The 144,179-nt window shown below is 45.2% G+C and overlaps 1 protein-coding gene across 2 annotated transcripts; it reads right to left on the bottom strand.

Moving 5' to 3' along the window:
- Positions 1-9,224: 9,224 nt before the first annotated feature.
- PTPN14 (protein tyrosine phosphatase non-receptor type 14) lies at positions 9,225-114,843 on the bottom strand. Of its 2 annotated transcripts, XM_040430424.1 has the most exons (19): positions 114,603-114,843; positions 83,529-83,869; positions 72,011-72,180; positions 54,790-54,887; positions 51,787-51,854; positions 47,008-47,078; positions 45,886-45,973; positions 41,102-41,190; positions 38,995-39,082; positions 37,518-37,600; positions 36,175-36,232; positions 34,457-34,523; positions 31,622-33,099; positions 27,236-27,379; positions 21,688-21,906; positions 19,785-19,913; positions 13,510-13,744; positions 13,268-13,431; positions 9,225-10,848 (listed from the first exon to the last, which is right to left on the bottom strand). In XM_040430424.1, exons 2-19 carry the CDS (start codon positions 83,712-83,714, stop codon positions 10,720-10,722), a joined length of 3,564 nt encoding a protein of 1,187 aa, XP_040286358.1. In that variant the 5' UTR covers positions 83,715-83,869; positions 114,603-114,843; the 3' UTR covers positions 9,225-10,719. The 2 variants fall into 2 exon arrangements, with proteins under 2 accessions (XP_040286358.1, XP_040286359.1); XM_040430425.1 differs by lacking the exons at positions 72,011-72,180; positions 83,529-83,869; positions 114,603-114,843 and adding an exon at positions 64,220-64,359.
- Positions 114,844-144,179: the final 29,336 nt, after the last annotated feature.

The following is a 144,179-nucleotide window of genomic DNA, read 5'->3' on the forward strand; positions in this document are numbered from 1 at the left end:
AAATCTCGCGCCTGCGCCGTACCTGTCTTCAATCGGCGCAGGCACACTGAGAGGCGGCCGCTCGCTCGACCGCTCCATCCTCAATGCGCCTGCGTCGATGACGTCACATCTACACCCGGCGCAGGTGCATTGAGGATGGAGCGGCCGAGTGAGCGGCCGCTTCTCAGTGCGCCTGCGCAGATTGAAGATGGGTACGGCGCAGGCGCGAGATTTCAAATTCTAACAGCGCCAGCAGAGAACGATTCCCTTCGCTGGCCCTGTCAATCAGAATGCAGAGGGGGCGTCATTACGATCGGAGGATGCGGCTGCTACCAGCAAGTAGCCGCCCTACTTGCTGGTAGCAAGGTAATTAGCATATTTCAAAAATCGATTTTTATCAAATTCTACTGAACGAAAATCATTAATTAGCTTATGTATGCTGAGATCGCACTATAGGGACTGTTAGTAAAGAAAAAAACGGTTTAATGGGGTGACAGAAGCCCTTTAAGCACTTGAATGAATTCTATTATGACTGGGGTAAGAAATACACTTACTTAGGGAAGATGTAGCTGTCATACACAGAAAACAGAAGTCTGAAATGCTGAGCATTCTGCAGTGTTCAAGTTCTGAGCCCTGGATAGGGAAAGGGCCTCTGCACTGAGCTCAGAATCTTGCTGAGCGCTGGAGCCAGCCAGTGAAGGAAGACACATCCACTTCCTTCAGTCCGTCTATGCTGCTAAGGACGGGATTCACCTAGGAACGGATAGTGGACAGCAAAATTGGTAGATGGGAGACCCCTAGTAGCAGAGATTTTTAGGATGGATAATTTTTTTAAATTTTTTTTTTTTTTTTTTTTATTATTATCAAAGTGACCTTTTAGAAGAAGTTGCTCGAAAAGTTGGTGCCCATCCTGAAGGGTCTGTCCCATTACAACAATGTATCCCCTATCCTGTGGATATACAAGTGTCTGGCCCCCACCGATCATGAGAATAGAGGCCTGTGTTCCCTGTTTGAATGGAGCGGCAAACACACATGAGTATCCACCACTCTGTTCAACTATGGGCCTGCCAGAGATAGCAGAGGACAAGCACTTGGCTATTTTTGGCGGCCCTATAGAGCGTCAGCGCCCATGCATGACTGCCATTCCAAGAGAGGTATTCTGGCCCATGGACTTTTTTGTTGTTGTTGGGTGAATGGAGCTCTATGGATGTGGCTGGTGTGTATGCCAGGTGATTTTCTCAGAGTATATGCCATAACATGATGTGAAAAAGTCATTATGTATCCTAAAATGGTACTTAAAAAAATAAATAAAAAAAAAAGGCAGCTAGCTGCGCCAAAGTCAGGGCTGCCGGAGTGTGGACGGCGAAAAAAATAAAATAAAAAAAAGCCCGTATGACCTGTTTCTCCGAAGGATCAAACCCCCCACTCTCATGCACTGATGGCCCATCCTATGGATAGACTATTGGTATTTTTATTTGAAAAACATCCTTCTACACAGTTGAGTCCCATGTCGGCAGCGCGTTGCTCAGGAAGAAAGTCACGTTTTGGTGAGCTGGCTTGGTGGGTATATAAGGGGTGTGGTAAGCTATCTGCACAAATATTACTTATTACTGTCATGGGTAAAAGGGGTGACTTGCAAAAAGGGATGATTATTGGCTTTTGCAGAGGGTGGGGGTATTTCTGTAACTGCGCAGTGTGAGCTGTTCTCGTGCTGCTGTGGTAAAAGTGTATAGCGAGTGCACAAATGGCACCATTGCAAATAAGGAACATGGAAACTGCGGAGCACCACGTGCCATTGATATGAGAGGTTGAACATTGGCTACGAAGCTGCGCAAGGGTGGACCGACACGTTACAGTGGAGCGGCTCACTGCCAAAATGAACCAGGAGGCTACCAGACGCGTGTCTAACAGAACAGCTCAGTGAACATTACTGCGTATAAGGCTCTGAAGCAGATGGACGGTCACTGCACCTCTGCATTGGCAGAAAAGGCTTAAATTTTCACAACGGTATCCGAATTGGACCTCTGCTGATTGGCAAAAGGTTATCTTCTCTGATGTGTCACCTTTTCTGCTTTATGGAACGGATGGATTTTGGCGTGTTAGGCAAGAAACTTCAGAGAACAAACACCCTGCAACCATTGCTGGAGAACACAAGCTGGTGGTGGCAGGGTTATGGTCTGGGCCCCCTCTGCAATCCATCCTTGCAGATCACGTAACCCATACATGCTGATTGTCTTCTCTGGGATGGATCGAATCTTCTGGCAAGAAAATGCAACAAGACGACTTCCAAGTACTACCCTGGCCTCCTAATTCCCCAGACTTGAACCCAATTCAGCATCTGTGGGACCACCTCGATGGTCGTGTTCGCTCTATGGATCCCCCCTCCAGCAGCTGTGGGATGCTCTGCAGTCAGCATGGCTCCACATACCTGTGACAACCAGGACCTTACGGAGTCACTCCCAGCCAGTCTAGCTGCTGTCCGTGCTGCATATACTCTGGATATTAGCTGGTCATTATAAGGCCTCTTGCACATGAACGTTGTGCATCCGTTCCGTGCTTTGGGAATGGGCAACGTCCGTGCGGCGGCCGGGACGGATCGAGACCCATTCAACTTGAATGGGTCCGTGATCCGTCCGCACTGCAAAAAAAAATAGAACAAGCTCTATTTTTTTGCGGTGCGGAGGCACGGACAGAAACACCACAGAAGCACTCCGTAGTGCTTCTGTTCCGCATCTCCGTGATTGCCCTAAGGCCTCTTGCACACGAATTTCTGTTTTCGTTCCGTTTTTGCGGGTTCTGTTTGCGGAACCATTAATTTCAATAGTTCAGGAAAAAAAAAAAACGGAATGTACTCCATATGCTTTCTGTTTTCGTATTTCCGTTCCGCTAAAAGATAGAACTTGTCCTATTATTGTCCGCAAATAACGTTCCGTGGCTCCATTCAAGTCAATGGGTCGGCAATAAATACGGAATGCATATGGAACACATCTGTATGTCATCGGGTTTTTGCAGATCCATGCCCACTTTGCCCATGTGTTTACTGTTTACAAACATTACTGTACATTACAGTAATAATTACAAATTTTAGGTTTCAGTTTGCGACCCGCAAAAAATGGATCGCATACGGAAACCATATGGAGATTTTTTTATGGAAAAAAGGAACGTAAACAAAAACAGGAACAACGGAACCGTGAAAAACAGACCGCAAAACACATACAGCCTCTTGCACACGACCGTGTGTCCCCCGTGGCCGTATTGCAGCTCGCATACGGCGGGTCCGCTATACACGGGATACCGGCCGTGTGCAGCACGGATGCGGACCCATTCACTTGAATGGGTCCGCAAATCCGGAGGTGCGGAACGGAACAGAAACACTATGGAGTGCTTTCGTGGGGTTCCATTCCGTGCTTCTATTCCGCAAAAAGATAGAACTTGTTCAAGTGAATGGGGTCGCGATCCGCATGCGGCTGGCCCACGGTCGGTGCCCGTGCACAGCAAGAGGCCTAAGGGAGAGTTCACGTCTCCGTTTCATTTTCCATTCTTCTGATCCCAGGGGCGGATTGGCCATAGACACTACAGGAATATTTACCGGTGGGCTGATGCCCAGGGGGCCAACTAAACCCTCCTCTTGGCCAACAGCCAGGTACATAATGATCTGATACTCTCAGCATTAATTAATTTAGGCAGTATTTTGTGCTGCAGTGTAGAATCTGGGGCCACTTTTAGTTTTATTTTATTTTTTCCAGGGCCACTTTAAGTTCCCAGTCCACTCCTGTCTGCTCCGTCAGCAGTACAGAAAAGAAAAAAAAAAGGATCCGGTTGCTTCAGTTATGCACATTTGGCATCCGTTTGAGCCATGTCCAACTGAGATGTTTTGTTTTGTTTTTAAAGACAGAAATGGCTCAAATGGACTTAACTGATGCAACAGGATCCGTTTTTTTTTTTTTTTTCTTGTTTTTTTACAGGATCCTGTTTTTTTTTTCTGTCCCCCTGATGGATCAGATGAATGGAAAATGAAACGGAGATATGAACTCTCCATAATGTGTCTCTACGGTTTATAAGAAAAGTTTTTTTTTTTTTTTTTTACTAAGGTGTTTTGACAAAATCAGCCGTCTTCTGCACAGGTGGGAATCTTTGGTTGTCTGATGGAAGCGGTCAGTTGTACACTAGTCCTGCACAAGGACAACCTTCCCATCTCATTCACACTAGCATATTTAGTGCGAGAAGTAAGCTCAGTGTGTCAGAGGTATTTTGTATCTTGAAAGCTATGACTTGGACCCATGGCATTATAATTTATAATGCTGTGTGTTCCTGCCTGACCTCAACTGTAAAGAATAGTACTGATGGCATCATGGCACAATTCAGTAGAGCAGAGGCTGGACAGGAGCGCACCGCATTATAACTCATTATAACACCATGGGTCCGTGTCATAGCGTTCAAGACAGGAAATACCTCTGACCCACGGAGCTTACTTCTCGCAGTGGATATGATCATGTGAAATTGGCCATAAACAATAGAAAAAGAAGTAATATGCAAAAGAGCTAACATGTAAATTCAGAGGGAAATAAAAACTTCCCAGTGCTCTACGATCCTCATGTTCAGGGCCTTTGTGAAGCCTTCTCCTTCAAAACAAAGCCATTTGTGCTGCAGTCTATTCTTTCTCCCTAATTACCAACAGTACATTATAATGGTTTGCCATGTTGCAGATGAAGCGATAGGAGAGTCATGGTCACCGTGACTGCAAACCTGCAAACTGCAGAGTCTCCTTGAATTTGTGCCAATGCTGCCGGGATCACAGGACTTTAAAGAGATTTTCTGCAATTTTGATACTGATGACCTATCCTCAGCTAATCAGTGAGGGTCTGAAACCTAGGACCCCCCGCCCCGATGTTTAAGAAGGAACTGGCGCTCACATTCATTGAAATGAATGGGGGCTGAGCGAGATACCAAGCACAGCCACTATATAATGTACGGGGCGCTGTGCTTGGTAAGCTGCAAGAAGGCAGTGGCGCTCACAGGAGCGCCGATGCCTTCTCAAACAGCTGATCAGCGGTGGACCCGGGCATCGGACCCCCACCAATCAGATACTGAAGACCTATCCTGAGGATAGGTCATCAGTATCAAAATCACAGAAAACCCCTTTAATAACTAGTAGGTTTTCTCTATAAAACAGCTTATAGTTTCCTGTTTGGGCGAGATATTTAAGATCTTTTTTTCTTAAGGCCCCATTCACACTACCAGGATTTGTTGAGTATTTTCATGTGGATTCATCAAATCTGCAGACATCCTGCCTCCAGTGCATGTAAATGGGGTTTTTGTAACCCGAGTATGTTCATTCTCCTCACAGATTCCACATGGAAAGGCCTCATGCACACGACCGTTGTGTGTTTTGCGGTCCGCAGAACACGGGTGGCCAGACCTTTATCATAAGGTAAGAAGTTATGGGCATCTTTTTCTGGCTATTTCCTCAGCAAGTAGATTGTGTGTAGTCCTCAGTTTTTTTATAAAGAAAATAAAATAATTCAAAACCTCAAGAAATTCGACTTGGCAAGAACTCAGTGTTTATTCATATATATATATAAAAATCTCTGCTCAACAAATTAGGTCGATCTGTTTTTAGGGTTTTTTGTTTTTGCTCATGGAATGACAAATTACATACCCTAAAAAAAAAAATCAAAAAAGTTTTTGAAAATAAAATATACACAGAATACAAACGTTTTTGTTTTTTTTCAGTACAAAACAGCCATAGAAAAACACAAACAGGGTTGTTCACCAGAGTTAGGAAGGCCAATATACAGAAGCTGAAATATAATACAGTACAGTAACAAAGCTCATACACAGCTAGGTATAGGCGCACAGTGCAAACAGGTTTCAAAGTAGTTAGGTTCTTTCTAAAGTCCATAAAATAAAATGCATAGTATACAAAACGTGTGCGCCCAAAGGCACGGGGAATATGAGGTGTTACAATTTAAAGGAGCAGTACTGTAAGAAAAAAAAATACACTATATACTTTACAAAACTATATAAAGAAAGGAATAGTAGGCTCAGAATAACTTTTTGACTTATTTAACAGAGTTGTAGGAGATTAGGAAGGATTGGCAGCTTTATTCCAAAAACAGCGCCACCCTTGGACACAGGCTATGTCCAGTATTGCAGTATTAGGCTCATGCACATGACTATTGTTTTGTGGTCCGTTTTTCACGGATCCGTTGTTCAGTCTCTGAGGTAACAGTAACTTATTAATCACCAAACACATGAGCAATATGGGCTGGGCATAGAATTTCTACAGTATGGATCCTCAAAATACGGATGAAATGCGAATGACATACGGATGTGTTCTGTGTGCGTTCCGTATTTTTTTTAGGACCATTTGACTTGCGTGGGGCCTCGGACCGTGATTTGCGGACAATAATAGGACATGCACTACTTTTTTGCGGAACCTAAATACGGAAACGGAATGCACACGGAGTACCTTCCGTTGTTTTTGCAGACCCATTGAAGTGAATTGTTCCGCATACGGTCCGCTAAAAAAAATGGAACGGAAGCGGAAAGAAAATACGTAAATACGTTCGTGTGCATGAGCCCTTAGTCCCAGGGTCAATTGAGTGGTGTTGAGTTGCAATCACCAGGTTGTACAAAAAAAAAAAAACTCCACAAAAACAGCGGCATACTCGTTAAGGCCTCGTGAACACGAACGTGTGCACCCCCCCCCCCCCCCTTCCCGTGGGGCAGCCGCAGCGAATCGCGGACCTATTCACTTTAATGGGTCCGCGATCCGCCCGTTCCACAAAAAGATAGGACATGTTCTATCTTTTTGCGGAACGGAATTACGGGACGAAACCCCACAGAAGCATTCCGTAGTGCTTCCGCAGGGTTCCGTTCCGCACCATTCCGCATCTCCGGATTTGTGGACCCATTAAAGTAAATGGGTCCGCATCCGTGATGCTGAATGCCCACGGAACGGCGCCCGTGTATTGCAGATCCGCAATACAGCCACGGAGCGCACGTTCGTGTGAAAGAGGCCTGACAGGTTGTGTGTGGGATTGCAGCTCCGCTCCATTTGCTTGCAAAGGAGCTAAACTGTGCTACCAGACGCAGCCTATAGGCAAGTGTGTTGCTGTATCTGGAACAATACCGCCATGCTTTCCTAACCTCGGTCAGCCCTGGACAATCTAAAGCAATAAACGAGAAGATTTAAACATTTTTGAAGAACTTGCTCCTTCCATCTTCTTTGGAAATTCCTTCACATTTGCTCCTCCTATGATTAACATTTTTGCAAAATATATAAATCCTACCCCCTGGAGCCATATCCCTGAGAAAAAAAATATTTGGGCCCAAATTTGAAAGGGTTTTTAAGCCTGTATTTTTATTTTTAATGCTCTGACCAATATGGCAGATAACGCTGGTACAACTCCTGCCAGGCCTCCTCACCCCCTTCTCTGTGCTTCAGCTCAATGGCTATGTGCATGAAGACCTGAGTAATCTGAGACGGACTGGTTGCTAAGGACCCGTTGTCATAGCAGTATATTGTATCCCTAGCAACCAGTCTGTCTCAAATGACAACTCGCTTAGCACGATGCTGGCGCCAGAAAAGGAGGAAAAGCAACCCGGTGGCGTCCATGGGCTTCTTCCTCAAATCTTTCCAAGAGTCCAAAGTTTATTATTCCCAATGTAAATTTTTCTTTGACGCAAAAATTTGTAAAAAGTTTTTCCACCCACAGATACATTCTGTACTAAAGATAAATATGGCAAACAGACCCGTCTACAAGCTGACATAGAAATCCTCTATCCCTTTTCAAAGAGGTACTAGATAATATAAAAAAGGAGAACCCTGCCCCCCTTGGATATTGACAAATTCATTCTAGCAAAATTTGGCATTTTACAGATTATAAATTAATTGACTTATTTGGTGTTCATAGAAATCACTCGACAAAATATTCTGTACAGTTTATAAAAAATGTGTGTGGGGGGGGGGGGGGGGGAAGACACAAAACAAAGTAGCAAAAAAAAAACTAAAAAAAAGTTATTATACCCCCTATAATATTAGTACATAAGACGATACTATAGTCACAATTATGCAAATGTACAAATATATAAAATTAATATTTTCGGTTTTGAGGGACGATTCGTCAAGTTTTAGTGCCGATTTCATCATATTTTTAGAAATGATGTATTACTGGCCATATATCATCCAATTCTATGGCCAGACTGGATTATTTGTTAAAGGTTTGTTACTGGTTTTATTACAGGGCATCTGTCAGCAGTTTTGTACCTGTGACACTGGCTGACCTGTTACATGCGCGCTGGGCAGCTGAAGGCATCTGTCAGCAGTTTTGTACCTGTGACACTGGCTGACCTGTTACATGTGCACTTGGCAGCTGAAGGCATCTGTGTTGGTCCCATGTTCATATGTGCCCGCATAGCTGAGAAAAATTATGTTTTAATATATGCAAATGAGTCTCTAGGAGCAACAGGGGCGTTACCATTACACCGAGAGGCATTCTCTGCAACTGACGCGCCCTCTGCACTTTAATTGTCAGGGACAGGCGTAATCTCGTTTACAATGCCTGGCCCTGTCGGAGTGCGCGGCAGTTGCAGACTGAGCTGAGCCTCTAGGTGTAACGGCAACGCCCCCGTTGCTCCTAGTGGCTCATTTGCATACATTAAAACATCATTCTTCTCAGCAATGCTGAGAGCACATGTAACAGGTCAGCCAGTGTCATAGGTACAAATCTGCTGACAGACGCCCTTTAAGGCTTGATCGCTATAAATTACAGATCTAATATACTTTGTGTTTCAAATCCTCACCATTTTCTAAATACTTGCTTGCTGTCAGTGGTCGGGATATTCTGGATTACATTTAGAGGCAGCAAATAAGTATGAGAGAAGTGGACACCATTGTATTCAGTCTAGACAATTGCTCTGTGAACTAAACACATCATCAGCAACTGCGCAAATCTCTCTGGTAGTTTGCTACAATGCATCAGTCTGGAGTCTAGGCAGCGGATGGATCCCCATTGGATTCCATTGTAGTCAAAGGGGATCTGGAGGTGCTCAGCGATATCCGGCCATGCCGGTTACGGTGCACTTTGGCGGGCTGTTCCTTTGCTGGAATTCACTACGGAGATGTGATCGTAGCCTAAGCTCACATTTTCTAGCCTGGACACAACTGTATCCGTCCCCCCAGCAGGACTGTTTGCTGCCTGTTAAAAAGTTTATTTCCGTGATTTTTTGTTTTCCATGTGTTTTGGTAATTTTTCATTAACAAAAAAAAACACCACTTTCAGATGTCTGGTCATCTGCAGTTTAGCAAAGGGGCGTTTACTTTTTTGGGACCCAAAGATTTGCAAAACTTTCCATAATATTTTGTATCTTATTATTTCTTCTTAACATATACAAGGGGGAAAAAAAACATAAAAAAAAAAAAAAGATTTTAATGGGGTTCTCCAAGCTACAGGTATTGATGACCTATCAGATGGTTGGGGGTCGAACACCCCACCAATCAGTTCTTTAAGGCTGCTGTGGCTCTGAAAACTATACAGCATACAGAGCGAAAACAGAAGGCTTTGTATACGGTGTAGTTTCCAGCACGGGTGTTCCACTTGAATAAGAGCAAGCTGCAGTACCCAGGCATGACCACTACATCATACACGGCGCTGTGCTCTGTAAACTCTATAGCTTCCAGTGCTGCACTGCCCGAAACTGTTTATTCTGGGGGTTGGACACCCACCGACCTGATGCTGATGACCTCTCCTGAGGATAGATCATCAATACCTGTAGCCCAGAGAACCCCATTAAATTCTCGGGTATTAAAAGTATTAAAAGTAAAAGTGGACACGTCGGCCTACTCAGAGCTCAGTTTTTCTTTTTCCTGTGCATTTTAGAAAACTGAAGTTGGGCTCCGATTGGTGACTGTGGGGCACATGGCCATTAAAGGGGGTTTTCAAGTGTTTAATATTGATGACCTATCCTCAGAATAGGTCATCATTACCTGATCATGGGGGTCCGACACCAAGCATTCCTGTCAATCAGCTGTTTGAAGAGGGCTCAACGCTCAATGGCCTCCTTGCAGCTAACCAAGTACAGTGCTATCCATTGTATAGTGGCGGTGCTTGGTACTGCAGATCACTTGAATGGGACAGAGCTGCTCCTAAGCCATGTGACTGATGAACAGGACATCACTGGCCTAGGAAGAGAGGCTGCGGCCTCTTCAAACAGCTGATCGACAGGGGTGCCAGGAGTCAACCCCACCACGATCAGATACTGTTGGCCTATCCTGAGGCCATCAATATTAAACACCCCGACAACCCCTTTAATTCCATTGATTTTATGCATTGCTTAAGGTGCATTTTTCATTCACACTAACTATACAGCAGGATATAGACAAGAGTATATATTACTAAAAAAAAATGTTAAAAAAAATTAAAAAGCAAAATAATTTTAAGCAACATGTGTTGATGTACTGTACATACAATAGTGCGTAATATTTCTATTACATACAAGCAGTGTTTTTATTGCTTTCGTACAGTTTGCAAACCACCGTTCAGGAGTCCGAGTAAAAAAATACTCAACCACTAAAACATCTTCTGTGGTTCAATAAACTGTTCAACTTTTTACATAAATTAAGAGAAATAAATTAACTTATTTCAAAAAATAAAAAATTAAAATAAAAGGAAAAAAATTGTTCTGTCTGTTGCAAACCAGATTTTAAATACATACAAAAGAGTCGTAGTTACAATATTAAATTAGTCTGGAACTTTCAAGGAACTGGATGAGAACTTGGTAGATGAATTTGTACTGCGCAATCGTCTGAATCATGAACATCCTTTGTTCCCGGAGATATTTCAACATGGTTGGGATTTCAGTTTTCTACATCCCAAAAAAAAAAAAAATGTAGAAAAACAATTATTTTAGAAAGAGGTCACATCTTATAGATCTAGAGTAAAGTAGCAGCCAATTTTCATGTACTATGAAATATTGATCATGATGTTATAATAATAATAAAAATTATACATAAAAAAAAATACAAAAAAAATTTCAAACTACCGGTATATGCAATGTATTAAATCTAAAGTAAATTAAAAAAAAATGTGAATAATTCTGAGCTATCTAAAGAGGACAGGGGCAGCCAATAATTATTACGGTAATACAGATTTTTGTAAGTTTATTTTAAATATTTTAATTTGAAAATAAATAGTAAAATACATAACTATATATTAACCAATAGTGATAAAATTAAATTGAAATATTAATTTCATTTCATGTCACTAGAATGTAAAAAATAAAAAATACCAGATTTTTCGCTTAACACTTCATATAGATGTACTTTTTCCCCTCAAAAGAGGAGGAAAAATTTCAGTGCGTCTTATAAATTGAATACTAGTGAGCGATTGCATACTAGTATGCAGTAGGTGCGGGGAGCGGGAAGTGAAGCACTAAGAGCACTGCTGGTACTCACCCTCCCTGGTCTTCCTCCCTGGGGCCGTGCTGCACTGTCCCGACTGCATACAGTGTCAGGACATAGTGCATGTATCCCTGACACTGCACGCAGTCAGGTGACAGTGCAGCGCGGGCCGGAGACGACAGCGCCAGACCTGGAGAGGCGCAATGGAGCTGGAGAGGTAAGTGAGTTTATTTATTTTATCTCTGATCTGAGGTCTAATACGGGGATCTGGCATTGAAGTCTGATGGGGGTCTGGCATGGAAGTCTGAGGGGAATCTGACCTGAGATCTGATAGGAGTCTGATGGGTTCTGATCCGAGTTCCTGATATAGGGGTCTGATTCGATCTGATATAAGGTATATTTTTTTTCTCACTTTCCTCCTCTAAAACTGTGGCGTGTCTTAGGCTACTTTCACACTTGCGGCAGAGAGATCCGGCAAGCAGTTCTGTCGCCGGAACTGCCTGCCGGATCAGGCAAAACGTATGCTAACTGATGGCATTAATAAGACTGATCAGGATCCTGATCAGTCTTAAAAATGCCTGATCAGTCGAAAAAATGCATTGAAATGCCGGATCCGTCTTTCCGGTGTCATCCGGCAAAAACGGATCTGGCATTTATTTTTTCAGTCTGCGCATGCGCATACCGGAAGGACGGATCCGGCATTCCGGTATTCTGAATGCCGGATCCGGCACTAATACATTCCTATGGGAAAAAATGCCGGATCCGGCATTCAGGCAAGTCTTCAGGTTTTTTTAGCCGGAGATAAAACCGTAGCATGCTACAGTTTTCTCTTTTGCCTGATCAGTCAAAACGACTGAACTGAAGACATCCTGATGCAAACTGAACGGATTACTCTCCATTCAGAATGCATGGGGATATGCCTGATCAGTTCTTTTCCGGTATAGAGCCCCTGTGACGGAACTCTATGCCGGAAAAGAATAAGGCCTCTTTCACACTTGCGTTGTTGGGATCCGGCATGCACTTCCGTTGCCGGAGGTGCCTGCCGGATCCGTAACAACGCAAGTGTACTGAAAGCATTTGAAGACGGAACCGTCTTCCAAATGCTTTCAGTGTTACTATGGCACCCAGGACGCTATTAAAGTCCTGGTTGCCATAGTAGGAGCGGGGAGCGGGGGAGCGGTATACTTACAGTCCGTGCGGCTCCCGGGGCGCTCCAGAATGACGTCAGAGCGCCCCATGCGCATGGATGACGTGATCCATGTGATCACGTGATCCATGCGCTTGGGGCGCCCTGACGTCACTCTGGAGCGCCCGGGGAGCCGCACGGACGGTAAGTACACTGCTCCCTCGCTCCCCGCTACACTTACCATGGCTGTCAGGACTTTAGCGTCCCGGCAGCCATGGTAACCACTCTGAAAAAGCTAAATGTCGGCTCCGGCAATGCGCCGAAACGACGTTTAGCTTAAGGCCGGATCCGGATCAATGCCTTTCAATGGGCATTGATCCCGGATCCGGCCTTGCGGCAAGTCTTCAGGATTTTTGGCCGGAGCAAAAAGCGCAGCATGCTGCGGTATTTTCTCCGGCCAAAAAACGTTCCGTACCGGAACTGAAGACATCCTGATGCATCCTGAACGGATTACTCTCCATTCAGAATGCATTAGGATAATCCTGATCAGTATTCTTCCGGCATAGAGTCCCGACGACGGAACTCTATGCCGGAAGACAATAACGCAAGTGTGAAAGAGCCCTAACGCAAGTGTGAAAGTAGCCTTATCATCAGGTGAAAAATATTGCATATTAATTATAAAAATTAACAATACAGAAAAAAAATATAAAAATAAATAAATAAAAGTTACACCAAACAGGTATCCAAAAGTGCCACACCTCATTGTGTTCCAAACAACGCATCATCAGCTCCGTTAAAATGACCACGCCGGTTCTCCCCACACCCGCCCCACAGTGAACCAAAACGGGAGGGTTGCAGTGGCTGCTACTATCCAGCATGCTGTTGGCGTGCCGTCGCACAGACTGAATTTCCTCCAGGTATGCTGTAAAGCAAACAAAAAATATGCTGAAAATAAACTCAATAAAATGGAAGCTGAGCTTAGCCGAGCCCTTAAACTTACACAAGAACCCTTGGACTTCCTCTGGGCATCCATGATCAGGCCAGTCAGTGAACTGCAGGTGCCAAACGGTCCTCTCCTGACCAGACAGAAGATGTTTGATCTTCAATCCGGTGGTTGCATAGCAACCAGAATCCGTACGGAAATTTGTAGTAACTTTAAATTTTCCGTAGGTAGTGGAGTTGTGTTTGGATCCCAACTTAGGCCAGTACCGGTGGCCCTTGGCTCTTGCTTCTTCCTGTGAAACATACAAGCGCAGGTTAGCACAAACATGCAACAAACGGTGTTGGGTGCATGGATATTTTTTTTTTTGCTATTACATATAGTTATTATTTATTGCAAAATCACCTTTATGGGAAGGAGGCTAAAAAATTACATTACTTTTCTTAAAGGGTTTTTCCTTGTTCTTAACAGATATGCTCATGTAGTTGCCTACTTCATGTACATCTTCCCCATTTTTTTAAAATCAATTTGGACTGTTCTGATCCATTTTCACCACTTAAACCAATCCCTCTGGTTTGTTTCCATCCTGTATGGAGAACTTCCTGTTGCTGTATCCAACCAAACCCATGATGCACTTCTCCTTTCTCTGTCACAGCACCAGCACCCCCCCTAACCACATCCAGTTTATAGCCCCTCCTACCCAGCTAATTACATACACTCCCCTATCACTGCCCCGCCCATGGACAGGAAATAAGAAAAAGCTGCATGGACATGGTATGGGACCACAGCCCAGAACAGAAGATAGGAGCAATAAAGCTAAAAGAAATACATTACAAAATTACAGCGACCTTCATAAATGATTACTTTAAAGAATGTTGATGCAAACTGGAAAAACCCCTTTAAGCCACGTTCACACATCGAAGGATTCCTGCAGATATAGTTTCTAGGTTTTTTTTTGGGGGGGGGGTTAGAAATGTTACATTTTTGACTTGTTGACTTGAATACGACTTCTAGCATCTTCCACCATGCCATTACTGCAACTTAAAGGGAACCTGTCACCTGGATTTTGGGTATAGAGCTGAAGACATGGGTTGCTAGATGGCCGCTGGCACATCCGCAATACCCAGTCCCCATAGCTCTGTGTGCTTTTATTGTGTAAAAAAAACGATTTGATATATATGCAAATTAACCTGAGATGAGTCCAGCATGAAGGAGCCCAGCACCGCCCCGCATCCTCAGAATCTACTCCTTGCTCCCCGACGTCAGAAAGCTAGTGTTCCTTCCCTGTGCTGGCATCAGTATAAGGGAGGGAACTGCGCATGCGCTAGATCGCGCATCGCGAGAATAGATATTCTAAAAAACTAATATATAGCACTATATCGAATATATTTAGAGCAAAGTAGGCTGAACTCGCCAAATTCAATATGCCCAATCCTTTTGTTCTCAGGCGAGATAAGCTGCTGCCAGAGGCACCTGGCAGCATTATACTCCCCTCTGCACACTTGCACATGCATGCTTGGCTGAGCATTTGAAGGCTATGTACACCTTTGAAGGCGTTTTTTTGTTTACGATTGCATTTTACTTATTTCTGATTAAAATTCATATTTTTAATTGGCCTTCATTAAAGGGGTATTCCCATCACATACAATGGGGGCATATCGCTAGAATATGCCCCCATTGTCTGATAGGTGCGGGTCCCACGAGAACGGAGTGGGGAGAGCTGTGGCTGGAGGACCCCGGGGTTTGTCCACCACCAAGCGCTTGGGGGTCTGTCCACCACCAATCGGTGCTCCCCGCTGCTTCCATAGAAGTGAATGGGAGCGCAACACGCACGCACGGCCCCTGCTCCCATTCATTTCTATGGGACAGATGGAAATAGCTCAGCTATTTTCGGCAGCCCCATAGAAATGAATGGAGGGCGGCTGCGCATACACAGTGCGGCCTCTGTTCATTTCCCCGCTCTGTTCTCATTGTAGTGATATGCCCCCATTGTTTAAGATGGCAAAACCCCTTTAAAAATATTGAGCCATTCTGTCACAAAGGATTAACTGTTTTTATAACTGTGTGACTGGTACTTTCACTTTCACTTTGTGCCTGTCAGCTAATAACCCTCATCTCTAAACTACTAAGAGGTCATAAACACTTAAGCCACATTCTTATCAGTAAGATAAGGATTGAGCTTTGATGAGTGTTTATAAGATCAGAGATAAGGAGTCTGTCTGCTCCCCAGATGACGGAAAAGACAGAAAATCCACAGGCAGCTAGTACAACATCTCAGCTATGTAGAACATATTCCATGTTTTTAATAAAGACCAACTGAATAAATGATTTTTAGCTCAAAATAAGTACTATACAATAATAATTTAAAAAAATTGCCCCCAAAGGTGTACATAGCCTTTAAATCTTCTGACGGTGGCCTATTCATTACCTCTTGGTGATCCCAAACTGTTACAATAATATGACCCTTCGAGGTCGAATAACTTCCACAATTAAAATGTAGCTTATTTCTACTCTTCGGCCGAGCATGCATTTGTATGAAGAACAACTGTTGTATTCTGGTGTATGGGCACCTTAAAGGGGTTCTCCAGGTAACCTGTGGAAGCAAGATCATTTCACCACTACTTACTATTCCGTCGCACTGCCGATTCCACAATTTTGGATATGCTCACTTGCCTGCCAGACTCTGGTTGCAGGCTCCTTCACTGACATGTTGACCAGATCTGCTCCTGTGTCATAACGTACATGCTGCTGAACAGGAAGACCCAGATTTGATCATCACAACTGCAGAAAAGCCCGCAGCTAGAGTCAAGCGACCACAGCCTAGATTGCAGAATCGGCAGCGTGATGGAATGGAAAGTAGTGGATAAACCATCTTCCTTCCACAGGTTGTGTGAAAGGTAGAGTTTACTCAAAGCCCTGGAGAACATCATTAAGATGCCTGCTCTGGTGATCATCCCTTTAAGACCCAAAAAAATAAAAAATCCCAATGTTTACTAGAAGAGTCCACGGGTGCTTGGCATGCGAGGCTCAGATCTCAGCTTGCACTGGAACCAGACGTATTTTTCTTGGCATCCCACAAAACGCGTTAGCATAAACAATAGCAGAGATCTCTGCCTTTGTTAGAGATGATAAGATTTCTGTGATGTGAAGCAGACAGATCCAGGGCCAGCGTAACCCAGGCATAGGTGCAGGTACAACTGTTGCATTTGGATGCTTTACAAAAGCATCTACAGGGGATAGCAAACACGCGCCTCATATCACAGCTATACAAACAGGAGGGCGACGTGGAGAGAACACCTTGCATATTAATTTCTAAGGAGTGCGGAGGGTGGGGGTGATGGAACTGTGCACAGGAAATAGGTGTGGGACAGGTGGAGGACTTGAGATGGACAGGTGTCTCCAGAAATTGGTAGCCTTTGTAGACCTTTTTAGCTTTCTGTTCGTTTGTTTTTTTGCTCGAGGCTTCCACTGATGCAAATTTTTGAGCAATGCTGAATTGGTTTGGGTGGAGCAACCCTTTTGGGGAATCAGCGGGAGAGATGAGGCTCCTAGCTTATGGACTACCATTGGTGTCTTCTACTTAAATTGGACGGGTCACTCTCATGACAGGTCTGTTTTAGCAACTACTTGCATCCCCCTTGTAATAACAATTCCGGAGCATCTACTCTTAGGCTACTTTCACACTCACGTTTTTGCTGGATCCTGCAGGGTTCAGCAAAAACGCTTCCGTTACTGATAATACAACCGTCTGCATCTGAACGGATCCGGTTGTATTATCTTTAACATAGCAATGACGGATCAGTCGTGAACACCATTGAAAGTCAATGGGGGGTGGGGGGGCGGATCCGTTTTCTATTGTGTCTGAGGAAACTGATCCGCCCCTATTGATTTGCATTGTGGGTCATGCCGTTTTGCTCCGCATCCCATGACGGAAAGAAAACTGTTTGCTCTCCGGTATGGGAACGCAACGGAATGCATTTTGGAGCATTCCGTTCTGTTCAGTTCAGTTTTGTCCCCATTGACAATGAATAGGGACAAAACGGAAGCGTTTTTCTCCGGTATTGAGATCCTATGACGGATCTGAATATTGGAAAAGAGAAACGTTACTGTGAAAGTAGCCTTAAGACTCTATGTGGTGCCATTCCTTTATTATTCCTGCTAGATGTTAGGAAAGAATTTCAATGTAGGTCCAGCTGGGTGTTACCATTTGGGGTGTGTCCAGGGTCATATTTACAACGAGGCACATGAGGGCATGTGCCTAGGGTGACTGAAAGAAGGGTGGTGGCAGTTCACAGAGAAAGCGTCCTGATGCGGTCTGGTCCTGACGCAAAGGATGGATTTTAGTGCAGCAGAAGAATGCAACAGCTCTAGGTGAGGAGCAGGAGCCAGAAGGGTGCAATCTGTACCCCTGGGCTAATCCCATCCAGGTGCAATTCGTACCCCTGGGCTAATCTATCACTCCAAAAATGTCCTACAACACAGGCAGAAATGTCTGCAGTGCACTCCCCCCACCTCCCAACATGTGCAGCTTTAGACAGTAAAGCCTCATGCAGACGTCCGTGGAACACGGTCTGTGAGATACCGGACTGGCATTGCAGGAGCGCATGGCGTCATATCAACCAATGATGCCGTGCACTCCTGCAATGCCAGTCCGATTTTTCACAGACGTCTGCATGAGGCTTAACTGGTATTTATTACCCTGAGCCTAGGAGCACCTCACCTCTTCTGCTCAGCTGCTTCTTCCTTCCACACTCGTCAAGATGTCTGGACATGGACAGATGAGCAGAGTCACCTGGGTGTAGATGCTGCTGCCTTCGGGTAGCTTTATGGTCATTTATGCTGCAGGTCCCGCATTACTCTACAGGAGTATGTATATTGTGGATTATTAATGAGCATATCTCCCAAGTAGGTCTTTGAACCATTTTTTTTTTTTCTAGCTTATTTTAGTCATATCTGTGTCATAGAAGGCGGCTTCATATAGGTGTCTGGGGTAGCTGGGTAGCCTGGAAAATACTGTAGACACTATTACTGCACCCACAGAGGCTGCCACCCAGCTTTCCTAGAGTCCTGACTATTAAGCTCAGTAAATTACAACCCCTTTTCTGCAAATAGTACTGGTATATAATTGTCATATAAAAATGTAAAAGAATAACGTCTTTTGTCCTTTATCATTAATGCTGTAGATGCATAGAGTGTGACATTATTGCGGTGTTACCCAGCCACTGGACGGCGGTGTTACCCAGCCACTGGACGGCGGTGTTACCCAGCCACTGGACGGCGGTGTTACCCAGCCACTGGACGGCGGTGTTACCCAGCCACTGGACGGCGGTGTTACCCAGCCACTGGACGGCGGTGTTACCCAGCCACTGGACGGCGGTGTTACCCAGCCACTGGACGGCGGTGTTACCCAGCCACTGGACGGCGGTGTTACCCAGCCACTGGACGGCGGTGTTACCCAGCCACTGGACGGCGGTGTTACCCAGCCACTGGACGGCGGTGTTACCCAGCCACTGGACGGCGGTGTTACCCAGCCACTGGACGGCGGTGTTACCCAGCCACTGGACGGCGGTGTTACCCAGCCACTGGACGGCGGTGTTACCCAGCCACTGGACGGCGGTGTTACCCAGCCACTGGACGGCGGTGTGATCCAGCCACTGGACGGCGGTGTGATCCAGCCACTGGACGGCGGTGTTACCCAGCCACTGGACGGCGGTGTGATCCAGCCACTGGACGGCGGTGTTACCCAGCCACTGAACGGCGGTGTGATCCAGTCACCATATAGTGGTAATATTTAGTATTATTTGGGGTATGGCTAACCTTTGTATAGGCTGCAATGACTTGTGTAACTATCACTTTGAGCAGTACTAACATTTAAAAATTGTGGCACCAATAACATATTTTTACGGCATCACAATTGGTGATAAACAATAGTTTTATTGTTGTTCTTCTCCTTCGCCATCACTGACCACAACGCCAACTGGTAACGCCCAGAGGAACCTTCATTGCAAACTGCTAGCAATTTATTCATAGTTTCTAGTAGGAATAATAAAGGAACGGCACACAGAATCATAAGAATAGCTGAATTATCCAATGGCCATCCATTGTCATATATGTGTAAGATTCCTTTTCCTGCAGTTATATAACATAACCTGCAAATATTTTCTAGATACGCTCCACTGGACAGGGTTTCTAAGCAACAGAGCTGGATACAGAGGAGCTGACTACAGATCCTCAGATACACCTCCAGGAAGCTAAAGTAACAACATCATTGGGTAATGTAGGTTATGAGCTCTCCACATGCCACAAGTTGAAGGACGGTTTGTTTATATACCTACCTCATCTGCCATTACCATGGCAATCACATTTATGCCCTGTTCCCATACCATCTGCCAGAAGTCAGGAAACGTATGTGTCAAGGGGCCCTGGGTTGCTATATAATGCCACTCTTTGTCACCCACGATCATCTGCAACACAAGGAGATGATACAGTTCATCAATGACATCGTAACATTAATAAACCAACAAAATATTAGGGCTTACAGTGCACATGTTAGCAGGATCAACCCTATTATACCAAGTGTACCGCAGAATGGAGTTGATCCTGCTGATTAAAATGATACCTGTCTTGAAAAACTTGGTTGTCGCCTTCCTGAGATAAAAAAAACTTTTATTCTTTATATAAATGAGGGCTTCAGAGCACCGAGGGGTGGGCCTAGCCCCTTAGAGCACCTCAGCATTCTAGTGCTGGCACACCCCTTGGTGCACTGAAGCCCTCCTCTGCATAAAGAATAAAAGTCTTTCATCTCGGGAATGCTACAACCAATTTTCACAATACAGTTATTATTTTTAAGAGAAGGATCAACTCTCAAAAGGCAGTACATGTGGTTTAATAGGGTTGATCCTGCTGAAATGTGCTCTTTAACCCTTTCAAGGCCAGGTAATTTTCCTTTTTTTTTTTTTCTTTTTTACTTCCAGCCCTTCCAAAGCCATAACTTTTTTTATCCTTTCATTCACATAGCCATATGAGGGCTTGTTTTTTTGTGGGACAAAATGAACTTTCTAATGGCACCATTTAAGTATGGTTGCAAATAATGTGGTGAAAGCAGGAAAATAAAATTCTGCCACCGTTTAATGGAGTTTTTTTTTTTTATGGGGTTTACTATGAAGTAAAACTGACCTGTTAATTTTATTCTCCGAGTCTCTACAATTACAACAATACCACATGTATAATTTTTCTTGCGTTTTAATATTGAAAAAAAATGAAAAACTTTGGAAAGAATGAATTTTGCGTGAGTGCTAATTTTTTGCGGGGGCGATCTGTACTTTTCATTGATACAATTCTGGGGTGTGTATGACTTTTTGATAATTTTTTATTACATTTTTTGTGGGAGGCGAAGTGACCAAAAAAAACCCCCGGCAAATTGGCAGTTTCGCCGTTTGCCATATGGGATAAATATTTTTATATTTTAGTACGGGCGTTTTAACACACAGCGATGCTCATGATGTTAATTTTTAAAATTATTTATATATATATATATATATATATATATATATATATATATATATATAGTTTTTTTTTCTTTATTTTACACTTTTTAATAGTTCCTCCAATCCCCTGCAGGGGGAGCACTCCCAGTCTTTAACTTCCCAGATGCTGTGAAATGTATGCGAACAGACGTTTAAAACAGCAGGCACCCAGCGGCTATGGTGTCTGCTCCGTTCACGAGCGGGCACTATTTTTAAGTGCCCGACCACAGATGTAAATTTACGTGGGGAGGTTGGGAAGGGGTTAAGGAAAGATCACAGAAAATGTATCTTCAAATAACCTAGTCGGGAATTCAGTTAAAAGAGAGGCACCGCTCAAGAACCTGATATATTAGCTATTGAGTGGCTACAAGAACACCTCCTGCTCTGGAGGACCCAGCACGTATGTGTATCAAACTGACAGTCCATTGATTTGAAAGGGGTCCTGTGTAATGCTTCCATTCCCCTGTGGAGGCGCTGCAGGGAAACTGAACACTTTTGCTGTTAGGTCCCTCCAAAGATTACAGCTGAGAACTGTGTGGACAAAAGACGTTGTATCATGTTTTTGTTCCTAAGGCAAAAACTGGGTCCCTTATTGCGAAGACCAGATTACAGGGCTCCCAGCCATATGGCCATTGGTGATCAGATCTGGTAGCAGGATATGGGGTTGTCCAACGCAGTCTGCCCCTTTAGGCCCAGAACAAGGCATCCTTACCTTAATGTGAGACGCATTGATGTAACCAGTTGGGTTTTCTTTGGTGGGTACAAGCTCGACCCGGTTCTCTTCATAGGGAATATCCTCCCGGACGCGATTGCGCTCCATGTTTTCTGGTGAGGTTGCAGTGGTGAAAACGCCATCCGCCTTTCTCTTTGGAATCTGCTCGTACTCTGTAAACACCATCCCCTCGTCTAGCTTCCTCCGTAATGTCTTACACTGCAGGAAAATAAAAGACAATTAGTAATTGGTCAGTTTGAGGAATGCCTGTGGTAGCCATATTGGATGTCAACCAGTAAGAGATATAAAAAATGATCAAAAGAGAATAAAGGCTATGTACATTCTTTGGGGGCAATTTTTTCAATTATTGTATTGTACTCATTTTGAACTAAAAAAATCATTTTTTTAACTGGTCTTTATTAAAAATGTTGAACCCTTGTCTCTGAGCAGCCTTCAGTTTCTCTAGTAGCAGGCTCTGAATTTTCACTCTTGTTCCATCAGGCAGCTCAGCTGACGGCCCATTATCTCTGCTCTCTTACATCCTAAACACTCGTTATAGCTCAAGTCTTATCTTACCGATAAGAATGTGGCTTAAAAGAGTTTGTAACCTTTTAATAATTTACAGATCAGGTTTATTACATGACTGGCACAAAGTGAAAGTGAGAGTACCATTCACACAGCTAGACAAACTATTAAAAATATTGAGCTGTTCTATAACAAAGAGTGAGATTTTTGTGAACTCACTTGTAAAATCTCTTTGGGGGACACAGGACCGTGGGTATAGCTGCTGCTGCCACTAGGAGCCGACACTAGGCTAAAAAGCGTTAGCTCCTCCTCCACCGGCTATACCCCCTCCAGCCAGGAGAGAGCATGTCAGTTTGTGCCCAAGCAGTAGGAGAGGAGAACAAAACATACAGAAAAAAGACTAGAAACAATTCATGCCGGACGGGCTGAACCAAACTGAGGAGCCCCCCCGGCAAACTAACCGCTATCATTTGCGGCTATAACAGAATAATGGGTGGGTGCTGTGTCCCCCAATGAACTCAGAGAGAAAGAGATTTTACAGGCGAGTTCACAAAAATCTTGTTTTCTCGCTCGTATCATTGGGGGACACAGGACCGTGGGACATTCCAAAGCAGTCCACGAGGCGGGACCAAAACACACCCTCATGGAAACTGCCTCGCGGAAGCTCAGGACACCGCTGCCTGCAAGACTTTGCGACCCAGCGCAGCGTCCGCCGATGCCAACGTATGCACCTGGTAAAACCTGGTGAACATGTGCAGGGATGACCACGTCGCTGCCTTGCACAGCTGTGAGGCAGAAGCTTGGTGGAAGTGAGTCCAAGATGCGCCCACCGCCCTGGTCGAGTGGGCCGTGATGCTGAGGGGCGGAGCCTTGCCCCGGGCACGGTAAGCCTCAGCAATTGCCAACCGGATCCACCTGGCAATCGTCACTTTGGAGGCCGCCAGACCTTGATGTGGACCTTCCGGAATAACGAACAGAGAGTTCGTCCGGCGAAAAGTCCTCGAGACAGATAAGTAAATCCTTAGGGCTCTAACCACGTCCAGCTGGTGGAGAGCCCGCTCTCCCGGATGCGAAGGAGATGGACAGAATGACGGAAGAACGATGTCTTCGTTGACGTGGAAGGCAGAGACTACCTTCGGTTGAAAAGAGGGCATGGGACGGAGTTCTGCCTTGTCTTGATGCAGAATAAAGAAGGGTTCTTTACAGGACAGTGCTGCCAACTCTCAAACGCGCCTGATGGAAGTGATGGCCACCAGGAATGCCACCTTCCAGGAGAGAATACGGAGGGGCACTGTGTCCAAAGGCTCAAACAGAGCTGGCTGGAGGGAGCCCAGCACCAAGTTCAAGTCCCACGTGGGTAAGGGGGGACGATAAGGAGGGACGGTGTGGGCCACCCCCTGTAGGAATGTCTTAACCGGAGCCTTTAGCGCCAGCGGGCACTGGAAAAAAAATTAAAGCGCTGAAACCTGACCCTTCAAGGAACTGAGGGCAAGGCCCAAATCCAAACCCGATTGCAGAAAGGAGAGGAAGACAGGAAGAGAGAAGCGTAGCAGGGGGAGGCTACGTTCTTCACAGAAGCGCAAAAAGGACTTCCAGGCCCTGTAGTAGATCCTGGATGACACCGGCTTCCTGGCCCTAACCATGGTGGGGATGACTCTGTCAGAGAAACCACGTTGCTTCAGAATGGCGGTTTCAACAGCCACGCCATCAAACAAAGTGACTCTAAATGCTGGTGGAAGACAGGACCCAGAGAGAGAAGATCGGGTTTGAGCGGAAGACACCACGGAGTGTCTCCCAGGAGACGAACGACGTCTGTGCACCACACGCGACGGGGCCAGTCTGGAGCAATGAGGACCGTCTGGATGCCCTCCGTCTTGATCCTGCATAAGACTCAGGGCAGGAGGGGGGAACACGTACACCAGAGAGAACCCGTCCCATGGTGCCACCAGTGCGCCTACTGCATGTGCCCTTGGATCTCTTGTTCGAGAGAAGCAGATGGGGAGCTTGTGGTTGAGTCCAGAAGCCATCAAGTCCACCTCTGGTTGACTCCACCCACCTGAGGCAGATCTTTTGAAACACCTCCAGGTGTAGAGACCAGTCCCCCGGGTCCACAGTCGTCCGGCTGAGGAAATCCGCTGTCCAGCTTTCCACTCCCGGAATGTAGACTGCCGACTGAGCTGGTACGTGGGCCTCCGCCTACCTCAGGATCTTGGCCAACTCCGCCATCACTGCTTGACTGCGAGTTCCTCCTTGATGATTGATATAGGCCACTGCCGTGACATTGTCGGACTGTACCCTGATCGGCCGGCCTAGGAGGAGGGGTCCAATGGAGAAAGGACAGATGAATGGCCCGGAGCTCCAATATGTTGATGGGAAGTTTGGACTCCGACCGAGACCACACCCCTTGGACCGTCCTGGGCAGGAAGACTCCATCCCAGCCTTGGAGGCTGGCATCAGTTGTGATGACCGTCCATGAGATTGGAAGAAAGGATTTTCCCGACTCCATGGTTGGGGTTGAATGCCACCACCTGATTGCCGACCGCACCTTTGGAGGTAAGACTATGTGACGGTCCAGAGACTCCTGCAAGATTGCTCGCTGAAGTGACCGAGTGTGAAATTGGGCAAACGGAACCGCTTCGAAAGAAGCGACCAATGCCCCCAGGACCTTCATGCAGAACCACATTGACGGGGCCCTGCGCTGAAGTAGAAGACTGATAGACCGACGAAGGGCCAGCCTCTTGTCCCGAGGCAGGCGCACCACTGCCGTGTCGAGGACCATACCTAAAAAGGTGATCCGTCTGGCAGGACGCAGTGAAGACTTTAGGAAGTTCACCCAAAGGACGCCGCTTTGACCAGGATGTCGTCCAGATACGGGATCAGGGTGATGCCCCTGGTCCGAAGAAGTGCCAGGAGAGGAGCGAGAAACTTTGTCCCGGCGCCGTCACAGGACAAAGGGGAAGGCGACGAACTGATAGTGGTGGCGGCCCACTGCAAAGCAGAGGAACCGCTGATGTGCCGGAGCAATTGGGACGTGTAAGTACACATCCCGAATGTCTATGGAAGAGAGGAATTCGCCCCGTTCCAGAGAAGCAATCACGGAGCAAAGGGACTCCATTCTGAAGTGTTGCACCCGGAGAAACCGGTTCAGCAACTTGAGGTCCAGAACCGGGCGAACTGACCCCTCTTTTTTGGGGACGACAAACAGGTTGGAATAGAAACCCGTGAATTGTTCCACCAAAGGAACCGGGACAATCACACCTCGCGTGAGGAAAGACTGGATGGCCTCGAAAAAGGCTGCCGTCTAACCTGGATCCCTGGGAGGATGGGAGGGGAAGAAATTATGTGGAAAAGGGGATGCAAACTCAATTTTGTAACCCGAGGTTACGATCTCGAGCGCCCATACGTCGGAGATGTGGGCCCGCCACACTTCCTGAAAAAGGAGTAGGCGACCCCCCATACGGAGCAATGGAGGCTGCAGAGAATACTCACCTAATCCCGAGTACTCACCCCATCTTCGTCCTCTTCTCTTCACCCCTCCTTTGAGTTCCAGCAGGGTCACCTCTTCAGAAGCTGGCACCCGAAGTGGCAGGAGACTCGAATGGCGGGGGGTCTCGCCGGATCCAGTTGACCCTTAGGCTGGCGGGAAGCAGGGGAGCTGGGCTGTCCTGGTCCACCTTTTCTTCTTGGGGAGGTTGGGCGGTGAGGGATTCTGACACCGGCCTTGCTCCTGGGGTAGACAGAGGGGCTAGGCGCCTCTGTTTCCCCTACCTAAAAGGGAAAGAGAAAAAAGAAAAAAATAACAAAAGGAAGCCTCCCTGCAAACAGGGAGGTCTGCCTCCTACGACACTAAGCTAAAAACTGATATGCTCTCTCCTGGCTGGAGGGGGTATAGCCGGTGGAGGAGGAGCTAACACTTCTTAGCCTAGTGTCGCCTCCTAGTGGCAGCAGCAAGCTATACCCACGGTCCTGTGTCCCCTAATGATACGGGCGAGAAAATGATTTTTAGCCCAAAATTATTAAAATGCAATCATAAATTTTTTTTTGCCTCTGAAGGTGTACATAGCCTTTAAGGACATTAAGAGTTTAACAAAGCTCTGGTAGGCCTCTCCTGAAACAGTACTTGACACTATTAAATTAAACAGGGATTCTAGTCTTAAAGGGGTGGTCCAGGATTAGAAAAACATGTCAGCTTTCTTCCAGAAACAGCGCCTCACAACCCCTTTAATTTAGGTGGGAGTTCTCCAGAAATATAACACCTGTAAGATATGAAAATCAATGTATATTGGGCGATGGGGGGGGGGGGGTTGGGCACTTGGACCACCAAAGATCTGCACAGTGAATGGGACTGCAGCGCCCCTTCATTGTTTACACATGTCCATTGTCCTGACAGGTGGGGGGTCTCAGATCAGATTTGATTACTTATCCTGGGAGAGGCCATCAACCTTACAGTCCTGGAGAACATCTCTAAAGAGGAAAAAAATAATCTAATTACTACTTGGACCGACATTGGCTGCTGCCAACCTACTTTGCCCCTTCTCTGCTGCCAGCGTGATCCTAGGGCAGCTCCCAGATGGACAGTCTGGTTGCTATGGAAACGCTGGATAGCAACTACAGCTTGTTATATAGCGTTGTCAGACAGCACATCTCGTGCAACCAGTTGGATTCAGAATACTCAAGGCATAGGCTCAACTGCCTTTGTTGCCCATAGCAACCAATCACAGCGCAGCTTTTATTTCCTAAATTACTCTGGAAAAATGAAAGCAGAGCTCTGATTGGTTACTACGGGCAAGAAAGACTGGTTCCATAAATAGGGCCCAATGTTCGCAGAGAAAGGGCCAAAGAGGCTCAGTCGGGCATAGACCAGGCCATTCTATATTTCTTAAAAGGAGGAGAAGCCAAAAGTGGTGACATAGGAGGACAACATGTCAGAGGTGGACAAGTCCCAGCCGCCTGACAGATTCAAAGGAAACAAACTTTACATGTGCAGTGAAAAAAAAACCAAGTCAGCAGAACATTCTCTTACCCTCTCGTCCATTGGCACCATCCCAGTGTCATCCTGCCTGTCCTCGGGCACAGGAATTCTGGAAACAGAGAGTCCATTCAATGCTGCCAACATCAAGGGCCTCTTCTGAGCCTCCAGGGCCGCCATCTCCTGCTTCTGTAAATTCTTTTGGCAAGAAAAGGCAAGTTTTCATCGTTGTCAGTCGTGCCAGCAAATACTGGAATGTTTTTAATCTAAAAACCAACAACACTGCACTGAAAGGAAAAAAATGCAGCCGCCGATAAAAGCACACGTAGAACGTGAGCTAAAACGGACACGTAGGCTGCATTCCCCTGATTGGTACAAACACGTTTTTCATGAAGTGCATTGGACTGCCTTCAGGATCGTTAAGTGCTCAGATTACCTGCACTTAAAGGGGTTCTCCGGGAATTAAGAAAATGAGAATACTTAAATATTACTTCATTATAAATATATTACCAAATACCTTTAGTTAGTTATAATGGCTTGTTTTGTCCGGGGAGCAATCATTAGGAAAAATAAAATGGCCGCCATCCTACTAGTCCACAAAAAAACCTGTCCTAATTACAAAGGAGGACAAGTTAAAGAGCTGTGCCATCTTCTTCTCTTACTTGTCAGGGATTATGATCCTGAATACAGTTTAATATGATCTTCAGATGAATCTCTGTAGAAATGGAGTTCATTAGGAGACATGAAGTACAGAGAGGATAGTAGGGGTGTAGATAAGGAGCAGCAGCTCTTGTATGCAGTCTCCATTACCACAGTCTGTCCTGTCCGTCCTCTCTGTACTTCATGTCTCCTCATGACCTTCATTCCTACAGAGATTCAGCTGAAGATCTTATCATCTGTATTCAGGATCATAATCCCTGACAAGCAGAGCAGAGAGGAGGATGAGGCAGCTCTTTACCTCAGTGTTGTGAAGTAACCCCTCCTCCTGTGTGATTAGGACAGGTTTTGTGTGCGCTAATAAGACGGCGGCCATCTCAGGTTAATTTGCATATGTATCAAATCGTTTTTATTACACAATAAAAGCACACAGAGCTATGGGGACTGGGTATTGCGGATCTGCTAGCGGCCATCTAGCAACCCATGTCCTCAGCTCTATACCCTAAATCCCGGTGACAGGTTCCCTTTAAGGTCAATCTGAGGCAAAAATGCGCGAGTCAGAAGTCAGGAATCACCCAAAATATCAGATAAATTGGATACCTAATGGTAAAGGCCTCCAGAGTTAGAACAAGGGTCTCATTTTTTTTTCTTCTAAAAACAGCTCCATGCCATCTGGTAGGCAGTGTCTGGTACTGCAGCTCCTAAACATTCAAGTAAATGGGGATGAGCTGCAATACCATTACAGACTAGTGGTCACTATGGACCTATTTACGTTCTTGGATCAAGTACTATTTTTTACTTTTTTTTGTATAAAACTTCACTTTTATTCCATTATTTAAATGTACATTATACTTTTAATCTTATTTCATCCTATTACAATGCTAAAGACACGTATTAAAACTTTCAGTTGTGTGGACTGGCTCTGTGTTCTTTTACTTATTCTGATATATACTTTTTGTGTTATAGTTATAGTTGTTATCACAGTTGCTGCTGCCTTATTAGTATATGGGACTTCTTGTTTGAAACCCTTCTATTCCTATGACATAGGGGTAAGGGGAGAGCTAGAAAGGGGGGGGGGGGGGGGAGGGAGGAGAAATAAAGAAATTAACCTGTTGGTTGGTATAATCTCTTATGGAGGCATAGATGACAATGTTCGTCACAGTCACACCCACTGATCGTTGATTGGCCCCAGTCCGTCATGCACTGATGGACTGGGGCCAATCAACGATCAGTGGGGGTGAACAAAAGGAACAAACTGATACGATGTATCAGTAAATGATTGGTGTCCTAAAACATGTGATCGGAAACGAACCTTCAAAGGCTGGACTCCGCCCCCAACACTCACACCTGCATCATCCCCTGAAGACGCTGGTATACAGCGAAACATGTCGGGATGCAGGGGGTGTGAGTGTTAGGTTTTAGGCAGTATGATGTGGACTAAGCTCAAATATATGAGCAAATAAAGCAACTATCACAGAAGCTGCGTACCACAGGGACCCAGTAGCCAATAGAAAGTAATACTGAAGGCAGTGGCTACAAGGGGAAGGTGATTTATGGAGAGAGGTGGATAGGAGGTGATAAGAGGAGCATACTGAAAGCACAAGTAGAAGTTGCCACTATTAGGGAATAGGCCTGATATAGATACAAACACACTAGAGATATACCAGAGGTATGATATCAAGCATAGACTGTGACGAACATTGTCATCTATGCCTCCATAAGAGATTATACCAACCAACAGGTTAATCTCTTTATTTCTCCTCCCTCCCTCTCCCCCCCCCCCCCTTTCTAGCTCTCCCCTTACCCCTATGTCATAGGAATAGAAGGGTTTCAAACAAGAAGTCCCATATACTAATAAGGCAGCAGCAACTGTGATAACAACTATAACTATAACACAAAAAGTATATATCAGAATAAGTAAAAGAACACAGAGCCAGTCCACACAACTGAAAGTTTTAATATGTGTCTTTAGCATTGTAATAGGATGAAATAAGATTAAAAGTATAATGTACATTTAAATAATGGAATAAAAGTGAAGTTTTATACAAAATAAAGTAAAAAACAGTACTTGATCCAAGAACGTAAATAAGTCCATAGTGACCACTAGTCTGTAAAGTTAAAACGTTGACATGTACTGTGAGGTCAAAGGCTATTGAAAAAATGAGCTGCAATACCAGGCACAGCCAGTGGAGAAGAGTGGTGCTGTTTCTTGAAAAATTGTTGACAGTTTATATCCATGCGCATGTGCACCTATGAAACTGGGAAGGAGGCTGACTGGGAAGTTACTGGGGGCTATATTTATATCTAGGTAAAGGAGTCTGACTAGGAAATTACTTGGAACTATATAAGCAGCTAGAGGGGTAAGGAGTCTGACTGGGAAATGACTGAACAATATATTTATAGCAGTCAGAGGCAGAAGGAGTCTGACTGGGAAATTACTAATAACTATATTTATAGTAGCCAGCTAGGTTTGGAATCTGACTGGGAAATTACAGGGGACTATTGTTAGAGCCACCAGAGGGGGATGGAATCTGACTGCAAATTACTGGGCACTATATATATATTTACAGCACCCAGAGGGGGAAGAAGTCTGTCTGGGAAATGACTGAGGAGTATATTTATAGCAGCCAGAGGGAGAAGGAGTCGGACTGCAAAATTACTGGGGACTATACTTATAGTTGTCAGAGGGTAAAGGAGTCTGAGCAGGAAACTACTGGAAACTATATTTATAGCTGTCAGAGGGTGAAGGAGACTGACTAGTGGTGATGTAAAGCAGATGAAAGACCAATGCAAATAGTTTTGGGAGTCTGCAGAAAAGAAAAATGGGTCATGCGACATTGCTGAGCAGGCCGGCCTTGATGCCACAGATTGAGCGATGCTGTGGTGCAGAGAAAGAAGGCAAAAAAAAAAAAAACAAGGGGTTATGCCCTTTTCAGACAATGGGGGCATATTGCGAGGATATGCCCCTATTGTCTGATAGGTGCGGGACCCGCACCTATCTCTTAAACGCAGCCGGCAAAGTAAAGGAGGGCACACCGTGCATGCGCGGCTGCCCACCATTCATTTCTATTGGGCCACCTAAAATAGCCGAACGCTGGCTCAATTATTTCCGTCGCCCCCATAGAAGTGAATGGAAGCAGTGGCCTCTTCCATTCATTTCTATGGGGATTCCAAAAATAGCTGAGCATGCCGCTCGGCTATTTTCGGCGGGCCAATAGGAACGTTTGGTGGTGCACTGCCTGGCCAGAACTTTACTGGCTTCTTTTTCAGCTGAGTTTACAAGATAGGTGCAGGTTCCAAAGGGGGGACCTGCACCTATCACACAATGGGGGCATATCTTAGCAATATGCCCCCATTTACATAAAGCCCAAAAACCCCCCAAGGCCTGATTCACACGACCATGTCTACTGCGGATCTGCAAAATACGGATGTGGTCCGCGTGAACACCACATTTTGTTGCGGACAAGTACAGGACATGTCCTATCTATTGCGGAACGGACACACGGATGGGGACAAGTATAGTACATGTTCCATCTTTTGCCGTACGGACAAACGGATGCGGAAAACACAGATCATCCGTGTGCTTTCTGCATCCGTATGTCCCTTCTGCAAAAAGGTTAGAACAAGTAATATCCTCTGCCGCAAAATGTGGACAACAGACCCATTATGGTCAATGGGTCTGACAAAAGTGCAGATGCAACATGGACAGAATCCGCAATTTGTGGACCAGAAGATACATACGGTCGTGTGCATGAGGCCTTGTGCATATACATTTTCACTCACCCTCATTAAGATTTCCCTCTCAACAATGGCATCCTCCGTAGAAAACATCTCCGACACTGGCCTTTCTTTCACCGGTTCCTTTTTTACTCTTTCTTTTACGCTGGTGAGATCTGGTTCTGAAATTGAAGGCCCTAAGGAGGTTCCATTTATAGGTATCGGGTCATTTCTGGACATGCAGAGAGTCTGGGATGGCCGTGAACTCATGGCCTTGGCTCTCGCTATGACAGCAGATATGCAGGATGGATCGTGCCTTAAGGCTCCATTGCTGACACTTTTCCTTGGGCCTGGATATTCCGGTGGTGGCTTATTTGGTATGCGTGCCAATGCAGCCTGCAGCTGGGCACTATAAGGAACTCCCTGGATAAATGAAGTGTGAGGCACAGGTTTTTGGGACTCTTCCTCCTCTTCACTCTCACTACTGTGGATAAGCATGGTGGCATCCGAAATAGTCTTCTTATGGTGGTACATTGGGAGCTGCTGGACCTCATGAGCTTTCTGCATGGTTTCCTCATTGGGCATCTGTTCTCTTAAGGTATTCCTGCGAGGCAACGGTGCAGCTAGTGACTTTAAGGTCATAGCTTCCATCCCGCGGACCATGTGGCTCATAACTTCAAAACTGTGGCGCTTGTTGATAACTGGATGGTGCTTTTGGGGTTTTAATGGTTCGCTGACCTCCTGAAGAGATTGGCGAACGACAGGAGAGCTGTCTTCTTGGAAAGTTTTCACTGACTGTTGAACCTTTCGGGCCACTAGGTCAGGGCTACTACTGCTAACACGTTTATGTCTGTGACTGGCCAGGTCGGGAGTGCTACTGGCAGGTCGAGGTGGTGGGTAAGGAGGTGGAGGCCTAGACAAGAAGTTCCTAAACATGTGGGCAGCGCTAAAAGGCTGTGGTGGCATGTTGGCCAATTCTGGAGTGCTGACGGTATGGGAAATTGACTTGCTATTAGCAGGGTTTGTAGCTCCCTGGCCAGGCAGCATTTGCTCAGGTGGGGGTTTGTTACCAAAATGGGACTGAGTAGCATAAGGAGACTGAGACACCATGTACGGAGGCCGGTCTTGAATTTCAGGTTGACTGTACACCAGGTTCTCCCGATGCCTGTAGGCATGTGTATTCCCGATGTTGAGGTTTCGTAAAGACTGACTCTGGCAGTCGGCCGGGTGAATAGTCCTGTTCATTTGTCTCATCACAGTCTCGTAGTCTGGCGTCTGCCGGTAGGAAGGCACGATGATGGCGCTGTGTCGGCATTTAGGGATGTAGTCCGACCTCATGATGTCATTGCCAGTGATGCTGAGGTTAGAGGACATGGGAGAAGCTTGGATGAAATTCTGAGAATGGTTCAGAGAGTTCATGCTTTGAGCGCTTGAGACGCTACCATTCGGCACAGTACCGTTTAGGAGGTTATAGTCAAGATATCTGTCCAAGCTGTTCTGGGATCTGAAGTTAAATGTATCCTCGCTCATGTGAAAGATGCTGTCTGAAGGGGACAATAGCATTACTATTAATAGTCAGTACTAGACAGAATAATTTAGAGGACTGAAGTCATATGCAGCAGTCTCACAATGCAGTAGTGAGGCATAAATGACCTGACGGCTGAGCTGTCGGTAACGCTGTAGCCCCACCCACATTCAGCTGCTCGGCAGTGTAAACACTGGAACATCCTATCAGTTCAAAAACTATGATTTTCATTATGAAGGGGAACATGAAAGAGGTTGCTCTTCTGGAAGGTGCTCTAGAGGTGGGCAGCTCTGGATGTCTAACCCTGAAAAGTCAGCAGTTTTTGGTAAGAGGGACACTTTAGGGAAAATGAGTTCTTCATGTAATTCCAGAAGCTTCTCTATGCATAGAGTCTTGGCCCTGTCTCATACATAGGGGTCCTGAGCACCACCCTTTATGACACCCATGTGCCTTAAAAGGACATATGGAATGGGGTTGTCCGGATGTGACAACCCATTTAAAGCCATTGCAAGGCCATTTGATATCGGAGCATCATTGTTGAAGCTCTATCATTAGGCACAAGGCTTTCTAGATGAGAACTCCCTTTTAAAGGGCATCTGTCAGCAGATTTGTACCTATGACACTGGCCGACCTGTTACAGGTGCGCTTGGCAGGTGAAGGCATCTGTGTTGGTCCCATGTTCATATATGCCCGCATTGCTGAGAAAAATTGTTTTAATATATGCGAATGAGCCTCTAGGAGCAACGGGGGCGTTGCCGCTACACCTAGAGACTCTGCTCTCTCTGCAACTGCCCTGTCCTCTGCACTTTGACTGACAGAACCAGCCAGCAAAAACATCATCATACCTGGTCCTGTCAAAGTGGAGAGGGCGCAGCAGTTGCAGAGAGAGCAGAGCCTCTAGGTGTAACGGCAACGCCCCAGTTGCTCCTAGAGACTAATTTGCATATATTAAAACCAACACAGATGCCTTCAGCTCCCCAGTGCACATGTAACAGGTCAGCCAGTGTCATAGGTACAAATCTGCTGACAGATGCCCTTTAGGGTCCATTCACACATCCGTAGTGTATTGTGGTCAGCAATACACCCGGCCGGCACCCCCCCGGACAAGAATAGAATAGAACATGTTCTATTTTTTTCGGGAGCCGCGGACCGGAAGATCGGATAGCACACTGATGCGGATAGCACACTGTGTGCTGTCCGCATCTCTTCCGGCCCCATAGAGAATGAATGGGTCCGGATTCGTTCTGTAACGTTGCGGAATGGATCCGGACTCATTTTACGGACGTGTGAATGGACCCTTAAAATGTCAAAATGTAGATATGGACGGTGTTGTAAATTCAAGAAATAAATTTTGACACGGGTCAGACTGGACCTACCTTCGGATATGAAAGCATCGTTACCCTGCATATGCCTCGGGGCTAATACAGATGACGGTGGCCTTGACTGGTCATGTGGGAAAAAGGTAGGAAAAACATTTAATCAGTTTAAAATTCCATATTTTGCTAGTTCATAGTCTGTACAACAACTTTCATCTCAAGAACTTTCAACAGGCAGCTTTGCACAGATCTTTGTGTTGTACCTTTCCTGTTATTCCACCTAGAAATTTTTTAGGAAAAAATTTGAGACCTGGCTGTTACCAGTTGGGAGTGCATCCCTCCTTATGTTCACACTGTCCAATCAGTGCCGATAGATTCAAAGTGTGTAAGAACACACCCTTTTGACATTGGGAAATGGTAACCCCCAATTGTCAATGTATTCATACATTTCTAGAAAGAATAACAAGACCAGCAACATTATAAGAAAAGATGCTCCATAACTGAGGAACATAAGTATTGTCTGTATCATTTCTTAATCTATGTGCTGGTGGCATCTTCTGGCATTGTTCCGGGGGGCAGTCGGACTGATAATCCAGCAGTCCGACTGCCCCCCGGAACAATGCCAGAAGATGCCAGTAGCACATAGGTTAAGAAATGACAAGCTCAGAGACTTGTCTACAAATCATCGCAGTTTAGGGAATAAGATCTATAAACTTGAGTCTATAATAGCATCTGAATATATAGATTTAGTGGCTGTTACTGAGACATGGTTCAATGGGAGTAATGACTGGGATATAACAATACCAGGGTTCTCTCTATATAGGAAAGACAGAGAAGGCAAGAAAGGGGGAGGGGTGGCCCTGTATGTGAACGATAGCATAAAATCTAATTTAATACAAGTTAGCGAGACCAATTTAGAGTCAGTTTGGGTTACCTTGCAGCTTGATAATCATAAGGTAACATGCCATTTTAGATTTAGTATTCACAAATGGGAATTTGGTATCTGATATTACTGTAGGGGAAAGCTTGGGATCTAGTGATCACCAGTCAGTGTGGTTTACTATAAGTACAGTGACTGAGTCACACCACACAAAAACAAAAGTTTTAGATTTTAGAAAAACTGACTTTTCTAAAATTAGATTAGTGGTATACGAGTCCCTATCAGATTGAAACTGTTTCAATGGAGTCCAGGAGAAATGGGACTACTTAAAAGTGGCACTATTGAAGGCAACAGATAATTGCATTAGGCTTGTCAGTAAAAGCAAAAAAAGGAAGAGACGACTGTGGTACTCAGCAGAAGTGGCCAAAATCATTAAAAACAAAAAGATAGCATTTAGTAATAAAAAAATAAAAAAAGAAGAGGATGACAGGCAAATTTATAAGATTAGGCAGAGAGAGGCCAAATAAGTTATAAAAGCTTCTAAAGCACAGGCAGAAGAGAAATTAGCTCAGTCAGTGAAAATATTTAAGGTTTAAAAGTAATATCAGAAAGTATTACTTTACTGAGAGAGTAGTGGATGCATGGAATAGCCTTCCTGCAGAAGTGGTAGCTGCAAATACAGTGGAGGAGTTTAAGCATGCATGGGATAGGCATAAGGCCATCCTTCATAAAAGATAGGGCATGGGGCTATCCATAGTATTTAGTATATTGGGCAGACTGGATGGGCCAATCTGCTGACACATTCTATGTTTCTATCAGACGTGTCAGAAGAGCTGACCCATCCTCTTTGATCTTATTTGATATCTAGGTTGGAGTGCTCCTTTAAAAAGACACCTACCATGGAGGATCTTCCCCAAGTTGAATGTCGCCGGACGGTGGGTGGCGTATTGTGTATTCTGTTAATCAGAAGTAAATGATAGGTTACAATTAACAAATATATTATTACCATCAGGAAGCTGAGATACGAGGAGCTGTTTGATGGGCATGGCATACTGTATACTGGCCGGGGTGATCCTGCTCAGAAAACGGGCCTAGGCTGCCTTACACCCATACAATGGGGTCCATAACTAAAAGGACATCTTAAAGGGTACCTAAAACTTTGGATAAATTATATTAAAACCTATTCTACATATGAAGGAAACAATATTTGTAATATACTTTCATTTTTTTTTTTTACTTTTACTATCAATATAGTAGCCTGAAGTTGATGTGTCTATTGCGCTTTAGAATCCGTTCTCTCGTACAGTGCTATGTATGGGAATATGGATTCCTCTGCCACCACACTGAGCGCCGTACAGGCCGGAGCATTGCTGCTCTCCTAAAGCCTGGTATAGATGGGCTATGTCGGGCTTTAGCAGAGCGGGCACAGGAGCGATGTGCTATGGAGGGCAGGAGCACATCGCTCCTCTGCCTGTGCCATCCATGCCAGGCTTTAGGAGAGCAGCGCTAGTACAGGCAGCAGTAACGATGCCTCAGCTTGTAAAGCGCTCAATGCAAACGCGGAGGAATCCATACCCCCATCCATTCACAGTGCTGTACGACACTACGGATTCTAAAGCACATTAGTAAAAAAAAAATGAAAAAAAGGAAATTACAAATATTATTTGCTTTATGTGTAGAATAGGTTTTAATAGTTAACCTAAAGGTTTAGGTAATCCCTTTAATCGTTTCATACATAATCCTGGATGCTATAACCCACAGGTTGCAGATCACTGGGTCAGACTAGCCCACTCGAGGGCCCAGTCGCTAACGCTATAGGGTCCAGCAGAAGACAACCGCATATGGAGTTGATCTTGGAGCCGGTCGCTCTGCACTAGGATCTATTTCTGACGGGATGATCACGAATGACCTATTAGAGCTTATCGACGATATGTGTACAGAGATTACAATGTGATTAACGGTGGACGTATTCCGTATAGATGGAGGGCAGATCTCAGAACCATCTCCTCTGATGGACCCATGGAAAACCAGTCTGGCACAGTTGCCAACAGTCCTGAATGTCCAGGGGCTTCCCTAATTTTCAGAGATAGTCTCGGAAAATTTGGGCTGCCCAGGTTGGGTTTGGGGCGTATATCTCCAGTGATGGGAAGTCTGGTCTGGCGATGCACGGGCTCACACACAATACACAACATCCATTATAAACCTCAGGATATCGCCCGCTGGCATCTACGGATCACTCACTCTGTGCAGATTTTATGGTCTTTGTAGAATTTCATCCGAGCGGCGAAGAGCCGGGAAATATATTTGCTGTTCTCGATGTCATCCTGTTGAAAAGCAATAAACAGAGCGATGTCATCACGTCTGCAGTGTTTATATAGAAGCGGAGGGGACGCGGTGACACCCTATTACATTACACTCTGCATGGACACTGAACAGTCCTCTTTAATGAGGCCCAGTCACCTCCCCTGACAAGTACTTGTATTCCTGTGAAATAACTATTCTGGAAATTCCTTTTGTTTAGATCTCTGCATTATGGATTCCTCTGTTAGTCCTCCTGAAAATCTATAAATAAAAGGACATCAGAGTGTGATCATTCCCCCTACTCAATGGGCGTGTCCTTCCCCAGTCTGGTACGTCCCAATCAATGCGGTCTACGTAGGGACACACCCCACTGGCGAGCGGAAAGATAACACCCAGTTGACAGTTTATTCATACATTTCCAAGAGGTATAACAGAGGAATGGTTGATTGCAGAGTTCTAAGCAAAGATGATTCAGAATTGTTATGTCATGTGGAATATAACTATTGTCGGAAGAGGTGACCTCTTTGATGATAGAGGGTCCCATTTCATGGATATCTGATTAGGGGTAGTCCACAAAGACCGGTGTGCACCTACGAAACTTATGTGACCCCCAAATGAATGGAGCGGTGCTGCACTCCTCTGCACTGGGAAAACATGTTTATATTCGTGGGGGTTCCACAGCATGGACCCCGACTGATCCCAACATGATGGCATATTCTCACTTTATAAGATAAGAATACCCCTTTAAGTATTAGCGTGGGATTTAAGTGAATTTAACAGCAGAATAGTGAGTGCAGCTCTGCAGTATAATACAGGTTGTAACTCAGGATCAGTACAGGATAAGTAATGTAATGTATGTACACAGTGACTCCACCAGCAGAACAGTGAGTGCAGCTCTGGAGTATAATACAGGATGTTACTCAGGATCAGTACAGGATAAGTAATGTAATGTATGTACACAGTGACTCCACCAGCAGAACAGTGAGTGCAGCTCTGGAGTATAATACAGGATGTTACTCAGGATCAGTACAGGATAAGTAATGTAATGTATGTACACAGTGACTCCACCAGCAGAACAGTGAGTGCAGCTCTGGAGTATAATACAGGATGTTACTCAGGATCAGTACAGGATAAGTAATGTAATGTATGTACACAGTGACTCCACCAGCAGAACAGTGAGTGCAGCTCTGGAGTATAATACAGGTTGTAACTCAGGATCAGTACAGGATAAGTAATGTATGTACACAGTGACCCCACCAGCAGAACAGGGAGCGCAGCTCTGCAGTCTAATGCAGGCTACTGTATGTATGTACTGTATATTCAATATATATTTTGTAAACTGCAGAACCGTGTGACAATCCCACACTTTACAGGGTTTGCAGGAATGTGAGGGTGTTGGGTGAGATTACTCACTTACCGTGTGAAAAAAGATGCTCTCTTCCTTTCTGTTCAGCTCCAGTACAATTGCAGACTTGTTGTGTGTGATATTCCCAATGTCATTCCACCTGGAGACAAGATCTCAGGTTAGCTCTGCCAAGATTCACATTCCGACATTCCACAGGCACGCCAGCGATATCTCTGCCCGTCCAGCCTCCAGCTTGGCAGGGCTCGCGGGACAGATTACCATTAGGATGCTTTCAAGAGCTATTCATCTCTCCGTGGCTGAAACATATCTCTAGCCGACCATGTCAGGACATAGAAGTGCTCTATTCATCCACTTGCTAGTGGGAAGATTAAGTGAAAAAAAAAAAAAATAGCCATGTTCTCGGCTGTAGGCAGATAAAGGACTGGTCAGGGTCCACTTTTCTCCTACACACTCAATATGCCGGGAGATCGCTCCCTGGGAACTTATTACATAGTCCATCTGCATAATAATTGCTGATATTACTTTACATGGTCGCTCGGTACATGGGACAGATCCATCAGACGCCGCCGGGAAATGGATTCAGTGAATGTGGTGGCAATGAGGCGGAATACTGGAAATGATACAGGTCTTAGGAGTCTACAAGGAACAATGGGGCCATATAAAAGGGACGGGGTACGATATACAAGGGCCCCCCGATGTACACTCTACCCATCAGAAATACAGAAACATGAACAGCTTGTAGGGTTTATGCGAGCGCTGGGAGTGGGTAAGGATTTCCTTGTTAATGACTTATTATTAATATTATAGTTATGGATTATCTTCGGCACCTTATATTAGGACTGTCCTCCTCTAAGCCAGAGATCAGCGGCGCCGTTTGAATAGTTATCATTTAAAGCAGGAAAGCTCAACCTGCGGCCCTCCAGCTGTTGCAAAACTACAACTCACAGCATGCCTGCACAGCCCACAGCTGCTCGGAGTTGTAGTTTTGCCGCAGGTTGAGCATCCCTGATTTAAAGGGGTTGTACAACAATGAGAAGGAGAGGGTTTGGGAAGCCACCCACTTGGCCGGACCTGTAAAGGGAAGCGTACTTATCTATTTGCAAAAAAAAAAAAAAAAAACATTCTTGCCCAATCCATTTAATTAAGGATGAGTTCAGACATGGGTGCTGCACCGCAAATCCACAGCAAGCAATAGTACAATCCATGTGGATGTGGCTTCGAAAACGCCATGCATACGTAGCAGTAAAATGAGCAAGCTATGGAATCTCAGGTTTTTTAGCATGCTCAATATGTTGCGGAAATGGCACAAATCTTCACTGCAGATTTCAATGTATAGGGGTGAAATGTACACGAATCTGCAGCAAAAAGGCACAGGTAACGTGCAGATTTTGCAGCGGATTGGCATCTTGATCTGTGCTGGCTTTATACCCTTATATTTCTGCTGCAGCGGCCATTCAGAAATCAAAAAACTTTATTTGTTGACACTTTGTAAGACTCACTATCTATTCCACTCTGATCACACCACATTGGAAGTTTTCTCAGATGCGAAGGGGTTGTCAAAGTCCTTTTAGGGATCGTCCAGTGCTTTTTCTCGGGATAAGCCATCAGTATCGGATGGTCGGGGGGGGGGGGGGGGGTGACACCCCGCTGATCAGCTGTTCTGCAGTCGCTCCGGTGCAGAAAGTAGGCACCAGCTCCATACATTGGGTAGTGGTCAGAGCTCATTATGTTGCGGAAATGCTACCATTCATTTCAATGAAAGCAGCCGTGCAATAACCGCTCCGTCCACTGCACAATGTGTGTAGTTCCAACATCGAAGCTACTGCAAAACAGCTGATCAACAGGGATATGGGGTGTCGGACCAGCTGGTAAGATAAAACGGACTGGTAAACCCCTTTAACACTGACATATACCACTGCATTGCATAGCTCTACAATGGCATATATCACCCATACGCCACAAAGCATGTACCATGAGGTAGATGCTTATTTCGTGGTGGTGGTCCTCTGCTACAGTGAAAAAGGCATAACACCCCAGCTGAGATCAAAAGGGCTGCATCGGACACTCTATGGTTAAGTTCACTTTTCCCAGCGAATGATCCTAATGCGTTCCCATATCGCGATGCGAACACAGCCTTGATTTCGCACAGTATGCTTACCTGTACGATGTGGTTGCTTTTCCAAAACTGTCTCCGGCAAAAATCCCCACAAAGAAAATCCAGAGGTTGATGTCATTGCCATGACTGTCCTACAAGCCCAAAATAGGGTACATGTAAAATCACATAGTGGATCAGTTAAAACGCATCCTTATCGTGTGTGCCCCATTCGTAGTGCAGTGCTTCTCAAACAGTGAAACGCTGGATGCCTCCCACGTGCCACTCGATAGCCCTGTGAGTATACAGAAATTGGTGGATCATGGCTGAAACAGGATAATGGAGTATGGTTTGACAGGGTTTGCCGCAGCATGATGCAACTATTGCAATGTTTAAAGGCTCTGGAGACTTTTGGGGCCATGTTTTTTTATTGATTTGGATTTATTTGGGGCTAAACAAAAGTATTTTTAATAGGTTTTTATTACCAATTTTGCTTTGGTTAGCTACTGCAGCTTCTACGTTTCACAATACATAGCAGCTGCAGAATGCCAGTCTGTGGTGAATTCATCAGACTGGCAGAGCGACAGCTCAGTCTCCAGATCACTCTCTCTCTCTTTTCCTGAACAATCCTCCAAGCTAATTTGGTCATAAATTTTGAAGACTCTCCGGGCATCGTACGATTGCCTTAGTAACTATACCAGCCAGCATGAACCCTGCATCTTTCCCTGCCCGACGTCAGACCGGACAGGACTGAAAGGGTACAGGAGGTAGAGTTTAACCACCTCAGCCCCCAGTGCTTAAACACCCTGAAAGACCAGGCCACTTTTTACACTTCTGACCTACACTACTTTCACCATTTATTGCTCGGTCATGCAACTTACCACCCAAATGAATTTTACCTCCTTTTCTTCTCACTAATAGAGCTTTCATTTGGTGGTATTTCATTGCTGCTGACATTTTTACTTTTTTTGTTATTAATCGAAATTTAACGATTTTTTTGCAAAAAAATTACATTTTTCACTTTCAGTTGTAAAATTTTGCAAAAAAAACGACATCCATATATAAATTTTGCTCTAAATTTATTGTTCTACATGTCTTTGATAAAGAAAAAATGTTTGGGTAAAAAAAAAAAATGGTTTGGGTAAAAGTTATAGCGTTTACAAACTATGGTACAAAAATGTGAATTTCCGCTTTTTGAAGCAGCTCTGACTTTCTGAGCACCTGTCATGTTTCCTGAGGTTCTACAATGCCCAGACAGTACAAACACCCCACAAATGACCCCATTTCGGAAAGTACACACCCTAAGGTATTCGCTGATGGGCATAGTGAGTTCATAGAACTTTTTATTTTTTGTCACAAGTTAGCGGAAAATGATGATTTTTTTTTTTTTTTTTTTTTTTCTTACAAAGTCTCATATTCCACTAACTTGTGACAAAAAATAAAAACTTCTATGAACTCACTATGCCCATCACGAAATACCTTGTGGTCTCTTCTTTCCAAAATGGGGTCACTTGTGGGGTGGTTATACTGCCCTGGCATTCTAGGGGCCCAAATGTGTGGTAAGGAGTTTGAAATCAAATTCTGTAAAAAATGACCTGTGAAATCCGAAAGGTGCTCTTTGGAATATGGGCCCCTTTGCCCACCTAGGCTGCAAAAAGTGTCACACATCTGGTATCTCCGTACTCAGGAGAAGGTGGGGAATGTGTTTTGGGGTGTCATTTTATATATACCCATGCTGGGTGAGATAAATATCTTGGTCAAATGCCAACTTTGCATAAAAAAATGGGAAAAGTTGTCTTTTGCCAAGATATTTCTCTCACCCAGCATGGGTATATGTAAAATGACACCCCAAAACACATTCCCCAACTTCTCCTGAGTACGGAGATACCAGATGTGTGACACTTTTTTGCAGCCTAGGTGGGCAAAGGGGCCCATATTCCAAAGAGCACCTTTCGGATTTCACAGGTCATTTTTTACAGAATTTGATTTCAAACTCCTTACCACACATTTGGGCCCCTAGAATGCCAGGGCAGTATAACTACCCCACAAGTGACCCCATTTTGGAAAGAAGAGACCCCAAGGTATTCGCTGATGGGCATAGTGAGTTCATGGAAGTTTTTATTTTTTGTCACAAGTTAGTGGAATATGAGACTTTGTATGAAAAAAAAAAAAAAAAAAATCAGCATTTTCCACTAACTTGTGACAAAAAATAAAAAATTCTAGGAACTCGCCATGCCCCTCACGGAATACCTTGGGGTGTCTTCTTTCCAAAATGGGGTCACTTGTGGGGTAGTTATACTGCCCTGGCATTTTCCAGGGGCCCTAATGTGTGGTAAGTAGGTAAATGACCTGTGAAATCCTAAAGGTGCTCTTTGGAATATGGGCCCCTTTGCCCACCTAGGCTGCAAAAAAGTGTCACACATCTGGTATCGCCGTATTCAGGAGAAGTTGGGGAATGTGTTTTGGGGTGTCATTTTACATATACCCTTGCTGGGTGAGAGAAATATCTTGACAAAAGACAACTTTTCCCATTTTTTTATACAAAGTTGGCATTTGACCAAGATATTTCTCTCACCCAGCATGGGTATATGTAAAATGACACCCCAAAACACATTCCCCAACTTCTCCTGAGTACGGCGATACCAGATGTGTGACACTTTTTTGCAGCCTAGATGCGCAAAGGTGCCCAAATTCCTTTTAGGAGGGCATTTTTAGACATTTGGATACCAGACTTCTTCTCACGCTTTGGGGCCCCTAGAATGCCAGGGCAGTATAAATACCCCACATGTGACCCCATTTTGGAAAGAAGACACCCCAAGGTATTCAATGAGGGGCATGGCGAGTTCATAGAATTTTTTTTTTTTTGGCACAAGTTAGCGGAAATTGATATTTTTTTCTCACAAAGTCTCCCGTTCCGCTAACTTGGGACAAAAATTTCAATCTTTCATGGACTCAATATGCCCCTCACGGAATACCTGGGGGTGTCTTCTTTCCGAAATGGGGTCACATGTGGGGTATTTATACTGCCCTGGCATTCTAGGGGCCCTAAAGCGTGAGAAGAAGTCTGGAATATAAATGTCTAAAAAATTTTACGCATTTGGATTCCGTGAGGGGTATGGTGAGTTCATGTGAGATTTTATTTTTTGACACAAGTTAGTGGAATATGAGACTTTGTAAGAAAAAAAAAAAATAATTCCGCTAACTTGGGCCAAAAAAATGTCTGAATGGAGCCTTACAGAGGGGTGATCAATGACAGGGGTGTGATCAATGACAGGGGGGTAATCAATGACAGGGGGGTGATCAGGGAGTCTATATGGGGTGATCACCACAGTCATTGATCATGCCCCTGTAAGGCTTCATTCAGACGTCCGGATGCGTTTTGCGGATCCGATCCATCTATCAGTGCATCCGTAAAAATCATGCGGACATCTGAATGGAGCTTTACAGGGGGGTAATCAATGACAGGGGGGTGATCAGGGAGTCTATATGGGGTGATCAGGGGTGATCAGGGGCTAATAAGGGGTTAATAAGTGACGGGGGGGGGGTGTAGTGGTGCTTGGTGCTACTTTACTGAGCTACCTGTGTCCTCTGGTGGTCGATCCAAACAAAGGGGACCACCAGAGGACCAGGTAGCAGGTATATTAGACGCTGTTATCAAAACAGCGTCTAATATACCTGTTAGGGGTTAAAAAAATCACATCTCCAGCCTGCCAGCGAACGATCGCCGCTGGCAGGCTGGAGATCAACTCTCTTACCTTCCGTTCCTGTGAGCGCGCGCGCCTGTGTGCGCGCGTTCACAGGAAATCTCGCGTCTCGCGAGATGACGCGTATATGCGTCCAGGCGGAATGAATCAACCACCTCCAGGACGCGTCTGTGCGTACAGCGGTCCGGAGGTGGTTAAAGAGTCACTGTGCTTTCACACAATTTCATCTCATTTAAAAGAGAATGGTGTAATTAGCACATTTCTAAATCACTTAATTTAAAAAATCTGCCTGCATGCACCTGAAAAAAAACTGCAAAGTCATGGCCACTAAGGGTCTCACTTCCACCTAAGTTGCAGTCCACTGTCTGTTGTCGGGCAAGATCAGTCCCTAGTAACAGAGACCTAGAAGGAAGCTTACAGGAAATGGGGGCATGTCAGATCTAGCTGAACTGCTTCTACACTGCTTCTTAAGATCACAGGAGCCTCCTGCCTTTCTGTGATTTCCCCCTCCTTATCTGTTCTGTGATCTCCAGAGCTAAAAAAAAAAAAAAAAAAAAACAACATTGTGGGAAATAAGGGAAAGGACGTCACAGCAGTACAGAGCCGGCAGATTCCACAGAAGAGAGAGGCCCCTGGCTTCTGAATGAAATGCATCTAGCTGTGCAGCTGAAGCAAGGAATAATATGGCTGAAAAACCAATAGGGAAGGTCAAACATAAGTGCTCCTTCACAGTTATGACTGTACAGCTTCTTTGCACAGCCATCAAACAAACTTTTTTGAAAACTCAGGCACGCTTTAAGCTTTCTGTGTCAAGGGCTGCTCATCAATTAGTGAGCAGGTAGCAATTGTGCCCACTAATAACCCAAAAAAGGTTCGCTGATCTTTCAGGAATAGAACATTTCCAGAATTTGTTTCAGAAATTTCTTCCTGCAATGAAGTTGTTCGAACACATGCCAATATCTCAGTGGCCACAATCAGACAGTAAATAACTACAATACTATTTGTCGATGGTAGTGAAATCATCTGTTTAGATCCATTGTGACGGACAAACTTTCTAAAAATTTGTATGGCATGCAATACAACCAATGACTGATAGGTGGCAGCATAGAGTCACACATGCTTCATATTTTTTTCCAGTATAAATACCTTTACATGGAAACACTCCTGTCCGTAGCCATCCAAATGTTCCACTTCTTTTATGTAGAGAATTTCAGCTTCTTCCGGAGGCATCCCACTGCAACGTTCAGTACAAAACGCGTCGGCCATTTAATCACAGTCACATTATCATTATATTCTCCTGCCAGCAGGCTACATAATATCTGGAGACGAGGAACCCTTCCCCTATAGAATATGGCTGTAGATTTTAGTCCATATATACCCACATACCCTATAACTCAGATTTGGGGAAAAGACAGCACTAAACTGACATTTAATGCAATGGTCCCTGCTGCACTGCATTCTGGGAGATGTAACTTTCCTTACATCGAGCACACTATAATTCGTGATGTTCTGTACAGACACTGAACCTGCAGGGGGTGAATAGAACGTGAGAGGAGAGCTTAGAAGAGGCTAAAGATGGCCACGGCCAGCGGTATTCCTTCCATCTTTGCCAAATATAGCCATTTTACAATGGGAATAAAATGCTGTCAGATCACTCTGACAGCAGCTTATCTTTAAACAGGAACAAAGGATCAGGCATGCTGTAACCCGACATGTCTGATCCTTCTTTACCAGAACCTCCCGCATTGGTCAGCTGATGCAGATTTTGGCTGACATTTATCTGAGGTACTTTTATCTATCTTAAGGGGGTCATTTATCGAAAAGAAATACACCTAAATTAGGCGTATTTCTGGCGCAGAACCTTTGCGCCGCAATCTGCGACTTCTTCCCGCTCACGCCAGGTCTAAAAAAAAGGGGGGCGAGGAAGGGGTGGGCCGGCAGGTCCGTCTCCGTTACCATTTTCTCCGCCTGTTTTAGGAGTAGAAAAAGGTCTAAATGTAAGACAGCACGAAAGCCGACTTACATTTAGAAGCGGCGGAGGATCCCCCGAAGTTATGTGGTGACCTGCACCTCTTTATAACTCCGGCGGATCCCCCGCCAGGTATAGGGGCTATTGAGACTGGCATCTAAAACGCCGGTCTTAATAAATGTGCCCCGTGGTCTTTAAATTTAGATTACGTAGATTAGGATCTAAATAAGACATTTCACAAATTCCGAAACCCATGTGATGGGAATAAAAATGATAAATTGACAAGCACGAGGTCTCACCTAAGAGCTTTATGTTTCAAGGCCACTTGGTGAAGTAAATCTTCCAGCAGAGCTTTGTCTTGGGTCCAGGCCTAAAAAAAAAAAAAAAACATAGACCATGATCCAAACAGATAATCGTACTATTACACAGAGATGTATTATGTAGGACAATACCACCATTATACATACGGTATAAATCTTTATTTCCCCAAAAACAGCGCCACCCTTGCCCATGGGCTATGTCTGGTACTACAGTTCACTTCCAATCACTTGAATGAGGCTCAACTGCAATACCACATATTGCTCTTAGCAAACAATGGCGCTGTTTATGGGGTAAATTTTTACATTATTTTTTTTATTTTATTATTATTATTATTATTATTAGGTTTTCATATCACCCAACCAATTAGCTGATTGAAAATGCTGCATACTAGACAGAGCGCTGTGAGTTTGGAAGTGGCCCTGCCTGGTACTGCAGCTCAGTCCCGTCCAAGTAAATGGGACTCAGCTGCAATACCAGGCACAGCCACTACAAAATGTATGGCGCTGTGCTGAAATGATAAGGATGCAGCGCTCACTGCTGCGCTATGGCCGCTTCAATCAGTCGATTAGTGGGGAAGGCAGGAGTCGGACTCCCACCGATCTGATCCGGGTCAGTCATTTTGTCTATGGATTGCATCAAACGGCAGTAGTTGTCTATGACGAAGTGATTTTTGGCAAAATATCCCCAAGTTAGTGTCTGTCAACAAGTTAACATAGGATAGTGCTGGAACCTAGCATCATCTTAAAACAGCTAGGTCCTAAGATGCTGTGACTAAGAAATGCCATCTTTCTAAGAAGAACTGGGCTTCTTGCCAGGAGATTTAGCGCCACAACTAAAAATTGTGCCACGCCTGACAAATTCCAGGAGCCACGGAGCCAAAGCACCTGCAAGCTACCGATGCCTAAATATTTTGGTTGCTCTCGATTTATGTCATGACTGGGTCTTTAGAGAGCCAAACGGCCCATGGCATGATCTCCACTGGCTCCTGGCGCCTTGAAAGTCCTTAAAAATATTGAGGACTTCTTACCACCATCATCATCATCATATCGACTGATAACATTGGACTCTGGATGCTGGTATTTTTGGTAAATAATTTGCACAGTGATACTTCATAGAGTCTTGATAAATATGAAATTCAACCTAAATAAATGCAATTGTGTCAGAGGACTATAGGGGTGCATAGGTTTTGGTTGTACCAGGGCCTTGAGCCTGAGGTGGTCCAATAGGTTCCTCTGCTGTAAAAGAAGGCCATATATATCAACGTACTGTGAATATGAAGGTGTTAAATAAATGGGTAACGGATGATAATACAGAGCTCTATGACGTCCATTCTGATCAACCCACACAGGTCAACCTTGGCTTGAAGGCCGTCTGCATCACTTTAGCCTCGCTCTCTGTCCCAACCAAGGAGCACACCTCCGCTTCAATAGCCCTGAATAGGTCTCTGAAGTTTTGCCAAGTATGGCTGACAGATTAAGCAATAAAACACACAAGGAATGCAACACGACAAGACCACAGTGTGACAGAAGGCTATAGAGAAAAACAAGGCCCCGGGCAATGGGTATTGTGCTCAGCAGAGCTCTCCAGTCCTTCCCCTGAGGCCCTGCACACACTATTTGTTTCTTCTGTCACAGAAGTATGTACGAGGGAGAGGTATCCAGAGATAAGCAGACGGATACAAGTCTGTACAGCTGCGACATACAGAATGCAACTTGTCAAAGAAAAAAAAAAAAAGTCAGCAAAGTAATGTATCCAAACCAAACCATGTGACCGACTAATGTCACGAGTAATTGAGTATGATCTCGAGTTACATCCTGTATTATACTCCAGAGCTGCACTCACTATTCTGCTGGTGGAGTCACTGTGTACATAAATGACATTACTTATCCTGTACTAATCCTGAGCTACATCCTGTATTATACTCCAGAGCTGCACTCACTATTCTGCTGGTACTGTCAGTGAATACAAACATTACTTATCCTGTACTGATCCTAAGTTACATCCTGTGTTATACCCCAGAGCTGCACTCACTATTCCGCTGGTAGAGTCACTGAGTACATACATTACTTATCCTATACTGATCCTGAGTTACATCCTGTATTATACTCCAGAGCTGCACTCACTATTCTGCTGGTGGAATAACTGTGTACACACATTACATTACTTATCCTGTACTGATCCTAAGTTACATCCTCTATTATACCCCAGAGCTGCACTCACTATTCTGCTTGTGGAGTCACTGTGTACATACATTACTTATCCTGTACTGACCCTTAAAAAAAATCTGCCTGGATTCTCCTGAAGAGAGATCTTAAGAGTATGGTTGGCCTTGCTCTCCTCCAATTTACTTCCTTCTTCTACTTTCATTAACTGATCAAGAGTGGCGTAACACATGACTGCAGGAGCAGACTACACACAAAGGTGTTTGTAGTCTGTAACCATGGAGACACATGGGCATAGGAGCTGTATGCAGAAAGCTATAAGACATTTGTAACCAAGTCCATTTGCAAAGTTGCTTCATTTTCTAGATTTTAGATGCCATAAAATGTTGGTTCAGAAGTTATGGAGTCTAGAAGACTAGTGGTTAATCCCTTAAAGACTACAGCTGTTCCTGCTCTGTAGGTGATTCTCCATAGAAGGATCTCGGGAGCGTTGACATCATCTATGAGTATTATAACTTACCCGAGATAAACATCTTGTTTGGATTGCACATATGGCAGCAGCATAAACCTGACCTTATCTGCCTGTGGAGGTGTCAGGATCTGGTACGCACGGGCAGATTATGCACCAATTGTTACAACACGTTTCACATTCTTCTGCACCCCCCCTCACCTTCAAAGGTTTCATGTTAAGTACAGCCTCAGTCTTTCACAATATGAAAAATGTCTTATAAATAGTCATATAATTATTCTTTCTATTTTTTTGTAACATGCATGTTGGGGGTGCGCTTCCATCCACTGGTTGTGCAGGCAACTGCTACACAGCTTTATGACACCAGAGACGAACCGTTTCGGGCTGATGGTCGCGGACTCCCAACACACCCAGCAGAGCGGACTTTCCAAAGGAAAGTCTTGTTTAGGGTCTATTCACATGTCTGCATAAATGGGTCCACATCCGCTCCGCAATTTTGCAAAACGGGTGCGGATCCATACATTTCAATAGGGCGGCAAAAGATTCGGACAGCACACCGTTCTGTGGCCCTGCAAAAAAAAAAAAAAAGAGATAGAGCATGTCCTATTCTTGTCCACAGCCACGGACAAGAATAGGCATTTCTATCATAGTGTCTGCCATGCGTGGTCCGCAAAATGCGGAACGCACATGGCCGGTGTCCGTGTTTTGCGGATCCGCACTTTGCAGACCACAAAACACTTGCGGACGTGTGAATGGACCCTAAGACAGATATTTCCAGTCATGGACGCTGCAAGGGACATGTAGTATTATACGACAATGTTCAGGTGAATGACCATCCATGGACAGCTGGACTCTGCCAGGTGGATGGTTCTTCTTCCTCCAACTCATGGGGTACAGATCAGGGGTCCTCCTGCATCATGTTCATTTTGTCCGTTATGAAAACTAACCCATTAGACTACATTCACACGACCATATTTTTGGTCCGTGTCCGATACGCATTTTTTTGCAGATGGCTCACCGACCCATTCATTTCTATGGGACCACAAAAAAATCCATGTGTTTTCTGCATCCGTGCAGCAGTGCCACAAATGATAGAACATGACCTATTCTAGTCCGTTTTGCGGACATGAATAGGCATTTTTACAACGGGGCCAGCAAAAAGTGCGGGATCCACACAGACCACATCCGTATTTTCCCAGATCCACAATTTGAATTTAGCCTTAAGCAAGTCCTGTAGCTCCTCTTCTAAGGACTGGTGGAGGACCTGGCACCAGACCATCAATGATCATATGGTGACACCATGCCGTAATTTCTTTAAACTTAAATGGGGCCCTCCTGGAAATAATATCGATGACCTATCCTCAGGATAGTTCATAAATATCAGATTGGCAGGGGTCTGACTCTCTGTGAGCGCAGGGGTCTCTTCCTAGGCCATGTGATGACCGTACATCGGCCACATGGCCTAGTTGAAGTGAATGGTGCTGAGCTGCAATACCAAGCATAGCCACTAAACAATGCACAGTGCTGTACTTGGTGAGCTGCCGTTAGCCCACTGCGCTCACCAGAGCTGCGGTGAGCACAGCGGCTCCCTAAAACAGCTGATCGGCGGGGGTGTCGGGACTCAGACCCCCGCCTATGTGATAATAATGACATATGCGGAGGATAGGTAATTATCATTTTGTGGGTAACCCCTTTAAAGGTCCACGTTGACTTTGGTCCACTAGACTGGCATGCAGCAAAAATAGTCCCCTGCTGGATTAGCGAGAAATTTTCAGCCCGTCACTATGGTCAGCAGGGGTGGTAGGTCTTTAGCAACCATAGCAGTATGCATGTAGGCCTATCGGAAACTGTTCTGTCACTCCCCACACTGCATCTTGAGATCTATACAGCTCCAGAACATAGGGTCTACAGCCTCATCGGTGGTGCTGGAGTACGTATGTAGATTTTCTATGTTTCTCAAGTATCTGAGCTTCCAGTAGTTCAGAATATCGGATGCTTCATGAGTGGTCCATGAGTTTTACTGTAATATGATACGCAGCAATTCATAAGAAAAAATAAGAAAAAATTATCACCCCATACATAGAATCATTGAGCGAAAATACCGTATACACTGCATGGAAACGTACCGCAGGAAACAGCATGTACTCGCCGTGGAAGTCATGTGTCTCAAATGTAGTATAATCCTTAAATTCCACTGCAAGACAAAACAAGTTCATGATGACAAACCGCAAACTATTTGCAAATGTAAAGCCACAGCGAGTACATACAATATGATCCAAATAACAGGGGGGCAAAACCAAGGCTCATATCTGTTTGTGATCAACACGTTAACCTGGGGACACATTTGTGCAACACACAGCAGACTTCCTGTCTAGCAACCCCCATCCAATTACTCTGCAGCTCCCCCTATTAAGGACTCTTAGAAAGCTGGGTTACAGGCAGGTATTTGACCCAGCTTCCCCATAAAAATATATATAGATTTTTTTGCTTTTTTATTTTCTTTATTAAAAGGATTATTTTTCACTTGATGCAGTCCGTATGGAATAAGGTCAAGCTCCTGAGGGGGGTTTTCGGCAATACGGAATATACTCCACTGTGGGGCAATCCTGTGCTGCCGGAATTCCTCTCCCTGTCTGAGTTTGGGGCATGGAAAAGGAAGGGTATTCTGAGGTTGGGGCATCTTTTGGAGGAAAAGAAGTTCATGTCATTTGCCAGATTTCAAGAGAAGTATGATCTGCCTAGAACTCACTTTTATAAGTACCTTCAGGTGAGACATGCTTACAACTCCACATTTAAAGGTACGACTATGGTGGCTGGGAGAGATGCTGCATTGCACCAGATTCTGTCCAGGGGGGCGAGGAGAGGTATGATTTCCTGTATATACAAGCTGCTGCTTGATAAGTTTCTAAGGTCGCATCCGCTTACAGCTAAAAGTAAATGGGAGAAAGATGTTGGCGAATTAACTGATGACCAATGGTCTGACATACTGGAGGCGATACCTCTCTCTTCCTTGAGTGAAGGACGTAAACTCTCGCAGCTGTTTATTGTCCATAGGGTCTACAAAACACTGTTTTTTTTGTTCCGTATAGGGTTCAGACCTACGGATGAGCGTCCAAGATGCTCTGTGGTGTCTGCAGATTTGTTGCATATGATGTGGACGTGCGAGAGGTTAGGGAGATACTGGGAGTTGGTACGTCAGACAACACAGGACGTTTACAAGGTACGAGTACCCTCTGATCCGAAAGTGTGTGTGTTAGGATATGTCTCTGAATTGGCCACTGGGCAGGTGCATAAAATAGCTATAGGGAGAATGTTATATGTCGCTAGGAAGTTAATAGCCCTACATTGGATACAGACAGCTCCGCCAACCCTAGGCGAATTCCTAAGTGCGGTTGACACAATGCTGAGTTATGAACGGATGGTGTACCAGAAGCGTGGATGCCCAGCGAAATTTGAAAAATTGTGGGATCCATGGCTGTCGTTTCGTCGTCTGAATAGAAAGGTTTAACAATGTGCCTTAGTATTTTGTAGGTTAGGGTGGGATGGGATGGGGGGGGGGTGGGGAGGTTGGATTGGAACTGGATTAATACACATAGTTTGGTGTCCTTTTTGTTATTAGTCCTATGGACAATATGTCTCTATGTCATCCTTGTATGTATTGTGAAAAAACGTGTATTTCCACTGTAAAATGTTTAATAAAAATGATCTGATTTAAAAAAAAAAAAAAAAAAAAAAAAGGAATATTTTTCAGCTATTAGGATGAAATATCATCTGGCTCCATCCAGAATATAGTTCAATACACACAGTTCATAAAGCAGTTTTTTTTATTTCTCATATATTACTAACTCACCATCAATATTGTAGCAGTGTCATTCTTTTTTTTTTTTTCACCCTAACCCAGTTGCATCCATACATTCTGATCTTTTTCATTATGGAAACCTGGTCATGTGACCACAAGTCTGACCACCAGCCCAGAGCTTGCTCTAATGTGTAGACAGCAGTGGTCAGACAGCAGTCTATGTGAACTACAGGATGACATCATCACCAATCAAATCCCTCCTAGCAGCTCTCAGGCCCCTCCCCACTCTCCATGTTCCTCTGTAGTCTGCTGAAGGTATGATGTCTCCCCCATTTAAAGAAGCAAGAGTACAGATATATAGTAGGTGAATCTATACAGTGATTAGCTGCAGTTATATAAACTTCCTGACTCGCACTGCCTGCCTGTACTATCTGTGTGTGCTGACTCTCCAGTGTAGTTCTATGAAAAAGAGCTTCACACTGGACAGTGTCTAAATGCCACGCGTCCTAAGGAACTTGTGACTTCACAGGGTCACGTGACATTGGAAACCAAGTCCAACAGTAACCATGCAGCTCACCGCAAGCACCATCATTAGAGTTAGTCATTAATTTTATATTATATTACTAATCCTTAATAGCAAGCACATGGGATGTAGATATTACCCTGCTGGTACACCCTGCGTCTGCTTCAAAGCCACGTGACTAGCAAGTCACGTGACCCTGTAATGTCATAAAGTCGTTATGGCATTTACATTCGACACTGGTATCCAGGACTCCTGCGTGTAAGAGCTGACAAGGAAGAGAGAAAGGTGACAGGGGAGAGAGGCTCAAGCGGTGTCACATAGAAGAACATGGAGACCCTACAGTGTGAGGGGACAGCAGTTATTTGACACTGATCTGTTTTGGCTGCTATTACACAGGACATTGTGAGACTTGTCCCCTCTATCTCTGCAAACCAAAGCATGATGGGAAATGTAGGATTCATTAGGAAAAACCATATCAAAAGGGGAGAAGAAGTCAAGATGGCTGACAGCCCACATATTACACCTGAAATAAAACTTCTATACACAAGGCATAGACAAGAGCCTTGATCTTATTCTATATGGCCTATCCTGGACTATATAGGCAAATAAAATAAAAATCCTGGAGTGCTCCTTTAAAAAGGAACTCACTGGGTAAAACCAATACACTTTACGACTAGTGCATTACTGTCTTGGGAGCGTTTCTGGCCCATACATCGAATGTATTCACCAATCAAGGTGTGAACAGAGCCTTATACAGAATGAACCAAAAAGACCCCAAAAACTATTACCGACTGGGAAGAGACTTACCTTGCACAGCTAGAGCAGCTAGTCGTATGTACTGATCGACAGTACAGCGCAAACGCCCATCAATCACATCTTTCCTCAACTGGAGGTAATACTGGTATCTAAAAACAAAAGTCATGCGATCAAAAGGTTATAATTAAAAAGAGGTCAACAATTCTGGAGCTAGCGTACTTCTAAAACTCTAGCAGTTTTTCTTTCTTTAGGAAATTATGTTGCCTGGCAACGGCTTAACTTTCCGTCCAGGTGACCACCATTTGCGCACACATGGCTCTGCTTACAGCAGCGGTGACTGGAATGCCCATCTTACAACAGACTGACCCCTCACATAATTCTTAAGATCCCTCTTGCTCTAAAAGCATTGCTGAAGAAACCAGGATATAAACCAATCACGACAAAGGAGAAGTTCTTCGTTGCTTACAGCAACCAATCACACAGCATTTATCAAGAGCGCTGTAGGAAATGAGACCTGTGCTGTGATTGGCTTCTATGGGCAACCAAGACGGTTTCAGAAATCTCTGTGACTACGTTATGCCTCGGGAAGGTGTCCTTTGATCCTCCTGTCATGCTCTGCCCCTCAGCATTTGCATTAGGAATACAGGATACAAGGCATCAGTTTTGTATAGTGTTCTTTTAAAATTACTTGTAATTTATAAATTGGCCTACACTTGCTGTAGGGGTGCAGCCACACATGGCGGATTTCCTGCAAATCCACAGTATTTTACGGTAGAAGTAAAAAAATAAATAAAAAAAAATACAGATTTAAAAATTTTCTGCCACAAATTTCACCCTCTGTCCTTAAAAAAAAAAAACAAACAAAAAAAAAAACTCAGCTCTCCAGCGTGTGCCTTATACACAGCAGTTAATCTGAAGAAGCAGAGTGGCAGTGTAAAGAAAGGAGGGGCAGTGCACCCACCGAGTCTCTGACGTGAACTGCAGACTACCGTAGAACCCCTATAGCCAATGCAGCTAAGGTGTAGTCACACATCATGGTTAAAGACGTATTCAGGCTTTAATCATTACATTTATTTGTATAGAGAATAGGATGTCGAATCATTTTCTAATTTACATCTATTTAAAATTTTGCTGGCAGACTCTTATTATATCCGTGCATTTTCCTCTCCCTAAAGAAAGAAGAATGGTACAGCCCATTTTAGTCCTGTAAAATGCATCTGTAGAAGAACTGGATAGGACTAAACATGGCGTCGGCCATGTGAGCAGTCATGTGACCCTCAAAAGGATCACGGGGCCTTGGCTTTCAGTTACTGCCCCGGTATCTAACAGGTGAATAGTGGTATATGGAGGGCAGACCATGATTTTACATGAAATAAGGCCTCATGCACACGACCGTTGTGTGTTTTGCGGTCCGCAAATCCGCAAAACACGGATGGCGTCCGTGTGCGTTCCGCAATTTGCGGAACGGCACGGACAGCCTTTAGTATAACTGCCTATTCTTGTCCGACAAGAATAGGACAGGTTATATTTTTTTAGCGGGGCCACGGAATGGAGCAACGGATGGGGACAGCACGCGGTGTGCTGTCTGCATCTTTTGCGGCCCCATTGAAGTGAATGGGTCCGCATCAGAGCCACCAAAACTGCGGCTCGGATGCGGACCAAAACAACGGCCGTGTGCATGAGGCCTTATACTAACAACATGACAACATCACTTCGAGACAGGCAGCCATTTTACAAATCACTAGACAGGCACACAATGATGTAGTTACTAGAATTCCCACCACTAGTACTATTGACTTATCACATGAGTGTGTCCTGTGTGCCGACCCAGCACATGTAGGTCATGTAACACTGCTGCTTACTGAATGTCGGGGTGTGTCACATGACTGATGCCATGTTTTAGGAGGGCCATGGATGCATTACACAGGACTGATACATGGGCTATACCATTCTACTGCATAAAGGGTCAACTGCCTGCTATAAAGGTAGGTATGCATGCAATTGTATATTAGAAAATTGTATATAAAAACCGGAATACCGCTTTAAGTGCTTATGGCAAGCTGCCAACAATGAAGAAATTAAAACATGCACAGCTTCATTCACATCTGTGCTGGGAATAACGTGTTTCAATTCCATCACAGGAATAGAAAAATAGAAGGCAAGACAGACAGATATCAATGGCACCCGGCGGGCCAGCTTACCATAATGGGGCCCATCGGGCTTCTGTCGTGGCGTCAGTCATTTTTGATGGAATGTGATGGAGGCTCTGCTCCAATGTAGATGGAAATGAAGTCTACGCATTATCGATAGGTAGCACCACTCAGCATTTTAAAGGAGTACGAGTTTAAAGGAGTTATCCAGGAACTGATGATGATGACCTATCTTCAGGATAGGTCATCATTATCACATCGGCGGGGGTCCAACACCCGCCACCCCGGCGCTCAATGGAGCGTCATCAATATAAATTCCTGAATAGCATAGGTCATTAATATAAATACCTAGATAACCCCTTTAAGAAACAAAAAAAAAAAAAACACATGGCTGCTATCTTCTAAAACAGCCTTGCACCTGTCCATGGGTTGGGTTTGATACTGTAGCCAAACTCCATTGCAGTGAATGGGGTGGAGCTGCAATATCACCCACAAGCTGTATAGAGGTGGGGCGCGGTTTCTGGAACAAAGCAGCCATGTTTTTCTATACCTGGACCACCCTTGTAGTGACTCAATTAGAGCATCAAACATTACACTGATCAATGCAATGCTGTTCTGCAGGCATCTTAATCTAGGCCTATCAAGGGAACAATAAAGCCTTCCTACTGTGATCCCAATTCTACACCTACTATTATAATGAGGATTAGTCCTAGGATAACATATTCCCCTCACAACAGCAATGAACTGACCATGGATTAGCCATCTATAGAGGAGGTCTTATCCTTTCTGCCGACTGCTATAGGAAGACGAGATTTTGTATGTAATATTCAATGCCATAGTACTGTAAAGCCAAAAGTTTGTAAAACTTTTTTTTTTATGAATATTGATAAAAAAAAAAAAAGTAACCCTTTCTGACTGAAGTGTCCCTATGCATTCACACCTGGATATACCCTTTATGTCCTTTGGCATTTACAGACATCCCAACCTGCAAAAACTCATTTCAGGGAGGTTTTCTTTTTTTTTTTTTTTTTTCACAAACTTTTTATTACATTTTCCAGACATATGCAGTATCTGCACACTTTGCTCTATGGTGTGGAGGACTGGGCTCATAACTCTGCCCCAAATTATCCTATTTATGTATATGATTAAAGGGATTCTGTCACCACCTATAAGCCCTGTGAGCTGAACATCTGCTCATGTCCAGGTAGCATTCTGATTTCTAAGGTGGCCTTATAAAAGCTATTTGTGGCTTTATTCTGCGGAAAAACTGGTTTTACTAACCTGTCAATCATTGAATTAAGGTGCCCAAGCAGGGGAGGTCTGTGGATGCATGGTGCACGGCCGCACGCATCGCCGTTCGTGCCCAGCGCCGCCTTCTACTCCTCAGTGCCGCCTCTCCCTCCCCCTCCTCCCGCTTTGAGATCCCGCGCGTGAGCACAGGCTCAGCCTGATGCGCCGTTGCGGACTGCTGGTATCGGCTTCTTCTTGCACTGTGCGCACGCGCCGAGAAGGGGACACTGCTACAGGTTGCCGGAAAGGTTTACTGCGAGAAACCTTTCCGGGATATATTGTTTCACATGCGGGCGTCAGGGAGCCGCTATCTAATAGCGGGAGACTCCCTGAACGTCCGGGAGACTTGAGATCCCTGCATTTATACTATAGAACTATTCCAATTTGTTAGCCAAGAAGGTATGAGAACCAGGGCACCGTGCAGATGAAGTAACGGAGCAATCAACCCTTTTTTGGGGACTGGGGAGCTGAACCAATGTGGTGCGCCATTAAACATCCTGGTTATCCACGTAACAGCAGTCCTCCACAGTGGCCGTGCCCGCTTCGTGTACTCAGGGACTGCAGCAAGGACGGCTCTGAACAGAAGAACATCTTGTGTGTTACTCTCTTTAGACGAGACGGGGAGCTTTTTATAAGAACAAGGACAAAATCTTCAGAAACTTTCATGTGATTTCTATTTTGGGAATATAACATATTTAAGGGAAAATCTGTCGCTTCATTAATATAGAAAACACTGTAATAAAGAAGACTAAGGCATGCAGTGCAACCGCCATGGGATCAGAGTTTACCCTCTAAATGCCTGTATACAGAATATTTCCAGTTAACTGATCTACATAAGAAGCTGACTGGTAAATTCATTACATCACTTATCTTGTACTGAGCCTGTGTTATACTCCAGAGCTGTACTCACTATTCTGCTGGTGGAGTCACTGTGTATGCAGCGTCCCACTAGGTGTGTGTGGGCACTGCTTAAAAGCACTTTTTATCTTAACAATTGTATTGTGGTACTTTGTACTAATGTATCTGCAAAATCCCTGTTACCAGGCAGATTAGGTGTAATTTATACATCCCACCACTAGATGGGGATATAGCTTAGGTCTTATATATATACCTAGGTCAGGCCTAGTTAGTCAGTTGAGACCAGAGATCGGATGAGTGATTAAAAATGTAGTCAAGAGTCTAGAGCAGATTTGAGGAGGTCAGATTAGATTAGTGGGAGAGAATGTAGAGTGAAGACTCCATGACAAAGATTAGTGAGTGGAGCCAACTTCGCTAGGAGGTAGTACTAAGATGTGAGGCGCAGAAGAGCGTTTTCCTTCTGTGCCGGACTATAGACTTGCATCCCTGACCAGTAGGAGAAGAGTTTGCCTCCCTGGAAAAGAAACAAAGCTTCCTAAGGAATCATCGGTGATAAGAGCCATTATTGAGGGCCACAGACACCTTTGCGCATGGTGGAGGATTTATAGCTTCTGGCAGCCACACCAAACTTCTGAGAGACAGATGAGTTTTCCTGTCCAAATGTTCAGCTTGTAGGGAAAGGACAAGGAATAGTATCCAGCACATCAATAGGAACAAGGTACACCTAACCCGCTGCTCCAAGTCAAACTTGAAAAGCCTAAAAACAGTGGATTTGCAGAATTAACTCTGTACCATCTAGAGACTGCATATTTGTACTGCTGCAACCAAAGTCATCAACAGTAAAAGTTGCATCTTACCACTGTCTACCTCATTATTACTACTAATGGTTGTACCACCATTAACGGTACTGGCGTCACGACAAAGACCATCAAGGGACTCAGCCGCAACAAGCACCCTAAGCACCCCTAACATCAAGGGCACCTCAACCACCATCTTGGCTGATGCTTCCCTACACAGAGCGTGCCCCGGAGGATTTCGTGCTGTCCACCTCAACACTGTGCTGCCAGCCCAGGGAGGCTTTCTGCTAACCGTGAGTAAACCGATGAACTGTGTGTTTCAATTTGGCCCCTCATCGGTCCACCGTGCACCTCACGTGTTGCCCCTGCGCTACTGGCTGGCTGCATGTACATTACATTACATTATCCTGTACTGCTCCTGCGTTACATCCTGTATTATAACCCAGAGCTGCACTCACTATTCTGCTGGTGGAGTCACTGTGTACATACATTACTTATCCTGTACTGATCCTGAGTTACATCCTGTATTATACTCCAGAGCTGCACTCACTATTCTGCTGGTGGAGTCACTGTGTACATACATTACTTATCCTGTACTGATCCTGAGTTACATCCTCTATTATACCCCAGAGCTGTACTCACTATTCCGCTTGAGGAGTCACTGTGTACAAACATTACTTATCCTGTACTGATCCTGAGTTACATCCTGTATTATACTCCAGAGCTGTACTCACTATTCCGCTTGTGGAGTCACTGTGTACATACATTACTTATCCTGTACTGATCCTGAGCTACATTCTTGTCCTGTTGACTCCACCAGCAGAATAGTCAGGATCAGTACAGGTTACGAAATGTAATGTATATACATAGTGACTTCATCAGCAGAATAGTGAGTGCAGCTCTGAAGTATAATGCAAGATGTAACTCAGGATCAGTGCAGGTCAAGTGTAGGTCACTTCTATATGAAACAGTAAAAGGGTGTTTATAGGTGGACCTGGTCTTTACTGTAACGTGGATGGTCAGCAGAAGGCCCAGGTAATGCGATAATTGCTGTATTTAATCACCGTACCGGCACAACTGCTACAAACATCCATGGAATCTGATACAGGCTGGCACGCTTTGCACAATTTCTGTGGGAGCTACCAAGAATGCTGGCACCAGGAGGGAGGTAGGCAGGACGTGACCGGCTAAATGATCTATTTCACAGTTCAGGAGCTCGGCAGGTCCAGATTCAGTGAGGAGACCGATAACGTTACAGGACACTGGCCACCAGGCATTCGGGGCTAGGCTGGTCTTCAGATCCATCACATAAGATCTCATCACAATGACACAGGTATGCCCTAACAGGCATTGTAACTGGACAGCCCTGGAGGCTTATCTTAGGTTCAGGGCTGAAAGCAGAATGTATCCCCAAATAGCATTCAATGCTGGGACAGAACCAAAAGAGCATTTAAGGGGTTAAACAACCAGGATTGACCTTTTCTCAGATGCCGGGCGTTACACGAGTTGCCAAGAGGTTACAGTGGAAAAAATATAAACTGTTCAATGCATTATTTATCCTGTACTGATCCTAAGCCACAGCCCGTATTCAACTCCAGAGCTGCATTCACAATTCAGTCACATCTGGAGCTGCATTTGCAATTCTGCCATTCGCTATGCCGACAGTGGCCTCACAGTTGAGGTCTCAATCCACGGGAAGGGAGATGTATGTAAAACGTAGAGGCAGGGATGCACCTAGCCTTCCTGCTGCCTGAGGCGAAAACTAGAACAGTGCCCCCACCCCCCACCCCCATGCCAATTTCTTAACCTAACCCCTTTGCCACAATGAAAGCGCTCATTGCTCATGGCCCTTCGGCTGCCCCCCACTTGTCCCTACATGGTGCTGCCGGAGGCGATCGCCTCACCTCGCCTCATTGGCAGTGCGCCCCTGCATAGAGGCACAGAGAAAAATAACGATCTTATTATGTGGAGAATGCGGTATACAGACACTGAACCAGCAGGGGACGGAGGCGATATGTGAGGTAAGAAAATACAAGATCACGGTAAACATCACGGTCACAGGCCGATCACTGCTAAAAGGCCCCAACATTTGACAAGAGTTTAATTAGGAGTGAAGCCAGTAAATGACCGAACTTTACATCCAAGGGGTTGCTTACTATTAACGAGAGGCACATTTAGGTCTGAAATTATTACCACCATTGGGATCATTTGTCAAACTGGTGTAAAGTAGAACTGGTTTAAGTTGCCCACAGCAACCAATCAGATTTCACCTTTTACTTTCGACAGCTCCTTTGGAAAATGAAAGGTGGAATCTGATTGGTCGCTATGGGCAACTAAGCCAGTTCTACTTTACACCGGTTTGATAAATGACCCCACATGTGCCTCACATTAATAGCATTAATCATGTACCTCACACATTAACCCCATGTTGTCCATTACATGAGGAGGCACTTGATGGGGTCACTAACTAATATGAGGCTCGTTTTATCGATTTGGACCTCCATGTGCCTCACATTAATGGCAACTGACCCCATTGTGTACCTCACATCATAAAATGGTACCACATAGGGCGAGGCCACATGGAGCGGCATTGAGGCAGCCAAGAACTGCTCCAGGTTATGTTCCTCATGGTTTTCTGACCGATTTTACAGTGTTGTCCCAGAAAAGAGCTGTTTTACCCACAAAACCTAGCGAGCAATCGGAGTACACCGTTTTAGGGTGAAACTGCAGTTTTCCAGCAAAATCAAGCAGCTGGACATTTACAATCAATTAGAAAACCACAACAAAGATACCTCATTCATACCTCAGCAAAGTATCGAGAAATGTGATAATGTACTTGGTATCAGGATCGAAGTTCAAGTACTGGCATCGTGACAACTCTATTGACTCCACCAGCAGAATAGCGAGTGCAGCTCTGGAGTAAAATACAGGATGTTACTCAGGATCAGTACAGTGTAAGTAATGTAATGTACACAGTGACTCCACCAGCAGAACAGTGAGTGCAGCTCTGGAGTATAATACAGGAAGGAACTCAGGATCAGTACAGGATAAGTAATGAATATATGTACACAATGATTCCACTGGCAGAATAGTGAGTGCAGCTCTGGGGTATAATATAGGATGTAACTCAGGATCAGTACAGGATAAGTAATGTATGCACACATTGACTCCTCTAGCAGAATATTGAGTGCAGCTCTGGAGTATAATACAGGATATAACGCCGGATCAGTACAGGATAAGTAATGAATATATGTACACAGTGACTCCACCAGTAGAATAGTGAGTGCAGCTCTGGAGTATAATACAGGAAGGAACTCAGGATCAGTACAGGATAAGTAATGTATGTACATAGTGACTCCACCAGCAGAATAAGGGGGTTAGTCAGCACCTCCCAGTGCGCAGGTGCACGCTGCCATGCCAAAGACCTAGAGGAAAAAAAGAGACAATGCAGCAGCACCCTGCAAATCAGATAAAGTACAATAATGCCAAAAATTATGGTGCTAATGCTACGCTTATTTATAAAGTGAGATGCTTGGCCAATGCATTTTGTACAAAACCATTTGAGCCCGTCTGCCGAACGTCAAGGCGATCTCTGTTAGACGGGTCCTAACACTAAATACTACCTGTTATGCGCCATAATGGCCGCCATAAAGTTCAGGGAGTGTTGGATCCACATGCATGCTGGATCCACTCTGCCTTTTACCATTTCTGGTGCCAGACGAGCTCAGATGGTTTTGTACAAAATGCATTGGCCAAGCATCTCACTTTATAAATAAGCGTAGCATTAGCACCATCATTTTTGGCATTATTGTACTTTATCCGATTTGCAGGGTGCAGCTGCATTGTCTCTTTTTTTCCTCCACCAGCAGAAGTGAGTGCAGCTCTGGAGTGTAACAGGGTGTATGTGCACTGTATGTTGTTAGGAGTATGCCCCAATGTAAATCTCTGATGTGCAGATATATGTCTCCCGTGCTTAAAATACATAGGCTGTGCAGTATAACAGTCCGGATCGCCATTTTTATTTTCCTACTGACCCTAGAATAAGAATACATTTAGAACTATATACAATTTCGGTCCATTGTTAGCGGCAGCTATGCCAGATCGGTTTCCTAATGGATCTCTATCCTGGCAGAGCTCATTGACGTTGGGCTTCCAGTCAGTTTTTGACACCAAGAACCAGTGTTGCAAACTGCATTAAATATACTGGTCCTCTGATGGAAAGAAGCTAAAGCAGATGTGAGCAGAACCTAAAACGTCCTTGTCCTGGGTCAGACAGTCCCGCCAGCTCGTCTCCACTCCTCGCACTGATACTGCCCTTTTAAAACCCATCAGCGAGCATTACAGAATAAACACCGGATATCTCCGGCCGTCGCTCTGGATACTTACTGTTTGCAGGGAAGGAACACTTTGGATTTTCACCCTAAAAGGCCACAATTTGTTAAAAATAAACTTTACACATGAACAGTGCAACGTGAGGCCAGTAGCTGCACGCCGGCAGCGCAGGAGGCCGCAGGCTGCAACCTGAATCTCACTCGCCGGCCTTGAACTTCTGCGTTCTTTTTTCCAAATTACAGGGAGAGGACTCCAGTTATAGCAGCACAATACATTCCCCGACCGCAACCTATAATTTAATCAGGGCTAATCCGAAATACCAGGAGAATTAGTGCATGCAAAACACCAACACAACCTATAAAAGGAGAGGATGAATACTCCCCTCCTCCCCGTCCCTGTCACATGGCTACGATGGGGATTGCTCCGTTTGCAGTCGTTAGAAAGCACAACAAACATAAGTATTCTCATTCAATGGGGCCGATATGCTCCACATTATATAGATAGACAGATCACTTGTACAACCAAGAATTAAAGGGTTATACGTGAAAAGTTCTACAACTTTTTCTTATACTTTATCGTTCAATTCCTTAATGTTCTCAGGATATATGTTTGCTGTCAGTGAATGAATGCTCACAGTCAGAGGCAGTAATCCCGTACATTGCCCATCCTGCTCGCAACTGAGAAGTGGATACAATTGTATCCAGTCTAGACAATGCTCTGTGAGCTAAGCAGCCTGGACTCCAGCCTGACACATTGTAGCAAACTAGCAGAGATGTGTTTAGTTCAGGCTGGGTTCACATATATGTGCGAACTGGTACAGGAACAGACTACCAGAGTTCATGGTATACAGCAGGGGTACTCAAGTACATACCCGAGTCTGCTGTAGGATCAAGGTCCGAGCTGTACAACAAAAATATACACTCACCTAAAGAATTATTAGGAACACCATAATAATACGGTGTTGGACCCCCTTTTGCCTTCAGAACTGCCTTAATTCTACGTGGCATTGATTCCACAAGGTGCTGATAGCATTCTTTAGAAATGTTGGCCCATATTGATAGGATAGCATCTTGCAGTTGATTGAGATTTGAGGGATGCACGTCCAGGGCACGAAGCTCCCGTTCCACCACATCCCAAAGATGCTCTATTGGGTTGAGATCTGGTGACTGTGGGGGCCATTTTAGTACAGTGAACTCATTGTCATGTTCAAGAAACCAATTTGAAATGATTCGAGCTTTGTGACGGTGCATTATCCTGCTGGAAGTAGCCATCAGAGGATGGATACATGTTCTCATTCTGTTTACGCCAAATTCGGACTCTACCATTTGAATGTCTCAACAGAAATGGAGACTCATCAGAGCAGGCAACATTTTTCCAGTCTTCAACCGTCCAATTTTGGTGAGCTCGTCCAAATTGTAGCCTCTTTTTCCTATTTGTAGTGGAGATGAGTGGTACCCGGTGGGGTCTTCTGCTGTTGTAGCCCATCCGCCTCAAGGTTGTGCGTGTTGTGGCTTCACAAATGCTTTGCTGCATACCTCGGTTGTAACGAGTGGTTATTTCAGTCAACGTTGCTCTTCTATCAGCTTGAATCAGTCGGCCCATTCTCCTCTGACCTCTAGCATCCACAAGGCATTTTTGCCCACAGGACTGCCGCATACTGGATGTTTTTCCCTTTTCACACCATTCTTTGTAAACCCTAGAAATGGTTGTGCGTGAAAATCCCAGTAACTGAGCAGATTGTGAAATACTCAGACCGGCCCGTCTGGCACCAACAACCATGCCACGCTCAAAATTGCTTAAATCACCTTTCTTTCCCAATCTGACATTCAGTTTGACCACCCCCTAAATGCATTGAAGCAACTGCCATGTGATTGGTTGACTAGATAATTGCATTAATGAGAAATAGAACAGGTGTTCCTAATAATTCTTTAGGTGAGTGTATATAAGGAGGGACAACACCATTGGTGTGTAGCGCTGCATTATTTTTATTTTTTACAATTATCCACACCTCCAAGCCCACCTAATCTCCTTTCTGATGACCAAACACTAAGCATGTCCTTTCAGTGCCCCCTTACAATAATGATGCCCCTCAGACAGTATGATATCCCTTTAATCCTCCACAGAGTATGATACCCCTAAGTGCACCCTCACAGCAGGGTGATCCCTTAGTGCCACTGACACATTGCGATGCCTCCTTAGTTCCTCCCCACAGAGTATGAATACCCTAAGTGCCCCCTCACAGTAGTAATGCCCTCTTTGTGCCCCCTTGACAGTAATAATGCCCTCTTTGTGCCCCCTTGACAGTAATAATCCCCATTGTGCCCCCTTGACAGTAATAATCCCCATTGTGCCCCCTTGACAGTAATAATCCCCATTGTGCCCCCTTGACAGTAATAATCCCCATTGTGCCCCCTTGACAGTAATAATCCCCATTGTGCCCCCTTGACAGTAATAATCCCCATTGTGCCCCCTTGACAGTAATAATCCCCATTGTGCCCCCTTGACAGTAATAATCCCCATTGTGCCCCCTTGACAGTAATAATCCCCATTGTGCCCCCTTGACAGTAATAATCCCCATTGTGCCCCCTTGACAGTAATAATCTCCATTGTGCCCCCTTGACAGTAATAATCCCCATTGTGCCCCCTTGACAGTAATAATCCACATTGTGCCCCTTCACAGTAATAATGCCCCTTAATAGTAGTAATGCCCATTGTGCCCCCTTAACAATAATAATGCCCATTGTGTCCCTTCACAGTAGTAATGCCCTCTGTGCCCCCTCCATAGTAGGAATTCCCATTGTGCCCCCTTAATAGTAGTAATGCCCTCTGTGCTAGTAATGCCCACTGTGCGCCCTTCACAGCAATAATGCCCTCTGTGCCCCCTTCATAGTAGTAATGTACTCTGTGCCCCTTCCATAGTAGAAATGCTCATTGTGTCCCCTTCACATTAGCAATGCCCACTGTACCCCCTCCATAGTAGAAATGCCCACTGTACCCCCTCCAGAGAAGAAATGCCCATTGTGCCCCCTCCAGAGTAGAAATGCCTATTGTGCCCCCTCCAGAGTAGAAATGCCTATTGTGCCCCCTCCAGAGTAGAAATGCCTATTGTGCCCCCTCCAGAGTAGAAATGCCCATTGTGCCCCCTCCAGAGTAGAAATGCCTATTGTGCCCCCTCCAGAGTAGAAATGCCCATTGTGCCCCCTCCAGAGTAGAAATGCCTATTGTGCCCCCTCCAGAGTAGAAATGCCTATTGTGCCCTCTCCAGAGTAGAAATGCCTATTGTGCCCCCTCTGTGTTATAAAAAATAAATAAAAAAACAACAGCAACACAGTAACTACTCACCTTGTCCCGTTCCTGAAGCTCACAGTCCTCTCTCCCCTGCAGACACAGATCGCTCTGCAGCACGGGGTGGGCAGAGCTTATGCAGATTTCTGTGCTGCAGGCTCCGCCCACACAAGCTGGCAGCGCGATCCGTGCTCAATGGTGGAGCAGGGAGAAGTCTTCCTGCTTCACCATTCTGTGCGCCGCGGGCCTGAAGCAGGGAAGGAGCGCGGGGAGCTGAGCAGCGAGTGACAGGAGCCAGCTCCCTGCGCTCCAGCAATGAGCGTATCCATCTGCATTGATGAAAGCGCTCATTGCTTCTGGACTCTGGCACCCCGAGAGACGGCACCCGGGTGCATGCAGGGGTCCGGACAGCTGGCAACCGCTGTCCGGATTTGGACCGCAGTCTGCCAGTTGAGTACCCCTGGTATACAGCAAAGCCGGATACTGCCATGCCCCACCAGATCCCAATGACTATATTAGGATCCAAATAGGGATCCGTCTGCTTTCCGGCTTAAATTCCAGCTTTCGGCTCATCAAAAAATACTATATGTAATATTTTTTTGACAGGCTGAAAGCCCAGAAAGTGTCCAGATTCCCGTTTGGATACTATTATAGTCAATGGGATCCGGCAGTGCACGGCAGTATATGGCTATGCATGTGCAGCTTTTACTATTCACTGCTAAGAGACATTTGAAAGTGTTGGAAGAGTGGACAGACAAGTGCGGTGTCCACTCCATTCACCCCTATGGGACTTTTGCAAATACGCAAGCGAGCGGCTTAGCCATTTTCAGAAGTACCATAGCAGTGAATGGAGTGGACACCGGACATGTGACAGTACACTCCTTTCAAGGTGGGGCCCCATTCTTGAGATAGCAGTGGGTTCCAGAAGTTGGACCTCTCTTAATATGCCATAAAATGTCCATATGGGACAATCTTTTCCCATCTTGGACATTGGGGCAATATCTCTAGGATATGCTCCCAATGTCTGATAGGTGCGGGTCCCAACGGATCCCACAAAGTGCCAGAGGACGCACCGCGCATGCGGTCCTTCCTCCAATCATTTCCATGGGACTGCCGAGAAAAGCAGAGTACTGGCACCTGCTGCAGCACCAAACAGTGCTTTTCTCTTAGTCCTATTTACTTGAATGTGTCAGGCATGGTGAGGGTTTCGGGGTCGGACCCCCAACAATCTTTACGAATACAGATGCAGTCCATGTGGTTCTGCACGCTGCTGCCAGTTGCTCCATAGGACGACCAGTGTACGGCATGAAGAATACGATATACATGCAATTTTCTGAGATCTTGGAAACTGGATTTATGCAAGTATGCTTTTTAAGATTTCTTGCTGTCAGTGAATGAAAACCTTTTTTATTTATATGCATAGACTGAAATTTCTCATCATAGCATGCAAGTCTAGGAAATCCCCTGCAAGCCAATACACAAGCGACGCAAATGTATGAACTGTCCGGTGGAAAGCTCTTCTGCTGACTGGATCCAGTTGTAGCGAACTCTCAGCTGTGATCTGTACAGGTTTTCAGTCTCTGAATGTAAACCACAAGATCCTCATTCACTGGCAGCAAGCAGAAATCTTAAAAATGGCAAGAAACTGAAACTCTATTTTAAAAGTAGTATATCTCAAAGCCCAATGACCTATGGTGGCCTCACATGCCTGAGGTCACTATGTGGAACATAACAAAATGTCAGATGACAGGAGATGAGAGGCAAGTCACGAGTATGAACCTATTACCAGACCATGACGATCCATGGCCATACGGATTTCAACGGTATATTACAGAAGCGTAAAAACCTCAGTCTAGAAGACAAGTTCCATTACATATTGCAAATGTATTTAAATAGGGGAACTAAAGCCAGAATCTGAACACACAAAAAAAAGAAAAGAAAGAAAGAACAACCAACAAAATGTAACATAATATCCTTATGAGTCTCTGTTATCTGCTCTTGTTTCATTAGATATCACAATGGCATGAAAAATACAATAGAAAAGCAGTGAATTATTTTCTGCAGCCATGTCTTCAACCCCCTTACTCTCCCCTTCTGATGCTAGTACACATGAGCGAAGAAGTTTAGGAGTAGAGAGCTAGGTTTAGTCTGGATACTTTTTGTCTACACAGCAAGAATGGCCATTTTGTTGGAAGGAATCTCCTAGTTAGTAATAGTACAAAATAGATTTGGTTACAGGTGAGGAAATGTTGAATGTAGACAGCAGAATACTAAATCTATTAAGATAAATCCTCCTCCTAACTCCTAAATAGTGCCGCAGCTAGGCAGATTTGCCTTTTAGGTTCCTGGGAAAGCTGTGTCATCAGTAATTTTGAGCGAATTGAAGTCCACAAAGTGAATTTCAGGGAAAGTTTGATTTGCGTCAAAGCTGAATTTCCTTGTGCTTCGTGGTAGCGAATCAATTTTCCCTCAATGGTGTTAAAAAAAAAATAAAAAAATATAAATAAATAAATTAATTAATTAATTAAAAAGAAATAATTATACTTACCTCATCCATTTGCTTACGACGGGTCGGCCACCGCCATCTTGACTGAAGATCTCGCGCCAGATCTTCAATCAAGATGGCGGCGGCCGGCCTGTCGCGAGCAAATGGATGAGGTAAGTATTATTTACTTATTTTTTTCCATTTTACACTGTGTTAATATTGTCAGATGCCGCGATCAGCTATGACTGTGGCATCTCAGGTGTACAATGTTGAGGAGCGCCGCAATCGCCACTCCCCGTCAATGCACCCGCTACTTACAAAGAAATGTGCTTCGTGACAAAGTAATTATTCACGAAGCAAATATATATTTTTTTTAATTCAGCGAATCAGCCAAATCAACCAATTTTTGAATACTTTGCTCATCTCTCGTTATCAGCATATGGAACTGTAATAGACTGCAGAATACTAAATCTATCAAGATAAATCCCCTCTCCACTCCTCAATAGTGCCACGGTAAGGTAGATTTGCTTTCCAGGTTCCTGGGAAAGCTGGGTTACTACCATATGGATCTGTAATGCAGTCTGCAGAATATTAGATCTACCAATAAAAATTCCCCTCCTCACTCAAATATAACGCAGACAATGGATTGTAGCAAGAGTCAGTGAAAGAAAATGCCTGTTCTGTCAGAAACCCTCCCGATCTATCAGAAATCTATTAGATCTTCCTCTCTAGTGATACTCATTATTACTCAAGAGTGTAAGGGCTCATGCACATGAACGTATTTATTGTCTGCATCCAATCCGCATATTTGTGGGTCGGATACAGACCTATTCCCTTCAATGGGGCCACAAAAGATGTGGACAGCACACCGTGTGCTGTCCACATCCGTATGTTTGTTCCATGGCATCCGGAAAAATATAGAACATGTCCTATTCTTGTCCACATTATGGACAAGAATAGAACTGTTCTATTACGGGCCGGACATTCTTTTCCTCAAAGTGAAGAACTTTTGTCCCTGTTTTTCGGATCCGCAATTTGTGGATTGCAAAACAGGCAACGGTCATGTGCACGAGCCCTTAGGCTGTTATTATGGGGCATCAGGGGCATTATAGGGAGAGTGGTATAAGAGGAAAAAACTACAAACTCCAGCAGGACCAGACTCTTATTATGGGCATTAGTGGACATTATAGGGAGAGAGGTATAAGGAGAGAACTACAACTCCCAGCATTTCTAGGTTATTTTTATGAGCTATCAGAAGACAGTACAGGGAGCAGATATAAGGAAAGAACTACAACTCCTAATATTTGACAGCTTATAGAGTAAAACACCAATCTCTTGCACACAGCTCAGGAGTTCTGCCCACATCGTGATATCACACAGGTCCTTCACCACTTCTCTGCACTGCTGAGCTCTGTCTCAATAAATAAATGGGGTGAAGTGAAATTGGCTGGAGTGGAATGAGCAAGTTGAAAAGGCTGGGAGCCAGATAATAGATCTCGGGGCAGTGGGAGAGAAAGTGGCTGTGGAGACCTAGGGCAGGGACTCCTATAGCAGTGCAGACAGATTGGTCTGACAGCATTTTATTGTGGTTCAGCCCCACTCCTCTCCTGAACTTCCTGTTCAGTGTGTGATGTCAGGCACGTTCACCTAGCCATTCTCTAGCTGAAGATGGAGCATAGCGGGGAAAAGAAAACGTTCTTCGTCTCCAAGATCTCTACTAAACTGCTTACGACAGACATTTGGGGAGCACCTTGTACACATGCACTATGGATTAAAGGGATTATCTGAGCCTGGAAATGCCCCCCCCATATGCCCGGTCCCCTCACACTGATTCTACTTACCTGGCTTCCCGTGCCACTCCTGGTTCTCGCACGGCAGCCGCTTCTCCCTGTACGCGGATGAAAACATCCGGTGTCGGGGGGGGTTGGCCAATGGCAGGTGGTGACACCAAGGGCAGAAGGCATTTCCAGGCTCGGATAACCCCTTTAAATGCAGTTACATTTTTTTTAGTTTTTTTTTTTCAGGGTTTAGTTACTCATTAAATAAATGCAAAGGTGACGTAGATGGGCACACACCTGGTGATGCTCTGGTTCAGATAGGACACGCTGGGCACATAGAACATGACACCAAAGTACAGCAGAGGCTCTATGGAGAACTTGTCCAGCTGCTTCTTCAGCGATTTCTCCAGCTCCACCCACCGCACTTGTCGAGACTTTCCCACAAACCAGAGTCCAAAATAATGAGTCTAGAAAGAAGAAGAAGAAAAAAAAAAATAGCTCAGCATACATCTCTGCTGTATAATTTCCCAGACCACTGGTTAGGCTGCTCCCATATCGCCGCATAACTCAGTAGATTTGCCATTCAGGGGTCTAGGAAACCTAGGGGTGACTCTGCTGAGAACTGTCCACCATATTGATGACCACCTAGCTTACCCAAGATTTCAAACTAATGTCTTCTGGTCTACGTTGACCATTTACAGTCAGAAATTGACTCAGGAAGCCACTTCCAGAAGGTGGCACTAGAGAGACTCTTCTCTTTCTCTAGGAGATACCACTTTGCATATTATTTTCCCATGGTGCATTGCCAAAAAGTCTCCATACACAGTCTCCTTAAGGAGAGTCCGTACCTCTCCCAAGCTTTCACCATTTACACACAGAAAGGACAGGCCATCGATATCAAGATCTTTAATGGACACACTTTTTACAAGATACTGTGGTATGGATCCGCGCAGTCTATTACGCCATTCCGTACCAATATTGTGGTATATGATATGTTCTGGCCAAACAGAAATCAAAAACATACTCTTCTGGCCTCCAACTGGCTACTGTGGCCCTACATAGCTTTCCCAGCCTACAAGCTAAATAATGTGAACAAGGCCTCCGAGAAAACGTAGATTCTCGCCTGAAGTCTGCCGATACAGATAATCTGCGCACACGGAGCAGCAGCTTTTTTTTTCTCTCCCCTCGGCAATATAAAAGTTTACGTTGTCGGGAAGCAGTGCTGGCAGCGTCTCCTCTGGCATCATTATCTGTAGCGCCTGGGAATGCAACCTGTCAAATGTTCTGCCTAATATGTTCCCTCGTGCACTTAGCTTTTGCTTCACAATTAAATAAACTGCATTCCTGACCATTTATAGAGCACATCCCTCCAATAATAAAAAGAAAAAAGAAAATAAAGAAAGTCAAGATTTTTTTTAAATTCAATTATATCACACACTGGAAGACAACCCTTATAAAGAGACTGTCGGCTCTCGGCATCTGCGTTTTAGTAAATACTTGCATTCCCTATGAAATGACAATGATAAAGCATCTTTTCTTAGTACAGTCCTGATCAAAAGTTTAAGACCACTTGAAAAATGGCAAAAAATCCTATTTAGCATGGCTGGATCTTAACAAGGTTCCAAGTAGAGCTTCAACATGCAACAAGAAGAAATGGGAGTGAGACAAAACATTTTCTGAGCCTTCAATTTAATGAAAACAACAAATAAACTGAAACAGGATGTTTTTCAGCTGATCAAAAGCTTAGGACCACACCTCCAAAAAAAACTAAACCCCCCCAAAACAGAAATCCAACTTCCAAACATGAACCCAGTAATGAGTAGCTCCGCCGTTATTGTTGATCACTTCAAAAATTCATTTCGGCATGCTTGATGCAAGCGTTTCCATGAGGTGAGTGGGAACATTTCTCCAAGTGGTGAAGACGGCCGCACGAAGGCCATCTACTGTCTGGAACTGTTGTCCATTTTTGTAAACTTCCCTTGCCATCCATCCCCAAAGGTTCTCAATTGGATTTAGATCAGGGGAACACGCAGGATGGGCCAAAAGAGTGATGTTATTCTCCTGGAAGAAGTCCCCTGTCCTGCGGGGATATTGTGTACTGTAGGGTTGTCCTGTTGAAAAACCCAGTCGTTACCACACAGACGAGGGCCCTCATGAGGAATGCTCTCTGCAACATCTGGACATAGCCAGCGGCGGTTTGACGCCCCTGCACTTCCTGAAGCTCCATTGTTCCACTGAAGGAAAAAGCACCCCAGACCATTATGGCGCCCCTACCACTGTGGCGCGTAGAAAACATCTCAGGTGGGGTCTGCTTGTCATGCCAGTAACGTTGGAAACCATCAGGACCATCAAGGTTAATTTTTTTTTCATCAGAGAATAAAACTTTCTTCCACCTTTTGAATGTCCCATGTTTAGTGCTCTCTTGCAAAGTCCAAACGAGCAGTTCTGTGGCGTTCAAGGAGACGAGGTCTTTGAAGACGTTTTTTGTTTTTGAACACCGTCAGTCTCAGATGCCGTCTGATGGTTATGGGGCTGCAGTCAGCACCAGTAAGGGCCTTAATTTGGGTCGAGGATCGTCCAGTGTCTTGACGGACAGCCAATTGGATCCTCCGGCTCACTGCTGATGAAATTTTTTTGGGTCTTCCACTTGACTTTTTTGTTCCATAACCCTCAGGATCATTTAAGAAATTCCAAATGACTGTCTTACTGCGTCCCACCTCAGCAGCGATGGCGCGCTGTGAGAGACCCTGCTTATGCAGTTCAACAACCCGACCACCTTCAAAAAGGGAGAGTTTTTTTGCCTTTGCCATCACAACGTGTGACTACCTGACAGAAAATGACAATGAATCCACATCTTTGCAAAAAATGTTTTGTCTCACTCTCATTTCTTCTTGTTGCATGTTGAAGCTCTACTTGGAACCTTGTTAAGATCCAACAATGTAAAATAAGATTTTTTTGCCATTTTTCAAGTGGTCTTAAACTTTTGATCAGGACTGTACTTTACATTGCGTCGCTCCTCTGTTATTCTTCCTGGAAATGTATAAATGTATTAACCCTTAGTATTACCCCTTGTCAACAGGGTGTGTGCCTCTGTGCTGGCCGATCAGTGCCGACAGTGTCTGTTTAAATAAATACATGTAAAACTTCTAGTGTTGTGTTATTCCTCAGTTATTCCTCCCGGAAATGTATGAATAAGCTAAAAACTGGGCGTTACCATTTTGAATTGTCAAAATGGTGTGTCCCTACAGTCCAGCATTGTGAGCAGTGTTTAGTACACTGTCAGTGTGCAGGTAACATACCCTATTGACAAGAGGAATAGTAACAGCCAGCTGTCACTTTATTTCACCCATTTGCAGGAGGAATAACAGAGACAGGGCAAAGCACTGGTTAAAGTGCACAGAATTAGGGTCCATTCACACATCCGTATTTGTTTTGCGGATCCACGGATCCGAAAAACACGGACACCGGCAATGTGCGTTCCGCATTTTGCGGACCGCACAACGCCGGCACTATAATAGAAAATGCCTAATCTTGCCCCACACAGCCTGTAGAAAGGTGTGGCGCTGTTTTTGGAGGTAAGCTATGTTTTTTTTTTTTTAAGAATAGGTGCTCCAGAATGGTTATCCCATAGGGCAGGGGTCACCAACCTTCGGCACTCCAGCTGTTGTGACACTACAACTCCCAGCATGCTCCTTTCACTTCTGTGGGAGTTCAGAGAACAGCATGACGGGAGATAGTTTCACAGCACCTGGAGTGCCGGAGGCTGCTGATCCCTGCCATAGGGAATACAAGTATGTATTAGAAGAGACATGCAAGACGTGGTAATAGAGTCACTCTAGAGTTGCCACGGGGCTATCACCCGACTCCTGAATGGCCCCCTAATTTTTTTTTTTTTTGCGAAGGGTCCGGTGGATTTTAATCAGTAATGTTGCTGAAGATGACAGGTGCAGCCAGCTCAGTGCGATTTCTGGGGCCTTGGCATCGGCACGTAATCAGCGCGGGATTGTCATCGCGTTGCCTCTGATGGCAGAGCGGTCATTTCATGCAGCTTGCTTGAATCCCGTCCAGACGTACAGCAGCTGATCGGCCAGGCTGAGTGGGCGCGCTTCTGTTAATGAAATTACATTGTGTGTGGGACTCGTAAGTGCTGCTCGCTGCAAACTGCTTCCCATCCCGCTGCCCGACTCCAGTAATTGCAGCAACAGAATGTAAACCGTATCCGCTAATCACGAGCTGGAAAACACTAACGGCATATTACAGGGGAGGGTACGGGGAGACTGGCTGCATTTTCCGCGATGTAAGGGGAACTACAAGGTGAGCATTAAAGCCCATCTGTCAGCAGATTTGTCCCTATGACACTGGCTGACCTGTTACATGTGCACTTGGTAGCTGAAGGCGTCTGTGTTCGTCCCATGTTCATATGTGTCCGTATTACTGAGAAAAATTATGTTTTAATATATGCAAATGAGCCTCTAGGAGCAACGGGGGCGTTACCATTACTCCTAGAGGTTCTGCTCTCTTTGCAACTGCCGCCTCCTTTGCACTTTGACAGGACCAAGCAGTGAAAAAGTCATCACATCTGGTCCTATCAAAGTGCAGAGGGCGTGGCAGTTGCAGAGAGAGCACAGCCTTTAGGTGTAATTGTTACGCCCACGTTGCTCCTAGAGGCTCATTTGCATATACTAAAAACTTCATTTTTCTCAGCAATGTGGGCACATATGAACAGGGGATCAACACAGATCCCTTCAGCTGCCAAGCGAGCATGTAACAGGTCAGCCAGTGCAACAGGTACAAATCTGCAGACAGATGCCCTTTAACTGCCCCATCTGCGTGGATGGGGTAATTATTCTTAAAAGGCAACGTCAGGTAAGTGAATTGATTTGTTTTAATCAAACTCGTTCCTCACTCAGCATACACTTTGAATGGTTCCACATTCGATCCGCAAAAAATGCGGATCGGATGCGGACCGAAACTACGGTCATGTGCATAAGTCCTTGGAGACAGTGGATATCTATACAGTACAGTGTGCTGAGGCAACAGAACACAGCCCTGAAGAAAGTTTAACACCAGCCAAAGTAGAGAAAGAAAAGCATTCCAGTGTTCAGAGAATGTGTGTGTTGAAGCTCTGTGGAGATAAACTGCTTAAAGGTAAAGCTTACAGACTTCATAGCAGATATTTTCCATAAGGCGAAAGGCTTCTGGCCCTGGACTAGCTCAAAGGCAGAATCTGGATATGCCCACCACACTACATCCCGCAATGGAAACCTGTAGTAACGTTAACTGAGTACAGCAACCTGTGGAAAAGGTGCAGAGTTTAGTCTGATGTTAGGGTCTGAATTGTGGTTGCCTAGAAAAAAATATATAAAAAAAAATGAGGTGTTGCACCCCTATTTCTGGATGCTTATGTTTAAGTCAGCTGGAGAAGTGCTGTGTGAAGAATATTGCATTAAAGAGGCATCTTGGCCTATTAACTACCTGTGCAGCCACGTAACATGTTAGATCGGACATAGAAAATGGAACATTAAGAACTGCCAGTCCATGCATGCTGAAAACTGTAACTATTGTATTTGAACCTGATTCTTCAGTAAAGAACCATTCTGCTGTTAACTTGGCCTCACTATTTCCTGCACTGCTAAACAGCATTGACTTCACCAGCAGCCATGGGGACCCTGCCTTGCACCTCATGGCAACCCTCAACACCAAGCTGCCTGCGTACAGCTCACCAAGCACAGCGCCGTACATTGTATAGTGGCTGTGCTTGGTATTGCAGCCCAGGCCCATTCACTTAAATAGGGCTGAGCTGCTCCTAGGCCACGTGACGGATGAATGCGACATCAGGAGTTCACAGGAGCGCCGGTGCCTTCTCAAACAGCTGATCCCGGATGTAGGACCCCCACCGATCAGATACTGATGACCTATCCTGAGTATAGGTCATCAGTCAAAAAAAATCTCAGAAAACTCCTTTAAAGTATGGACTAGAGAAAAAACCTCCAAGTGTGATTACAGACCTGCAGGGATACAGCACAACCCATATCATTCAACGGCCACGGATGCCAGATTAAAAGGAATTTTACAGCATTTACTGTAATGGTTATGACTTTGCATTAGGCTACGTTGACAACTGCAGTAAACATATCCGGCAGAAGAACAGCCTACCGGAGTTCACCGGATCTGGTAACCGTTCACCGTCGAACCACATAGACTATAATGGGATCCAGCCACGCTCCAGCATAAGTGCCAGCTTTCGGCCAGACCAAACCCAGCATTTCACCAGAAAGCAGCCAGGTCCCATTATAGTCAATGGGGTCTGGCGGTGACCAGCAGTATATGGCTAGGCCAGATCCGGTAAACTCCGGCACGCTGTTCTCTGCCGGCACAGCCTGCCAGTGATGTTAACATAGCCTTACACACTTGTTATCCAAGAAATGAGGAAATTATATATTTTTTTAATTTTAAAAAAAAAAAAAAAAAAAAAAAAGAAAAAAAAAAATAGTAACTTGCCAAATCTGTAAAAGCGCCAATTTTTTGACAGACGATGATGGTTTATGAGGCGCGTGTCTACTATTTCAAAGCCTTTTTAATCCATTTTCTGATATTTTACTGTAAACCAGTCTGTTGCGATGGAGACTACGACACTCCCTTTGCTCAGACGATATATTAGTTTAGGCCTGGGGCTTAGAAAGGATTATGACATCATTACAGGAGATACATCAAATAATGGAGCCTGGAGGGAAGTTTACACTTTGTCTTAATTTACAGGAGAAAAGATCGGAATATTCCTTTAATCCAGCATCAATGATCAAAAGAGAAAATCTGCAGCTATAAAACTCATACGTGTTGTGGCCAGGGGTGGACTGACCATAGACCCTACAGGGAGATTTCCCAGTGGGCCAATACCCTGGGGGCCGCCCCAGCCCTCCTCCCTGCCTCTGGCCATGTACATAATGATCTAATGCTCTCGCCTCCAATTAATGCTACAAGCATCGGGTACTTATGCAGCTGGCCAGCCTCCGCAGGTGCTCTCCTGAATTCAACTGTCCTCAGGATGGTATAGGGCAGTATTTTATGCTGCAGTGTGGAATTTGGTTCTGCTGGGGCGGTATTTTGTGCTGCCCTATGGTATTGCTGGCGCTGTCTACTTCTGTTGTCCCTGCCTACTTATAGCTTGAGTTCCCCCCTCCCATCCTTTTGTCAATTTGGATTCGCCTATGATATGGGGCCACATTTAGATTCCCAGTTCGCCCCTGGTTGTGACCTCTGAAGCCATAACACCATAGGGGGCCAGGGGTAAGAAAGGTAACGATGGCACCCAGTGGTCCAGACTGCTTTATAATGAGGTTGGCTACTCATGTTGTATGTCGTTTTGATAGGAAGCATTTCAGTCCCAAATCATGCACCATTCCCTACATGCCTCCATGCCAAAATATTACCTAAATGTGTAGCATGCAGCGGCCCAAAAAGGGGATGCGTGGGGGTAGAAAGGATGGGAGTGATGGCTGCGGCAATGGCGATGGTAGTTGTTCTCATGGTGGCAATTCCTTTCCAGCTCTCTCCGGGCCCACCCTGGGCTTTTAGGGTCTTCTGCCTGGTGGTAGCTGGGGTGCCATAGATATTAGGTGATCAGCAGGGTGCAAGGCAGGAGAACAGGGTGATAGGGCCCAGAGGGAATGACCAGGCCCCTTTGGTTATTATAAAGTACATTTCTATTCATTGAGTAGATGATGGGGAATGTAAGCAGTAGGCACAGTTCTGAGGTAGATAACAGCAAGGTTTTTCCCAAATGCTGTGTATAGGGGCTGACAAGGTGTTGATGCCCTCTAAGTCTCTCTCTCTCTATATATATATATATATATATATATATATATATATATATTCTATATCTATCTCATGGATTCCTCCCAAAATGATTACAGTTGTGCAAACTCTCAATTGCAGGATGCAATCCTAAATTGGATGAACAAGTCAGTCTCAGAAGTGTGGTGGGTGCCAGAAGCAATTAGCCTTTACCACAAGCAGTAAAGTCTAAAGCCGTAGACATGCGTTACCTTTTCAGGCCAGAACTTCTGCAGTAATTTAATGCTGCTTTCTCTCAGAGGTTAATCCTTAGTAAACTTGTTTTTTTTTCCCCTCTCAGAAATTGTGTTTTTTTTGGAGAAAAATTCTCTTTAGGCCTACTTTTCAGCTGCACACATAAAATAGGACTCCTCTCTTACCTGTTCAATAGCAGACTCTCTAACCAGGGGGGCTCCCGTCAACTACATAAAAGAACTGCCAGTTTAACTATTTCCGGCCTATACATAGCCTTATGGGATCTTTAGGCATTTTAACAGCTTTTGACGTGTGAACAAAACATTAAACCTTCAGCAATGAATCCCAATTTAAAGGGGCTATCCAGAAATTTGATATTGATTACCTATCTTAAGTATGGGTCATCCATATCAAATAGGCAGGCATTCGTCTGCCTGGGTGCAGCTCAGTCCCATTCAAGTGAATAGGAGTGAGCTACAATACCAAGCAAAGCCACGATACAATACATGGAAATGTGCTTGGTAAACTGTGAAGAGACTGCAGCGCTTACCAGAATGTGGCTGCCTCTTCAAATAACTGATCAGCAGGGGTGCCGGATCCCACCAATATGATATTGATGATCTATCCTGGAAATAGGTCATTCATATAAAATTCCCAGATAAACCACTTTAACCCTTTAGCAGTGATCCACTGGGTTACTAAAATTGGATACGCTTACACACATAGGTGGGAAAAAAGGGTGCAGGAGAATACTAACGCTAGACCCATCAGTCATGGAGAGGGAAACCCCGGACCACAATGGGGCCTTGTTTGCTATAGGTCCTCCTCTCATCGTTAGCAGGTGTACACAATATAGAGATGTAGAAATTAACTTGTGCGACCCTCAATAAATGTTGTATAGCATTAATAAACATGGCTGCTGTCTTAAAAAAAAACAAAAAACTGTGCCACACACATTCATAGGTTGTGTCTGGTATTGCAACTCCATTCACTTTAATGGAGTTGAGCTGCAATACCACCGACAACCACTAGGCAGGTGTGGTAGTGTTTTTGCAAAAAAAAAAAAAAAGCAGCCATGTTTCTCAAATCCCAAAAAATCCCTTTAATACCATGAGTAAAATCTTATGACTCACATTAGAAAGCTTTATGCCACATATAAGGTTCTGACCAAAAAAGGTCAACGCAGGTCTGAAAATAAACTGGAAACAAATAGCGCTTGGTGTTTTTGTGCTATTTACAGACCCCGGAGCCGCCCGGCAGAATTTTACTGCCATTGTCCGGTCTATTTTTACAGGTTACAATGTGGAGGGAGGAAATAAACTATAATGTGCCGAGTGCGGTGGAAAGGCAACGTGAAATGATAGATTACTGTGCCATTGTTCACCGGCCAAAAACACCTACTCCCTTATAACGTGCAGGAGGTTATTCCATTCCTATAGCAAAGTTTTCAAAGACGCTCTTAAAGGAGCATTCCCATTGTAGACATTTGTGGCTATTTCTGTAGGATTATAATGGGGGCATTCCAGGGCACTGGTTCTCATCCTGACTATTATAGTGCATGTAGTGGGTATGTCATGCATGTCTTATATGGGAATACCCCTTTAAAAAGGGCATCTGTCAGCAGATTTATACCTATGAAACTGTCTGACCTGTTACAGCTGAAGGCATCCGTGATGGCCCCATGTTCATATGTGCCCGCATTGCTGAGAAAAATGTGGTTTTAATATATGTAAATTAGATTCTAGGAGCAACGGGGGCGTTACCATTACACCTAGAGGCTCTGCAACTGCCGCACCCTCTGCACTTTGATTGACAGGACCAGGCAGTGGAAACGAGATCACACCTGGCCCTGAAGAGGGCGCAGCAGTTGCAGAGAGAGCAGAGCCTCTAGGTGTAAAGGCAACGCCCCCATTGCTCCTAGAGGCTAATTTGCATATATTAATACATCATCTTTCTCAGCAATGTGGGCACATATGAACATGGGACCAACACAGATGTCTTCAGCTGCCAAGCGCACATGTAACAGGTCAGCCAGTGTCATAGGGACAAAACTGCTGACAGATGCCCTGTAAAGGCTCTCTCCAATGCTGCAAATAATGCATTACATTTCTCTAATGCATCCAATTTTCACACTGCCGTTTCTGGGTCCGTTTGTGAGATCCGATTTCAGGGCTCTCACAAGCGGCCCAAAACTGATCAGTTCAGCCCCAATGCATTCTGAATGGATAAGGATCCGTTCAGAATGCATCAATTTGGCTGCGTTGAGTCTCCGTTGAGTTTTTTAGGCGGTCACTAAAACACAGCTTGCAGCGTTTTGGTGTCCGCCTGACGATGAGGAGCCAAACGGATCCGTCCTGACTTACAATGTAAGTCAATGGGGACGGATCCGTTTTTCACTGACACAATATGGTGCAATTGAAAACGGATCCATTTTGACTTAGACTTTTTTTAATGAATAATGCAAACGGATCCGCACCGAACGCCAGTGTGAAAGTAGCCTTAAATAAAAAAAATTAAAAAAAGGTCTTTATTAAAAAAAATATATAATTATTATTGTCTACAGCTCTTATGCAGACCCGGGTGTTTCTATGGTAACAGACTGCACACCCTGCGTAGTCTGATCCTGCAGTCATACTATCTTCCACCTCTTCTCTACAAGGGAGTGTAACTGCAGGATCAGACTACACAAGGTTCGTTTGTAGTCTGTTACCATGGAGACACAAAAGTCAACCCAGGAGACGTAGACAAAAATATTAGATTTTTTTTCAAGACTGATTGCAAAGTTGTTAAATTTTTTTTCATTATTATTTTAGATCAGATTTTGTTAAATTGGGGCAAGTTTAATAACACTAAGCTTACAGTTCGGCAGCAGCTGCTTTCTTCTAGGTGCACCGGCTGCCTGGATTCTGGGATTTCTCAAGTCCAAAGTTGAAGTGATAAGTCATATATGTGGGAAACAATGTACACTTCTACAAATAAGAAATGACCCAATAAGTTGGGGACAGATTTGCTACCTGGTTCATGGAATCTGCCACTATGCCAACCTACCCCCTTATTACAGACCCATTATTTAAAGAGGACCTCTCCTGACATGTCTGTGTTAGCAACTACTTGTATTTCTCAGATAATAACAATTCTGGAGCATTTATTCTTATAACTCTATGTTGTGTCATTCCTCTATTACTCCTGCTAGAATTACTAGCAGTTTGCAATGCAGGTCCAGATGGGTGTAACCATTTGGTGGGGTGTATCCATGCACAGTCTGACATTATCCAATCAGTGGTCCCAGTGTCAGACTGTGCAGAGACACCCCCCCCCCCCTCCCCTCCCCCCAATTGGGTAACACCCAGCTGGACCTTCATGGGAATCTGCCAGCAATTCATCCATAACATCTAGCATAATAAAGGAATGGCTACACATAGGGTCATAAGAATATAAGCGCCAGAATTAGTATTACAAGAGGCGAACGGCTCTCTATAAATAAGGATTCTGTAATATAGGAGGTAGGTAGACACAAAGATCAACTTACTTGGCTAACCTTGCATGCTCCTGGGTTAGGGGACTGTCAGCTTGACCTGATTGGTAATGTCTGCAAGCAGAGACTTCCCAAACAGACAGATTATGCCAGAATGAAGGTCAACAGAAAGTAGCTGCAGATTAAGCTTAAATACTCTGTGCTGCTGTTGACAAAGCAAATCACTTTGAATGAAAAAAAATAAAATAAAAAGCCTACCGAAGCAGCAGAAAGTCTCCCAAAATAAGCCAAAAGTGTTATGGAAGCCCTTACCTCGCAAAGTTCCAGTCTTTGGGCCACAGCCTCCAGACACTCCAGCCCAGTGCTGTCCACATTGAGAGTGCACTCAATCTCAGAGGAGTTCAGCAGCCGAATGCGACTCACATAGCAGTTCTTGCTCAAGACATTGTACCTCTTGGTCCTCCTCCCTAGCTTGATCTTGTTGATCTTGAAAGGCATGGTTTAGGCCTCTGTCGCGGTTGACCCCCCTTTTCCCCAAGGGCAGTCCCTTCACTTTATTTTTGCTTTGAATCTCTCGCCACAAACTACTTTTGTCCTCCGAGCGTCGGGATAGTTGTCCATACCCAGCGCGATTCAACGGATGTGTCCGCCACCTGCAACAGATGAAAAAGATACGGTGTAACTACAAAAACTCCAGGCAGGAGGCCATGCAAGAGACCCCCGACTGACGTACCACCAACGCAGGAGCAAAGATGACGACTGGTTTGTGAATGTGCGACTTCAGGAGACATCGCTGGGTTGCTATGGCGACATACAGGAAAAGAAGGGCGGATAACCGTACAATAATCAGAAGCCATAGGCAACCTGAAGAATACACGACTGGTTATTTATAGCGGCGCGCAAACCAGGATATCGCGCCCACACACAGAACGATTCATGTAAAATTATGATTACCAAGAAAGAAAGAAAAAAAAATTATAATTTCTTTTTATGAAGCGCTCCATGTACATGCAGCCGATGCCTTAAAGGGGTTGTCTCATCATGGACAATGGGGGCATATCGCTAGGATATGCCCCCATTGTCTTATATCAAGAACGGAGCCCTGCAAGTGAAGTAGGGCGCACTGCGCATGCGCAACCGCCATCCATTCATTTTCTATGAGGCTGTCGCTCCGCTCTTGATATAGATGCAGCTCCCAGCGGTGGGGGGCATATCCTAGTGATATGGGGATTTCAGGATTTGGTTATTCATGGCCTATCCTCAGTCCGCTACGCAGTTCTATTCATTGTGTAGTGGACGGAGGCGGTTTCCATTCACTTCAATAGCAGCAGCGCTGCAGTAACCGGTTCCGTCAACTACACCAAGGATCAGCAACCTCCAGCTGTTCTTCAACTACAACTCCCAGAATCCTACTTTCACTTCTACGGCAGTTAGGGCTCATGCCCACGAACGTATATATTTTCTGTCTGCATCCAATCCGCTTTTTTTTTTTTTGGGATCGGATGCGGACCCATTCACTTCAATGGGGCCTCAAAAAAATGCAGACAGCACTCCATGTGCTATCCGTATGTCCGTTCTGTTACACAAGGATAGGACTGTTCTATTAGGGGCCGGACGTTCCGTAAATGCAGAAGGCCGGTATCTGTGTTTTGTGGATCCGCAATTTGCGGACCGCAAAAATGGCTACAGCCGTGTGCATGGGCCCTTCCAAGAACAGCTAAGCACGTGTGCAAGCTGATTGGCAGTGAATACGGGGTGTCAGGCCCCTGCAAATCAGATCTTGATGACCTATCCTGAGGATATGCTGTCAATAAGATCCTGCAATATTACTTTAAAGAGGATCCGTCCCCTCTCCTGACATGTCTGTTGTAGTAAAACTAAAAAAGGGGCCTCACCACTGAACCAGCACTGCTGCATCTTCATTCTCAGGTTTCGTAAGGGTCCTGGCAGACAGACCCCAAAGATCAGAAAATGAGACTTGAATGGCACGGAGCTGCACAAGAGCGCCGAGGCCCATTCAGTCGGCTAATCGGTGGGATAGGCAGGAGGTGGACCACCACTGATCTGATATTATTGGTCTATCCTAAGAAAAGTCCTGGAAAACCCCTTTAAGACTACAAGCGATTTTTGGTTGAGATACAAAACACAGGTTACCGCAACCATAGTGCAGAAGGAAACCATAAGTGCGCCGTAATCTACTGTTTTACTGCAATTAAAAAACGCTGAGATTTACATTTCCTTAAAGAAGCACTCCCACAAATTTTTTTATTCTCTAACCTGTTAGAAAGGTAGATGATGTGAACTATAGTGAAGGTATTTTTCTCACCAGCAACTGTAATTATGAATTATAACCTCCTTTCTGATGCTCAGCTGTGTCATGTGACCAGCACTGTACAAATAACAGCATCATATGTGTGGACAGGAGGCCGGCTTCTCTGTGTATTCCTATGGGAGCCTCAATGTCAGTCTCATAGGAATGAACAGAGAAGTAATTGACTTCCTGTCCCGTGTCAGCAGGAGATCAGAGTGCTGGTCACATGACACAGCTTAGGATCGGAAGGGAGGTTATAAACTCAAGTATAAAAGTAAAAATATTACCCACACTGCAACTTACATCATGGACCTTTCTAACAGGTCAGAGAATAAAGTATTTTGTGGGAGTGCTGCTTTAAAATACTACAGTTAGAATCATTCCTGGCCTGGATTTGGCTGATAACCGGGAACGATACATCACACATTTAACTGCAGAGCAAATTAGAGTTGATTGACCATTTCCATAATCTATAAGCAAAAACAGCTCTATAAAAAGGACAAACAGCTCTGCTACATCAGTGAGAGAGACTTATTGATAGCAGGCTCCGTCCCTGGCCCTGACTAGAACCACCACAATGTAATATTAGAAGCTGATCACCAGACGGACCACATCACATTCTGCTGAATAAACCAACATGTGGTTATGACAAACAAAATCCTGACATTCCTACAGGACCATTAACTCTTCATGTAAGATAGCAGAGCCATGAAGGAGCCGAGCTCCATAAAGGTCCCTCTGCACGACATGGACACCGACACTTACGCCTGAAGCTTCAGGAGGCTTTCTACTCCATTTAGGTCTAAAGCTGCTATTGGAGAGCTGCGTGGTCTCATGACTGACAGCAGACTGGAGACAAAGCGTAGTCTGTTTCCAAGGACAACCAGCAGAATTGTCAGTACACATCTGTATGAAAGCAATTCTTAAAATCGCAGTACACAAACAGTAAAGCAACGTATTTGCTAAGTTTGCCAGCATTTCAGGTACATTAATAGGGTTATATCATGAATAATGTAAAATATGAAAATCAGACATCATATAGTACATGACAATCTCTTTCTAGCAAAGCTAGAACCTGCCCTGTACCTTACATGGGTCCGGAGATGTGAGGAGCTCCAGTCATCCCATTCACATGCATTGGAAAAAAAAATCCAGGCAAAGTGCCATGTACCATGACAGAACTGGACACTGGTACACAGAAGACGGACGCTACCATCCGGCGGCAGTTTTACTGGATTAGAATGCATAAAGATATTGAGACCTGGTGCCGTGAATGCCCAACCTGTGCCTTGGATAGAGGAGAGAAGCATGACTAGAGGGCCCTCTGCATCCTATTTTGAGACCTAGACCCCTAGCAATTGTGGCCATTGACCATGTCAAGCTGAAAACCAGTCGGTCCGGGCATATCTACACTAAGACAATCATAGATCACTACACTAAATTTGTGGTAGTCGGGCCCATAAGAGATCTGACACCAAGACTACTGCTACTTTATGGTTGGCCACAGAAAATCCTGAATGATCAAGGGTCTGCGTTTGAGTCCCAACTCTTTCAGGAGATGTGCACGCTCTATAGCGGTCAGAAGCTGTGAACCGCTGCCCACCATCCTCAAGGTAATGGACTATGTGAGAAGATGAATCAAATTGTCATCCAGATACTGAAAGCTGTACCACCTTACAAAAGAGTTGATTGGCCGATTCCGCTACCCAAACTATTGCACCTATACAACAATATCGTCCACTGTTCTACTGGGGAAGGAACATAAAAGACAGCTAGCAGATGCCAGAGAGCTTGTTGAGACCTGCATGGAAGGAGTTCTCCAAAACCAGCAACAAGACCATGACAAGACCACTAGAGCTGAACCCTTTAATATTGGTGACCATTTTTCGCTCAAGAACAATCACCACACTAGCAAGTTGGACAGCAAGTGGGAGAGAAAGCCGTAGACTGTGACCGGTATCCCACATCCTGGCTCTAATGTCTATGAGATCACCTGAGGAGCCTAGATCATACACTGCAACTGGCTGTGCCTGAAAAGCCTTGTACCAATTGAAGCAGAAAAGTTGCCAGAGGAGCAAGTCATCTGTTCCAGACTCCATGACAGTACTCCCAGCTGAACCAGCACCTGTACCATTCATTGCAATGGTTCCTAGGACCCTTGATCCACTTTATCACTCTGGATGATAATCCTCTGAACCACCGAAGCCTGTGAAAACACCTCTAGACACAGCATCCACCAGCCCTGGGGAATAGAGGATAGAGGAGTCAAGAGTCAGCTCTTTCCAGGAAAAAATTACCATTGAGAAGATCTGACAGATCCACCAGAGGCAACATGCCAGCCAGATACCTGGAATAGACCAGGAATACCACCCAGTCCTAAGTGAGGGGGAAAAAAAAGGATATGAAGCCTAGAGCACTGGGGTAATATACAACTGTTTCTGTTGTGTTGTTGGCCACTTTAAAGACTTTCCCGTGGACTCCATTGCATGTTTCCCTCCCGTCCAAGTTGTGCATCGTTGCACATTTCCCCCTTCTCAGGTTAAAATCATAGCCTGAGCTTTGCAACTTTCTGTGATTAGAGAAGGACTTTTCGACAACCAAGGCCCTCTGGGATATGTGTTTGTGCAATGTTTTAAGACTAAAGCCTCATTCACACATTCGTGCTTCAGTCTAGGACTTCACCCCGCAATTGGGCATTGCAGAGAATTATTGGAAGCTGGCATGCCTTTTCTCGTTTTGGGAAGTTCACTAGTACCTATAGAGAGAGACTCTTACAGATACCTCTTGTACACAGCCTTTGGTAAAAACCTACTCTGTGAGATACTTGAGGACTGTGTCTACTGCTGGTGTCTGTAAAAGGTACCCCTATAGAGTGACTATATTTTACTACAACCAAGCCGGCTTGGTCATCCATCGACTTTACCTCTGTTCTCCTGCCTTTCACCCTGCTGTTCACATAACAAGAATGGAAGTTCAGCCATCAACAGGCAGGAGAGCCCAAAGTCCAGGGTGTCCCCAGAGGGGAAGAAGTGTTGCGCTCCTCCATTCACTGTAAGCACATTCCAGGGATAGCCACCATGTGAACTACAACCACTCTCAAGCTGCACTTTCTGCTGCAGCTCTCTATCACAGCCCAGAGGGGGTGTCCTCCTCTCTCTCGCTGTAATGGTCACTGCTTCTATTAGGGTCCATTCACATGTCCGCAAGTGTTCTGTGGTCCGCAAATTGCAGATCCGCAAAACACGGACACCGGCCATGTGCGTTCCGCATTTTGAGGACCGCACATGGCCGGCACTATAATAGAAATACCTTTTCTTGTTCCGTGGCTGTGGACAAGAATAGGACATGTTCTATTATTTTGCGGGGGCCGCGGAACGGAAGTGCGGATGAGGACAGCACAGAGTGTGCTATACGCCTCTTTTGCGGCCCCATTGAAAATGAATGGGTCTGCCCCCGTTCAGCAAAATTGACCCATTATGCGGACATGTGAATGGACTCTAACAGTAGATGCGGCTGGTGGTAGTTGAAGGATGAAACCGAGTGGATGTGACCCCCTTCAGCGATGTTGCTGGGGTGGACGGGGAAAAAAGGAAAACAACAAACAGCAGGTGGCACTATACAGATGCATTTTAATGAATAACTCAGCGGCTATACAAAATTTTTAATCACATGCATTTACAAAAATATTCAGATTCAGGTGCTGCTTAAAAAAAAAAAAAAATTGAACATTTTTGTGCGACAACCCCTTAAGGGTATGAAACACTTAGGACAAAAATGTTTAAGTTTTAAAGCAAACACCTCGAACCTAGACAGGCAAAGTCTGAGATTTCACACACGCTCTATTATCAGATCGACTTCAAAAATGCCTTGAAATAACAAAAGACGAGCAGAAGTCTTTAACCACAAAATACCATGGAGAACAATACGGCTTCACACTGTAAATAAGAAACGGGGAAGAAAGACATGAAAAGACTTGTTGGGCCTCTTGAAGTAGAAGATTTTTTTTTTCTGCCAAAAGTATCGAGCACAAGATCTTAACCAAGTACGAGGGAAATTTGGAATCCTTTTCAAAGCCGGAGCACTCCCTCACAGAAATATCTTAAATACACGGCCCCCTCAGCTCGCCCAGTGCAGACAAAAACAGGCTTGTGCTACCCACAGTGTGGGCTGACAGAGGGAAACTTGGCCATCCGAGCCCGATACTTAGAAGTAAGATTTATGAGACTGTCGAGAAGAAGGTTTAGGCTTCTTTGAAGTGATGCAGCCATCTTTGATTGGCCCAGTGGAACAAGGGGGCTTCAGAAGAACTGTTTTTTTTTCCCCCAGGTTTTCTGAAAGGATTGAGATTATAAAATTTAAAAAAATCCTTATCCGTCACCACGAGTTCACCATTTAAAGGGATTTTACGGGACTTTGATATTGATGACCTGTTCCCCAGGATAGGTCATCAATATTAGATTGGTGGTGGTCCAACACCCAGCCCTCCTACTGATCAGCTGTTTTGGGCTGGCGCTGGACATCATATAGTGGGCAGAAGACTCCATACACTGCATAGTTTTTAGTGCCAGCGTATTGCAGGTCAGTTCCCAATTCACTTGTATGGAAAGTGACCTGCAGTACATGTAAAAGGGATTGTTTAGTAATGAAACATTCCTCTTTAAGGGTACCTGTCAGCAGGATTAATCCCAATAAAATAGACATACTGCCTGGTAGGCTTGATCCTGTTGAGTAAAATGATACCTGTGTCGTGAAAATCAGTTGAGGCGTTCCTGAGGAAAAAAAGGCTTTCATTCTGTATGAAATGAAGGCTTTAGAGCGCTGAGGGGTGTGGCGAGCGCTGGAAAGCTGAGGAGCACAGAGGGGCTTGGCCCCGCCCTTCATTGCGCTGAAGTCCTCATCTAAATGAAGAATAAAAGTAATTTTTCTCAGGAACACCACAACCGATTTTTACAAGACAGGTATCCTTTTAATCAGCAGGATCAATCCTACCTGGAGCATGCCTGGTTTAATAGAATTGATCCTGCTGACAGGCGCCCTTTAAGGCTGGGTTCAGACCTGAGCGTATTTGATATGCGCGTTTAACGCGCGTTTTCATGCACGTTTTTTGCAATAGTAAACGCGCGTTTGACGCGCGTTTGTGTGATTGACTGCAGTGTCCTATGGCCACAAACGCGCGTCAAAACGCCCCAAAGAAGCTCAAGAACTTGTTTGAGCGTAGGGCGTTTTTCAGCGCGTTCAAACGCGCTGTAAAACGCTCAAGTGAGAGCCAGGGCCATAGGGAAGCATTGGTTTTCATGTGTTGAGCGTTTTACAGCGCGTTTGAACGCGCTGTAAAACGCTCAAGTGTGAACCCAGCCTAAGAGGTGTTGGCACAATATCCACATCAAGGAATAACAGCACAAGACCTTCCTGTGTAGTGCAGGTGGTAAAAATTAATCTAGAATTTTATTATTATTATTTTTAATAACTTTAACTTCAAGTCTTTTTAGACCGTCATCTAGTCATCACGGTTTCCAAATCCTTCTCACAATCTGTGAGACATTCTTCTTAAAGACGCGGGATTTTGTGGTTGTACTAATTCCAGACTAAACTCCTGTGTAGCGCTTGGCAACGTCTGAATACCCCAGACAATTGGCGACTCTCAGCGCCCTGATTCACTCAGATTTACAGGATATAGAAGACTGGCTCTTCACCAGTGTTACGTGTGCTGCGGTGTTATCCTAGATGTACAGCTGCGCACATCGTACGTTTTTAGGTTACCGTCATTAGTGCTGTACATATTGGCCTCTGTTCACATTACATGCGGGTCTTCCATCAGATGTAGATGTTGTCAGTACTGTCTAACACACACCTGGAGGGAGGCTCTGGCATATGCTCTGAAAGCATACCACGCTGCAAACATTTTGTTATTTTTAATTTTTGCAGCATGTCTCTGCATAGAAAAGTATCAGCTCGTATGTGGCAAATGCACAATGTGAGCAGAGTTTTATACCATTCTTATAGAAGATCTGTAATGACCCAGAGTGGGCATTACCACCTCCTTTGTACCCCCACTATCTTTATGGGGGAATCCTGTGTCATCTTATATATTAATTTGCCATTTCCTGCAATGTGTGCATTTATATTTCCTTTCTAACTAATGTTTAAGTGTAATGTGCCTGGTTCACCAGCAGGTGGCAGTAACATTGGCAGTGTTAGTGTTTCTGGAGAGGAACCTTCTAGTTCCATCCTAGCCCTCTCCAGAGAGGGGAGTTAGTGTTGGTCAGTCTAGCCTACCCCCTCCTGGGGAAAGGTTGTGTGTTGGCTAGCAGAGCACTGTCTGCTCTGCTAGGCCCAGCCTCTGAAGTCTACATGGTTGCTTGTCCCCTCCTGGTCTTGCATTGCCTTAAACTCTAAGTTAAGAGAACTTGATGCCAGGAAGAAGTTCCTGGGATTAAAGTAAGAGACAGACTACAGATAAACTAAGTTCCAGCAGAAGAGGAAAGTTCCTGTTTTACCCAGCTAACATAGCAGAGCTGAGAAAGCTACAGCAGAGTTGAGATTGTTGCAGAAGTGTTTACCTGCCAGAAGTTAAGCCAATACCTGCTGATGACCAAGATAAAGTTTGGAAACTGTTTGGATTACCGTTTATGCCAAGTAAAGCTGTGTTCAACGATAATACAAAGTCTGAACTTTGTTTATTCTACCCATTAGTCACCCAAGTTCAACAACCCCTTTTTGCACTTGCTTCAGACTACACCTCGTCTGGGATCCAAGGATATCCAGGTAGGAGCAACATGACACGTGCATACAACATCTACAGAGAGATTGTAGGCCACTCTACACAACTCTGCGATCCTACACCTGGGAACCAACACCACCATCTACAAAGGAGACTCCAAGTCCTCGTTGCTTAACCGCAACTGGCGTCACGACTATTTGCTCTAACAGAGGGACATATAATCGTAAATACCTCTTAAGGGGCAAGGAATCCCCCGGACGCCTGGCTATAGGCCGCTGCAGATCATGCTTCCTACTTTCTCACAGATGGAGGGGTCCTCAGAGGTGAACTATTAGCATCCCCTATGCAATAACAATTCTGAAGCATCTTTCCTAATAATTCTATGTTGTGCCATACCTCTGTTATTCCTAATAGAGGTTTATGAATAAATTCACAATGGGGTAATACCATTTGGGGCAGTGTCCCTGCACAGTCTGACACCGGCAACACTGACTGGAGAATGTGACACTATTCAGGGACACGCCCCCAACTGGAATCACCCAGATGTACCTTTATTTGTAAACTTCTAGTGGGAATAACAGAGAAACAGCACAACATAGAGTCATAAGAATAGATGCTCTAGAATTGTTATTACATGGGGAATGCAAGTAGTTAATAAAACATACAAGTCAGGAGAGGAGACGGGTCTTTTTTAAGTGGGTTTTCCTGTTGCATGAACATCCTTTAAAATGATAACTGAAGGTCACTGTAATTCTGTAATGTATTTATTTTCCTTTTATTGCCAAGATATTGCATATCTCCTGTTCTGGGCTGTGGTCACATGACCATGTCCATGCTGCTCGCATTTCCTGTGATGTTATATCTATAGGCGGGGCAATGATAGGGGAGTGTCTATGTAACTAGCTGGGTGGGAGGAGCTATACAATAGCTGGGTGGTTTTGGGGGCGGGGCTGGAGATGTGGCAGAGGAAGGAGAAGTGCATCATGGGTTTGGTTGGATACAGGAACAGGAAGTGCTACCTACAGGATGGAAACAAACCGGAGGGATTGGTTTACATGGTGAAAACGGGTCAGGAGGGTCCAAAGTGAGGGGAAAAAAAGCATGAAGAGGACGTACATGAGGTAAGCAAGTACAGGAGCAAACAAAAAACAAAAATAATAATAATTATCCTGGAAAACTACTTTTAAATAACCGTTTATGTCAGAAGGTGTCATTTCCCCTCCCCCACTTCTCAAAGATGCTGTCCTGATGCCTGCATAAAAAACATTACTAATCAGAATGCAATTTTGCTCAGGATTTATGACGATGTATCAGCACAACTCAGCCTTCAGTCCAGTAAGGGTAGATTCACATGGGACAGGAATGCTGCAGATTTTACCTGTGGAACTGCATATGCATAATCCGCAGGGAACTACAGCTGCAGGCAAAGGGATGAGATGTTACAAATTGTAGCCACACGCTGTAGAATTTTTCCATATGAACATTTTTAATTTGCAGCACGGTAATTTCTTTTAGATTTTCACTGCGGCATCCAGTCCGAGGAGGAGGGGGAGAGTCCTCTGCAAATCAATGGCAGATATGGTCGTGGAATCGTGCCATAATCCACAGCGGATGTCATTACGTCGAGTGCGGTCTTCCCTTTAACCATGTTCCCCAAACATGTGCCGCCCGCGCTTGCTGCCTGCAATCAGCTGGTGCGCAATATACGGGCACCGACTGTGTGCGCACCTTATCTCGGATGCGGTCACTTGGATGGGTCCGCAATCCGGAAGATACGATGCAGAGGCACACAGCAGAAGGCCACCAAAGCACTACGGACCGCTTCTATAGCATTTCGGTCCATGTCTCCGCACTGCAAAATAATAGAACATGCTCTTTTTTTTTTGCTGTGCGGGTGGATCGTGGACCCCTTCAAGTTAAATGGATCCGCCAGCGCCAGCCACAAGGACGGTGCCCGTGCATTGGGGACCGCGCTGGCGGCACACATTTGTGTGCATGAGCCCTTAAGGTGAGAGATGTTTCTGAAGAAGATTGCCTGGACTGATACCTTGTAACAAACTATCAGCAATGAACAGCACTGGGTCTGAGGGATTTTTATTTATTTTTTCCCTTTTCTATACATCACCCCATTGATTATGGCAGGGCTGGCCAACCTGCGGCCCTCCAGCTGTTGCAAAACTACAACTCCCAGCATGCCCAGTCTGCCTACAGCTATCAGCCTACAACAGGGAATGGTGGGAGTTGTAGTTTTACAACAGCTGGAGAGCCGCAGGTTGGCCAGCCCTGGATTATGGTAACCTCATGCTCAAACATTGATATATTAGATTGCACATGTGCAGATCCTGGGACCACTGGTGACATCGTTTCCATACTTGATCACATACAGGATGTCCAGGTTACACATCTCACTCATGATGACACATTACAAAATGTCAACTGTTGGATTAAGAGAATCCAAGCTGAAATCATGCACTTCCACGCATCTGGTGGTTCCTCTAGGGCGGGGCATGAACATCTGGGGAGGGGGGGCTAAGAAGTCCAATTTCCATTGGACCAATTCTGACGCAGTAAAATAGCCCATACCAGAGATGAACGGAATAGCGTAGGCTCCAGCAGTCAGATGACCACTCTAGGAGCCACTTTCATAGAACCCTAAAAAGAAAACAAAAAAAACGTGCAACCCATTGTTGACCGTCCTCCTAGGAATCTTCTAAATGCTCTCACATTTTTTAACAACCTGTGAATTTACAGCTGTCATCAGTCTCCAATTCATGCTCCGTCATGATAACCGCCCTAACTAGCGCACAGGCCAGAGGCGGTTCGCATCCTTGATCTTCCAGGTGAAACATCTGTTCCTCTGAAAAGCAACTGAAGTCGTCGTGGAGCATTTCACGCAGGATCAAGATGGATTTTATGCCTAAAGAATAGAGTCTTTTATGACTTTATTGAAAGCCAAGATTCCACCTTTTGCACTTGCTCATAATTAGCATGGAAAGGCTTACTCCTCGGCTCAGTTATGCCAGGCACGCAAATATCCAGACCACAAAACCAGGAGAAAAAAAGAGTCAACACCAGAAACCTTTTACTCCATATCTCTTATAACGCGCTGATCTATGGACGTGGAAACTAGAAAGACAGATACCTTCTATGGATCACGTAGCTGGAAAACGTCTCCATTTTTATGGACCACTGCCGATTTTTCTACCAAAATAGTGGGAACTTTGGTCAGATTATGGCTCAAAATTTAGTTTTTCAAACTACTCTTGTAGGGGGCAAGAAAAGCCTTAGCTCCCCAAGCCACCATATAAGGGTTCACAGAACGGACACGGACAAAAAAAATACGTTAGTGTGCATGAGCCCTAACACTCAGTCCAAAGATCTCTACTGGCCTGCACAAACATCTGCATCGCAGCCAAAAGGTTTATGGCCGGCACCCGCAGGAGCAAGGACAGGCAGTATTGTCTATTAGTCTCTGTTCACACCCGGTTTGGTCTGTTCAGCATATGCACAGGAAGATGCATGGCCTTATTGGCAGATTGGCCCATTACACCGATTTTAAAGGGAATGTCATCAGAAAATGACCTAGTGTTTAAATCATGTTTTTATATTAGGCTACTTTCACACTGCCGTTTCTAGGTCCGTTTGCGAGATCCGTTTCGGGGATCTCACAAGCGGCCCCAAACGGATCAGTTTAGCCCCACTGCATTCTGAATGGATGCGGATCCGCTCAGAATGCATCAGTTTGGCTCCGTTCAGCCTCCATTCCGCTCTGGAGGCGGACACCAAAATGCTGCTTGCAGCGTTTTGGTGTCCGCCTGGCGGTGCGGAGCCGTACGGATCCGTCCTGACTTACAATGTAAGTCAATGGGGACGGATCCGTCTACATTGACACAATATTGGTGCAATTGTAAACGGATCCGTCCCCCATTGACTTTCAGTGTAAGTCAGGACGGATCCGTTTGACTTACACTTACCACGGATACCAGCGTTTGCATTTATAGGTGCAGACACCAGACGGATCCGCACCTAACGCAGTAGCCTTAGGCATATATTTAAAAAAAAAATTGTGAGAATTTTGTTTAGAATTTAATGTCAATATCTATATATAAAAAAAAAAATACTGCAGTTATCACACTGGCCATTAACCCTAATAATAGGTGCCACTTCTTGGTCTGTACAGATCACTTTACTGGAGTTATCTGCCCATCATTACAGTCAGGATTACAATAACAAGCATCACCTATATGTACAGAAAACACTGGATCCACCATTAACAATAGGCGATTGTCAAAGCTTATCTATTCCTTCCTTGTGCACAGGTCACAGAGCACGCCTAAAAAAAAAACCTCTCCTATAGAAGTCCGTGAGGTCCCCTCCAGACCGTTGTGGTTATGGCTGTAAGCATCTCTTTAAATGCCGTTAAGAACAGCTCAGGCAAGATGGCCGCCCCCATAATCATGTTCACAACTTAGCTAATAAGAAAATCTGAAATCAGAAAATAAAAAACTGGTTACAAAAAAAGGATATGTATTGCTAATGGGGTTTAACTAGCAGATAAAATAGTTGGTCACACATCCCCTTTAACTCCCCTTTAAGTGTCGGTGCTTGGTATTGCAGCTCAGTTCCATTTACTTGAATAGGACTGAGCTGCCCAAAGGCCATGTGACGATGGACGTGACATCAAATGTGGAAGTGTCAGCCCGAGTGCCGCAGCCCCCATTAACTGCTGATTGCTGGGAGTCAGGCCCTGAGCAATCAGGACTTGATGACTTACAGATAGGTTGTAAATATTTAGGGGTTTTCCTATTGCAACAACTTATTCCCCATTCTCAGGATGGGGGGGGGGAGGAAAGGTGTCTGATTGGTGGGGATCTGACCGCTAGGGACCCCACCGATGATCCTATTTGCCAGAGTTGCACCATATGAAAGGGCTTGTAATAATGAGACAACCATCTTAAAGAGCAACTGTCAGCAGGATCAATGGTTATAACCCAGGTACACTGCCTGGTAGGGTTGATCCTGCTAATTAAAACAATAATTGCCTTGTGAAAGTCACTTGAGGCATTCCTGAGGAAAAATAAATACATTTGTTCTTTATGCAAATACAGGCTTCAGTTCACACTGCCTTTAACTGCATCTGCATCCTCAGGACATGAATACAGTTGAATACAATGGTGAATCAGGGAGCCATCAGCTCCATCCTTCACCCAGTAAACGGCAGTGTGGTGCTGGCAGGCGTGATGAAGTGACGTCATCGCACCTGCTGTACCTAGTCACCAGACAGACCAGATCAGTGAGAGATCTGCTCTATTCATTGTGGGAACGCAGCTAGGTATTCATTTAGGAGATACTAATAAGGCACCATATTGCGTTGGGGGCACACAAGGGGCCGCCATATTGTGTTAGGGGCACCATATTGCATTGGGGGCACACAAGGGGCCGCCATATTGTGTTAGGGGCACCATATTGCGTTGGGGGGAACAAAAGGGGCCGCCGTATTGTGTTAGGGGCACCATATTGTGTTGGGGGCACACAAGGGGCCGCCGTATTGTGTTAGGGGCACCATATTGTGTTGGGGGGGAAACACAGGAGGCGCCATATTGTGTTGGGGCACATAAGGGGCAGCATATTGTGTCGGAAGCACACACATGGGCATTATGCTATTTAAGGGGCACATAAAGGGTCACTAATAAGCTGTGGGGTGGAATTCAGCTGTGCTGCCAGGGCCCCTAGAAATGATAAAACCACCCCTCTGTAACCCTACAGACAGAGGTCGCAATAACGGCTGTTCAGGTCATTTTACTCCCTGGAAAAAGACTAGTGCGTAAAAATACACACGGTCTTTTTCTAGTCAGGAGCGCTGTGTCAGACGCTGCCAGGTCCCGCACACATAAAGCCCCGCCCCTCACAGACATCTCTTTCACCAGGAGCAGCTCCAGACTACATTGTGGTTACAGGACCTGTGGTGATGTCGCAGTCATGTGATCAGTCATGTGAGTGGGAGGAGTTAGTGGAACACAGGCTCCCTGTAGGACTGTGCTGGTGGAGAATGCAGAGGTTCTTTATGTATGGAAGGTGTGTATAAAGCAGGGCTATGTCAGTGTAACCAGTCTGTTATACAGTTTTCTGTGTGTAATGTGCACACAGTAGTTCTATCTGTGTAATGGACATGTAGTGAAATGGGCATGTGGTAGAGCTGTGTATGTAATGTGTGTGTGGCAGCCTCAGGTGGGGGCGCAGTGTGTGGCAGCCTCAGGTGGGGGCGCAGTGTGTGGCAGCCTCAGGTGGGGGCGCAGTGTGTGGCAGCCTCAGGTGGGGGCGCAGTGTGTGGCAGCCTCAGGTGGGGGCGCAGTGTGTGGCAGCCTCAGGTGGGGGCGCAGTGTGTGGCAGCCTCAGGTGGGGGCGCAGTGTGTGGCAGCCTCAGGTGGGGGCGCAGTGTGTGGCAGCCTCAGGTGGGGGCGCAGTGTGTGGCAGCCTCAGGTGGGGGCGCAGTGTGTGGCAGCCTCAGGTGGGGGCGCAGTGTGTGGCAGCCTCAGGTGGGGGCGCAGTGTGTGGCAGCCTCAGGTGGGGGCGCAGTGTGTGGCAGCCTCAGGTGGGGGCGCAGTGTGTGGCAGCGCCAGGTGGGGGCGCAGTGTATGCCGGCAGTGGTCTTATGTTTAGTGTAAGATTGTCTACATTTATTTCTGCATGGGAGACTAGCAATGGTTTCCCTGCAGGAATATCAGCCTCATAAAGTTATATATAGGCCTATGCATTATATATGTGAATTACTGCTAAATTTGTACTCCTCCTCAGCTAAAAATACTCCTCAAAATTGTTAAGAGGAGTATTTTTACTCTTCCTGGAAAAAATGTAGTGCGACCTCTGCCTATAGAGGATTTTGCAGAAAGTCCCGCAATCGCAGTCACCCCTCCATTCACCATGGTCCCCTCTTCAAGCAGGACGGGGGTCTAGAGTCTGATGTGTCGCCAGACCCCAGTATAAATCTCATGTAAGGGCTTGTTCACACCTGCGTCGGAGGATCAGTTTGAGGGCTGTCGCAGATTCCATCAAAGAGACTGCAATTATTTTTTTTTTAAAAGTCCCACCTGCAAAACTTTTTGGTCAGTAAAAAAAAAAATCAGCATCCTGTTATAGTCAATGGGGTCTGCTCAGCTCCATTTGGTTCAGTTAGGTGCCGAATACGGCACTTCTGTTCTTTTCGGAGAACAACAATGGAAATTGCTAGTGCAGGTGTGAACACAGTCAAAAAGATAGAGAACAGGGTAAAATAACATCTGCTGCAATAACTTCTCTCTGCAGTTTCGTACTGGAATTTCCAGAATTTTTGGATTATCGGATGGTGAATTTAAAGGGTTGTGCAACGAATTCTATTTATCCACTTTACATAGGATAGAGGATAAGCACCTGATCGCCTGGGGGTACAACTGATCGGACCCCCCCACAAGGGAGTCCCCTGCACCTGTATGAACGGATTGGCAGGTGGCACATGCGCGCTGCCCCTCCCTACATTCAGTATGGGACTGCTGGCGATAGTCGAACGCATGAGCAGGTAGCTCCTTGCCCCACTACAGCAAATGTAGCGGATCGGAGGAACCCTCCCACTGTCCGCCCATGTAAATTAGAATGGTGTTCATGCTCCAGGTGGATAGCGGAAGACACCGCTGCAAGGCAACGTATCGGACGTCAGAAGAAAGCAGAGAGCACAGCGGATGCGGTCACGAGACTGGATTCCGTAGCGGGCGGGCGCATAGAAAGTGAGAGCTCTCCACACATTACAATATGAGAGATGGTTACAAGTCAGTGGAAAACCCCCTTAAAGGGGAGATCTTACCATTACTTTGGAATCTCATTTTTTTCTTCTCGCGTAAAGTCGCTCTTAACCCCGGATAAGCAGGAGCATTTACAAAGTGAGAAGGCTCTTCGCCAGGTATTCATGTGAAATGTGACACGTTTAACAGCTCAGTAGTTTGGAAAAGTAGGACTGTCATCCAATTACCATGCAGGAAATGGAGTCGAGTCATAAATCTGAGGTGAGGCGAAGGCAGCCCTCTTATCTCCCCGCTGCACGTGCTCCACACAACAATCCCACACACACCCGCCATTAACAACATACAAACGCAATAACAAATCTCCAGAACCCAATTTCCGTCGCTGGCTTATACAACGTCTACAGGGTGGGCTCTCCAAATTAAAGGGGCATTCCAGTTTTGGTATTCTTTGTTGTACAATTTTTTAATATACTGTCTGTATCCATTCCTCATGGTTGTCAAGATCTCTGCTTGCCTATAGGAAGCTACATTTATTTAAAGGGCATCGAGGAAACTGGCTGAGCTGTTACATGTGCACTTGGCAGGTGAAGGCATCTGTGTTGGCCCCATGTTCAGGTGTGCCCACATTGCTGAGAAAAATTATGTTTTAATATATGCAAATAAGCCTCTAGGAGCAACGGGGGCGTTGCCGTTACACCTAGAGGCTCTACTGTCTCTGCAACTGCTGCTTCCTCTGCACTTTATTAACAGGGCTAGGCAGTGTAAACGTTATCACACCTGGCCCTGTCCAGTGGCGGATTACCATAGGGGCGTTCGGGTCGGCAGCCCCGGGCCCAGCACCGCTGGGGGGCCCCAACGCCGACCCGAATGCCCACATACTGTGGCAGGGCACAGGAGCACATAGTTGCCTGCCCCTCCGCCGATCACTGCCATAGGCTTCAGGCCTGAGGCCTATGCGGTAGTCAAATCCCGGCGCAGACGGGATGAGGTCATCGCGCGCCTGTGCTGGAACGCAGCACTGCGACGTGTGCGCGCCTGCCTCATCCTTCCTTTCCTCTGCGAGCAAGCGCCTGGCCCTGGACATAGGCAAGTATTTTGCTTTTCATTTTTTTTTTCATTTTTTATTTCATGTGCCTACTTTGAGGGACATGTGGGGTAGGAACACAGGAGGACATATTAGTGAAGAGACAGAGTACATCGGGGGAAATTACTATATTGGGGCTTCTGTATGGGGACAAATTACTATGTGGGGGGAAATTATTATGGAAGGATTACTATGTGGGGGCTGTGTGGGGCCAAATTATTATGGGAGGTACTACTATGTGGGGGCAAATTACTATGTGGGGGCAAATTACTATGTGGGGGCAGTGTGAGAGAAATTACTATGTGGGGGCAGTGTGGGGTCAAATTACTATGTGGGGGCAAATTACTATGTGGGGAAGTGTGATGCAAATTACTATGTGGGGGCAAATTACTATGTGGGGTCAAGTTACTATGTGGGGGCAAATTACTATGTGGGGCAGTGTGAGAGAAATTACTATGTGGGGGCAAATTACTATGTGGGGACAGTGTGGGGGGAAATTACTATGTGGGGACAGTGTGGGGGGAAATTACTATGTGGGGGAAATTACTGTGTGGGGGGAAATTACTGTGTGGGGGAAATTACTGTGTGGGGGAAATTACTGTGTGGGGGAAATTACTGTGTGGGGGAAATTACTGTGTGGGGGAAATTACTGTGTGGGTGCAAATTACTGTGTGGGTGCAAATTACTGTGTGGGTGCAAATTACTGTGTGGGTGCAAATTACTGTGTGGGGGTGTTGCTATTGGGGAGGCACTGTAGGGGCAATTCTATAATTTTTGTGGACACTATACAGGGATTATTGCATGGAGCACAATATAGGGCGTTATTATTACTGGGGGAACTCTAGGGGACATTATAGCTGCTGTGGACACTATAGGGACATTTGGGGTAATTTATCAAACTGGTGTAAAGTAGAACTGGCTTAGTTGCCCATAGCAGCCAATCGGGGTCCACCATTTATATTTGACAGCTCTTTTGGAAATCCACTTCTACTTAACACCAGTTTGATAAATGACCCCAATTATGTCTATTAGGGTCACTATTTTTTCAGCAGTATAGTACCTGGGGCATTGGGGGGCACAATGGGCACAGTGTTGGGGGTGGCAGCACGATGACACTGTGGGGACACCAGGATGGGGAGATTGATGGAAAAATTTAGAAATAACATGTCTGTGTTACAAACTCTATAGAGACGAGATGTGGCTGAAAGAATTTGCCATGGCGGTTTGGGTCAAATGGAGGAGAAGAGGAATGAAGGTCTACATGACAGGAGATGTCACTGGATGTTCAGTTTAGGACCCAATTTGGGGTATTTTTTTTAGTCTGAAGATGTCATATGGCCTAGGAAGAGACTGTGGCGCTCACGAAGCACCGCAGACTCTTCATACAAAAAAAACTAAACTAAGATGGAAGGAGGGGCCCAAGTTGGGTAGACAGCCCTGGGCATATCATGCACTTAATCTGCCCCTGGCCCCATCAATCATAGTGGAGAAGGCAGGGAAGTTGCAGAGAGAGCTGAGCCTCTAAGTGTAATGGTAACGCCCCCGTTGCTCCTAGAGGCTTATTTGCATATATTAAAACTAAATTTTTCTCAGCAGTGCGGGCACATATGAACATGGGACCAACACAGATGTCTTCAGCTGCCAAGTGCACATGTAACAGGTCAGCCAGTGTCATAGGTACAAATCTGCTGACAGATGCCCTTTAAGGCCTCATGCACACAACAGTATTTTTTTTCCCATATCAGATATGCATTTTTTGCAGATAAGATATGGACCCATTAAATTCAGCGGAGCTTCAAAAAAAAAAAAAAATGTATGTCCGTGCCCTAATCCGGTAGTCAAATGCTTATGGAACATTAAAGTGACAACTGTGCTCATCATGGACTAAGCCTACTTTCACACTTGCGGCCGAGTGATCCGGCAAGCAGTTCCGTCGCCGGAACTGCCTGCCGTATACGGAAAAACGTATGCCAACTTAGGGCTCTTTCACACTTGCGTTGTTCTTTTCCGGCATAGAGTTCCATCGTCGGGGCTCTATGCCGGAAGAATCCTGATCAGGATTATCCCAATGCATTCTGAATGGAGAGAAATCCGTTCAGGATGCATCAGGATGTCTTCAGTTCAGGACCGGAACGTTTTTTGGCCGGAGAAAATACCGCAGCATGCTGCGCTTTTTGCTCCGGCCAAAAATCCTGAACACTTGACGCAAGGCCGGATCCGGAATTAATTCCCATTGAAAGGCATTAATCCGGATCCAGCCTTAAGCTAAACGTCGTTTCGGCGCATTAACAGATCCGACGTTCAGCTTTTTCTGAATGGTTACCATGGCTGCCAGGACACTAAAGTCCTGTCTGCCATGGTAAAGTGTAGTGGGGAGCAGCACACCCACCGTCCACCGTCCGCGCGCCCCCCGGGTCGCCCCAGAGCGACGCCAGGGCGCCCCACGCGCATGGATCACGGGATCCATGCGCGATTTTTCTCACGCGAGTGCAAAACGCATTACAATGTTTTGCACTCGCGCGGAAAAATCGCAACGCACCCGCACATTTTCCCGCAACGCCCTGTGTGAACCCAGCCTAAGGATAGACCATCAATGAGTATTCCTGGAAAATCCCTTTAAAGAAGACCTGTCACCTCCCCTGACATGTCCGGTTTTAGTAACAACTTGCATTTGCCATGCAATAACATGTCTGCATCTATTCTTATTCATCTAGATTGTACTATTACTCTATTATTCCCACTAAACGTTTATGCATGAACAGGTTTTACCAGTTGTTGCCGTTTCCCTGCACAGTTTGACACTATCCAATCAATGCTGCTGGTGGCGGACTGAGCAGGGACACAGCCCCAACTGGTAACACCCAGTTGGCAATTCATTCATAAACTTCTAGATGGAATAAGAGGAATAGCAGAGCTTAGAGTAATAAGAACAGAAGCTCCGGACTTGCGAATGCAAGTAATTACTAAAACAGACATGTCGCAAGAGGCAATAGTGCCCAGACATCCCCTTTAAATTCTGTAAACCTGCTTAAAAAAAACACATCACAAAATGTAACATCCTTCAGAATACAGGATCTACAGATCGGCCATGGTTCTTGTGAGGCCCAGCAGGGATCTTTAAGAAGACATTTAAGCCTTCTAATCTAAAGCTGTTCCTTCCATCTACAAATTAAACATCACATTCCCATGCTGTGAACCGGGTTAAGGCAGCAACATTTCTCATTTTTTCCAGAGCGAAAATCCGCTCGGGATCTCTCGTAGATCAGCGTCCAGGCTGGATAGTGACCTGGAACAATAAGAAGGTCAGCCACTACGGACCCAGGCACAGGAAGGGGAGCATGATATTGAAACGACACAGACACGAAACGTGTGAATTTCTGAATCTGGGGAAGATAAGCACCTGCTGATCTCAAAACAATGTCCCCGTGTTATGACCCAGCGCATTTTTTCCAGTGATCCATCATGGGAATATTTTTTAACTTTGCAACAGTATCAAATGACTGAGATAAGGGCATCAACGAGGCGTGAGGCACAGATGTGGAGTTCATTTTTCGTTAAATGACTCTTTAGAAAGCTCTTATTTTAAAGGGGCCCTCTTTAAAGGGAACCGGTCACCAAAAAACTGAAGTGCAATCTCCAGGCAGCGCACTATAGAGCCGGAGGAGCTAAGCAGATTGATACATAGGTTTAAGAAAAGATATTTTGTGTTACTTGTAATTTATGCATTTACACCTCTGCTCTCTCTATGCTCTGGAGTCCAGTGGGCGGTCCTACTTACTGTAGAACTGCCCACATGACTCCTAGGCGTAGAAATAGCAATAAATTACAAGTTATAATGTATCTCTTCCCATAAACTGTACAGCAATCTGCTCAGCTCCTCCTGCTCTATAACATGCTGTCTGCATTTTCATGGAAACACGTTCCCTTTTACTAGGGGTCATTTGCATCCCACCTCTTACAGTTTAAATTCCTCCGTGCCATTCTTGCACCTCCGGTAATTAGAAAGACATCTGGTCATGTCAGCACAATTTTATTACGTCCCTTGGGGGATCAGAAAAGGGAAGCCACTCCCACAGTGATGTCATCGACGTGGTCATCAGTTGGCACCGCAGTCACATGGCCAGGAGTGGAACGTTGTAACAAGATGGATCAGTGACCACATAAACGGTGCAGAAATTAAATGGACTGGTTGAAAATGTTAGATTGGTGGTGATCTAACTGCAGTACCCCAGATCAGGGGTTAACTGCAAATAGTTTATTATGTAATATATTGTTGTTATTGCAAGAAAATGTAGACTAAAACCTTCAGAAATACAGGTGCATATCCATGAAGCGAACATAATTACAAAAAACAAAATGGCTGCACACCGTTATATATACAAACAATAGCGCTAAGAAATGGGGGTCATTCTAGATAAAAGTGGTACAATACCGACTATAAATGAGTAATGGAAGCTCTTAGCGCACATACGTGTCGGGCCCATCTTTGTTTTTTGTAATTATGTTTGCTTCATAGATATGCACCTGTGATTCTGAAGGTTTTAGGCCTCTTTCACACTTGCGTTGTTGGGATCCGGCATGCACTTCCGTTGCCGGAGGTGCCTGCCGGATCCGGAAAAACGCAAGTGTACTGAAAGCATTTGAAGACGGAACCGTCTTCCAAATGCGTTCAGTGTTACTATGGCACCCAGGACGCTATTAAAGTCCTGGTTGCCATAGTAGGAGCGGGGAGCGGGGGAGCGGTATACTTACAGTCCGTGCGGCTCCCGGGGCGCTCCAGAGTGACGTCAGAGCGCCCCATGCGCATGGATGACGTGATCCATGTGATCACGTGATCCATGCGCTTGGGGCGCCCTGACGTCACTCTGGAGCGCCCGGGGAGCCGCACGGACGGTAAGTATGCTGCTCCCCCGCTCCCCGCTACACTTTACCATGGCTGTCAGGACTTTAGCGTCCCGGCAGCCATGGTAACCACTCTGAAAAAGCTAAATGTCGGCTCCGGCAATGCGCCGAAACGACGTTTAGCTTAAAGCCGGATCCGGATCAATGCCTTTCAATGGGCATTGATCCCGGATCCGGCCTTGCGGCAAGTCTTCAGGATTTTTGGCCGGAGCAAAAAGCGCAGCATGCTGCGGTATTTTCTCCGGCCAAAAAACGTTCCGTACCGGAACTGAAGACATCCTGATGCATCCTGAACGGATTACTCTCCATTCAGAATGCATTAGGATAATCCTGATCAGTATTCTTCCGGCATAGAGTCCCGACGACGGAACTCTATGCCGGAAGACAATAACGCAGGTGTGAAAGAGCCCTTAGTCTAAATTTTCTTGCAATATATTGAGGGTAGCGCCTCTTTTAGACTGAACACACCCATCTACCTGGGACTTCTGAGCAGAGTACGTTTGTAGCTGGTTCCTACACTGCCCTGAATATTGTAGGCTTAAGTCCAAAGTAAAGCAGTATATTTAGTGATAGGGACCCATCTGCGGAAGCCACCTTGACGCCTAGTAGATGGACCCGACACGTATGTGCGCTAAGAGCTTCCATTACTCATTTATAGTCGGAATTGTACCACTTTTATCTAGAATGACCCCCATTTCTTAGCTCTATTGTTTGTATGTATAACGGTGTGCAGCCATTTTGTTTTTTGTAATATATTGTTATGTTTTGTATTGTACCCAGCATAATTATGTATGGATGGCACAGGCGGGGTTACCAATCCTAGCTTGGCCCTTGTTGGCGGTAATGTGTGGGCAGGCCCCATCCTTAACCTTAGGTCAATCTAAACTGGAGCCAGGAAGAGAAAAGAAGCTGTGACTTGTGCTCCCTCTTCTTAAAAGGGACCTGTCACCGGGATTTTGATACATATGCAAATTAACCTGAGATGAGTCCTGTCCTTGAGATGAGTTTTTATTCCGCCCTTGGCAGTTTTCCAAAAGAAGATGTGGTAAGGGTGGGAAAGGGGCATGACCAACAGCAGAGACAAATTTATCGTTATTTACAGCCATTTTCTGGTGCCAATAAAGCCAGAAATCTACAGAGGCTCTGAGCAATCGCAGATTTCAGTTTAGGCGCACGGAATGCCGGAGGATGCACCTAATTTATGACGAGGTGCATGTCCCATCAGAAATTATGTGCATCCTCTGGCAGTGCAGGGGACAGTAAGACATGTGCTGAAAGCATCGGTCTTGATAAATTTCCCCATAGGGTCTGCAAGACTTTACTGCAGTGAGGTACACTGTTAATACACCCTTCACACCCGGACACGACTTGGCCAGTCGTATCTCCAAAACCCTGTCCCTCAGTGGTCATTACAGCCAGCATTGCAGAATTATGTTTGCCTGCCATAGAGGCTTGAGACAGGGCCATATCTCCCATCTGTGCCTAAAACCATACATCATTAAGGAAGAATTACACTGTGTACAGTCAGAACTGTGTTTTGCCATCGTCAGATGCACTACAACTCCTATTTTTGCACTTTAGTAAAGAGAAGTTTATTCTGCTACATCTGGCCTGGTTACCTACTGTACACCATATGCTGGCTGTTACACTCTCCATGCCCTGCCTTACACCCAAACACTTATCATCATGGGCAACCCGACTACCATGAGTCAGGAGCCCCAACATCAGGGTGTGCCGCTTGGGAAGAAAGTGCATCCTCCTTTCACTGCACGGCCCTAGGGAGAAACGGTGTGAAGAAAGCCACCGTGATTGACTATGACAACCAGGGCCACTACAACGCCCATCCTACGCTCCAGCTCCCTCTTAGGCTCTCTGCACAACTGCTCGGTCTCCCACCAAATCACTATAATGGGGACCCTGATCCCCCGCTAATCCCACAAACACTATAAGGGAGCGTTTAAATGGAGAGGCGGTCAAACATGTTGTTTATGCTACTTAACTCAGTTTTTTTGGGCACCATGATATTAAGTTGATTGAAATTGACGGAGAAATGCCCAAAGGACTCTCTCCATTGTAGTTTTCGGGAGTTACGGAAGGAGCCAAGTGTGGCTTACTTGGATCTTGTCCAACCACCATAGATTTCAACAGGGCAAGCTGCACACCAACACAGGCACCTTTTGATTGATTTCCATCAGCTCAATATCCCGATTGTCTGCGATAAAGTGTCACCTCAATGCATGGCAACAAACGATGGGTTGACCTCACCGACTTCGTCGATGTGACCGGTGATTGGCTGCTGAAGAGAAAACAAAGACCAACTGGGGGCCATCTCTGGGAAAACATTGGGATTTTATACAAATTTTTTCTTCTTTACACAAATTTTCAAAAAAAATTGATGGGTCTGAAAAAAAAATAAAAAGAATAAAATGTATAAATCAAAAAAATCGGGACATAAAACAAAAAAAAAAATTGCTAAAATAAGGATAAATAATGTCATTTTGCTGGAGCTCAGGATCATATAGTGAACCGATCAGAGTTTTTTGTTTTTTTTTAAAATGTCTGATCGTAACTAAACTGATAAATGCTAATAGTGACCTGTTGACCCAAAACCTTCCCTGGCCAGCCTCACCCACATTCACCTTGGGGATTGAACTCCCAGTTACACAACATCCCAGAAGTGCCTTGTTTTTCTGGCGATTACAGTAGGATGTAACAGACAAGTGAGAAAACATTTTTCTACACAAGTTTCCAGACTTCACAGGTTTCTCCTACAGTTGACAGATCTCACAAGCTACGCTCAAACCCTCGGGGTCTGCAAAAAGAAAACAGACTATGTCTTTAGAAGTGCAAGTTTCCTAATGATGGATTCCACACCATATACACAGGGAGGCCACACTACCAATATTCTAACAATGTCGTATAAATGCAGAATTAAAAAAAAAATTATTTGTTTGTTTTAGGGACATTCCTTAGGCCCTCGTGTAGGTTTAGTGTTAGCCGTAACAATGCATTCCATGCACTCTTGGGTTGATGCACTCTGACAAACAGTGGCCTTTAGCCGATGACCATAAAAGCAGGGTCATAGAGCATTTAGTGCCACAGCCGCAGGAACGTAAGATACCTCCACCAAAAAAAAAAAAAATTCCACCTCATTCTTTCCTTTGTGTGACCCTATTCATCCCATCCCATTGTTAGCTGCAAAGGGCAAAGTAGTTGGTGCCCTAAATTGTAGCCTCGGTCTAGTGCTGGGTGTAGTCATTGTAGACATTAATAAAACCTTAATTTAAACAGATGTTCAATGACTTTTTTTTCTCTCTTAAATACACAAGCACACTTAATGTGTGTTTGTTTTAAGCCGGGATTAGGCGCACTGCTGCGATCCTGCTGCAATTCTCAGTAGGCCTTGGCAGCTGTAAAACTAAACAGTCACCCCGGATAAAATAAAGTAGTTATCAAAAAATACCAGTGACATGAACACAAAAATTAAATAAAACACGTGCCGTTTATAAGCCTGGTGGCTTCTCATGTGGCAGAGAGGCCTACGGACCTCTTTGGGCACCAGGTCCCCAGCTCGACCTCTGCACCCCCTAAAATTGAACCCTGTTTAAGTAGATACTAGGAGGAATCACAGAAGCATGCAAGTCTGGACTAATTCACCAAAGGATCCTCAGGTTCCTTGAAAATTATGGACTCCCAAGAGTTCAGCAGAAGACTACTCCATTTGGAGGTGACTCTAGAGCCAATCACTTGTCTCTACTGGGTATTTTTTTATGAGATGATTCAAAAATAATCTATTAGATCTTACCGATGATCCGTCCTGTGTGTACAATGAGAACTACAAAGATTATGAAGGAATTAATAATGGACGTGGAGATGTTCGGTATAAATGGCCCATGGAAAGACCAAGGAACCCTAGAGTGAAGCTGGAAACTAATATGTTGACACCCAAAGAACCATTATAAACCATAGTAGGTTTATGAAAAGTTCAGAGGACTCCGAAAAATACAAAGACACTGGGAAATAAAGAACCATGTGAACCCATATTGTCGTGGAACCGCAGTTTGAAACTGCACTGATGCAACTGGTAGACCTAATGGTCATGGGACACCAACCATGGCGTCTTCCAAAAGAGTGCAAATCACCTATTTCAGATCTCACTGCTCAAGACATTACCTCTAAAACTGGTTACAGATGTGACATGTATCACTAGGACTCTGCAAAACCAAGGTGCACTTACTTATTACAGGTCTCTCTCTAACACAATTATGTGGAGAACTACTTTTGCTACTGCCCACCCCAAAAAAAATATTCAATCAAAAGGCTTCACAAGTCTTGCCCCTAAAGTGACAACTTGGTTCCTCGCATTTGTCCAATGTGCACAAATATTTGTAATTGGCACAACTTTTTGAACTTTTGTTGACATCTATGGAAGCTCAATGGAAGTTACAGGACTCGTGTTTTTTTCAATTTTTTTTTCTTTTCCACCAGTGTTCCCCTTTGCCAGTCATTGCACTGGCGGTCTTCCCCACTTTTGATTACATGGTCTGGTTTCCATCCTAAGAGCATTGCACCGTGCTGCACTTTTCTATGCCTTATCTACATCCAACAGTGCTTTCCATGACCTACAGTTCTCACTCTACCGATCACGTTTTCTCTTCTCCAAGACATCTCCCATGCTGCCCCCATACTAGGGAATGTGTCCCCTTGGGCAGTCACACCAACCTCTAATTGATATGTCTAAAAGCACTTAAACTAGCCAAACACAGACGCTAGATGTAAATCAGACCAGTTGATTTCCATCAAACCGTCTAATGTGTATGCAGGCCTCTTAACTCTAATGGCACATGTTGAGGAGAGATAAGAATTGGGCTGTTGGATTTCAACAAGCCTGATCCTTTTGTTCTCTGGGGGTTAAGCCCCTGCCCTAGAGTTGTCTGGCAACGGCTTACAGCCCTCTCCCGTTCAGGGCACATGCACGTCTGGCCAAGTTGAATGTGCATGTGTGCAGCGAGGGGTCAGAAGAGAAAGCAGACAGGTATCACATGTGTATGACCACTTACAGGTGTCTATGAGTACCGATAGGCCCAACCAGCCCTCCAGGCTCAAAAAGAATACCTAGAAGTTGGTGTTACACCCATTCACGTCACATCTCCTGCCTCCATACAGATGACATGTTTGTACAGCCCAAACTTGGGCGAAAACAGATTTCAGCCCTTGCCTTGTCGTAAAGTCCTGTCATAGCTCAGCTTCAATTGGTCTTTCAATACTCATTCACTAAAAATCAATAAGCTCATATTCCTTTGCCCTATAGCACCCTATAGATAACGTCATCTAAAAACACTAGGGAAGCCATTACGTTTATGGGAGAAGAGGGACAACATCAGAGAACCCGGAAAAAAAAACTATAAACACCAGGAGAACATGCAGATCTTCTCCTTGGTCAGATAAGTACCTAAGATTCCAGTGCAAGGCAACAGTGCTAACCACTGAGCTGCCATACCGCCCCAATACATATCAGAACATACGGTAATTCAAGGCAATTTTATGAACATTGATATAGATGGTGATTTAGAACCAAAGCAAGACAAAGTTTTGTCAGAGAACATGTAGTCTAATCAGCCTTTATGTCTCCCTTTTTTGAAAACATGAATGAAGGCAAAGATCATGACCATTACAGTCCCACCAGGGCTTGTCACCCAGTGTCCTAAACTCCGGAGGGTTATTACAGTAATATGTGAGTTAGGGGAGGGTGTATCACCGAGAACCTAAGAGGAGTAGGATAGCCAACACATCCAAAGAAACAGCAGGTGGATTCAAAAGGTCACAGGTCAGGTCAGGAATGCGGGCCTCAGGGTTGAGAAGAATAGGATCTGCTATCTGGAGATCTTCCACGTGTTGTGCTTATCCTTCTAGGAGTCACGAGCACTGTGTACTTGTTGCAGGACTGAGCCATTTTTTTATATAATATTAAGAAATTGATGGATCTGACTACGCACAGGGCATCTTTGTAGTCTGTAACCAAGGAGACACACGTCTGGATACACCAAATGGTGGGACATATAGGCAAGAGAAGAAATGTTAGGATAACTGCACTGCATGTGACGTTATAAATTCTATTCATAAAACGGGCGCAAATCATATGATAAATTCTGCCAAGTGACAACTATGCAGATTATTACAGGTATAATCATCATCCAGCTTTCCTCGGTGCCAAATCAGTCTAGTAATGTGCATATATGGGATTAAGGAATATATCGCTGTATGCTGAGAGAGTGTGGGAAAGCTGGGTGACAACGTATACGTGGAAAAATGGGCAGCGTCCAAAAACATACAAGAATTCTGTTTGGTCTTAAAGGACTTTGTTACCGATTGCAACCAATCATAGTGCAGCTACCATTTCATACAGCTGAGCTGTGATTGGTTGCTAGAGGCAACAAAGAGAATTTAGAAGTTTAGACCCCTAGCAACCAATCACAGCGCAGCTTTCATGTTTCAAGAGCAAAATATGAAATGAATGCTGCACTGTGATTGGTTGCTATGGGTAACAAGGTCGATCTCCCATACTTCAGAGACCCAATATGGCCGTCATTTGGCTCCTGCAGGGTTTGTCACCCAGCTTACCTGCCTAAGGGTGCTGCTACACTCTTGGGGTCATTTATCAAACTGGTGTAAAGTAGAACATAGACCATATGTTTTTGAGCACCTGGTGGTGATTTCTGGGGATAAAAAAAAAAAAAAAAAAGCCAGAACATTTCTGCCGCAGTTTTTCAATTTGAAGCCCTGGACCTGCTAATGGTGTGGCCCAATTGGCTAGCTAAACCGCAAATGGACCATGTACTAAGAAAGGGCATACAGCATTAAACCGCCAGCTGATCGACCGGCTGCGCAGCCCTCTATTGAAAATAATGGCCGTCAACGTTTTTTTTTTTACGTGGAATCAGCACTAAAGAAATGCCGTGTGAATAGGATCTAAGGGGTCAAAGAACATCACTATGAAAAAATATAAATGCTTCCATGCCACACCTGGAGCTGCAATTTTTGCGCCAAAAAATAAATAAAAATGGTGCAGAAACATGGCCATGGGGACTGTACATAGGAGCAGCAGGAATGTCGGAAAGATGGGAAGCGTGTTGTAACCAGAGAGGTGCGGGGTCTCTACAGCCAGTGCAGACTTGACTGATAGTTAACAAAGGACACGGTAAAGCCGTGAAGCGGTGGGCGGGCCGCCAGTGTAAACACACACAATGTACAGATCCAGGCAGAACGCGCATCATCAGATGCAAGGAACAGACATGTCCTAGCACAGATCTGCACCAGGCGACAACATGCTGTCTGGGGTTTAACCCCTCCACTGCCGAGGGCAGCGCTTCCAGAAGATCTACATCCGCTTCCTACAAAGAATACGATTAACCCGTCCGAGATAAAATTCACGTCTTATGTAGACGCACCAAACAGCAGAGCTGAATTTGTCATTTTGTTTGCGCATTCGTCGTATTGGTAGACTTCAAGGCAGTCCTCTAGGAAACCACAGATCACAGTGATCTCCCCGTCAGTTTCTGTCAGATCAACGCTGCACTGACAAACTCAGCCCTGCTACATTTAGAATGCTAAAGAAGCAGCTCTAATGCTCCTTCCCATTAAGGGGGGGGGCAAGGTTATTAAAACATCTGCTTTCTTCCAGAAACAGCGCCACACTTGCACATAGGTCGTGTCAGGTACTGCCGCTCAAGAGAAACTGGAGCCAATGGAGTTGAGCTGCAATACCACACGTGACCTGTGGAGAGGCGTGGCGCTGTTTTGGGAATGAAACAGCCCTCTAACATGAAGGGATAATGAATCTACGTGCATGATGCGGCGAAAATAAATAAAAATCTGGGTAAATTAAATGTAAATCACTGGCAGTCATGTACGGCTATAATATTGTGCATTATTATTATTATAGCACCATTTATTCCATGGCGCTGTACATATGAAAAGGGGCTGTCATGCATAAAACAAGTACAATAAGCATGGACAGGACGACTTACAAACTGGTACAGAAGGAGAGAGGACCATGCCCACAAGAGGTTACAATCCGAAAATCTATTCCGCAAACCCGGAACCTGTGCGACCTTAGCCATTCGCACAGAGTGCAATATAAATACATTACAGCGTTAAAATTCAGTACCTGGGTACCGATCTCGCTGAGGGCCGAGGTCGGTCTGTTGACATGCACTATATGGATCTATACTAGCACATGTATAAAACCGCCATCTGCCACAACCTCAATTCCATCCCCTGCCTGGCAATTGAGACCCCCTACAAAAAAAATCTACTCTCGCCCATCAGAGCAATAGTCGAAATGCAACAGGAGTCTCGCCGTACTGGAAAGCCTCTGTAGTGATGTGATCTTTGACCCAAAAAGTAAGCCAAAAATTTTGGGAAGAGGGATTACAGCGAGACACCTGCCCGCAGGAAGATCAGTCATTCAGAAAATGGAATCCAATTCTGCGATTTCACGTTGCCCCCATTTTGGGGCTGCCCTGGGCATGTGGCTACTCGCCCAACCATGAAGTATGGAGAAAGGCCATCAGACCTGAGCCAAGTGTGCACTTACCTGCATGAGTCTCCTGCCCAATGCTGCACACTCCTGTCCCTAATAAAGCACCAGAAGCCGCATCCAAAAAAATAATAATAGAAGAGGACAGTCTGCAATCAAGTCTTCTCCACCAGACAGTAAATCACCCTCCAACTGTAGCAGATCCCCAGCTTTGAGTGGATCACGCCTCGCTCCCCAGCATCAGATCATCTCCATCCAGAATCAGGTCTTAAGAAGGCATCAGAAGCTCAAAAGTTTGGCTGCAAACTCTGCAAAAAGAAGGAGGAATAAAGGGGGGGGGGAGGAGGGATCTGCAGAACCTGGGTTGAGTCACAGGAGGAGGGGGAGGAGGAGAGGCTGGAGGGTGTGCCTGGGACTTACACTGTGCCTTGGTGTGAAGTGCATTAGATGGACACTGCTGCTGATCCTTCCTTCTTACATCACACCGCTGGAATGCCAGGAATGTGCAGCCACTGGGGATGTTACTTGCTTTCTTATTAATCAAAGGGAAGGGGGATACACCGAGCAGCCCCCCTCCTGGAGGGAAGAGGTAGAGCAAGAACCTGCTGCACTTAGGGGGGGATTGTGTGCAGGAAATTGCAATTTGGACTGTATGAAGGAGTTAAAAACTGACTTTCCAAGAACGTACGTTTTTCCTAGGATTATTCGGGCTCCATCGCAATAGATCGCAGTGCGGTAGAGCGGGATTGTATGCCTAGAAGGTTGCATACAAGGAGTTTTTGCAATAATTGCAGATCAACTTATAAATATCAACTAAATATAAATAGGATTCAGCTAAAATGCAAAAGTGTGAACTCAGCCTTAAAATTACTCTAAAAATAATGAAAAAATGACCTGGGATAACAATTCTCTTTGTTATCTTCACACTGCCCCTGTTTTCTTAGAAGGGACCCCCAAAAAATAAAATGATCACAGGCGCCCACAGCGATCAGCTGTAATCAGAACCTGGCGGAAAGTGTTCAGTTCTCCTGCAGCGCCTCCACAGGGGACATAAGGCGTCACATGTGCAACAGGCGCCTCCTCCCCTTAGGGCACTACGTCACGCATCCCAGGTGTAGGAATTCCAAGTGGTATAGTGCAGCTAGACCCCAGGCTTTGGCTCCGAAGCAATAAATAGGGGGAATAATTAAGGGATTTGAAGAAATAACTTGAGTCCAGGCCTTGAGATGAAGTTCAATGGCAGCTTTACTTTGAATAAACGTTTCTTCAAACTGTTTACAGGCTTTGTCTTGGTTCCAGCAGGCTTTAGCATTAAACTGGCAGGCAAACTCCACTCTGCTATATCTGTTTCTCTCTCACTCTGCTGTACGGACAGGCTGGCTGTATAACTCAGCTTCCTCTGTATGCTGCACTTCTTCTCTGTAGTCTGACTCTAGGTTATGCCAGGGAACTTTCCCCCTGGCTCCTGAGGCTTTAAGGCTCTTTCACACGAGCGGATGCGGTGCGAGTAATCTGCTGTGTGAAAGAGAGCCAAGCCCCGTTCCGGACAGCAGAGACACGGAGCAGTAACATGATTGCTAATGTTCTTTGCCTCTGATCTTTTTACTACAAAATCACAGTGAGAAAGTTGTCTCCATGATTTTGTAGTAAAAAGGTCACAGAGAGGCAAAGAGCATTATCAATCATGTTCACGCTCCGTGTCTCTGCTGTCCGGAATGGGGCTTGGCTCTCTTTCATGCAGTGGATTCCATGCACGGCATCCGCTCATGTGAAAGAGCCCTCAAGCTTTGGCCTCCATGGCCAGCAGAGCTTAGGATGCTTGGGCATGTCCAGCAGAGACTGACTAGACTGACTAGAACTTCAGGAAGTAGGATTCGCCCACCTCTCTCCAGAGGGGGAGGGTTAGAATGGAAGGTTCCATTCTATCTAAGTATAGCTCTTCTGTGTTTGCTGCCACCTGCTGGTGTACCAGGCACATTACATGAACATAACAGTTGCAAACAGATTAGGAATGCACATTGTGGAGGACCTGGAAAGACATACATAAGATGACATTATATTAGTCCATTGGAGATAGTAGCAGGGTGCAGTAGTGGTAGCACCACTCTGGGGTGTTACACATGGTACCCACTGGAATAAGTGGATTTTCTGTGCAATGCATAGACATGCTGGGTCATCCAGAGCGATAGACTTTCATGTAGCCATTTGCACAGTCTGGCGATACGTCCCATTACACATTTGCTTGTCATCAGCCAGACAAGGCATTCTGCACCGCTCCTCCCTCCCTCAAGCCATAAAATGTTATAGGGTCATAGGTAAAGAAGAGGCAACACTGGTGGTCTATGGAATGGAAATAGTTAATGGGCACATTTATAGGTCCAGTGGTCATTTACCTAGTCCTCAGGTCTCAGTGCTGCCTGTGCCTCAACTAGGTTGTCAGGTCCCGGGAATGCAGGGATCCTGAGATACAGTCAGTTTCGAGTGTCGACGTCAGGTTCTGAGATGTGTGATAAGTATTGTCCAATTGTTTCTTTAACTTATACCCGCCATTTACCTAGGTTGTGCCCCTAAACACCGCTAACCTACTGCGTTCCAGCAGTAAATATATATTCTTCATCACACTGCAAAATGAATACAGACCCCAGACCAAACCTCAGAATAACAACCCCAAAATATGTACAGACCCCAGAATGCACTCCGAAATATATACAGACATCAGCCCAAGAGTCAGAATAAATACCCCAAAATAAATACAGGTCCCAGAATGTACTCAGACCCTGAAATACATCTCAGACCAAACCTGAGAATAAACCCCCCAAAATGAATACAGACCCCAGAATGTATCCCTGAGGAGGAGGGTAGTGGAGGTTGGGAGTGGTAGTGGCTCTGGCTCCAATAATTATTCACAGCGGCAATCCTCACACTGTTGCTTCCTAGGGCCAGGGCAGAAATAGGAGGACACACCCTTTCTTTCCTTGGGGCACACCCTGATGTTGGGGCTCCTGCCTGATGGTAGGTTGGGTGTGCTTGGTGTTAAGGATTTAGTGCGGGTGCAACGGAAGAAATGTAGGTGCAGTGGCCGGCGAATGGTGCTGGAGTCAGTAACCAAGCCAGTTATAGAAGATGAACGTCTCTCTTTACTAAAGTGAAAATTGGGAGTTGTAGTACATCCAACTATATCAAAACACAGTTCCAAACAATTAACTGTTCACCCATCCCTTGGTTGAACCTGATGGACTTTTCAACTGTATTAACTATGTAACTATGATAGTGGAAATCTTCACAGATAGCAATGTATGGCTATAGGCCAGGATGGGGGTCGTATTACTCTTTTTTCCTTTACCTCACCTTTCTCTGCAGATTCTAAGGCTGACAATATTATTCTTGCAATGGTGGCTGTAATTCCCAGCTGAGGTGTACAGGAATAAGATACGGTGGGCCAGACCATGTTCAAGGGTGAAGGGTGTATTAGCAATGTCCCTCTCACTGCAGTAAAGTCTATCAGCCTTAAGCCTCCTGCACACAAACGTGTGCTCCCCTTGGTCGTGCTGCGGCCCACAAATTGCGGGCTGCAATGCACGAACACCGTCCGTGGGGCAGCCTCAGCGGATCGCGGACCCATTCACTTTAATGGGTCCGCGATCCGGCCGTTCCGCAAAAAGATAGGACATGTTCTATCTTTTTGCGGAACGGAAGTACGGGACGAAACCCCACGGAAGCACTCCGTAGTGCTCCCGTAGGGTTCCGTTCCGTGCTTCTGTCTCGCACCATTCCACATCTCTGGATATGTGGACCCATTGAAGTGAATGGGTCCGCATCCGTGATGCGGAATGCCCACGGAACGGCACCCGTGTATTGCGGATCCGCAAATGCGGTACGCAATACGGCAACGGGGCGCACACGTTCGTGTGCAGGAGGCCTTAGGCTGCATGCACACGAACGTTGTTTTTTTTTGCGGATAGGATGCAGACCCATTCATTCCAATGGGTCCGCAAAAAATGCGGACAGCACACCGTGTGCTGTCCGCATCAGTATGTCCGTTCTGTAGCCCCGCAAAAAAAATAGAACATGCCCTATTCTTGTCCGTTTTAGGCATTGTTACAATGGATCCGCAAAAAAAAAAAAATGGATGGCATACGGATGTCATCCGTTTTTTTTGCGGACTTCAAAACACATACAGGTAATGTGCATGTAGCCTTAGGCTACATTCACACGAACGTATTTTGTTTCCGTGTCCGTTTTTTTTTTTGTGGATAGGATGCGGACCCATTCATTTCAATGGGTCCTTAAAAAATGCTGTCCGCATCAGTGTGTCCATTCCGTAGCCCCGCAAAAAAAAAAAAAAAAAATAGAACATGTCCTATTCTTGTCCGTTTTGCGGACAAGGATAGGCATTGTTACAATGGATCCGCAAAAAAAAAACGGATGGCATACGGATGTCATCCGTTTTTTTTGCGGACCGCAAAACACATGCGGTCGTGTGAATGTAGCCTTAAACAGCTAATATCTTACTGACTGACTCCAATGCTCGGCCATGCAGATTCTGGACCTTCTAGTTCTTTCCTCCCTCTTTTCCTGGAGTACTGTGAAGTAGAGATGGCTTTCTCTCTGTGAATAGTGATTCTGTGGGATGAAGGCCTAGTTCTCTGAGGAGTACGCATATGTAGCTGCTCTCACTTCCTCCACTAGCACTTGACTGCCAAAGTGTTGGACCTAAGTCCAACACCTAACTTCCTACAAGGGCAGAGTCAGGATTATTAACCCCGACTGATCCATACAAAGATATAGTGGTACATTACGAGGCATTAATATTTAAAATAACACTGCAGAAAGTATCAACTGTGTAATACACTACAAAGTAGATGAGATTTTCTAAATGTCATGTACACGGAGAGGAAATCGTCTGCTCGGAAATTGACCTCAGTATGTCAACTGTTTGTGAGAATTTTCAGTGCAGATTTCGCACTTTACATTGAGATCTGGGGGCAAATGCATGTCAAAATCTGCACTAAAATCCACCAGTAACACGAGCCTATTTTGGAGCGGATTTGGTGCAGAGAAGCAGGAAACTCTGCATAAACTACACTACTGTGTGCATGCATCAGTTTCATTGCTTTTTGCCTTTGGATTGTGCATTTGCATAACACAGCAGCAGTGGCAGCAAACACTCAGACACCTGGGGAGCAGCCGCACATCACAAATTGGCCGGGAGGTGCAGAATGTGACACTCTTTTGTACTCTTTAGCATTTTATATTCTTTTCCAGCCCATTAGCTTTTAAGGCTGGAGTCATTATACTGTGTCAGGACTGTGCACCTTGAGGAGGAATCCCATCACCACCATATCATCTGTGTACTTATAGGAGAATTCCTGTAGGATGTCCTTCCCATTCTCGGCCAATTCCAAAAAGTGCCTGAAAAACTCCCTCAGTGCGCCTGCGCCGATGACGTCTTCTCTTTCGGTGATGTCATCGGCGCAGGCGCACTGAGGGAGTGCTGAGGAGACGAGCCTCCTCATCTCAGAGCGCCTGCGCCGAATGAACAGAGGCGCGCGATTTTTGAAATACTGACAGGGCCGGCCGGAGGAGGAGATCACGGCTGGCCCTGTCAATCAACACGGCGAGGGGGCGGTTTTCTGCTGCGGCTACCAGCAAGTAGACACCCTACTTGCTGGTAGAGACTGGATTTACATATTATAAAACTTCGTTTTCTAAAGAATCGGCCGCATGAAAGTAAGTGACAAGATTATATTCTCCTATATCGCGCTATAAGGAATGTAACTATCCAAAAAAAAAAAAAGACTTTTGTGGGGTGACAGAAACCCTTTAAGGACTTTTTGCAAATCTGACCAGTGTTACTTTAAGTGCTGATAACTTTAAAACGCTTTTACTAAGGCCTCTTTCACACTTGCGTTGTCCGGATCCGGCGTGTACTCCACTTGCCGGAATTACACGCCGGATCCGGAAAAACGCAAGTGTACTGAAAGCATTTGAAGACGGAACCGTCTTCCAAATGCGTTCAGTGTTACTATGGCACCCAGGACGCTATTAAAGTCCTGGTTGCCATAGTAGGAGCGGGGAGCGGGGGAGCGGTATACTTACAGTCCGTGCGGCTCCCGGGGCGCTCCAGAATGACGTCAGAGCGCCCCATGCGCATGGATGACGTGATCCATGTGATCACATGATCCATGCGCTTGGGGCGCCCTGACGTCACTCTGGAGCGCCCGGGGAGCCGCACGGACGGTAAGTACACTGCTCCCCCGCTCCCCGCTACACTTTACCATGGCTGCCAGGACTTTAGCGTCCCGGCAGCCATGGTAACCACTCTGAAAAAGCTAAATGTCGGCTCCGGCAATGCGCCGAAACGACGTTTAGCTTAAGGCCGGATCCGGATCAATGCCTTTCAATGGGCATTAATTCCGGATCCGGCCTTGCGGCAAGTGTTCCGGATTTTTGGCCGGAGCAAAAAGCGCAGCATGCTGCGGTATTTTCTCCGGCCAAAAAACGTTCCGTTCCGGAACTGAAGACATCCTGATGCATCCTGAACGGATTTCTCTCCATTCAGAATGCATTAGGATAATCCTGATCAGGATTCTTCCGGCATAGAGCCCCGACGACGGAACTCTATGCCGGAAGACAAGAACGCAAGTGTGAAAGAGCCCTTACCCAGGCCGTTCTGAGATTGTTTTTTCGTCACATATTCTACTTCATGACACTGCTAAAATTGGGTCCAAAAAGTTAATTTTTTTGCATAAAAAAATACAAAATTTACCAAAAATTTGGAAAAATTTGCAAATTTCCAATTTTCAATTTCTCTACTTCTATAATACATAGTAATACCTCCAAAAATAGTTATTACTTTACATTCCCCATATGTCTACTTCATGTTTGGATCATTTTGGGAATGATATTTTATTTTTTGGGGATGTTACAAGGCTTAGAAGTTTAGAAGCAAATCTTGAAATTTTTCTGAAATTTTCAAAAACCCAATTTTTAGGGACCAGTTCAGGTCTCAAGTCACTTTGCGAGGTTTACATAATAGAAACCACCCGAAAATGACCCCATTCTATAAACTACCCCCCTAAAGGTATTCAAAACTGATTTTACAAACTTTGTTAACCCTTTAGGTGTTCCACAAGAATTAATGGAAAATAGAGATACAATTTCAAAATTTTACTTTTTTGGCAGATTTTCCATTTTAATAATTTTTTTCCAGTTACAAAGCAAGGGTTAACAGCCAAACCAAACTCAATATTTATGGCCCTAATTCTGTAGTTTACAGAAACACCCCATATGTGGTCGTAAACTGCTGTACGGGCACACGACAGGGAGCAGAAGGAAAGGAATGCCATACGGTTTTTGGAAGGCAGATTTTGTTGGACTGTTTTTTTTGACACCATGTCCCATTTGAAGCCCCCCTGATGCACTCCTAGAGTAGAAACTCCATAAAAGTGACCCCATCTAATAAACTACACCCCTCAAGGTATTCAAAACAGATTTTTACAAACGTCGTTAACCCTTTAGGTGTTCCACAAGAGTTATTGGCAAATGGAGATGAAATTTCAGAATTGTAATTTTTGGGCAAATTTTCAATTTTAATCAATTTTTCCCAGTAAGAAAACAAGGGTTAAGAGCCAAACAAAACTCAATATTTATGGCCCTGATTCTGTAGTTTACAGAAACACCCCATATCTGGTCGTAAACAGCTGTACGGGCACACGGCAGGGCGCAGAAGGAAAGGAATGCCATAAGGTTTTTGGAAGGCAGATTTTGCTGGACTGTTTTTTTTGACACCATGTCCCATTTGAAGCCCCCCTTATGCACCCCTAAAGTACAAACTCCAAAAAAATGGCCCCATTTTAGAAACTACGGGATAGGGTGGCAGTATTTTTGGTACTAGTTTAGGGTACATATGATTTTTGGTTGCTCTATATTACACTTTTTGTGAGGCAAGATAACAAGAAATAGCTGTTTTGGCACCGTTTTTATTTTTTGTTATTTACAAAATTCATCTGACAGGTTAGATCATGTGATATTTTTATAGACTAGGTTGTCACGGATGCGGCGATACCTAATATGTATACTTTTTTTTTATTTATGTAAGTTTTACACAATGATTTCTTTTTTTAAGCAAAAAAATCATGTTTTAGTGTTTCCATAGTCTGAGAGATATATTTTTTTCAGTTTTTGGGCGATTACCTTGGGTAGGGTATGATTTTTGCGGGATGAGATGACGGTTTTATTGGCACTATTTTGGGGTGCGTGTGACTTTTTGATCGCTTGCTATTACACTTTTTGTGATGTAAGGTGACAAAAACTGGTTTATTTAGCACAGTTTTTATTTTAAATTTTTTACGGTGTTCATCTGAGGGGTTAGGTCATGTGATATTTTTATAGAGCCGGTCGATACGGACGCGGCGATACCTAATATGTATACTTTTTTTTTAAATGTAAGTTTTACACAATAATATCATTAAAATGATGTTTTAGTGTCTCCATATTCTGAGCCATAGTTTTTTCACTTTTTGGGCCATTGTCTCAGGTAGGGGCTCATTTTTTGCAGGATGAGGTGACGGTTAGATTGGTATTATTTTGGTGGGCAAACGCCTTTTTGATCGCTTGCTGTTGTACTTTTTGTGATGTAAGGTGACAAAAAAATTGTTTATTTAGCACAGTTTTTATTTTTTATTTTTTTACGGTGTTCATCTGAGGGGTTAGGTCATGTGATATGTTTATAGAGCCGGCTGATACGGACGCGGCGATACCTAATATGTATACTTTTTTTTTTTCCCCTATTTTTTACCAATTTTTTTTAACTTTATTTGGGGAAAATGACGTTTTTGTTTATTTTTATTTGAAACTTTTAATTTTTGGGGGGAAAACTTTATTTTTTCAACTTTTTTTTCACTTTATTTTTTGTCCCACTTTGGGACTTGAACTTTTGGGGGTCTAATCCTTTTACAATGCATTCCAATACTTCTGTATTGGAATGCATTGGCTGTATGAGTAATACTGTGTGTATTACTCATACAGCTTCCGGCCTGTGAGATCCAGGGGGCTGGATCTCACAGGCTCTTCACCTTAGGCATCGCGCTGGCTTCCATGCCATCGGGTCCCCCCCATAGCCCTATGGGGACCCGATGGCACCGCCGACTACCGCCGCCCGCACAATAAAAAGCCGCAAACCGCGCATTTAGCCGTGGTGCCTGCTCAATGATTTGAGCAGGCACCGTGTTCCGATCACCTCCCGCCGGTGATCGGAACTATAGATGACGTACCGGTACGTCATGGGTCCTTAAGGACTCGGGAAACAGGCCGTACGTCATGCGTCCCTAAGGGGTTAAGGGCTCATGCACACGGCCAAAACACGGGCATCGGCAGTGTGCCCCCGGCATCCCAGATTCACTTGAATGGGTCCGCAATCAGGGAAATGCAAAGCAGAGGCACGGATCGGAAGCACTACGTGCGGACAGTCGGATGCGGATCACGGACCTTATTCAAGTGAATGGGCCTGCAATCTGCATGCGGCGGCCCCACAGTCGGTGGATGTGATCTGTACACCACTAGTTCTAGATGCATAGTCGGCCACAGAAGGAACAGAGAAGAATTAAAGGGGATCTCCAGCTGCCTCCTGCCCTGTTGTGGGAAGAGATTGGTCAGTACTTACCTCTCCGTCGGGATTCTGCTGTCTCTGCTGCACGCTCTTCCGCTGACGTTCCAATCGTATGTGTTCCCAAATCTTCCTGTTCAGCTGCATCTATGTCGGGGTCCTCCAAACTTTTTTTAAAGCGTGGAGAACCCCTTTAACATGATGGCAGTAAGTATCGCGCAGTAAGGCCTCATGCACACGGCTGTACCGTGTTTTGCAGTCCGCAAATCGCGCATCCATGTGCGTTACATATTTTGTGGAACGGAAGGTCTGGACCTCAGTGGGCCAGTCCTATCCTTGTCCATGATACAGACACTAATAGGACATGTTCTATTTTTTTGTGGGGCTGCAGAACAGAGGTACAGATGAGGACAGCACATGGAGTGCTGTCCGCTCTTTTGTGGCCCTATTGAAGTGAATGGGTCCGAATCCGAACCGCAGATGCGGACCCAAACAACATTCGTGTGCATGAGGCCTAAGGAAGGAATCCTTTTTTTGGGGAATTTGCGATGAACATGATATACCTTCTGTTTACCTGACTGGTACCTGAGCAAGGTGTACATATGGCAGGTTTAAAGGGGCGGTCTTATCCTGGACAAAATGGGAATAACCCACAGTACGGCCTCGTGCACATGACCATATTTCCGGTCCACATTTATTGCGGATGCGGACCCGTTCATTTCTATGGGGCCTCAAGAAATGCGGACAGCACACGGATATCATCTGCATCTGTGCCGTCATTCTGCAAATTATACAACATGTCTTAGTCTTGTGCGTTTTGCAGACAAGAATAGGCAGTCCTATAACTGGGCCCCGCGGAAAGTGCGGGATGTGCTGAGCCGGTATCTGTCTTTTGCAAATCCGCGATTTGCAGACTGCAAAATGGATACGGTCATGTGCATGGGGGCTAAGTGTGAGCCTGCGGAGGCGGAGATAATTCGCCATGCTACGCTGTATACACAGCGCCCATTCACTGCTATGGGAGTTACAGAAATAGGAGGGCACCGTCTGCTCAGCCGTTTCCAGCACTCCAGCCACCCCCGACCGGCACTTACTATGGGTTAGGCCTCATGCACACGACCGTTGTTTTATTCCGTGTCCGTTGTTCCGTTTTTCGTGATTTTCTGCGGACCCATTGACTTTTTAATGGGGCAGTTGAAAACTCGGCTAATGCACCATTTGTCATCCGCGTCCGTGATCCGTGGTTCCTGTCCGTCAAAAAAATATAACCTGTCCTATTTTTTTCACGGAAAACGGTTCGCGGACCCATTCAAATCAATGGGACCGTGAAAAAACACGGAGGCACACAAGATTGTCATCCGCGTCTGTTTTTTTCTTATCATTTGCATGGCAAACCTAACTTAGACAAACATGTCTGGTGATCCTCCAAAAATAAAGGAAGACACACGGAAACAAAAGCGGAAACGGATCACGGAACAACGGAACCCAATTTTGCGGAACGGAACACAACAACGGTCGTGTGCATGAGGCCTTATTCAGCTGTTTTCACACATACGTTTTTGCTGGCAGTTTTCTACACTTTTGCATTTTTAGGGGCTTTTTTTTCCCCGCACCTGCATTTTTTGCAGTAAAAACATCCGCTCCAGATGTTATCTGAAGGTCTGTGGGAAATATGTTTATTCAAGAAAATATCCCAAATTATTTTACCCAGTTGAAAAGTGATATCCTGCAGCGGCAGAGCTACCCCTGGTAAACATGAAATTATTCCACCCATTGAGTCATATTCTGGATGTTGCAGGTGGAATGTGCATTACACAATCCCAATAAACAAGCAGGCCGAGGTTTACAAGAGCGGGCACGTCTCAGCGCCAACGGCCCGGGGTTAAGAAGACATCAACCAGTGGCACGAATGCCACACAAACTGCAGATCAGAAACTATAAACCTGTGCTCATTATTACAGCATTCCTTTGGCCTCCATAAGGATTTATCATTCCCAAACATAAAAAACCTACACACCTCATCATTAGCATACAGTAACAGCACGATGTCAGGACACGCACTGCAACTCTCCAATATACTTCTCGGCTCAATTTCTCAGCATTTTTAAGACCTCTGCTTGCTGACAGTGAACGGGATCAGTCTTGTCCACATGCAGAAACTGAAAACCACCAGGGGAGAGGCGCATCCTCTTGTATCCCGGGGTCCCTGGAATAAAATCTATCAACGCTCAGAGGTTCTATACAGGTATTGTGCCCCTGGGAGCAAACACAAGTGTTTCCATTCACTGACAGCAAGCAGAAATATCTTGAAAACGGTTACTGATCTCATTAGCCTTTTTTTTTTTTCTTTTAACTAAAGTTGAAAACCCTTGTAGGCTTCAGTACTATCTGCTGGTTATGTCATAATGTTTTGCAGCAAGTTTCACAAAGCGGAGAAAAAAAGTTGCAATTTTGCAAAACTGTTAGTTTTTGCGAACATCATGGCAAAAAAAAAGTACCATAACTAAGTGTCTGTTCACACAATCAGGCCTTGACACGGCTTCCACTGTGGATTCTTCGGTAACATCAGCATTGGATCCGATGACAATCAGTATTTCTGCAGCGGATCCTGTTGTGTCAGCTCTGTCTACGGCAAAAAAAAAAGTGTTAAAATACACTGCTCAAAAAAATAAAGGGAACACAAAAATAACATTCTAGATCTGAATTAATTTAATATTCTTCTGAAATACTTTGTTCTTTACATAGTTGAATGTGCTGACAACAAAATCACACAAAAATTAAAAAATGGAAATCAAATTTTTCAACCCATGGAGGTCTGGATTTGGAGTCAACCTCAAAATTAAAGTGGAAAAACACACTACAGGCTGATCCAACTTTGATGTAATGTCCTTAAAACAAGTCAAAATGAGGCTCAGTAGTGTGTGTGGCCTCCACGTGCCTGTATGACCTCCCTACAACGCCTGTGCATGCTCCTGATGAGGTGGCGGACGGTCTCCTGAGGGATCTCCTCCCAGACCTGGACTAAAGCATCTGCCAACTCCTGGACAGTCTGTGGTGCAACGTGACGTTGGTGGATAGAGCGAGACATGATGTCCAAAATGTGCTCAATTGGATTCAGGTCTGGGGAACGGGCGGGCCAGTCCATAGCATCAATGCCTTCGTCTTGCAGGAACTGCTGACACACTCCAGCCACATGAGGTCTAGCATTGTCTTGCATTAGGAGGAACCCAGGGCCAACCGCACCAGCATATGGTCTCACAAGAGGTCTGAGGATCTCATCTCGGTACCTAATGGCAGTCAGGCTACCTCTGGCGAGCACATAGAGGGCTGTGCGGCCCTCCAAAGAAATGCCACCCCACACCATTACTGACCAATGCCAAACCGGTCATGCTGGAGGATGTTGCAGGCAGCAGAACGTTCTCCACGGCGTCTCCAGACTCTGTCACGTCTGTCACATGTGCTCAGTGTGAACCTGCTTTCATCTGTGAAGAGCACAGGGCGCCAGTGGCGAATATGCCAATATTGGTGTTCTCTGGCAAATGCCAAACGTCCTGCACGGTGTTGGGCTGTAAGCACAACCCCCACCTGTGGACGTCGGGCCCTCATATCACCCTCATGGAGTCTGTTTCTGACCGTTTGAGCAGACACATGCACATTTGTGGCCTGCTGGAGGTCATTTTGCAGGGCTCTGGCAGTGCTCCTCCTGTTCCTCCTTGCACAAAGGCGGAGGTAGCGGTCCTGCTGCTGGGTTGTTGCCCTCCTACGGCCTCCTCCACGTCTCCTGATGTACTGGCCTGTCTCCTGGTAGCGCCTCCATGCTCTGGACACTACGCTGACAGACACAGCAAACCTTCTTGCCACAGCTCGCATTGATGTGCCATCCTGGATAAGCTGCACTACCAGAGCCACTTGTGTGGGCTGTAGACTCCGTCTCATGCTACCACTAGAGTGAAAGCACCGCCAGCATTAAAAGTGACCAAAACATCAGCCAGGAAGCATAGGAACTGAGAAGTGGTCTGTGGTCACCACCTGCAGAACCACTCCTTTATTGGGGGTGTCTTGCTAATTGCCTATAATTTCCACCTGTTGTCTATCCCATTTGCACAACAGCATGTGAAATTGATTGTCACTCAGTGTTGCTTCCTAAGTGGACAGTTTGATTTCACAGAAGTCTGATTGACTTGGAGTTACATTGTGTTGTTTAAGTGTTCCCTTTATTTTTTTGAGCAGTGTACATAAAAAGGGTTTTGTCCTGTCCCCAAACTGTTTAGATCTGGCCGTGCATGGACATGGTCACCTGCTTTGCTGCAGCCAATAACTGGCCTCAGTGGTGATGTGCCGCTTGTGGACACGTCCCTACTGAAGCTAGCTAATGGCGGCAGCGGAGCAGGTAATCATGCCCATGGACGTGCACACGCCAGCGTGGTGGAACGGAGCGGCGGGGAGCAGGTAACTATTTATGGAAGCAGGCTACAGGCAGTACAGATAAAAGGGTCATTTACTATCAGTTTATGGTGTAGATCTGTCGCAGATTGCAGCGCAAAAAGGGGGCATAGTGTGTGCGGGCCAGCGGGGCCACTCTCTTATAATTTTCTATGCCTGTTTAAGGGCTCATTCAGACGGTCGTATGCTGTCCTATAATTGTCAGTGAAAATCAGGACATGGCCCTATTGAAGTTTATGGATCAGCAAAAAAACGGAATGCAATCCGTTTTTTTGCGGACATGCTGAACTGTCCGCAAAAAACGGATCCGTATTTTTGCGGACAGCATACGGCCGTCTGAATGAGCCCTTAATATATTAGGCATAGAAAATAGTCTAAACTTAAGCCAGCAGGGAAGCTGTCTTACATTTAAACCGGCAGTGGGGACCTACTGTCAGCGACTAAAACGCTGGTATTAATAAATGACCCCCAAAGTCTTTATTCCAGGAGAACCCCTTTAGGAGTAACTGCACATGTTGCAGATTATGTGCAGTTTTTCGTGCAGCGTAATACAGTACGGGCAAAGTGACCAAGAACAACATCTGCATGGAGTTTGTATGTTGTCCCCGTGTTTTCCTGGGTTTCCTCCGGTTTCCTCCCCACTCTCCAAAGACATACTGATAGGGACCTTAGATTTTAAGACCCATTGGGGACGGATTGAGATTTGCCAAATCTCATGTACACATTGCGTATTTTGCACTCGTGGAAATTGACCTGCGCATGTGGATTTTAAAATGCGTACCACGTCAACTGTGCGATTCCTCACCTTCTGTAAAGAGGTTTTCCCCATAGACTTCCATGTGGTTGTTAAAATAAATAGAAAATCCGCACCAACAAAACGTGATAAATATTGTGGATTCATGTGCATTTTGGTGTGAGATTTTGTGCAGATTTTCTCCATACAAATATGTGTGCAGGTACTGCCAAGGTATGTCTACACGTGTCTAAAAATTCAAATGACTCCGGTGCGTTTTCTCTGTGGTTCTGCAGTAAAAACCGCAGCAAAAAAAACGCATATGGTTTTTGCTGCTAAAATGGCAGTGGATTTCATCCTCTCCTTTTCGGCATGCGGATATTATTTCTTAAACTGTCATCTCTTTTGCTGGTACCGTACAGAACTGAATTGCTGGAGATTTGCTGTTGCAGATTTTTGTGCGGCAAATCTGCAGCATTTCAGTCACATGTGATGATAACTAGTGCTGAGCGAACGTCTGTTTTCAAGTTCAGCGTACAGGTTTGGGTTATCTAAGAATCCTGTTATGGATTCTGCTACCACTGACCAGAACGTAATTCTATGATGGCATGCACCACGGAAGCCTATATGAGGCATTCCGTCATAATAGAAGATCCTTTCATTTTCCAAAGGATCTCTGAAAAATGAAAGGTGGAATCCGATTGATTGCTATGGGCAACTAAGCCAGTTTTCCTTTACACCAGTTTTGATAAATCTGCTCCCAAAAAACAGCAGTAAAAAAAAACACAGGAAAAAAAAACACAGGGTAGCTTAGAGGTCGTGTCCTTCTCTCCCTGTAAGGGCTCAAGCACACGACCGTATGTATTTTGCGGTCCGAAAAAAAACAAGGACGACGTCCGCGTGCATTCCGTATTTTGCAGAACGGAACAGCTGGCCTCTAATAGAACAGTCCTATCCTTGTTCGTGATCCGGACAATGATCGGACACGTTGTATTTTTTTGCGGAACGGACATACGAAAGAGTGGACAAAGAAATAATGCACTACAATGGTGAATGCAATTGACCATAAATGGCTAAACCCTTACACTGATATTAAAATGAGATTTTCGCCGATATATTCTTATATCAAGAACATACCGGAGCCCGCGTAACTCGTCAAGAGGTTAGTTGGGGACTCCATGCCCCTAACAAAATAATTGCCCAGATGGCATAGTTAGGTTAGCGTTAGGTCCCGTGCCACTTTGGGAGACCTTGACGGGGTGCGCGGGCTCCGGTATGTCCTTTATATAAGAATATATTGGTGAAAATCTCATTTTAATATCAGCATGAGGGTTTAGCCATTTATTGTCAATTGCATTCACCATTGTAGTGCACTATTTCTTTGTCCACTCTGTTGTTTTATTTCATTGTTGACACCCGCACATTAGGCTATCCTGTTCAGGATGTCCTGTGGTAAATGTGGTCCGCTGCGGGCATCCCCCATTGTATGCAGAACAAAAAAAAGGGGATTGCTGTTAGCAACGGACCACATGTGCAGGATTTGCTGCCCCGGTTAAGAATGCGCAACAGCATTTGGGGTTTAAGCATTTTTCTGCCTTCCTAGACCACTCTTTTGTGTAGGATGTCTTTTGTGGCACATGTGATCCGTTGCGGGCATCCTCCAAATGGGGATTGTCGTTCGCAACGGATCACATGTGCAGGATATGCTCCCCCGGATAGAAGTGCGCTACAGCATAGGGGTTTTGGAGCATCTCCTGCTTTGTAAGTCCACTCTATTCTTGGAACGGACATATGGGAACAGAATTCACTCCAAGCAACTTTAGTTTTTTTTTGCAGACCCACTAAAACGAATGGTTCCGCATACAGTCCGCAAAAAAAACGGAATGGACACGGAAAGAAAATACGTTCGTGTGTGCACGAACCCTAATTGTCACAGCTTCTATCAGAAGATACGGCTGGTGACAGCTGAAGATTTAACCCCTTAGTGACCAAGCCTGTTTGGGCCTTAATGACCAAGCCAGATTTTGGAAATCTGACATGTCTCACCCTAGCAGAGAATAACTTTGTAAGGCCCCTTTCACTCGGGCGAGTATTCCGCGTGGATGCGATGCGTGAGTTGAACGCATTGCACCCGCACTGAATCATGACCCTTTCATTTCTATGGGGCTGTGCACACGAGCGATGATTTTCACGCATCACTTGTGCGTTGCGTGAAAATCGCAGCATGCTCCTCTTTGTGCGTTTTTCACGTAACGCAGGCCCCATAGAAATGAATGGGGTTGCATGAAAATCGCAAGCATCCGCAAGCAAGTGCGGATGCGGTGCGATTTTCACGCACGGTTGCTAGGAGACGATCGGGATGGGGACCCGATCATTATTATTTTCCCTTATAACATGGTTATAAGGGAAAATAATAGAATTCTGAATACAGAATGCATAGTAAAATAGCACTGGAGGGGTTAAAATAAATAAATAATTAAACTCACCTTAGTCCACTTGATCGCGCAGCCGGCATCTCTTCTGTCTCCTTCTTTGCTGATTGCAGGAAAAGGACCTGTGGTGACGTCACTCATCACATGATCCATCACATATTTTTTCCTGCAACAAGCCAAGTTTGCAGAGGCTTATAAGTGTCAGAATATTAGAACCCCCCAAAAGTGATCCCATTTTGAAAACTAGACCCCTTAACGTATTCATCTTCTTTTTTGGCCCCCTAGTTTTTTAAAGAAATTAATGCTAAGAAGGTAAAAAAAGTGTCAATTTTTTTTTTCTGCAAAGCACATGAAAATGAAGAAGTACACCCCAAAATGTATCACCCCTTTTTTACTGTCTTCAGAAATACCCCCATTGTAGCCCTAATCTTATGTCTTGACACACGGCAGGGCCCAACCATAAAGGAGCACCCAGTGGCTTTCAGAACACCAAATTTGGTTGAAAATGTTTTAGGCCTCACTGCACACTTGTAATATCGTTGAGCTGCCAAAACAATAGAAAACCCCCATTTTGAAAACTAGACCCCTTAACGTATTCATCTTCTTTTTTGGCCCCCTAGTTTTTTAAAGAAATTAATGCTAAGAAGGTAAAAAAAGTGTCAATTTTTTTTTTCTGCAAAGCACATGAAAATGAAGAAGTACACCCCAAAATGTATCACCCCTTTTTTACTGTCTTCAGAAATACCCCCATTGTAGCCCTAATCTTATGTCTTGACACACGGCAGGGCCCAACCATAAAGGAGCACCCAGTGGCTTTCAGAACACCAAATTTGGTTGAAAATGTTTTAGGCCTCACTGCACACTTGTAATATCGTTGAGCTGCCAAAACAATAGAAAACCCCCATTTTGAAAACTAGACCCCCTAATGTATTCATCCAGGGGCGTAGTGAGCTTTTAGACCCCCTAGTTTTTTGTAAAAATTAATGCTAAGCAGGCGAAAAAATATATATTTTTCATTTTTTTACACAAAAGTGTCAATTTAAAGACAGATTTTTTTTCTACAGAGCACATGAAAATGAAGAAGTACACCCCAAAATGTATCACCCCATTTCTCCCGTCTTCAGAAATATCCCCATTATGGCCCTAATCTTATGTCATGTTGACACACGGCAGGGCCCAAACCTAAGGGAGCACCTGGGGCCTTTCAGATAATAAACTGAAAATGGTTCAGGCCCCATTGCACACATGTAATGGCGTTGAGCTGCAAAATGATAGAAAACCCTTATAAATGACCCCATTTTAACAACTAGACTAGATGCCTTAAAGGGAACCTGTCACCTCCCAAAACCATCCCAAGCCGCCAGCAGTACCTGCATGTAGCCCGCAGCGTGTTTCTCATGATGCCTTTCTTCCTGAAGGCAGATGCAGCAAAAATACTGAAAACGTTGTTTTATCCCCTGTCGGCGCGCTTCTCCACACTTTCTTGAAGTCAAGGAGGCAGCGGCCTCTTTGCTTCAAGTGACGGTAACCGCGCCCCCTTCCCTGCTCCTTCGCAAATTTTCACTGGGTGCTCCTTTATGTTTGGGCCCTGCCGTGTGTGAAGAAAGGCATCATGAGAAACACGCTGCGGGCTACATGCAGGTACTGCTGGCGGCTTGGGATGGTTTTGGGAGGTGACAGGTTCCCTTTAAAGCATGCATCTAGTGGTGTAGTGAGCATGCCGAGTGCAAAATTATTATAGGATGAAATAATGAGTAAATATGGTTTTATTCAAATTGTTAATAAAATTTTCATAGGAAATTGGAGAATTTTTTTTTTTTAGATGGGTAACCCTGTTACTGTCTTAGAAATCCGCCGCATTCTTATCTTTGTGGCGCGTACAGATGAGAAGTGAAGCTGTGCACTTATAAGGGAGGCAGATTTCTAAAAAGGCATTTGCCTGTACAGATGACTATGTCTCGCCAAACTGAAAAAAAAAGGAAAAAAACTGAACTGAACTAGTGAAAGGCAACAAGTCCAAGATAACGGAGCAAAACGTCTCCAACTATGTAGCAAATTCCAGTTTGTTCACCGAGAACACCGATAGGGCTATAATGACAAGCTGGCATTCAAGGACAGTGACTGGTCGTACAACGTCTCTTTAGCTCCATCAATCCCTATATGAGACGAACGTGCTAAGTGACCAACCAGTCACCTACAGAATACATAAAAGGACAGTGTCCAGAACCGTCTGTAGGAACAGTAATGGATCACTAATTCCCAAAATGATGTCAGGATTTCTAGACATCCCTTTGTGTACAAGCCCTTAGTGTACTGGTGAGGAAGAACTCAATCATTAGAGATCCTCCAAATAAAAAAATATCATGCTAATATTATGATAGAGTAATGTGAATGGAATAAATTAACAGCTTTGTGTGGCAGGACATAGTCATAAAAAATTAAATTCGGAAAATTAAAAAAGCAAATCAGAAAAGGTAAAATTTGTTCCAATGTCTGGAAAAAAAAAATTAGCTCCACAACCCATCCCAAAAGGATCCCTCCCTCCCTGGAAAGCCCACAAACTAAACAGAAAATGAGAATAAATTGACTTCCTGAAAAGACCCCCCACCCACCTTTTTTGGTATTAAATAAAATTAATAATTAGCAACCGGATGGTACGTCTCAAAACAGGGGTAATTGCAGAGGCCTGGTTGTGATGGGCAACTGGGGCAGTAAAATCAGGTGTCCCTCCTCCTTCCGTGTTTGCTACACACCCGGCATCGTTATTGAGGATATGTCTTGCTGGCAGTGGCAGGGACGGGGTGAGGGAAGTGGCGTTCTGAAAGCCTTCGAACATCCTCAGATTCAAAGTCTTGCCCAGGTGCGGGGGACTCAAACAGGAGACTCTCAACCACCTTCTCCTGGAAACCAAAAACTATTGTAGGTAGCAATCTGAATGAGTTAGATTGCTACCTTTTTATACCAGGCCCTGTTTTTCGCTTCACCAGGTAGGGTTGAAGCGCCTGGTCCGAGAGGTCAACACCTCCCATAAATTTATTATAGTCTGTCACACAGACCGGTTTGTATTTGTCAGCAGTAGCCCCCTCTCGCTAACTGCTACTGTGATGTCTGCGTGCACGGTGGTCAGCATGTGGACATCCTTCCACTTCACTGCAAGCAGCTGGTCACTTGCAAGGGCGAAGGATGTTCCTTTCTCAAAATGCTTGGACACCAGCGGTTGTGGGTATCCCACTCTATTTTTACGGACTGTCCCAAAATCATAAGGGGTAAAATTGGTGACATCCACATTAATTTGGGGAGTAGATAAAAATTGGGGTACTTGGAGGGAAAATAAAGTAGCAGGAACCCACGTAGTAGAAGGGACGGAACCGCTGGGTGGTGAATGAGATGAGGTGGCGACTTCTACCACCATAGGGCTATGGGGTCTGGGGATGGAAGCGGAGCTAGAGTGCTTGCTATCGGATAATATTTCCGCCTCTGAAGCAGTGTCAGATTCTGCCCCTGTCCTCACGTATAGCATACAGTTCAGTAATGCCGGCAAGGGATCAGAGTGGTCCCTTGCCTGCAATCGATCCGATTGGTTAGTCTATGCAGACAAACCAATCGGATCGCGGCAGTGAAAAAATGCCTGTTCCAGGCTCTGATCTGCGCTCTGCAGATCAGAACCTGAAATCAGGTAGTGTCCTCATGCCCCCCGGTCTGTGCCCCCTTCCTGTGCGCCTCCAAGCCCCCCCGTGTCCCCGCCTGCCCCTGATGCAGTTCCCCCCGCTCAACTCCATATTCATGCAGCCTGCCCTGATGCGGTCCGCCCCCTCCCCATACATTCCTCCTGCCCCCATTTGTGCTGCCTCCCTCAATGCTGGCTGTACACCCCCCTTTCCAGCGCTGCCCCCTGCTGTGTTTGATGGCGGCGGCTCCATTCCTGAGCCGCCGCCATCAGCAGCGAGTGTCAGCTCTATGCTGACACTCTGCTGCAACCCCTTAGATGCCGCGGCAGCGGCATCCAAGGGGTTAATAGAGGGAGGGGGCTCCCTCTCTCCACCATCGTGGCTGCTGCGCTGCGATGGCAGCGCCCGATGGTTGCCATGGCAACCGGACCCTTTGCAAAAGCGTCCAGTGTTGCCACCTACAGGACATCTGATAGTATTATACTTTGCAATGCAAGAGCATTGCAAAGTATAGTACAGCCATCAGCCCCACTGGATCTTCAAGAAAATAATAAAAGTAAAAATAAAAAAAATAAAAAAATGTAAAATTTTAAAAATAAAATTGCCTTTTCCTATAAAAAAAAACAAAAAAAAAACAAACACATATTAGGTATCACCGCGTCCGTTACGACCGTCTCTATAAATATATCACATGATAGACCCCGTCCGATAAACACCATAAAATAAATAAAATAAAAACTGGGTAAAAAAAAGCCATTTTTGTCACCTTACATCACAAAAAGTGCAACACCAAGCAATCAAAAAGGTGTATATCAAACAAAATGGTACCAATAAAACCGTCACCTCATCCCGCAAAAAATGAGACCCTACATAAGAAAATCGCTCAAAAAATAAAAAAAACTATAGTTCTTAGAACATTGAGATGCTAAAACATAATTTTTTTATTTCAAATATGCTATTATTGTGTTAAAGTGAAATAAACTATTTCATAACCTGCTCGATAAAAATATCACATGACCTAACCCCTCAGGTAACCACCATAAAAAAAAAAAAATGCCAAAAAAGCCATTTTTGTCCCCTTACATCACAAAAAGTGCAACAGCAAGCGATCAAAAAGGCTTACGACCCCCAAAATAGTACCAATCAAACCGTCACCTCATCCCGCAAAAAATATTTAAGACAATCGCCCAAAAAATAAAAAAGCTATGGCTCCCAGACTATGGAGACACTAAAACATATTTTTGGTTTCAGAAATGCTATTATTGTGTAAAACTTAAATAAATAAGAAAAAGTATACATATTAGGTATTGCCACTAGAGATGTCGCGAACATAAAATTTTCCGTTCGCAAACGGTGAACGCGAATTTCCGCAAATGTTCGTGAACGGGCGAACCGCCATAGACTTCAATAGGCAGGCGAATTTTAAAACCCACAGGGACTCTTTCTGGCCACAATAGTAATGGAAAAGTTGTTTCAAGGGGACTAACACCTGGACTGTGGCATGCCGGAGGGGGATCCAGCATGCCATGGAAAATTACGTAGTTGACGCAGAGTCGGGTTTTAATCCATAAAGGGCATAAATCACCTAACATTCCTAAATTGTTTGGAATAACGTGCTTTAAAACATCAGGTATGATGTTGTATCGATCAGGTAGTGTAACGGTTACGCCCGCTTCACAGTGACAGACCAAACTCCCCGTTTAACGCACCGCAAACAGTCCATTTGCACAACCGCAAACTCCCCATTTGCACAAGGTTGGATACCAAGCTAGCCATGTCCCGTTCCTTGTCCTCACTGATGTCATTGAAGGTCTCTTCCTCCACCCAGCCACGTACAACACCAAGGGTCCCCGAAAGGTGACAACAAGCCCCCTGGGACGCCTGCTGTGGTTGGTCTTCCACCTCCTCAAAGCCACCTTCCTCCTCTGACTCCTCTTCAGACTCCTCTCTCTGCGTTGCTTCTCTCTGCGTTATAAGGTGTGTTAAGTAGTACTATTCCTATCAGTTTAATCCCTGTTACGTCCCCTTTCAGGGGACGTGTATATGGCATCGATTTTAGGAACGGGGAGATGGAAAAAGATGCTTGGTCGGTCCTCCTACTTCAAATTTGGGGCACTGTGCATGCAATCTAATGTGCAGCCAGATAGTTGTGGTGTGTTATGTTGTTCTATTCTTATCAGTTTAATCCCTGTTACGTCCCCTATCAGGGGACGTGTATGGAATAGATTTTAGACAACCGCAAAGAGTTGTCAATAGTTGACACACTCATGACACACATTTTATACCTCTATGCGTCAATCTTGGTGTAGTTATGACTGTGCTCGTGCACACGTGTGGGAGATTGCAGGCGATGGGGGTTTTACAAAGCCTATGGTCGTGCTGAGGTAGTTCAGTGACAGTTAAGTGACCCAGAAAACAATGATTCTGCAGTGTGGGCCCATTGTTGGCCTAGTAGGCTTTAATGATCACCATAGATGATCACAAAGAAAATTATCATCTGGGGTGTGCCAACATTGCCAACACACTCATAGAGGTGATCGCTTCATTGTGATACGCAAGCCCCTTCACTACGACAAGGTAACGATCATGAAGGGGAATTGACACATGTATGTGCCTTTTTTTGGGGGGTTTTTGAAGCCACAGTGCAGCACCAGAGGCCAGAAAAATTAGGCATGTACACATGCCTGAAAAATTAGGTATTGTTGCAGCCGCTGCTGTAGCAGCGGCCAGAAAAATTGATGTTTGTTTCCCAGGCAGAAAGTGCCCTAAAACATTGCGGCTTGAACCCTAGTTGGTGGCGGATAAGTCACGCAAGTCATCCGGCATTCAGAGGTAAAATACAGCAGCGTGTGGACCATTTTTAGCCCAAGGCAGCTCATCTCATCACCAGGCCTTTTTTAGTCGAATGTATCGCCCAATGTCAGTCCCTTCGGGATCCATACCTCATTCATCTTAATAAAGGTGAGGTAATCTAGACTTTTTTGACCTAGACGACTTCTCTTCTCAGTGAAAATACCTCCTGCTGCACTGAAGGTCCTTTCTGACAGGACACTTGAAGCGGGGCAAGCCAGAAGTTCTATCGCAAATTGGGATAGCTCAGGCCACAGGTCAAGCCTGCACACCCTTGGTCATGGTCGTGACTCCTGTAACCGCATGCAGTTGCCTGCGGTCTTGGTGTTGTTGTCATTCACAGGTGAGGGCTATAGTATGTTGCCTCACCTGTGGTTGCCGCTGGCAACATTGTGTATGTGGCAGCAGAGAAGCCTGAGCGGTGCTAGGCAGCTTGCTGCAGTAGGAATGCGGTTGCACCTGGCAACCTCTCTTTATAGGTGTGCCTTTTATCGGTGTGCATGGGGTGTTATATGTGTTGTGTGCACTTCCCCTTTAAGTTGTTGTCTTCCCTTCCCTGGTGTTGGAAGGGTTAACTTCCTTCCTAGTGTGTGTGTGCACTGGGTGTGTCTGACTGTGGGTGTGGCTACTTGGCCCTATAAAGCCTCAGTGGAAGGCAGTAGTCAGAGAGGGTGAATAAGCCATGCTTGCTGGAGACATCCTCCTGGTTATTTACCATCTGCCAGTGAGGGCCACCCTGGTTGTCATAAACGTTATGTCTGGTGTTAGTTTATGGTTTATCTGTTATTGCAGCATATGGTTTACTGGGTTCCCGTGTGATGTCTGTTGTGTGCTGTGTTGGTTGTGGATAGCAGCACTTGCACGTGGGTTCCAGGTTGTGTGTCTGTGGCAGGTAAGTGTGGTACTAGTCTCACTTACCTGTCGTTGCCATATGTCTGTTTATGTTCCCCCTTTCTATGTAGCTTGGCCAGTGAGACTCCTGTTCCTCCGTGTCTAGGAGGAACGGGTCGTCTTACCCTGCTCCTAGTCCAGGGCCACCCTGAGGGCGAGCAGGAATATCAGGTTCCGGAGTATGAGCCCTCCTACCTTCAGGGTTGGCTCATACGGATAGGAGACAGGGTCAGAGTTAGGGATGTGTAGGAGGTGACCAGCTCCCTAATTCTCTGTCCTGGCCTTGCAGCGACTCCATCTTCTGATACCGCACGGCTGAGGGTTTTCCCCATCCTCAGCCGTGACAGAGAGACGGAGTGGCGGATGGTTGAGACGGGGCAAGGAGGACAGCAGTGGTTGACGTGGCTGAAGATGCTGGTCCAGGAGGAGGATGGCGGCTTTGAGTTTGTGTGCTGCTTGTACTCATGTGTTGATCCCATAGGCGTTTGTGATGTGCGATCATGTGCCTTCGTAAAGCAGTTGTACCTAGGTGGTGTTGGACTTCCCACGACTCAGTTTCTTTTGGCACAGGTTGCAAATGGCATCGCTGTTGTCAGAGGCAGACACACAAAAAAAATGCCACACTGCTGAGCTCTGCAATGACGGCATTCTGGTGGTGGCTTGTCACGGTCTCTGATCACTGCCCGAGCCCTCAGCTACCACAGAGCTCCAGAGCTTGATTTAAGTGCTAACTTGGGCTGAAGTGCAGCTGTAAAAAGGCCGCCATAAAAACACGTATGGCTGGTCACTAAGGGGTTAAACTGAGCATGTGCGACCATCTCAGTAAGGTGGATGGAGAAATTAGGAAAATAACAGCAGGTGGCGCTATATAGATAGATTTCATTGAATAACTCGGTGACTCTACTACATTTTTAATTACATGCAATTACAAAAGTATTCAGATCCAGATGTAAATATATTCCATGGTACAAACCCTTTAATGGCCCTGCAGTAACCCCCAAAATAGACTTCTAAATAGTTAATACGGTGATGCTGCTGCTCGTGTGACTGTAGCCTAAGGCCTCATGCACACGGCCGCAGTGCGGACGTTCCGTGCATTGGGGACCTCAACTTGAATGGGTCCGTGATTGATCCATCCGCACCGTAATGAAATAGAACAAGTTCTATTTTTTTGCGGTGCGGAGGCACAGACAGAAACACCACGGAAGTGCTTCCGTGGGGTTCCGTGCCTCCTTTCCGCACCGCAGCTCCAGATTGCGGACCCATTCAAGTGAATGGGTCTGCATCGGTGATGCGGGAAGCACGCGGCCGGTGCCCGCATATTGGGGACCCGCAATATGGCCACAGCTGGGCAACGGCCGTGTGCATGAAGCCTAAGGCGGAGTTCACATTTCAGTTATTTGGTCAGTTATTTCCATCAGTTATTGTGCGCCAAAACCAGATCTGAGTCAAAACCACAGAACAGAAGCAGATCTTTCCATTATACCTATCTCTGAGTCGGCTTCACTACTGGTTTTGGCTCACAATAACTGATGGAAATAACTGAAGTGTGACCTCAGCCTAAGGCCTCTTGAATGGGTGCTGGCCGTGCCCGTGCTGCAAACCGCAAATTGCACGGGCACAGACCGTGGGGCAGCCGCATGCAGATTGCGACCCCATTCACTTGAATAGAGTCCGAGATCCGTCCGTCCCGCAAAAGGATAGGACAAGTTCTATCTTTTTGCGGAACGGAAGCACGGAACGGACCCCACAAAAGCACTCCGTAGTGCTTTCATAGGGTTCCGTTCCGAATCCCTGGATTTGCGGACCCTGATGGGTTCCCATCCGTGATGCAGAATGCAGGCGGCCGGTGCCCCGTGTATTGCGGCCTAAGATCTTTCTTGCACCTGTGCACTGATTTATTAATCGCTTGGGGCAGACACACAGATAATAGATTATTGCTGGGAATGTATCTGGCGTTTTATCGGGGCTGTGGGCTAATATTTGCTCGTCATAGGCCTTATCTGCTCCCCGACTGTTTGAAGTCCTATATTACTGGGACAACAATGTGTGGAATGGAGCGGAGATGACAGATTTGACTTGGGTTTTTCTCTCAGTATGGACCATGAATGGGGCAGTTCAGCCAGCAGCTATGGTATGGCACCTATAAGCATGCAGCATCGCGTTTCAGGTTTCTCCCATATCAGCCCGGAACGTGCTTTATCTCCGCATTTCCATTTCAAAGCATTTTTACACCTTTACTTCCAAGGAATTCCACACCTGGGCAGCCGGCTACGGTCACTCCAGTCTTTGAACTGGTTTATAGTTAATCACTGGTTAACCCATTGGTGGCTGTTTAGTACTAGAGCTCATGAACATAAACGTGTAAGGCTATATGCACACGGTCCGTATTATGCTCAGATTTTTGTGCAGAAAATGCACATTGTAATACAGTACCAGCTCAGTAGATGACATTTTCAAAATCCCATGTAGACGGTGCAAACATTTTCCGCATGGACATTGCCCTGCAGTGGGGATTTTGAAACCTGCACCATGTCAGGCATTTTCAGGCCAGATTTCACCCCTTGCAATGCAAAAGGTGAGATCAGGGGCAAACAATCGGAGACAAAATGTGCAAGTAAGGCCTCATGCACACGACCGTTTTTCGGGTCCGCATCCGAGCCGCACTTTTTGCGGCTCGGGTGCGGACCCATTCACTTCAATGGGGCCGCAAAAGATGCGGACAGCACTCCGTGTGCTGACCGCATCCGTTGCTCTGTTCCGAGGCCCCGCAAAAAAAATATAGCATGTCCTATTCTTGTCCGTTTTGCGGACAAGAAAAGGCATGTCTACAATGGGCCGCCCGTTTCGTTCCGCAAATTGCGGAAGGCACGCGGATCTGTGGTCCGCAAAAAACTGCACGGTCATGTGCATGAGGCCTAACACGTATGGATTTTGGTGCAGATTAGGTGTGGAAAAGCAGCAATAACAGCACAAAAATCTACATGAAAAATCCACATGAACTACACTACTGTGTGCATGTATCCTAAGGCTACCTGCACACGTTCGGATTATGCGTGGATTTTTGTACGGGAAAACCGCAGCATAAAGCTATTATTACATACTATTATGTGCAACTATTTAAGGCCTCATGCACACGACCGTTGTTGTGTTCTGTTCCGCAAAAAGGGGTTTCGTTGTTCCTTGATCCGTTTCCGTGTGTCTTCCTTTATTTTTGGAGGATCACCAGACATGAAGGAAAGCAAAAAAAAAATCTAAGACAGGTTTGCCATGCAAATGATAGGAAAAAAATGGACGCGGACGACAATCTTGTGTGCCTCCGTGTTTTTTAGCGGTCCCATTGACTTGAATGGGTCCACGAACCGTTTCTGGCAACGGAACTGCCTGCCGGAATCCAACAACGCAAGTGTGAAAGTACCCTTAGTTGCCCATAGCAACCAATCAGATTCCACCTTTCATTTTTCAAAAGAGCTGTCAAAAATGAAAGGCGAGATCTGATTGGTTGCTATGGGCAACTAAGCCCGTTCTACGTGTCACCAGTTTGATAAATCTCCCCCAATGTTTGATACCAGCTTCAGGCTAGTCTCACACTAGTTCCAGCAGGGAATAGCCTGACGGATCTCTCTGCATTCCGGTTTTACAGGAAGATTACATGTCCCAGTCCGGTCCCATTAACTATAATGGGGACCGGTGGAGATCTGGCCGCAGTCCGGCAAATATGCAGAGAATTGGCTGGAAGAAAAATGCTGAGCAATTCTTGGTATGTTTGCTCTACCGGTCTCATTTATAGTTAATGGCGCTGGACGGCGACTTTTAAGCTTTTAACAATGCTGGCACAGCCTGCCAGATCCTAAGCGCTAGTGTGAAACTAGCCTTAAAGGGGTATTCCAGGTTGTGAGAAGTTATCCCCTATCCACAGGATAAGAGAAAACTATTACTAACTACCACTGGGACCCCCACCGATCATGAGAATGGGGGCCCGTACCCCGTGCAGCCCCACTGAAATAAATGGAACGGCCGGTCGCACATGCGCAGCCGCTCCATTAATGTGAATTCCAGAGATAGGTGAGCGCTGTACTCGGCTATCTCCGGAACTCTCATAAAAATGAATTGAGTGGCCACGTGCATGTTTATTTCAGGGGGACTGCATGAGACCCCTGTATGATCCTCAGAACAGCGGCCTATTCAGTGTTTTTTTTCCTGTACAGCACCCCCTAGCTACCTGACAGGGAATTAAAGCCAGCGTCCATCAGTTCAGCGGAGATATACGTAGCTGGGGTGATGCTGTGCAGGGGGCAGGAGCTCTGGATTTTGGGTCTGGTCCCTTCATTCTCTGGATCAGGGGGGTCCCTGAGGGTCTGCATTCACTGATCATAGGGTGGTAGCACAAATCGGTTTATAAGGCCTCTTTCACATGTCTGTGATGACATCCGTGACCTATAGACTATAATGTGTGTAAGGGATCAACAGACAAGAATTGGGCGTGTTTCCATGGTGTTACTGTCTGCGGAAAACGACTCATTTGTGAATACACACGTTAAAGTCAATGGATACACGAAAGGTCCATGGACCCCATGGAAAGCACACGTATGTGAATCACTGGGGTGCGTGTGCATGCACATAAGATCTGCACGAATTTCCATGAGGATTTATGTGCACTTCTGCAGCATATCTGTATCTGTTTTCACTGCCTGGTCCTGTCAAAGTGCAGAGGATGCGGCAGTTGCAGAGAGAGCAGAGCCTCTAGGAGTTCTAAACAAAAAATAAAGAGGTTACAGAATTGTTGGACTTTATAGAGAGACACCCTCATACCTGGTAATACCTATTTGCTGATGTATTCAAACATTTCCAGGAGGAATAACAGAGGGCAGACAGAACAGAAGATGCTCCAGAACTGTTGGACAGTGTCAGACGCCTATCTGCGAACGGCTATTTGTCGCTTTATTCATACATTTAGGGCTCATGCACATAAATGTGTGTGCCCCGTGCCCGCATTGCAGTCCGCTATAT

The sequence above is a fragment of the Bufo bufo genome, chromosome 4, assembly GCF_905171765.1.
Source record: "Bufo bufo chromosome 4, aBufBuf1.1, whole genome shotgun sequence".
NCBI classification, from domain to species: Eukaryota; Metazoa; Chordata; class Amphibia; order Anura; family Bufonidae; genus Bufo; species Bufo bufo.

What these genes read in the sequence shown, in the direction of transcription:
- PTPN14 (XM_040430424.1), bottom strand. Translation starts at nt 83,714, where the DNA reads ATGCCTTTCAAGATCAACAAGATCAAGCTAGGGAGGAGGACCAAGAGG. An exon ending in AGAGGGAAATCTTAATGAGG is followed by an intron (nt 27,380 to 31,621) that starts GTGAGTGAAAAT and finishes TCTTGCCAAAAG; the next exon opens with AATTTACAGAAGCAGGAGAT. An exon ending in CCATGGTAATGGCAGATGAG is followed by an intron (nt 13,745 to 19,784) that starts GTAGGTATATAA and finishes TATGTTTCACAG; the next exon opens with GAAGAAGCAAGAGCCAAGGG.